This window comes from Pelodiscus sinensis, chromosome 27 (assembly GCF_049634645.1).
Source record: "Pelodiscus sinensis isolate JC-2024 chromosome 27, ASM4963464v1, whole genome shotgun sequence".
Classification (NCBI taxonomy): domain Eukaryota; kingdom Metazoa; phylum Chordata; order Testudines; family Trionychidae; genus Pelodiscus; species Pelodiscus sinensis.
The window spans coordinates 17,678,890-17,819,176 of NC_134737.1; the positions used below are offsets into that span (position 1 = coordinate 17,678,890).

The 140,287-nt window shown below is 52.4% G+C and overlaps 4 protein-coding genes and 1 long non-coding RNA gene across 26 annotated transcripts; 2 read left to right on the top strand and 3 right to left on the bottom strand.

The window, feature by feature from the left end:
- Positions 1-2,860: 2,860 nt before the first annotated feature.
- On the bottom strand, positions 2,861-10,215 carry PROK1 (prokineticin 1). 3 transcript variants are annotated; one of them, XM_075910325.1, is made up of 4 exons: positions 9,073-10,215; positions 7,823-7,955; positions 7,160-7,285; positions 2,863-4,382 (listed from the first exon to the last, which is right to left on the bottom strand). In XM_075910325.1, exons 2-4 carry the CDS (start codon positions 7,871-7,873, stop codon positions 4,263-4,265), a joined length of 297 nt encoding a protein of 98 aa, XP_075766440.1. In that variant the 5' UTR covers positions 7,874-7,955; positions 9,073-10,215; the 3' UTR covers positions 2,863-4,262. The 3 variants fall into 3 exon arrangements, with proteins under 3 accessions (XP_006116466.1, XP_075766440.1, XP_075766439.1); XM_006116404.4 differs by lacking the exon at positions 7,823-7,955 and having other exon boundaries at positions 2,861-4,382; XM_075910324.1 differs by lacking the exon at positions 9,073-10,215 and having other exon boundaries at positions 7,823-9,034.
- A 32,439-nt stretch (positions 10,216-42,654) lies between these two features.
- Positions 42,655-46,967, top strand: LAMTOR5 (late endosomal/lysosomal adaptor, MAPK and MTOR activator 5). 2 transcript variants are annotated; one of them, XM_075910267.1, is made up of 4 exons: positions 42,655-42,751; positions 44,933-44,994; positions 45,829-45,946; positions 46,616-46,967. In XM_075910267.1, exons 1-4 carry the CDS (start codon positions 42,717-42,719, stop codon positions 46,674-46,676), a joined length of 276 nt encoding a protein of 91 aa, XP_075766382.1. In that variant the 5' UTR covers positions 42,655-42,716; the 3' UTR covers positions 46,677-46,967. The 2 variants fall into 2 exon arrangements, with proteins under 2 accessions (XP_075766382.1, XP_006132469.1); XM_006132407.4 differs by lacking the exon at positions 42,655-42,751 and having other exon boundaries at positions 44,357-44,994.
- Positions 46,968-47,208: 241 nt separating this feature from the next.
- On the bottom strand, positions 47,209-89,992 carry RBM15 (RNA binding motif protein 15). 12 transcript variants are annotated; one of them, XM_075910258.1, is made up of 5 exons: positions 81,239-89,992; positions 79,667-79,715; positions 75,565-75,681; positions 58,283-74,666; positions 47,209-51,634 (listed from the first exon to the last, which is right to left on the bottom strand). In XM_075910258.1, the coding sequence occupies exon 1, from the start codon at positions 89,752-89,754 to the stop codon at positions 86,923-86,925; it is 2,832 nt and encodes a 943-aa protein (XP_075766373.1). In that variant the 5' UTR covers positions 89,755-89,992; the 3' UTR covers positions 47,209-51,634; positions 58,283-74,666; positions 75,565-75,681; positions 79,667-79,715; positions 81,239-86,922. The 12 variants fall into 12 exon arrangements, with proteins under 12 accessions (XP_075766373.1, XP_075766371.1, XP_075766365.1 ...); XM_075910256.1 differs by having other exon boundaries at positions 58,283-75,671; XM_075910250.1 differs by having other exon boundaries at positions 58,283-75,681.
- SLC16A4 (solute carrier family 16 member 4) lies at positions 49,266-68,333 on the top strand. Of its 8 annotated transcripts, none has more exons than XM_006132398.4 (9): positions 49,266-49,405; positions 50,279-50,388; positions 53,474-53,606; positions 54,399-54,542; positions 57,063-57,224; positions 58,314-58,898; positions 62,544-62,755; positions 63,989-64,082; positions 67,956-68,333. In XM_006132398.4, exons 1-9 carry the CDS (start codon positions 49,390-49,392, stop codon positions 68,093-68,095), a joined length of 1,596 nt encoding a protein of 531 aa, XP_006132460.2. In that variant the 5' UTR covers positions 49,266-49,389; the 3' UTR covers positions 68,096-68,333. The 8 variants fall into 8 exon arrangements, with proteins under 8 accessions (XP_006132460.2, XP_075766377.1, XP_075766381.1 ...); XM_075910262.1 differs by lacking the exon at positions 67,956-68,333 and adding an exon at positions 65,485-65,590; XM_075910266.1 differs by lacking the exon at positions 58,314-58,898.
- Positions 89,993-124,790: 34,798 nt separating the features above from the next.
- Positions 124,791-131,507, bottom strand: LOC102450353 (uncharacterized). Its single transcript, XR_332692.4, has 3 exons — positions 130,702-131,507; positions 128,412-128,627; positions 124,791-126,280 (listed from the first exon to the last, which is right to left on the bottom strand). It is a non-coding gene; the product is annotated as an uncharacterized LOC102450353 (long non-coding RNA).
- Between the last annotated feature and the right edge of the window lie 8,780 nt (positions 131,508-140,287).

Genomic DNA, 140,287 nt, shown 5'->3' on the forward strand with positions numbered 1-140,287 from the left:
TGACTGTAATGTAGCTACAATGTAAGACCAAGGGCCTGATCCTTGGACATCAAGATCAGGACAGGGTCGTGGGTTTGAGTCCCACCTCCCCCGGGGTTAGGTCTGGTCGGGTCGGGACGGGATGGGCGGCCCTGGGGCAGGCTGAATAAAGGTCATCCAGGTCTGGACCAAGACTGAACTAAAGCAAGACCAGGTGGGTTTCCTCTTTTGCTGAGTGTTATTGTTACAGGGATTCCCAGTTCTTGTGGGGCTTGCTGTGGAGCAAAGGCACTCGTGATAAAACACTGAGGCTAATTTACGTGGTGGTTTGGGGCTGGAGTTTATAGATCTATAGATATATATGGATATTACATGCACAATTTTTGCATCAAATATTAATAACTAGAGCATCAATTTATAATGAGATTCAGCATTTTCAGCTTCAATCCCAGGTGTGCATGTGATGACTCTCAAAGAGGAAAACTTTTCTGGTGCATCAGAAGCAAGTCAGGTCGGCAACACTAGGGCTTCATCTTAGAGAGAGAACACTGAATAGCAAGGAGCTGCAACACACGCGCAGAGGAGAACTGAGCTTGGCATGTTAGAAAACAATGCATGTAATCTGTAGTTAGCAGCCTCTGCTGCCCTGATGAGGAGGTTCTATGAACTTCCCTGGCTGGAGGACATGGGCTTTTGCTTCATTGGTCCTTTTCCCCAACAAAACATGGCTGTGTGTACTAGGGATGTAATAGTGGAGTCGATTAAGTGATTAAGCGATAAGTAAAAACTTATAGGTTAATCAAAGAATCAAAGAGCTGGAAGAGACCTCAGGAGTCATCAAGTCCAGCCCCCTGCCCAAGGCAGGACCAATCCCAACTAAATCAACCCGGCCAGGGCTTTGTCAAGCAAAGACTTAAACACCTCAGGGATGGAGACTCCACCCCCTCCCTACATAACCCATTCCAGTGCTTCACCACCCTCCCAGTGAAATAGTCTTTCCTAATATCCAACCTGGACCTCTCCCACAGTAACTTGAGACCATTGCTCCTTGTTCTGCCATCTGTCACCACTGAGAACAGCCTCTCTCCATCCTCTTTGGAACCTCCCTTCAGGAAGTTGCAGGCTGCTATCAAATCCCCCCTCACTCTTCTCTTCTGCAGACTTAACAAACCCAAATCCCTCAGTCTCTCCTCATAGGTCATATGCTCCAGCCCCCTCAGCATTTTGGTTGCCCTCCACTGGACCCTCTCCAATGCGTCCACATCCTTTTTGTAGTGGGGGGCCCAGAACTGGACACAATACTCCAGATGTGGCCTCACCAGAGCCGAATAAAGGGGAATAATGACATCTCTGGATCTGCTGGCAATGCTCCTCTTAATGCAGCCTAATATGCCATTAGCCTTCTTGGCTACAAGGACACACTGTTGACTCATATCTAGCTTCTCATCCACTGTAACCCCCAGGTCCTTTTCTGCAGAACTGCTACTTAGCCCGTCGGTCCCCAGCCTGTAACTATGCTTGGGATTCTTCCGTCCCAAATGCAGGACTCTGCACTTGTCCTTGTTGAACCTCATCAGATTTCTTTTGGCCCAATCCTCTAATCTATCCAGGTCACTCTGGATCCTATCCCTGCCCTTCAGCGTATCTACCTCTGCCCCTAGCTTAGTGTCATCTGCAAACTTGCTGAAGGTGCAATCCATCCCCTCATCTAGGTCATTAATAAAGATATTGAACAAAACCGGTCCTAGAACCGATCCTTGGGGCACTCCGCTAGAAACCAACTGCCATCCTGACATTGAGCCATTGATCACTACCCGCTGGGCCCGGCCCTCTAGCCAGCTTCCTATCCATCTTACCGTCCATTTATCCAATCCACATTCCCTTAACTTGCTGGCAAGAATATTGTGGGAGACCGTATCAAAAGCCTTGCTAAAGTCAAGGTAGATCACATCCACTGACTTTCCCACGGCCACAGAGCCAGTTACCTCATCACAGAAGCTAGATTACCTCCCTCATCCAATAAAGGCCCCACCCCCTCTCTGATCACCCTCTAATTGCTAACATGTCTGTAGAAACCTTTCTTGTTATCCTTCATATCCCTTGCCAGCTGCAGTTCCAATTGCACCTTTGCCTTGCTGATGACTCCCCTGCATTCTTGAGCAGTATATTTATACTCCTCCCTAGTCATCTGTCCAAGATTCCCCTTCTTGTAATGCTATAGACTACACACATTTACCTCCTCCCCTTGCCAATACATTTTTAGCAGGCTGGCCAGCAGCCTGGCTCAGTTCTGGCTCGCCCTGAGTCCGGGACCTACCCTGACTGTGGCTCTGCATTTAAAGTGAATTAGGAGCCAAGTGGGCAGTCAGCCCGGATCAGTTCCAGCTGGGGCTGGTTCCAGGAGCTCTGCCTCCCCTGACAGGGTCTGCTGCCACCTTGTGCTGCTGTCTCTGTGCCAGAGGCAGCCACGTGGGAGACAGGCAGCTGGTCCGCGAAGGGGGCTGGTTTTTAAACTTCTCTCTGGCTAGAACCCCCTGAGCCCCAGACAGGGTCACTGCATTGTGCCCCATCCTGACCCCGTCAGAAGCTGCAGTATGTGGGATGCTGTAGAATGCTGAAGCATCTGTTTAGCAGGCCAGCGCTACGTCTGGCGACTACAGCTAGTGCAGAGCGCAGCTCTCTGGTTCATCTGCCCACCGGGTGCGGGGCACGTTACACTAACTGTCCTTCCGCTTCACATTCATTGCTGGGTGCATTGCACAGTGTAGGGTTTTACTTTCAATTGGGTCCTTCTTAAAGCTGGGCAAACTGACCTTTTGGGTCACTAAACAGCCCTGAACTAGACTGCATACAAATCAAAACATCAAAACACAATTTGACTATTACGTATGTTTATCATAATACAGTCAGATGGAGGTTTCCCACATAGATAATATTATGAGCAGAACATTAGGTCCCCAGGGAACTGGGTTTTTTGTCTCCATACCAAAAATAAATGCTGAATTTGAGCAATGCTTCTATCTTACCGGAAACAATCCTACGGTTTGCCATCAATGGCTCAGATTAAACCAATGAAGATCAAATGACACAGAAGGGCCTTGAGCAGGCCTTTGGAAAGGGCAAGTGAACACATGCCTCTGAACTGCTGGGCTTTCCTGAAGGTAACATGCCACAGAAATTAGTGAGCAAGATTGAATTAGACTTGTCCTCCTGCAGCGAGACTGACAGACGTAAAAGTTTAGGTGGCTGCTGCGTAGGGTGTGACTAGCTAACCCTTTCAGAGAACCACAGAGCTGGAGAGACCTCAGGAATCATTGAGTCCAGCCCCTGCCCAGGGCAGGACCAATCCCACCTTTCCTTACAGTGGTGTGTATTCATCCTACGGACTGATTCAAACACCCGCTGAAGTCAATGTAAAGCCTGTCGGTACTTCCTTGTGGAGCAGTCCCAGTAGATACAACAGGAGCAAGGATGGGGGATTTGGCTTGCAGAGGCCAACATTGCTCCTCCGTTTGCAAGGTGGAGCTCTGGGGTGGACTCCATACAGCAATCAGAGAGTGGCTGATGTAGCCTGCCTCTGTCTCCTATCTTATAGTTTTATTCCAGCATCCCGTAACTGGGCCATACGTTCTCCAGGCTGTAATAGGAATAACAGCACAGGGGCTATTTGTGTGACTAAGCCCAGAATGAGGGTTACACAATTTGCCAGAGTTATTTAATCCTGAAACCCTTTCTAGGAACACCCAACCCTTCGCTCTACTTTATAAGATAAATGTTGGGTCTGAAGCATTGGTGACAGCATCCCTTTTGTTACATGCAAACTGTCATTTTCAGAAGCTGTTGGGGGATATTTTCAAAGGGACGTAAGGCAGCCAATTCATTGAAAATCAATGGGAATTAGGCAAGTTCATGCAAGCTAGTGGTGAAAACACTGGACATGGATGCAGGAGCCCTGGATGCGATTCCTGGCTCTGCCCCTGATCTGCTGAGTGACCATGCGTAAGTCACTTTGCCTCCTTGTTCTTCAGTTTTCCCTTCTATAAAATGGGTCTAATGATACCTCCCTCTTTAGTAATGTGCTGAGAGATCTAGTGAGGACAGTGCTTAATCAGTGCTCAGTGTTATTTGTGCCTCTGAAAATCTCCTGCCCTTATTTTGTCTTTCCACTCACTGTGGTGGTGACGGTGAAGAGAAATGAAAAGAGGCTCTGAGTGGTGCACATTTCAGAGAGCAGTGCTGCCCGGCTCTCCATTTGGGAAGCTCTCTGATGCGCCATCCTGTTGCTAAAAGTCTATGTTCTTGAAGTCCACTGAACACCGGAATCGGCCATCGAGGAATCTGGCACATATGAAGTTTGGCAGACACGGGCAGGTGTGATGTTGGCGTTTTCCGAGGAAAGGGACCTTCAGCAGAAAATGAAAGAGACAAAAGACACCGCAAAAATGTCAGAGCTTCAGCCACAGAGACGCCAGGACAATTCTTGGGTGGGTAAAAGAGATTCCTTCCCACAGGGGTCCATGACCCCGACAATGGACCAGACCCTGAAGTTCTTTCCTCTGGCTGCAATCTAGCAAAGCATGCATCGCTCCGACCGTGTGCGTGATCCCCGGGCTCCCATGGCACAGCCCAGAGGTCGGACTGCCAGCGCTAGGTGTTCACGGCTCAGGAGGCGAGCCTCCTGCAAATCAGGAGTTGGACTCATTTGAGTAGCCTCCTAGTTTCTGAGCTTTCGGGGGCCTGTGGGCCCTGTTTAATCGGCTTCCCGCTACAACCCCGCAGGCTGGCAACTGACGCTTTCAAGGCCTAATTCTGCAGCTCTGATGGGCAACGGGGGGCCCTTGCTCATAATGGGAGGAGTAAAGGGCTGCAGGATTGGGCCCCTAATCCTCATTCAGCTCATTTGAATGGCAGCCCAGTCTGAGAGGCCCAAAACTCCTGGCAGCAATGAGTGCTGTTAGCCTGGCTACCCCGCAGCCTCCACTGGCCCGGGGAATAACTCTCGTCCCTTAACTCAGGCACTGCCCGCCCAATGCCCTGCTCGCGCTGTCTGCCTCTGGGCTGGCTTCTCCCCTCCCGTGTATCGGTGCCGGGTTCTAACCCTGGCGGACGGGCAGCTTGTGGCTGCTGCTGGCTCACCCTGCTCTGCAGGGAGCCCTGGGACCGAGGACTCAGCGTTTCCACACTGGGGTGGGTAGAGTGAGGCCCGTACGGGCTGGGGGGAGGGGCTAAAGCACCCAGTTCCCCTTAAGGCAGGAGTGTCCAAACTTTTTTCAACGAGAGCCAGATTTGATGAAGTGAACATGCGTGAGGGCCGACCATTTTGCCTGACATTCTTTGAACCATTAAAATTAAATGCAAATTAACTATTTTATGCAAAGTTTATTGAAAACAGCATACTTTTCATTTCGTCACATGGATGACAAATCTAAACAGGTGTTAAATCACTCTGCCTTTCATATCTGAAGGCCAGATGAAAAAGAAATCCAGGAAGCTGAAATATATGTCAGGAACATTGTAAAGTACATTACATATTATTGGTAATAAAGGTTGTCTGTCAACTTTTAAGTTCAAAAAAAATAACACCAAGTATACATGTTGTGTCCAAATATATTTATAACTGATTTAGACCAACTGACATTAACTGAGATTTTACAATGTATTCATCTCAATACATATGGATTCATTGGGGGCCATAAAAGATAGATATTGCCAAATTACCTGTGGGGCCGTATTAAACCGGAACACGGGCCGCAATTGGCCCGCGGGCCGGACTTTGGACATGCCTGCCTTAAGGTGACTGGCTCCTTTACAATCCCGGGGCAGCGGCGTCCGAGCAGCGTGACTTTCAGAGGGGCGGCTGCAGGAGGGGTCCCTCCTGTTTGTCTCCTGTTTTCATTCACCCTCCATGGTTCCAAGGCCAGAAGGGTGATTAGCCAGTGTGAGCCCCTACCCAGCAGCACGGGGCATCCGTATCCCCTGCACCCTTCAGACTACAGCGCGGTGTGCTGCAAACGGCACAATTACACACTGTCACTTTACATCCTCAGGGCTTTCGTGGTCTTGCTTGTTAAAAAATAATAATAATGGAGATTGCTTATCTCCTAGAACTGGAAGGGACCTTGAGAGGTCATCAAGTCCAGTCCCCTGCCTTCTCAGCAGGACCAAGTACCATCCCTGATGAATTTTTGCCCCAAATCCCTAAACAGCCTCCACAAGGATTGAACTCACAACCCTGGGTTTAGCAGGCCAATGCTCAAACCACTGAGCTATCCCAGGGCTTGGGAGGGAAACCTGCAACTGGTCACTGTGCAGAGTCAGTCCAGTGAGCTGGAATCAGCTGAGCCTCTCTGCTTTAGAGCAGCCAGTTTTCTTTCTGTGTGTTCTTGGGCTCTTCCGTGTTTATCCATCTGAACTCTGATGTGTTACACTGCAAGCGTCCAGCAAGAGAATTCATGTTCCCTGGGCCATGCAGATACTCTACAGCAGTGGTCCCCGACGCGGTGCCCGTGGATGCCATGGCACCCGCCGGGGCATTTATGTGCGCCCGCCTAGGCAGGGTCGCGAGGAGGGATGGCCGGGCCGCATGTTCTGCGGGGCCGAACTCGCACTGTGACGGGGCGTGGGGATGCGCCGGTGGCGGGAGAACCTGCCAGGGAGCATGGCGGGGAAGCCGCGGGAGCAGGGTGGCCGGTCCGCAGCAGTGAAATGGCCGAGGTGGGGGGTCTGGAACCGGCGCAGGCGCACTTGGCATGGGGCTGGCCAGCCAGGCGATGCAGCAGGATGACATCACCCACCACACAAGACGGTTGGGGACCACTGCTGTACAAGATCCGGTGAGCAGGGTTATTACAGCACTTCCTAGACCAATGCCATATGCCATTGTTAAAAAATACAAGCTCTCAACTCATCCTGCCCGAAGAAAAGTTGATCTGGAAAATCTAGTTGCAGCAATGCTGGAACGGTGACGTGAATGTGTGGCCGGATGGATAAGGCCTCTGCCTTTAGCTCAGAAGATTGAGGGTTTAAGACCTTCCATGGCTGGTTAGTTTCAGAGCCCTAGCTGGGATGGGTCCTGCCTTGGGCAGGGGCTGGACTAGGGTTCTATGGCTCCGTGATGCTAAGATCAGCCTGGGCCATTGCTCAGACTAGGCTGAGAAAGGGTTAAAGCGGTGGGCCCTACCTTGTGACTGAATGGGTGGCATTGGTCCCCTTCCTGTCCCAGCGGAGTGCACATCCTGAGCCCGCGAAGCCACAGGCTGACAGCGCAGCACGTCCCGGCTCCGCACTGCAGATCTCTCTCACACGCCTAGTGGGGAGGAAAAGCCCAGACAGAGGTGAGTGTGGGCAGGGCAGTGGCAGGGGAAATCCCTGCTCCTGGACACTGGTAACTGAGCTGGGCTGGCCAGCGCCGCGCTGACAGGCACCGATTCCTAAGGCAACAGGAGCCACGTGTCTCAGGTCAGGTCCAGGAGGGCTTGTAATGAGAGCGACAGTCAGATTCTGGCTCGAGGGGCTTTCCCCAGGCCAACAGGCCGGACAGGGCTTCGTGCGCCTGAGGCTGACGATTGGGATGCTCAGGGGAGCTGGCCGTGCTGAGCTCAAGGCAGCCCAGCACTGAACCAACGGCTACATAACCGTCAGTTACTAGCAGCCTTACCTGCCGCTGCCCAAGCCCTTCAGAGAGCAGGGCCTTGGGGATCTGCAGGGTGGGCAGGAGGCTGGGGGCCAGGGATGAGTCCTCTCCCCCCACCCACTGGTACCTGTCCTCCCCCCGCCCGCCGCGGCCACCTCCAGCTGGGGCCTGTTCAGATTTCACTGCAGCCCGACCCCAGTTGAATAATACCACACTCCTCGCGCAAGGCCCGTTCAACTCTTTCAATGCATTGGGATACATGACGTGGCCTCTTGGCCTCTCTCCTTTTCTCTGTAAATTCCCATCTTGTGTTCTCTTGAAAGACACTCTGAATTCTTCGGGTCTAAATGAATGAGACTGACATTAGTTAGGACACTGGGGCAGATGGCTCCATTAAAGTCATCGTCACCCGTGGCAGGCGGCATATGCCAGCTGGAGGTCGGGGCCTCTTTCTGAGGGGGCTTTGCTCCTCTCATAGGTGGTGAAGTCAGTGAAAGTTTGAGATGCTCAGCACCTCTGAAATCAAATCCCCCCCGTTCCTATGGGCCGTACGGGGGTGTCTTATCAGCATCTCCACACTTTTCTCAACCTGAAAACGTTTTACTATTTTCCCCTCCCCTCTTTGACTCAAATGGTGTGGCGTGGTGTGTTCTGAACAAGAACCTCTGGTTCCCTGGCCGGATTTGTATCTGCATACATTGCGCTCTGTGGACTCATAGCTGATAGCATATAAAAGATGATCAGTGAATAAGAATTTAGTATTCAGTCTAACTCATTAAAAAATACTGAATGTGTATGTCATTTAGCTAGCTTTGTATCGCTTTGTAAAGAATTTAATTAGATACAAGCAATCACAGCTAAAAAATATGCATAATTAAACCAATTATTTGTGATACCAATAAACCTTGACAGAACCCAAACAAATATAAATGTCGTAATGCACTTTCCTGTAGTTGTTCTATTTCATTTCCCCCCTATCTTTTTGCTCAAATGCAGGGGTGGAGGGAATCATGTCTGTTTCACTTTTGTATATACGTAGTCAGTGTCACTTTCAAATTCACGGAGTATCAAGCACTGCTGGAGAAATGTTGATTTAGTTCCAAGTAAGAATATCCATCGGGAACAGAGCATTTATTAATGCAAGCATGTCTCTTGGGTTTAGGATTGCTTCTTTTTGATCAAACTGTGTGCTGTTAATACACACACGGTAATATTTCATTATAATTATGAATACGAAGGCACGCTTTGAAGATATAAGCACACTATACAATTTTTACTTGAAAGTATTCTTCTTTGAGCTTCCAGGAGGAAATTCTTTTCTGAATTACTGAAAATAAAATCACTTCTCCGCTAGAAGATGCAATTATTTTCTCCAATCACATGGAATCTAGCTCAGAAGGAATACAAGATCTCAGACATGTTCAAGTGTCACATTAGCAAGACAAGGAAATCAGACTTACCCCAGTGATGACCGCACATTTGTAAAAAGTTATTAAAAAGAAGAAGCACAAGATCTGGACGACCGTTTTCATGGTGACTAGATAAATAAGGAAACTCTTCTCTCTTCGGTGTGCGGTTGCTGAAGTCCTTGTTGCCTGTCTCCTTGCTGTCCTACCGAGGAGATCTGAAAGCACCCTCCCTCCCCTCGCTCTGCCTTTAACACCTCAGCCCCTTCAGTCTCCTTCACTGATGTGATGGGTTTTTTCTGATGAGCCCAGAATAGGCAAATGAGACTGAATCTACTGGTGTAAAAAAAAATAATGAACCAGAATGAGAAGACGATTATTCTCCCCTTACAAATTATCCCAGTTTTAAATCATGTAAATACATCTGGATTTGTTTTAAAGTGCCCTTCTATAGCCACTACAAGTTTGTGTTAGAATAAAATTAAGGAAACAAAACAGACAAAATTCAGTTGATTTCCACCTCCAGGCTAGTGCAGAGTGCAAGTGTAGGTATGTGTGATGTGTGTGCCTAGCATGTTGTGCGCAAGGTGGGGGAGGGGGTGGCAGAGAGAGAGAGAGAGAGAGAGAGAATTGCATGGGTGATTATATTGCATCTGAATAGAGTATGTAAATATCCTAATATAGGTTTGAAAATATTCTGTGCCTCTGTTTATATTTGGAATATCTTCCAAGACATGTCAAAGTCCAGGAAACAATATGAACAACACGCTTATTTAAACAGATAACTGGCTATCCGGACAGATAAGAGAATAGGGTAGTTTAAGATGATGCCATGTTGGACATAAAACAATCTCCCAGCTAGCTTGAGGCACAGTTGGCAGCCCTCCCGTGGCACTTGCTGCCCCATGCCGGCCATCTGAGTCCCCCTCCTCACACAGACAGGGCAGGAAGGGGCGTGGATGTGCTGCTATGCAAAGGCAGCCGGAGCCAAATCCTCCACTTGCTGCTCCAGCTTGCCCCAGGGTTGAGGAGAGGGTCTGGCCCTGGGTGTTATTAACTACAGGTGTTGACCCACAAAAACACAGGCCCCAAATCCAACCCCCCCAGCCCTGATAAATCACAAGACTGGCCAGCCCCCCCAGCCCAATTCGTCATTGGGAGCCTTCTCTACTCAGGATAACAAGACCAGAGCCATGTAGATTTGTTTTTTTGGCAAAGGCAAATGAAGCCATGATTTAAATGATCGCGGCTTCATTTACATTTACATGGCTGCCGCGCTGAGCCGACAAACAGCTGATCAACTGTTTGTCGGCTCGTGCGCTAGTCTGGACGTTCCCCCTGTTGAAATCAAAGCCCTTTGTCGGCAGCCCCGGTAAACCTCATTCCACAAGGAATAACGGGGCTGCCGACAAAGGGCTTTGATGTCGACAGGGGGAACGTCCAGACTAGCGCGCGAGCCGACAAACAGCTGATCAGCTGTTTGTCGGCTCAGCGCGGCAGCCATGTAAATGTAAGTGAAGCCGCGATCATTTAAATCATGGCTTCATTTGCCTTTGCCTATGTGTCTAATCTACATGCCTCTGCCGACAGAGGCATGTAGTCTAGACACAGCCCTGGAGTCTGCCTTGATTGCATCAGGCTGCTGTCTGGGCTCAGGTGTAGAGAGAGGACTAGAAAGAACCTACTGCTGCATCGTGCCAGGGGCTTGGCTTGGACGGACCTTCTGGCCCCGCTAGCCCTTTGGTTCTGTGGCTCTGACCGGAACGGAGCAGCTGTAGTAAATCACCATGGAAGCGGGTGAATGCCAAAGGAAGAATGTGCAGCACAGAGAGAAAAGTGCAGCCCCTCTGCCAGCCAGCCCAGATCCTGGGGAAAGGAGGGTTTTAGGTTGGCAGGGTCCCCCTCCAAAAGCAAATGGGGAAACCGGAAGAGCAAAGTGACCTAAGCCGAGGAGGATAATGGCAGCGCTGCCAGGGCTACGAACCAACGCCAGGCCTCGCAACCGGCCTGAGCCGCAGCTTACACCAGGGGGTGTGCTGCCCCCTCAGAGGATCTCCCCTAGGAGCTTCCAGGTCAGATGTTGGACATGGGGTTGCTGCCCATTGAGCCAGGCCACGGATGCATGGGCTGCATCCCTTCCCACCCGCAGGGAGGGCCTGCGCCTGCCTGTCTGTCAGTGCAGGAAGAGGCTCTAGCAGGCCGGAGAAGGGGTTCGCTCACACCCAGCCTGGTTGCCACTGGCCAGTGACATAAGCCGGCTCTGTGCTCCCAGCAGGCAAAATGCCCCCTCCCTGCTTGCAGAGCACAAAGCCCGGCACCAATTCAACTCCAGCTCAGCCTCTGCACCCACCTCCTGGTCTTCGTCTTTCCTTCCTCCCTTCCGGTTGTTAGTACCCCCATAGGCCCTCAGGCTGCTATTTCCCAAAGTGCCTATGGGAATTAGGTACCCGGGTCTGCCTGAAAAGCCAGTGGGAGTTGGGTGCCTGGCTGTGAAAACCCTGGCCTCGCTGCTTCTCACACCCTTCCTGACCTGCCGGCATTAATCCCAGCAAGCGAGCCCCCTGCAACGCCGCAGGTACCCCCATAAGCCACCAATGAACAGCCACAGAGGAGGCTCCTGCCTAGTGAGTTAAGGGGGGGAGGCCATGTTTCCAGGGAGCCAGAAAGAGCTGCTTGTGGCTATTGATGTGTCAGCCTCTGAGGAGACGTGCGATTAGCCCTGCAGCCACGGCGCTGCTCCACGGGGCCGTTAATCGGCTGCCTCTAGGCAGCTCCGTGGGGCTTGCTTTATGGGCTATTCACTCAGCCAGGAGCTCGGCTGCCTCTCCACCAGTGCCCTCAGCAGGAGGCTGGTCCCTGCGTAGGCCAATGTTATCAGCATTGTCGATAGTATCACCTACTTCTAGAGCCATAAATGTGCATGGCACTTCACCGACAGCGACGCTTCCCTGCCGGCCCCCAGGGGACGAGCTGGCTCTTCGGCCGAGGGCCTCAGCTGGTGCCAATTGGCCTCAGTGGCATGATGCTGATTTATTCAGCGGAGGCGCTGACCGCCAGGCTGCGGAGCTCAGCCAGCCTTCGGGGACCAGCCTCTGCTCCCAGCCCCCGTTCTCTGCATTGCCCTGCAGGCCTGTGTACATCACCGGGGTGGCAGCCCCCACGGATTCCTCCCCCCAACACTTCCCCCCGTGATGCCTCCCACGACCAGGGCAAACCGCAGCTGGGCTGGCAGCAGAACCTCACCTGGCTGCGGGCCGAGGCATTGCATGGGGCATGGGGCATGGGGCAAGGGGCTGGGCGGGAGGGAATTCCTCAGGATCTGCCTGCTTGCCTGGGCTCTCGGAGAGGCTGTTCTGAGGTAACTAGCCCAGGCCTGTGTGTGTTCAGCAGTGCACACGCACCCGTAGAGAACCTGAGAGGAAAGAAACCGGACCCTGGCCTCCCTCGGCCCAAAGCAGAGCGCTGGCCGCAGGACCATCCTTCCTTCCTAGCCACAAACGCCTCTCTGCCCAGCCATCCATCGCAGGGGGTTGAGGGCCTGGGTGAACCAAGCTCCACATCCACTCTAGGGAGAAGGAGCGGTCTAGAATGAGAGCTCTTCATGGGCACAGTGTCCTCAGGTTCCCAGCCCGGGCCAGAACGGCTGTGGCGGGTCGCTTACCGGACGTCACCACCCGCGAGCGACACTGGCTGAGCCATAGGACTGACCGGCCAGGCCCGTCCCAGGCAGTGCGCCCGGACCCGCTTTACCTGAATTTACACACACAGCCGCGCGCCACAATGGGCCCGACTCACGGAGCTCAGCACCGTCCGACGCAGCGAGCCACGCCGGACCCGACTCACGGAGCTCAGCACCGTCAGACACAGCGAGCCACGCCGGGCACGACTCACGGAGCTCAGCACCGTCAGACACAGCGAGCCACGCCGGGCCCGACTCACAGAGCTCAGCACCGTCAGACACAGCGAGCCACGCCGGGCACGACTCACAGAGCTCAGCACCGTCAGACACAGCGAGCCACCCCGGGCCCAACTCACGGAGCTCAGCACCGTCAGACACAGCGAGCCACGCCGGGCCCGACTCACAGAGCTCAGCACCGTCAGACACAGCGAGCCACGCCGGGCACGACTCACAGAGCTCAGCACCGTCAGACACAGCGAGCCACGCCGGGCACGACTCACAGAGCTCAGCACCATCAGACACAGCGAGCCACGCCGGACCCGACTCACGGAGCTCAGCACAGTCAGACACAGCGAGCCACGCCGGGCACGACTCACAGAGCTCAGCACCGTCAGACACAGCGAGCCACCCCGGGCCCAACTCACGGAGCTCAGCACCGTCAGACACAGCGAGCCACGCCGGGCACGACTCACAGAGCTCAGCACCGTCAGACACAGCGAGCCACGCCGGGCCCGACTCACAGAGTTCAGCACCGTCAGACACAGCGAGCCACGCCGGGCCCAACTCACGGAGCTCAGCACCGTCAGACGCAGTGAGCCACGCCGGGCCTGACTCACGGAGCTCAGCGCCATCCGAGGCAGTGGGCCACACCGGGCCCGACTCACAGAGATCAGCACCGTCAGACACAGCGAGCCACGCCAGGCACGACTCACAGAGCTCAGCACCGTCAGACACAGCGAGCCACGCCGGGCCCGACTCACAGAGTTCAGCACCGTCAGACACAGCGAGCCACGCCGGGCCCAACTCACGGAGCTCAGCACCGTCAGACGCAGTGATCCACGCCGGGCCTGACTCACGGAGCTCAGCGCCATCCGAGGCAGTGGGCCACGCCGGGCCCGACTCACAGAGCTCAGCACCGTCAGACACAGCGAGCCACACCGGGCCCGACTCACGGAGCTCAGCGCCATCCGAGGCAGTGGGCCATGCCGGGCCCGACTCACAGAGCTCAGCACCGTCAGACACAGTGAGCCACGCTGGGCCCGACTCACGGAGCTCAGCGCCATCCGAGGCAGTGGGCCACGCCGGGCCCAACTCACAGAGCTCAGCACCGTCAGACACAGCGAGCCACGCCGGGCCCGACTCACAGAGCTCAGCACCGTCAGACACAGCGAGCCACGCCGGGCCCGACTCACAGAGCTCAGCACCGTCAGACACAGCGAGCCACACTGGGCCCGACTCACGGAGCTCAGTGCCATCCGACGCAGTGGGCCACGCCGGGCCCGACTCACGGAGCTCAGTGCCATCCGACGCAGTGGGCCACGCCAGGCCTAACTCATGGAGCTCAGTGCCATCCGACGCCGTGGGCCACGCCGGGCCTAACTCACGGAGCTCAGCACCGTCCGACACGGCGGGCCACGCCAGGCCTAACTCACGGAGCTCAGTGCCATCCGACGCAGTGGGCCACGCCGGGCCCGACTCAAGGAGCTCAGCACCGTCTGACACGGCGGGCCACGCCAGGCCTAACTCACGGAGCTCAGTGCCATCCGACGCAGCGGGCCACGCCGGGCCCGACTCACGGAGCTCAGCACCGTCCGACACGGCGGGCCACGCCAGGCCTAACTCACGGAGCTCAGTGCCATCTGACGCAGTGGGCCACGCCGGGCCCGACTCATGGAGCTCAGCGCCGTCCGACGCAGCGAGCCACGCCGGGCCCAACTCACGGAGCTCAGCGCCATCTGACGCAGCGGACCACGCCGGGCCTAACTCACGGAGCTTAGTGCCATCTGACGCGGCGGACCACGCCGGGCCTAACTCATGGAGCTCAGCACCGTCCAACGCGGCAGGCCACGCCGGGCCTGACTCACGGAGCTCTGCGCCGTCCGACGCGGCGGGCCACGCCGAGCCTGACTTACGGATCTCAGCGCCATCTGACGCAGCGGGCCATGCCAGGCCCAACTCACAGAGCTCAGCGCCGTCTGATGCAGTGGGCCACGCCGGGCCCGACTCACGGAGCTCAGCGCCGTCTGACGCAGTGGGCCACGCCAGGCCCAACTCACGGAGCTCAGCGCCATCTGACGCAGCGGGCCACGCCAGGCCCAACTCACGGAGCTCAGCGCCATCTGACGCAGCGGGCCACGACGGGCCCGACTCACGGAGCTCAGCATCATCTGACGCAGCGGGCCACACCGGGCCCGACTCACGGAGCTCAGCGCCATCTGACGCAGCGGGCCACACCGGGCCCGACTCACGGAGCTCAGCGCCATCTGACGCAGCGGGCCACGCCGGGCCCGACTCACGGAGCTCAGCGCCATCTGACGCAGTGGGCCACGCCGGGCCCGACTCACGGAGCTCAGCGCCATCTGACGCAGCGGGCCACACCGGGCCCGACTCACGGAGCTCAGCGCCATCTGACGCAGCGGGCCACGCCGGGCCCGACTCACGGAGCTCAGCGCCATCTGACGCAGTGGGCCACGCCGGGCCCGACTCACGGAGCTCAGCGCCATCTGACGCAGCGGGCCACACCGGGCCCGACTCACGGAGCTCAGCGCCATCTGACGCAGTGGGCCACGCCGGGCCCGACTCACGGAGCTCAGCGCCATCTGACTCAGCGGGCCATGCCAGGCCCAACTCACAGAGCTCAGCGCCGTCTGATGCAGTGGGCCACGCCAGGCCCAACTCACGGAGCTCAGCATCATCTGATGCAGCGGGCCACACCGGGCCCAACTCACGGAGCTCAGCGCCATCTGACGCAGCGGGCCACGCCAGGCCCAACTCACAGAGCTCAGCGCCGTCTGATGCAGTGGGCCACGCCGGGCCCGACTCACGGAGCTCAGCGCCATCTGACGCAGCGGGCCACGCTGGCGTTCAGAAGGAACCACGTAGCAACGTCTTAAAATACAGAATAAGAATTCACCACCACCTAATTTGGCGCCCTGAAAGTATGGCCCCCGGGTGACCTCCTAGTTCGCCTGGATGGTCAGGCCAGCCCAGCACTGCCATGTTGTCAGTAGCATGAGGCCAGCAGACCTGTGGGCGGGCTCTGACCTCTCCTGATGGGTGACCATCTCAGAAGGCTCTGGGTGGTCACCTCGCAGCTAACTCCAGGCCTCCGACCACGTGAAGCACGTGGGACCCGCTAGCCGCTGAGTTTTCATCCACGTGTATCGTATTACCCGACACTGCCATTACTCGGCAGCCCAAGGGGCTTTGCCTGAGCCTCTCGGCACCTCACATTTACCTGCCCGTCTGCCCGTCTCACGCCCCATCCCTCTGGAGACAATCAGGCGTCACTTTGGCCTGAGCCATGGGCCATTGCAGGAGACACATTAACACTCTGAGGGGCGCACCTCCAAGGAACAACGGGAGGGTTCCAAAATGCCAGAGCTCTAGGGCCTGGATCTAGAGCTCGCCGGAGGCCTCGGCAGCTTTCCTGTGCACGCCAGCAGGGTTTGGATCAGGCCAGGGGCACAGCAGGAGACCGAGCATGATGCAGAGTGAGCGCCTGCCATTGGGCTGTGCAGAGCGAGCTGGGAATCCGAGCAGGGGGAAGGAGGGGAAAAGGGGGGGTCAGCAATGCCAGACAGCTTGCTGGCAACCGGACTCCTCCTTCTCCATTGCAACAGAGCGATGCAACTGCAGTGGGTTTCCAGGCATTGGTTCTTTTTTTGCAGCAGGATCTGGAGACCAGCCTGGCTGGGACCCCACGGGGCCTGGCACTGCACAAGCAGACAGCACACGACAGCCTGTATTGACCTGTCCCTACCCAGCCCCCCGTGCACAGACTCCCATTCCCACGGGATCACAGCACACATTCCAGGCTCTGCCGGGCCTCCCTTAATTCCATGGCAAAAGGGGCGGATTCCAATCTCGTTTACGTTGGTGAAAGTCCTGAGCGATCTTCAGAGTTCGCCGGGGCAGCTCTGGATTTGCAGGAGCAGTGAGCGAGGAATCTGGCCAAGGACCCACAATCCTTTGCAACTTCTGCCCCATCCCACTCTCCTCCCTGTGGCCTTTCTCCTTCACCCCCCGCAACTCTCCTCACTTGGACATGCCTCCCTTTGCCATGAGTGCTCATTGTTGCCATTGCACAGAGCCTAGCTCCTGCCCCAGGGATGCTTCAGGGCCCCACTGGCTGGACCGCCACCCTTGGAAAGACACCTTGGCCCCCAGAGACACACCAGGGCCAATTCTCTTCTGCGAGGAGGACTCACAATTATTCTCTGGCTGAAAAAAAGCTGCTGTAATCCCAGGGGCAGTGGCCAGTCAGCCAGGTGCTTGGCCTGGCACAACACAGCTGGAACACACCCGTACAAAAGTCCTTCCAGCCCAGGGTGTGGGCTGGTGTCTGCAGAGTTAGGAGTTGGCTGGATGGGCACGGAGAGTGAAGCAGCAGGATACCCTGCCACTCATCGGGGAGATGTTGAATGGTCTCTATGGTTAATTGGTCTAAAAATACCCTTGCAGTTTTCTGCACTGGAGTCCAGTCGCTCCTTTGAAGTAGCAGCTGTTCTAATTCGTCCTAGAGCTTTAATAAGGTCTAATCCATGTGGGCCCCAATTAATTCCTCCCAGCCACAAAGAAAACAAGGCCATGTGGTCTGGCCCGGGGAATGAGCTGAAATCTACGGCTCCAGTGACTTTGCCCCTCAAGGGCTGTGTCTACACTGCACCCTTTTCCGGAAAAGGGATGCAGATGAGACAAGTCGGAATTGCAAATGAAGCGTGGATTTAAATATAAACATAGCTGCCGCTTTTTTCCAGCTCGGGACTTTGCAGGAGAAAAGCACCAGTCTAGATGGGGATCTTCCGGAAAATAAAGCCTTTTCCGAAAGGTCCCTTATTCCTCTTAAAATCAGGACTAAGGGACCTTTCGGAAAAGGCTTTATTTTCCGAAAGATCCCGTCTAGACTGGCGCTTTTCTCTGGCAAAGCCCCGAGCCAGAAAAAAGCGGCAGCCATGTTTATGCAAATGAAGGGGGGATATTTAAATCCCCGCTTCATTTGCAATTCCGACTTGTCTCATCTGCATCCCTTTTCCGGAAAAGGGGTGCAGTGTAGACACAGCCAAGGAGTAATATGGGCCCTGGACCGAGTCATGCGATTGGGGCTTTCCCTCGTTTCCTTCATTTGTTTTCTGGCCCTAGATCCCAAGGGCAGAACGGCCCTTTGTGACTGTCCAGGCTGGCCTCCTGCGTAACACATCCCCCAAACCGTCCCAGACTGGTCCCTCGAGCAGATCTCGGGGCAGCCTCCAATAGAAAACCTCACGGGGGGCAAGTTGCTGGAGAAGCCTGTCCTGTGTGCTCATGGACACGTGGCCTCCCAGGTGCCCCAGTGGCAGGGAAACCCCGTGGACTTTGGGTCCTGCTCTCCAGGGCTCCGCTCTCCGGCTCTCTCCCACGCTGCACTGGCTTTGGCTGCACTGGTGCAGGATAAAAGCTCTTCTGCAGCAGGCACGAGTGCAAACGTGCCCAGCAAACGCCTCTCCTGGGGTGGGATGGGTTTTGGCTCAGCAACGTGGACGAATGCTGTTCATGCTGCCTGCAGCATGGCTAAAAGCTGTGCAGGGTGGGCACCTGCTGACTCCTGCACGGACCTACGTAGATGGGGGCTCCGAAGGCTCGGGAGCTGGTTGTCAGGCATTGCCTTTTCTCAGCGGGTGGGGAGGCATGGGCAGCGGGTACCAGAGGCAGGAGGAGGCAACCGCCTAGCTGGCCCCAACCACTCTCTGCCCCCAGAGCCCCCACTTTGGCACCGCTCCCTTCAGTCTCCTGCGGCCGCCCTCACTTCAGCTGCGCCAAGGCGCCAGGCCGGGAAGGCTGGGGCTCAGTGTTCCCTGGAAGCTGAGTGCTTGGGCGGCTGCCCGGGAGAGAGTCTAGCGCTGCCGGCTGCCCAGCGGTGCCCAGTGCCCACGGCGAGGCTTTGTGTTCTACTGCGCGCGCATGGTGCACACAACAACAGTTATTCAGCACATGGATGGAACCAAACTGAGGGACCTTTGCTGGGGCTGTGCGCTGGCCACTCGGGGGGGGTGAGGGTTACCCCTACAGTGGCGTGGCGGGGCCTCTGGCGGCAGTGGGGAGGGCTACCTTCCACAGCCCTGGATTCACCCATCACCCATGTGCCCATGCTCAGAGGAGGGATGGAGAGCTGGGCCTGATTCTTGTGCTTTCCCCGGTGTGAGTGGAGTAACCCCATGGAGGGCCATGGCCGTGCGGCGTTTTCTAGCCGCAGTAAGAGCAGGTTGAGGCTAGTGGCATAAGCACCCTCTTGGCTCCCGCGAGCAATAACAACTGACTCAGAGAGGCAAAGGCAGCGTCCCAGCCCTAACCATTCAGAAATCAAGAGGCCTGCCAGTGACGGGCCATTGGGAATTGTGGTTCCCAGCATCTTCTCCCAACCAGAAGGACTAGAAACGTTCGTTTAAAAAAGGGACCTGAGATTTACCTGGACTCCCAGGGCCCTGGGAGCAGGTGGTTAAAGAAACACAAACAACGACTGGGAGACTTGCAAGAACATGGTGAGAACGGTCACCACTGGGACCGGGCGGGCTGTTTGGCTGCCCACCGGGAAAGGGGAGAATGGTGCCATTGCATGCAGATGGCACCATTGGTGCCAGGGCCTCCTCCCCTTCCGCACGGGTTCGGCCCTGGCTCCCGGAGAACGGAAAGGGAGCAGTACCCCCGAGCCGTCTCCCTGCGGCTCCAAGGGCTTCACCCGCCTTCTGTTCGATTCTCCGCGGCACCGGGACCCGAGCGCTCCTGGTGATGGAACAAGCCTCGGTTCCATGCTAGCCCTACTCCTCGGCCAGTTCCAAGCAGCACGGTGCTGTTGGGGCATATTGGCAGAGCCACTTGAGCCAGTGCACCTGCTCTTGACACCAGGTGACGCTCTGGTCCCTAAGCAGAGACGCTGGGAAGCCTGGCAGAGGCAGGTGAGTTTCACCGGAGGGGACTGTGACGTAGTGGGGGCACTTGTTGGGCTGTGGTGACCCCTGCTGTCTGGAGCAAGACCCAGCAGGGAAAGCCTCACTAGGCAGAGGTAATGCCAAACTTGTTGAACCAGTGGCCAGACACCCCCCATGGGGAGGAACAAAGGAAGGTGGATGCTGCCCTGGCTGGGGGGCAGGGCTGGTAGGGGGTTAGTTAGTTCCTGGCTGGAAGGAAGGGAATAAGGAGCTGGGGAGGGGGCTGGGACTCCCCTATCTCAAGGGGGGGCACTGAGGCCTCTTAGCCCCAGTTCCTGTAACCAGATTACATCTGTGCTGCGCTGTGCTGGAGGAGCAATAAACCACCCTCAATTCCACTGGCTGCTGCAGTCTGTTTGTGCCATTTCGGGGTGCAGGAGACAGGGAACCCCCAACGCGCCGTCACACTGGTGTCAGGAGTGGGATCCACTGCACCCCGTGGATGAAGCTCCCAGCGGCAAGCGACAAGGCGCCGTAGAAGCAAGAGCCCTGGAGCCAACCATGCTTGAGGAAGAGCGAAGCGGTTCCGGGGAATCGTGGGGCGCTGCGGCACTAGACTGGTGAGTCTGCACCAAGGGGACCAGCGGGCAGATGGCCTACGCCCAACTCTTGAAGGCAGAGCTAGTGGGGCTGTGCAGAGAGAGGGGCTTGCCTGTGCGGAAAGCAACCAAGGCCCAACTGATTACCCAGCTGGAAGATAATGACCAGCCACAGGGCCAGGATCTTGTCCCCAGGGGAAGCAGCCAGACCCCCCCTGAGATTGTGTCAGGCTCTGAGAGGGGGAGGAGCGCTGGAACCCAATGGAGAGATGAGACAGCGTCTCCCGGGAGGCCTGCAAGCCGTAGCCCATCTAGGGCAGGGGCCAGCCCAGCGGAGCTGCGGCGGCTGGAGATCCAGCTGCGGATGAAGGAATTGGAAGTACAGGACCGAGAGAGGCAGCGACAGCATGAGCTGGCCATGGCAGAGCGGAGAACCTGCGGGGCCCCGGCTGCGCCAAGAGTGGATGGGCCCCAGGGTCCCGGGGCTGCCAGGCGCTTGGAGAGGCTCACGGTGGCCCAATTGAAGGACATGGGCGACATAGACGGGTTCCTCAGCTCCTTTGAGAGGGCCTGTGGGCTGCAACGGGTCCCCCCAGCTGACTGGCTACAGGAGCTCGTCCCCGCACTGAACCAGGAGGCGGCCGGAGTGCTCAGCCAGCTGGAGGACCTACAGCCAGGGGATTACAACCGAGTCAAGGAGGTCCTGCTGCACAAGTTCGGGCTGACCCCCGAGATGTACAGGAAGAAGTTCCGGGGGGTACAGAAAGGGCCACGGGAGACCTATGTGGACCTGGCCTCCCGCCTGGCGCAATACGGCCGCAAGTGGGTGTCTGGAGTCGGAGCCCAGACCCCAGAGGAGCTGCTCAAGCTGGTCCTGATGGAGCAGTTCTATGAAGCGTGCCCACCCAAACTGAGGCTGTGGCTCAAGGACCGGAGACCAGAGAACCCCCAGGAGGCCGGGAGACTGGCAGATGAGTTCATGGAGAGCCGGTCCGGGTGTGAACGGGAGTCCCGGAGAGAAAAAGAATCGCGCAGAGACTGGTTCTCGGCGGAGCAACGGAGAGAGACACCTCCGAGGCGAGCCCCAGGGACCAGGACCAGTCATCGATACCCCAGAAAACCAGCCAGGGCCCGGGCAGAGCCGACCCGAATGGGCCCACAGAACCTAACTTGCCATCGCTGTGGGCAACGAGGCCACAAGAGGGCTCAATGCACCAGGCGCAAGAACAGGTCCCATGACCTGGGACATTCCAGGGTTAACTGGCTGGGGCGGGAGGAAGGGCAGGCTGCCCCAGTGGCAGGGGCTGGCCGGCAAACCTCCGCTCGGGGAGGGGGGAAGGATGCTCAGTGCACCTCCCCTGGGAGGTCTGACCCTCGGGAGACAGATTTATCCGTGCACCGGGTGGGGGCGGGGCGGCCCCTACGGAGGGACTGCCTCGTACCCCTGGAGGTGGATGGCAGGAAGGTTACGGGTTTCTGGGACACGGGGGCGGAGGTGACGCTGGCCCGGCCCGACATAGTGGCCCCAGACCGTATGCTACCCGACACTCAGCCCCGTCCCAGCAGACCTAGAGTTGGACCTAGGCAGTGGGGGGAACCACGGCCCTGTCCCAGCCCCAGCCGCTGAATTCCAGGCGGAGGTGCGAGCGGATCCCTCCCTGCAGGCCCTGAGGGACCGGGCTGACCTGGGTGCCGCTCAACCCCTAGGAGGAGATTGCCAGGAGAAGTTCCGGTGGGAGAGGGGATTTCTGTACCGGGAATGGCTTTCCCCCGGGACGGTAGGCAAGTGGGGGCTCCAGTGGCAGCTGGTGGTTCCCCAAAGGTATCGCCGCAAGCTGCTACACCTGGCCCATGACATCCCGTTCTCGGGACACCAGGGGATCCGGCGCACGCGGCTGAGGCTGCTCCAAAACTTCTATTGGCCGGGGATGTTTGCAGCTGTCCAGCGGTACTGCCGGTCCTGCGACTCCTGCCAACGAGTGGGGAAGGCCCAAGACAGGAAGAAAGCTGCATTGAGACCCCTGCCCATCATAGAGGAGCCTTTCCAGAAGGTGGCGATGGATATTGTGGGGCCCTTCAGCAGAGCGACCCGGACAGGGAAGAAATACATCCTGGTGGTGGTGGACTTCGCCACCCGCTACCCCGAGGCCGTGGCCCTGCCCTCCATCGAGGCAGACACGGTGGCAGACGCACTGCTGACCATTTTCAGCAGGGTGGGGTTTCCCCAGGAGGTTCTCATGGACCAGGGATCCAACTTCATGTCGGCCCTGCTCCGGTGCTTGTGGGAGAAGAGTGGGGTGCAACACACCTGGGCCTCAGCGTATCACCCCCAGACCAACGGGTTGGTGGAGAGGTTCAATGGGACTCTGAAGCAGATGCTACGGACCTTTATGCACAAACACCCGCAGGACTGGGACAAGTACCTACCCCACCTGCTGTTTGCGTACAGGGAAGTGCCCCAGGAGTCCACGGGGTTCTCGCCGTTCGAGCTGTTATATGGGAGGCGAGTGAGGGGCCCCCTGGACTTATTGAAAGACGAGTGGGAGGGGAAGGTTTCCCCAGAGGGTGAGCCGGTCGTGGAATACGTCCTGACATTCCGGGAAAGACTTGCCGAGCTCATGGGCCTGGCCAGAGAGAACCTGAGCAGGGCCCAGAGGAAGCAGAAGGTCTGGTACGACCGCAATGCACGGGCCCGCGCCTACGCTACCGGGGACCAGGTGATGGTCCTGATCCCCGTGCGGAAGAACAAGCTGCAAGCCGCCTGGGACGGCCCCTTCAAGGTGGTTAAGCAGCTGAACGAGGTGAACTACGTGGTGGAGCTGACGGGCCGGACGCGCGGCCAGCGGGTGAATCACATTAACATGATGAAGCCGTACTGGGACAGGGAGAACTTGGTGCTGGCCGTGTGTAAGCCCTGGGAGGAGCAGGGGGAGGATCCCCTGGTGGGCCTGTTCCCTGGGACCGGAGAGGACTCTTCGCTGGAGTCAATTTCCCTCTTGGACCAGCTCACCCCGGCCCAACAGGCCGAGATCCGGGAGGTGCTGCGCTCCCACCAGCAGCTGTTCTCCAACAAGCCGGGTCTCACCAACCTGGCTGTCCACCGGGTGCAGACGGGCACTCACCCCCCGGTGCGCTGCTCCCCATTCAGGGTCACAGGGAAAACAGCCCAGGACCTGGAGAGAGAGGTCCAGGACATGTTGGCCCTGGGGGTGATCCAGCCGTCCTCCAGCCCCTGGGCCTCTCCCGTGGTGCTGGTTCCCAAGAAGGACGGGTCGATCCGGTTCTGTGTGGACTACCGGAAGCTCAACGCCATCATGGTGTCCGACGCCTACCCGATGCCAAGGCCCGACGAGCTCCTGGACAAGCTGGGGGGAGCTCGCTATCTCACCACCCTGGACCTCACCAAGGGCTACTGGCAGGTGCCGCTAGACCAGGAGGCCAGACTGAAATCGGCTTTCATCACGCCACTGGGGCTCTATGAGTTCCTGGTCCTGCCCTTTGGCCTCAAAGGGGCGCCGGCCACCTTCCGGCGCCTGGTGGACCAGCTGCTGAGGGGAATGGAGAACTGTGCCCTAGCGTACATCGATGACATCTGCGTCTTCAGCCAGTCCTGGGAGGACCACGTGGCCCACGTCAGCCAGGTACTGGATCGGCTGAGGGAGGCTGGGCTGACCGTTGTGACGGCGCGTTGGGGGTTCCCCGTCTCCTGCACCCCGAAATGGCACAAACAGACTGCACCAGCCAGTGGAATTGAGGGTGGTTTATTGCTCCTCCAGCACAGCGCAGCACAGATGTAATCTGGTTACAGGAACTGGGCTAGGATGCCTCAGGCCCCCTTGAGATGGGGGAGACTGGGCCCCTAAACTCCAGCCCCTTCTCCTAGGCTCTCCTCCATGCTCTTCCACAGTCTAACTAAATTCCCCTCCAGCCCTGCCCCCGCAGTCAGGGCAGCATTCCACCTTCCTTTGTTCCTCTCCATGGGGGGTGTCTGGCCACTGGTTCAACCAGTTTGGCCTTATCTCTGCCTAGCCAGGTTTTCCCTGCTGGGTCTTGCTCCAGACAGCAGGGGTCACCACAGCCCAGCAATTACCCCCACTACGTCACAGTTCTCCCCCCTCCGAGAGCGAACTGAGCAGGGTCACTCCGCTCGTGACCTAGGGAAGTTCGGGTCCTCTGCGTGGGAACCCGCCCCGGGGACATGGGTGCTCCCCTTGACTCAGGCCGGCCGTGGCAAGGCCCCACATGAGCTGGCTTCCCTCTGTCCACTCGCCGCCCCGCTCCAGGGCGACTGGCGCAGGCCTGTCCTCGGGGGTCACACCCACCCTTCCGCTGGCCTTGATCTCTGGCCAGGGTCTCTCGGGCCGGGGCCATGAGCCCAGTGAGCCTTCTCTGGACAGCCAGGGCGGCTTCCACCCCCGAAGCTCCATCCAGGGAGGTCTTCCCCTCCCATAACTCTCTCAGCAAGCCCAGAGGGTCTATCTGGGGTAGAGACCCCCAAGCCGCTTTCCTCCTGTCTTGGGCCTTCCCGCCCCTCTGGCAGGAGTCACAGGACCGGCAGTACCGCTGCACGGCTGTAAAGATTCCTGGCCAATAGAAGTGCTGGAGCAGCTTCAGCCGGGTGCTCCGGATCCCCCGGTGGCCCCCAACGGGGACATCGTGGGCCAAATACAGCAGCTTGAGGTGATACTTTCGGGGGACGACCAGCTGCCGCTGGACACCCCATGCCCTCGCCTTCCTGGGGGGGAGCCACTCACGGAACAGGAGCCCACGCTCCCGCAGGAATCTCTCCTGGCCACCTCTCCCCCGGGGCTGAGCTGCATGGAGGCCAGCCTGGTCCCTCAGCCTCTGCAAGGAGGGGTCTGCCTGCACCTCAGCCTGGAATTCAGCTGCTGAGGCAGGGATCGGGATCTGTCCCCCACCTCTGCCTAGGTCCGGAGTCCCAGCCTGGCTGGACCCCGTGTCCACTGGGATGGGACCCTGAGGACGCTGCCAGGAGTCCTTCCCTGGACCCACGTTGTCGGCCCCCCGCTGGCTCTGGCTCCGGGTAGGGACTAGAGCCCGCTGGGATCCATGGGGCCACTCCTCTAGGTCATTCCCCATCAGCACCTCGGTGGGCAAGTGCGGGTGCACCCCCACTTCCTTGAGGCCCTCCTTGGCCCCCCATTTCAGATGCACCCTGGCTACAGGCACCTTAAACGGGGACCCGTCTATGCCCTTCAGGGTCAGCTGCGCGTGGGGTAGTATCCGCTCCTGGGCCACTATGTCGGATCGGGCCAGAGTCACCTCCGCCCCCGTGTCCCAGAAGCCCGTCACCTTCCTACCATCCACCTCCAGGGGTATGAGGCACTCGCTCCGCAGGGGCCGTCCTGCCCCCACCCGGTACACGGAGAAATCCGCCTCCTGAGAATCAGACCTCCCAGGGGAGGTGCACTGAGCATCCTTCCCCTCTCTCTGAGCTGAGGTTTGCCTGCCAGCCCCTGCCTCTGGGGCAGCCTGCCCTTCCTCCCGCCCCAGCCAGTTAACCCTGGAAAGTCCCCGGTCCCGGGACCTGGTGCACTGAGCCCTCTTGTGGCCTTTTTGCCCACAGCGCTGGCAAGTTAGGCTTTGGGCTGTCTCTGTCCAGGCCCTGGCTGGTTCTCTGGGGCGCAGACGACCTGTTCCTTGGTCTCGCCCCGTAGTTGACTCCCTCCGTCGCTCAGCCGAGATCCGGTCTCTGCGCGGTTCCCTTTCTCTCCGGGACTCCCGTTCACACCCGGACCGGCTCTCCGTGAACTCATCCGCCAGCCTCCCGGCCTCCTGGGGGTTCTCTGGTCTCCGGTCCTTGAGCCACAGCCTCAGTTTGGGTGGGCACGCTTCATAGAACTGCTCCATCATGACCAGCTTGAGCAGCTCCTCTGCGGTCTGGGCTCCGACTCCAGACACCCACTTGCGGCAGTATTGCGCCAGGCGGGAGGCCAGATCCACATAGGTCTCCCGTGGCCCTTTCTGTACCCCCCGGAACTTCTTCCTGTACATCTCGGGGGTCAGCCCGAACTTGTGCAGCAGGGCCTCCTTGACTCGGTTGTAATCCCCGGGCTGTAGGTCCTCCAGCTGACTGAGCACTCCGGCCGCTTCCTGGCTCAGTGCGGGGATGAGCTCCTGCAGCCAGTCAGCTGGGGGAACCCGTTGCAGTCCACAGGCCCTCTCAAAGGCACTGAGGAACCCGTCTATGTCACCCATGTCCTTCAATTGGGCCACCACGGGCCTCTCCAAGCATCTGGCAGTCCTGGGACCCTGGGGCCCACCCGCACTTGGCGCAGCCGGTGCCCCGCCGGTTCTCCGCTCTGCCATGGCCAGCTCATGCTGCCGCTGCCTCTCTCGATCTTGGCGCTCCCTTTCTCGGTCCTGGCGGTCCCTCTCTCGGTCCTCTACTTCCAATTCCTTGATCCGCAGCTGGATTTCCAGCCGCCGCAGCTCTGCTTGGCTGGCCCCTGCCCTAGATGGGCTGCAGCTTGCAGGCCTCCTGGGGGAAGCTGTCTCATCTCTCCTGTGGGTTCCAGCGCTCCTCCCCCTCTCTGAGCCTGACACACTCTCGGGGGGGTCTGGCTGCTTCCCCTGGGGACAAGATCCTGGCCCTGTGGCTGGTCGTTCTCTTCTAGCTGAGCAATCAGCTGGGCCTTGGTTGCTTTCTGCACAGGCAAGCCCCTCTCTCTGCACAGCCCCACCAGCTCTGCCTTCAAGAGTCGGGCGTAGGCCATCTGCCCGCTGGGCCCCTCGGTGCAGACTCACCAGTCTAGTGCTGCAGCGCCCCACGATTCCCAGGAACCGCTTCGCTCTGTCTCCAGCACGCCTGGCTCCAGGGCTCTTGCTTCTACTGCGCCTTGTCGCTCGCCGCTGGAAGCTTCATCCACGGGGTGCCGTGGATCCCACTCCTGACACCAGTGTGACGGCGCGTTGGGGGTTCCCCGTCTCCTGCACCCCGAAATGGCACAAACAGACTGCACCAGCCAGTGGAATTGAGGGTGGTTTATTGCTCCTCCAGCACAGCGCAGCACAGATGTAATCTGGTTACAGGAACTGGGCTAGGATGCCTCAGGCCCCCTTGAGATGGGGGAGACTGGGCCCCTAAACTCCAGCCCCTTCCCCTAGGCTCTCCTCCATGCTCTTCCACAGTCTAACTAAATTCCCCTCCAGCCCTGCCCCCGCAGTCAGGGCAGCATTCCACCTTCCTTTGTTCCTCTCCATGGGGGGTGTCTGGCCACTGGTTCAACCAGTTTGGCCTTATCTCTGCCTAGCCAGGTTTTCCCTGCTGGGTCTTGCTCCAGACAGCAGGGGTCACCACAGCCCAGCAATTACCCCCACTACGTCACAACCGTAAAGGCTGGGAAGTGCAAGGTTGGAATGGCCGAAGTGTCATACCTGGGCCATAAGGTGGGGAGCGGCTGCTTGAAGCCAGAGCCGGCCAAAGTGGAGGCCATCCGGGACTGGCCTGTGCCCCAGACCAAGAAGCAGGTCCAGGCTTTCATTGGGATGGCGGGGTACTACCGGAGGTTTGTGCCCAACTTCAGCTCCATCGCTGCCCCGATCACAGAGCTGTGCAGGAAGGGGAGGCCCGACAGGGTGGTCTGGACGGAGCAGTGCCAGAGGGCTCTCTGTGCACTGAAGGGAGCCCTGGCCAAGGCCCCAGTGCTGGTAAACCCAGACTTCGACAAGCCCTTTATCGTGTTTACGGACGCCTCGGACACCGGGCTGGGGGCGGTGCTGATGCAGGCAGACGAGAAAGGGGAACGTCACCCCATCGTGTACCTGAGCAGGAAGCTGCTGCCCCGGGAGCGGAGCTACGCGACCGTAGAGAGGGAATGCCTGGCCATGGTGTGGGCCCTGCAAAAGCTGCAGCCGTACCTGTTTGGCCGGCGTTTCACGGTGTTCACCGACCACTGCCCCCTGACCTGGCTACACCAGATGAAAGGGACGAACGCCAAGCTGCTGCGGTGGAGCCTGCTCCTGCAGGACTACGACATGGAAGTGACCCACGTCAAGGGGAGCGCCAACATCATCGCCGACGCGCTGTCCCGTAGCGAGGGGCCCGAACTTCCCCAGGTCACGAGCGGAGTGACCCTGCTCAGTTCGCTCTCGGAGGGGGGAGAACTGTGACGTAGTGGGGGTACTTGCTGGGCTGTGGTGACCCCTGCTGTCTGGAGCAAGACCCAGCAGGGAAAACCTCACTAGGCAGAGGTAATGCCAAACTTGTTGAACCAGTGGCCAGACACCCCCCATGGAGAGGAACAAAGGAAGGTGGATGCTGCCCTGGCTGGGGGGGGCAGGGCTGGAAGAGGGTTAGTTAGTTCCTGGCTGGAAGGCAGGGAAGAAGGAGCTGGGGAGGGGGGCTGGGACTCCCCTATCTCAAGGGGGGGCACTGAGGCCTCTTAGCCCCAGTTCCTGTAACCAGATTACATCTGCGCTGCGCTGTGCTGGAGGAGCAATAAACCACCCTCAATTCCACTGGCTGGTGCAGTCTGTTTGTGCCATTTCGGGGTGCAGGAGACAGGAACCCCCAACGCGCCGTCACAGGGACTGAGCCGTGGAGCATAGGCAGGAGGGGCGATTCCCAGCACAAGGAGACAGCCGGGTGTTGGCTCTGCTCCCGGGAGTGCCTGCAAATAGCAGCGTGGTCACAGTGGTGCAGGCTGCAGCTCTAGCCATGCAGCAGGTACCCGGGGGGCAGCCCAAGCAGAGGCAGGGGCCGCACTGCTAGTCCGAGGTGCTGTCTGGAGCAGAACTAGCGCGTCTGTCTTCCCGAGCTCCCCACAGCTACATGGACACTCCTGAGAGGTGCCCCAGATCAGCGCGAGCTGGCCCCAGAACCCAGGGGTCCTGGCTCCCCTCGCTCTGAGTCAAGACTTGCCCAGCTGTCTGCAGGTGTCTCTTGCCCTCGGTATGGCATAGCCGAAGTGAGTCAGTCCTGCAGCGCCTGCGGCTAGAAGGCAGAGGGAGACGGCACCCACTCGCCTGACGGATGGCCTTTCTCGGCACTGCTTTCAAAGCGTCCCTTCCGTCGCCTATCCATAACATTTCAATCTGCCCGTCTGACAAGCCGGCGCTAGCAAGGCAATAGCGAAATGACTGCAGCAACCGCCTGATTTCTTGTCTCGCAGGCTCTCCTGAGTGCTCGCCATAAATCAGACGCTTACTTTCTCCCAGTGGCCTTCGGAGACCTTGCTGGGGGACGGGCACCTTAAAACCCTCGGGACTCAACCCCCTAGGAAACAGCTGGGTCAGAGACACTTGGGTCTCTCTTAGATTTGGGCGGGGTCTGTTTTATCACCTGGACCCCTGGGGAGGAGGCTGTTGAAGAATTCCACTGGGATTTCAAGGATCTCCACCCCGCCGCCAATTAGTTCAGACTAATCCACCAGGAGAGCCACTTCCCAGACACTGCTGTGCAACTAAGTGATGGTCACACAAATACCACTCGACACCAGAAACCTGCTGGCCGCTAGACTTGCTCACACCCCTCCAGATTCCATCTAGGACACATCACATGATCCATGGTCTACAGCCAAGCCCTAAGATACAGACGCATCTGCCCCAGGCCCTCAGACAGCAGCAAACACCTACAGGTCTCTGCCGAGCAGTCTGAAAGCTGCCCTGCCCTGGGGGGAGTGAGGAATCAGATTGGTAAAGCCAGGCAGGTGCCCTGAAGGCACCTAATGCAAGACAGACCAGAGCATAGCAACCCCCCCCCCCCCCATTGAAACCGCAGGGAGAAGAGGAGGCAGCTCAGCTCTTCGGCTGGCACACATGGGCATCGCTCTGGTGAGCGGGGAGTTGTGCCCATTGATGCCAGAAACCGACTGGCCCTTTGAACGTGACACTTCACACTGGAGTTTGGGCAAAACCAACGCCCTGGTGCTTACAAATATGGGAAGCCCTCCCCATTCATGGGGCATGTTCTTGTGATCACTGGGAAGGGTGAAATCCATGAGTACGGGGGCCAGGGGGCGCTCCCACATAAAACAACCACATTTTCCCACCCACTTCTAGTTTCTGGCTGAGACCACACACAATAGACACCAGCGTTAGTGTCTGACTTGCTCAAACGGCCGTCAGGGGGCCAGTCCAGGGTCACATTTCTTGGCTGCGTTTGGCTCAGCAATGGTCATGTGCAAACACTAAAGGGCACCAAAAGAAAGGTGCAAGCAGATCATGTGTTAGCACCAGGGGACGCTGCTACAAAGTGGCCTATTTCATCATGGTGAAAGCCAGGAGCAGGCTCCCTGTAAGCTGTGTGAAGTGTGGCCACTCTGGGGAGATTCAAATGTAGCCCAGCTGATTAGCAGAATGCCTACAGCTAGGATTGGGTTTTTCCTGGTGGTGCACATTCGCACATGCCCTGGTGTACAGCAAAAAATTGATTCTGCACATGGATGGAAAAGATTAGCGGGAACATTGGCCAGGAGTCCCCCACCATGTACCAGCCTCCTCCGGAACAACCGCTGGGACTTTTTACTGTCTTTTGTGTGAAGGATGGAGCAATAGGGCCCCGCTTCCCCAGTTAAGTTCCATCCTGACCAATGTCTGTTTTTTCCTTACAGGAAGCATCAAGTGCTGAATGCCCCCCTCCGCCCCACAAACACGCATCCCTGTAAAATATTGGTCTGCCAGGTCGTCACTCACCAGCGCAGCTGCAAATTATGGTGGAGAGGCCGTGCACCCATTTGCATAAAAGCAGGGGGAGGATTAATTCAGTGTCATTAGCCTGCAGGGCAAGATAACTCTTCCGACTGGCGTGTGATGGTTGTAAGCGGCTGCTGATTAGATCTGCACTTTGTGGGGCGCTTCGGGTCGAGGCAGTTGGTATGCCAACCCCAGCACTGTTTGCTTACATGAAAGGAAGTGCCTGGCAGTGAGCAGATGGCTTTCCCAGCCTGTCTAAAGAAAGTCTGCACCCAAGAAAGTCTGCTCCAAAGAGGGTCACACTTGCCCTCTTCCTGGGTTATGCCAGTAACAATAAGAACGAGCCATAAACTAGGGTTTCCTGCAGGATCTCCTTTGTTCCAACGTCCCTCTGAGCACATCATCACCACAACCTCTGGTTTGGCAGCCGTGCCCTGATCCTTAGCATGGTCACCCTGGAATCCAGGCTCTGTAGTTTTCCAATACTGTGCTTGGGGAAGTGGCAGCAAACAGGTTCTTCTCTGCCTTCCTCTCACTAACTGGCATCAGTTCCTGGGGGAGAGTTGCTTGCAGGTAAGTGAGCATGGAAGCTGGGCAGAGTTTTCAAAACGGAGGGATTGCCTACATGCCATTTGTGCCCATCTCTGTTCCAGGGCTGCTGTAAATAAACAAGTTCTAGTATGAATATTCCCAGACATTGTCTCTCTGAGATCTCCTCCCACTGGAAGCCACCCTGCTATGCCCCACCATTGGCTGCTGCTAGGCTATGCAAAGAGGAATGAACATATTGCCCTGCAGGGTTTCTGGGTAGGCTGGTCACCAAGGGAGGGTGTGGGTATGTGAGCATTTTGCCTGTGGTGTACAAGTGCCGGTGCTTAGCTGCATGCAGGGGTAGCAAGGGGCAGTGCGTGAGGCCAGCGGGCAAAGGAACTGCTGCTCCCTGGCTCTTCTCCAGAGCTCCATGACCACGGAGTGATAAATCTTTCTTTCTCCCGAGTAATTGAGGCTGCGCCGCTCGGACAGATGGGATATTTTGTCTCCTCAATTGGCATTCTCAAGAGGCATTTTTCTCCCTGCCTCCGACTTTCTCATCAGGGAGAGAGGGCTGAAGTACCAGAATTAATGCTCCACTTGATTGAATATGCAGCACCCGACACTCGCTTCAGATTATTGCACCAGAAACCTGGGACCGGCTAATTGGGACTGTCCAAAAAGGGGAGGCTGGAATGTCATTTCTCTCCTCCTCCGAGGGGCATACAGGAATTGGGTGGTGGCCCTTTAAGTAAAAGAATGGCCCAATGTGGGAGGCACAGACAGCCCTGATATGAGCATCCCTTAATGGTCTGGGTTTGGGCTTTGAGCTTGGGGGTGCTGAACCCCCTTACCAGTTTGTCCGGCACTGCCAGCCTGGCCCCTGCACGCTCCGCCCATACAGTGAGCACACTGCTGCCCTGAGCACCCGCTTTCCCTGTGCTGCGGGGCCAAGCACCCTCCTCCCTCCCCATGCTGAGGGTGGGGTGGCGGCATACTGCCCCAACTCCCTGTGGTGGGGGGCAGGGAGGCAGCTTGGCTCCCATGGGAGGGGGGGATTGGCAGAAGGGGTGGGGCTGGATGTGGGGCTGGGGGGTGGGACTTGGCTCCCCCAACCCTACCATCACCAGCCACCCATCACTCGTTCCATTCAAACCAGTGGTACCCAAGGTGGGTCAAGTGCAGCTCACTCCGCCTCTGAGCCTGATAACGTTCTATGTGAGCAGACCCCCGAGCCACATACAACTCCAGCGCCGCTCATATGCCACAGCTTGCAGGATCGGGCCCTTCGCTGCGCTATGGACGCCTGCCATGCGCTGAGCAGCGATGCTGAGCTGCAAGCCTCAGGCAGGCGCAGAGCCCCACCCCCATGCAGAGCCCCGCTGCCCTGGCTGGAGATGCTCCCACCCCACATGCAGACGTCAAACTATGCCCGTGGGGTAAGGGAGTTCGTGGGTCTCAGCTGCAGCTCCCAGAAGCTGAAATCCTAGAAGCGGCTGAGAGGCTTCCGCGCCAGCCGAATGGCCGTGAATACATTTCCACCCGCCACCTGGGTAATGACATTTCCAGCTGCTAATTCCATTTGCTGCGGGGCCGGGATGGCCAATGGCGATTTGATCCAATCTGCACTCCCACCCGTCCCGAGCCTGCTGCCTTGCAAGGCGTCATGTGCCAGCCAAGGAGGCATTTGTGCCCCGGTCTCCTACGCAAGGCGTGCGGCTGCCCCCCCCCCCCCCCCCCGTGTCAAACAGGCCACAAACAAGGGTGCCAGTTCCCAATGCCAGGCTCCATGTGGCAGGCCGAGGAAGATGGAGGGCAACACCCCAGTGTGGCTGATTTACCAATGCCCGGCACTCGATGGCATCACTGAGACCAGTGAGTGGAAACACGGCCACTCTGCTCTGCCAGCCTCCTACACCTGCTTCTTAGCACAATAAATGCCAGCAAAAGATGCAAAGTAGTAAGGCGTGGCACGGGGAAGCTGTCACTTCAGCACCCCCTGCTGGAACAAGCTGGGAGCACAGTCATTATGACGTTCCTTCCCCCCACCCCTCTGCCTCTCTGTTCCCAGCAGCTGGGAAGGCCTGGCTTGGCGTCACTGCGGTTTCACTACCATCCCCTGGAGCAGGCAGGATCTCTCAAGCTACTGAGCACAAAGGCTCGATATTGCTAGACAGTCAGGTATGCACATACTTGTGCCACCTGACTTTGCCAATAGGTCAGGTATTTTGTTCGGAAAGACTTGGATGCAACAAGTTGTTGAGCTGTGGAGAAATTGGAGAGGGTCCAGAGAAGAGCAACAAGAATGATGAAAGGTCTAGAGAACATGACCTATGAAGGGAGGCTGAAAGAATTGGGTTTGTTTAGTTGAGAAAAGAGAAGATTGAGGGGGGACATGAGAGCAGTTTTCAGGTATCTAAAAGGGTGTCATAAGGAGGAGGGAGAAAACTTGTTCAACTCTGAGGATAGGACAAGAAGCAATGGGCTTAAACTGCAGCAAGGGAGGTTTAGGCTGGACATTAGGAAAAACTTCCTAACTGTCAGGGTGGTCAAACACTGGAATGAATTGCCAGGGAGGTTGTGGAATCCCCATCTCTGGAGATATTGAAGAGCAGGTTAGATAAATGTCTATCAGGGATGGTCTAGACAGTATTTGGCCCTGCCATGAGGACAGGGGTCTGGACTCGATGACCTCTCGAGGGCCCTTCCAGTCCTAGTCTTCTATGATTCTCAAGTGTACAGTTCTGGTCAGCAGGGTGCTGCCTCTGTCTGGATGCAAGTGTAGTGCCCTCAAGTGGGGAAGGAAGAGTTTCGCACCTCTGCAGTTAGCCCCCATTCTGTCACTTACTTAAAAGAAATATGTTAATTAAATATCTGCCAATGCTCTTACAGGGAAGCAGTGGTCCCTCACATTTTTTCCAATCATGTGTGGTATGTGGGTATGTGTGTGTAGGGGGTGGGTATGTGTGTGTGTGTAGGGTGTGGGTATGCGTGTGTGTAGGGCGTGGGTGCGTGTGTGTAGAGCGTGGGTGTGTGCGTGTGTGTGTGGCGTGGGTATGTGTGTGTGTGTGTGGCGTGGGTATGTGTGTGTGTGTGGGGCATGGGTATGCGTGTGTGTGTGGGGCGTGGGAATGTGTGGGGGGGGCGTGGCGTGGGTATGTGTGTGTGTGTGGCGTGGGTATGTGTGTAGGGCATGGCTATGTGTGTGTAGGGCGTGGCTATGTGTGTGTGTGTGGCGTCGGTATGTGTGTGTAGGGAGTGGGTATGTGTGTGTGTGTGTGTGGCGTGGGTATGTGTGTAAGGCGTTGGTGTGTGTGTGTGTGTGTGCGCGTGTGTGCGCGCGCTGTGGGTACGTGTGTGTAGGGTGTGGGTATGTGTGTGTGTGTGTGGCGTGTGTGTGTGTGTGGCGTGGGTATTTGTGTGTGTAGGGCATGGGTATGTGTGTTTGTGCCGGGTGTGGGTATGAGTGTTTGTGTGTGGTGTGGGTATGTGTGTGTAGGGTGTGGGTATGTGTGTTTGTGTGGCGTGGGTATGTGTGTGTGTGTAGGGTGTGGGTATGCGTGTGTAGGGTGTGGGTATGTTTGTGTGTGGTGTGGGTATGTGTGTGTGTGTAGGGTGTGGGTATGCGTGTGTAGGGTGTGGGTATGTTTGTGTGTGGCATGGGTATGTGTGTGTGTGTAGGGTGTGGGTATGTGTGTTTGTGTGTGGCGTGGGTATGTGTGTGTGTGTAGGGTGTGGGTATGCATGTATAGGGTGTGGGTATGTTTGTGTGTGGCATGGGTATGTGTGTGTGTGTAGGGTGTGGGTATGCGTGTGTAGGGTGTCGGTATGTTTGTGTGTGGCATGGGTATGTGTGTGTGTGTGGCGTGGGTATGTGTGTGTGTGTGTAGGGTGTGGGTATGCGTGTGTAGGGTGTGGGTATGTTTGTGTGTGGCATGGGTATGTATGTGTGTGTGGGGCGTGGGTATGCGTGTGTGTGTGGGGCGTGGGAATGTGTGTGGGGGGGCGTCGCGTGGGTATGTGTGTGTGTGTGGCGTGGGTATGTGTGTAGGGCATGGCTATGTGTGTGTAGGGCGTGGCTATGTGTGTGTGTGTGGCGTCGGTATGTGTGTGTAGGGAGTGGGTATGTGTGTGTGTGTGTGTGGCGTGGGTATGTGTGTAGGGCGTTGGTGTGTGTGTGTGTGTGTGTGTGCGCGTGTGTGCGCGCGCCGTGGGTATGTGTGTGTAGGGTGTGGGTATGTGTGTGTGTGGCGTGGGTATGTGTGTGTAGGGCGTGGGTATGTGTGTGTGTGTGTGGCGTGTGTGTGTGTGTGTGTGTGTGTGTGGCGTGGGTATGTGTGTGTGTAGGGCATGGGTATGTGTGTTTGTGCCGGGTGTGGGTATGAGTGTTTGTGTGTGGTGTGGGTATGTGTGTGTAGGGTGTGGGTATGTGTGTTTGTGTGGCGTGGGTGTGTGTGTGTGTAGGGTGTGGGTATGCGTGTGTAGGGTGTGGGTATGTTTGTGTGTGGTGTGGGTATGTGTGTGTGTGTAGGGTGTGGGTATGCGTGTGTAGGGTGTGGGTATGTTTGTGTGTGGCATGGGTATGTGTGTGTGTGTAGGGTGTGGGTATGTGTGTTTGTGTGTGGCGTGGGTATGTGTGTGTGTGTAGGGTGTGGGTATGCATGTGTAGGGTGTGGGTATGTTTGTGTGTGTAGGGTGGGTATGTGTGTGTGTGTAGGGTGTGGGTATGCGTGTGTAGGGTGTGGGTATGTTTGTGTGTGGCATGGGTATGTGTGTGTGTGTGGCGTGGGTATGTGTGTGTGTGTGTAGGGTGTGGGTATGCGTGTGTAGGGTGTGGGTATGTTTGTGTGTGGCATGGGTATGTGTGTGTGTGTAGGGTGTGGGTATGTGTGTGTAGGGTGTGGGTATGTGTGTGTGTGTAGTGTGGGTATGTATGTGTGTGTGTGTGTGTGTGGGTATGTGTGTGTGTGTGTGTGTGTGTAGGGTGTGGGTATGTGTGTGTGTGTGGCGTGGGTATAAACATAAGAACATAAGAACGTCCGAACTGGGTCAGACCAAAGGTCCATCTAGCCCAGTAGCCTGTCTGCCGACAGTGGCCAGCACCAGGTGCCCCAGAGAGGGTGGACCAAAGACAATGATCAAGCGATTTGTCTCCTGCCATCCCTCTCCAGCCTCTGACAGACAGAGGCCAAGGACACCATTTTATCCCCTGGCTAATAGCCTTTTATGGACCTAACCTCCATGAATTTATCCAGCTTCAATTTAAACTCTATTATAGTCCTAGCCTTCACAGCCTCCTCTGGCAAGGAGTTCCACAGGTTGACAACACGCTGTGTGAAGAAGAACTTCCTTTTATTAGTTTTAAACCTGCTACCCATTAATTTCATTTGGTGTCCTCTAGTTCTTCTATTATGGGAACTAATAAATAACTTTTCTTTATCAGCCCTCTCCACACCACTCATGATTTTATAGACCTCTATCCTATCCCCCCTCAGTCTCCTCTTTTCTAAACTGAAAAGTCCCAGTCGCTTTAACCTCTCCTCATATGGGACTCGTTCCAAACCCCTAATCATTTTAGTTGCCCTTTTCTGAACCCTTTCCAAGGCCAAAATAACTTTTTTGAGGTGAGGAGACCACATCTGTACACAGTATTCAAGATGTGGGCGTACCATAGTTTTATACAGGGGCAGTAAGATATTCTGGGTCTTATTTTCTATCCCTTTCCTAATAATTCCTAGCATCCTATTTGCCTTTTTGACCGCCGCTGCACTCTGTGTGGAAGTTTTCAGAGAACTGTCCACGATAACTCCAAGATCTCTTTCCTGATTTGTCGTAGACAAATTAGCCCCCATCATACTGTACGTATAGTTGGGGTTATTTTTCCCGATGTGCATTACTTTACACTTATCCACATTAAATTTCGTTTGCCATTTTGTTGCCCAATCACTCAGTTTGGTGAGATCTTCTTGCAGTCCCTCACAGTCTGCTTCTGACTTGACTATCCTAAACAGTTTGGTATCATCTGCAAACTTTACCACCTCACTGCATACCCCTTTCTCCAGATCATTTATGAATAAGTTGAAAAGGATTGGTCCCAGGACTGACCCTTGGGGTACACCACTAGTTACCCCTCTACAATCTGAAAATTTACCATTTATTCCTACCCTTTGTTTCCTGTCTTTTAACCAGTTCTCAATCCAAGAAAGGACCTTCCCTCTTATCCCATGGCCATGTAATTTACACAAGAGCCTTTGGTGAGGGACCTTGTCAAAGGCTTTCTGAAAATCCAAGTATACTATATCTACTGGATCCCCCTTGTCCGCATGTTTGTTAACCCCTTCAAAGAACTCTAATAGATTAGTAAGACAGGATTTCCCTTTACAGAAACCATGTTGACTTTTGTCCAACAAATTATGTTCTTCTACATGCCTCACAATTTTATTCTTTACTATTATTTCGACTAATTTGCCCGGTACTGAAGTTAGACTTACCGGTCTGTAATTGCCAGGATCGCCTCTAGAGCCCTTTTTAAATATTGGTGTCACGTTGGCTACCTTCCAGTCATTAGGTACGGAAGCCAATTTAAAGGATAGGTTACAAACCACAGATAATAGCTCAGCAATTTCCCATTTAAGTTCTTTTAGAACCCTTGGATGAATGCCATCCGGTCCCGGAGATTTGTTAACATTAAGTTTTTCTATTTGTTCCAAAACCTCCTCTAATGACACTTCAATCCGGGACAGTTCCTCAGATTCATCACCCACAAAGGACGGTGCAGATTCAGGAATCTCCCCAACGTCCTCAGCCGTGAAGACTGAAGCAAAGAAATCATTTAGTTTCTCCGCAATGGCTTTATCGTCCTTGATTGCTCCTTTTATAGCTCGATCATCTAGGGGACCCACAGGCTTTTTAGCAGGCTTCCTGCTTCTAATGTACTTAAACATTTTGTTATTTCTTTTTGAGTTTTTGGCTAGCTGTTCCTCAAAATCTTTTTTTGCTTTTCTTATTACATTTTTACACTTGATTTGACAGTGTTTATGTTCCTTTCTATTTACCTCACTAGGATTGGACTTCCACTTCTTAAAAGATGCCTTTTTGTCCCTCACTGCTTCTTTTATATGGTGGTTAAGCCACGGTGACTCTTTTTTAGGTCTCTTGCTATGTTCTTTAATTTGGGGTATACATTTAAGTTGGGCCTCTATTATGGTGTCTTTAAAAAGTTTCCATGCAGCTTTCAGGGATTTGGCTCTAGTCACTGTGCCTTTTAATTTCTGTTTAACTAACCTCCTCATTTTTGCGTAATTCCCCTTTTTGAAATTAAATGCCAGGGAGCTGGACTGCTGAGGTGTTCTTCCCACCACAGGAATGTTGAATGTTATTATATTATGGTCACTATTCCCAAGCGGTCCTGTAACGGTTATTTCCTGGACCTGATCCTGCGCTCCACTCAGGACTAAATCGAGAATTGCCTCTCCCCTTGTGGGTTCCTGTACCAGCTGCTCCAAGAAGCAGTCATTTAAGCCATTGAGAAATTTTATCTCCGCTTCTCTTCCTGAGGTGACATGTACCCAGTCAATATGGGGGTAATTAAAATCCCCCATTATTAGAGAGTTCTCTATTTTGGTAGCCTCTCTAATCTCCCTCAGCATTTCTATGTCAGTATCGCTGTCCTGGTCAGGTGGTCGGTAATATATCCCTACTGCTAATTTCTTATTATTGGAGCATGGAATTTCTATCCATAGCAATTCTATGGAACATGTTGATTCACTTAATATTTTTATTTCATTTGATTCTACTTTATCTTTCACATACAGTGCCACTCCGCTCGCCACCCACCCGGCCTGCTCTGTCCTTTCTATATATTTTATATCCCGGTATGATTGTGTCCCACAGATTTTCCTCATTCCACCAGGTTTCAGTGATGCCTATTATGTCTATCTCCTCATTTAATACGAGGTACTCTAGTTCACCCATCTTATTAGTCAGACTCCTAGCATTTGTGTACAAGCACTTTAAAAATTTGCCACTGGTTATTTGCCCTTCCCTGATGCATTGGATTCCTTTGTATGTGGTTGTTTGTCAGCTCTGGCCAATGGTTTGCCCTCTCTCCTCCTCTCTTTCCGACTACAGCTTAGAGAATCTCTATCAACGGATTCTCCTCTAAGAGAAGTCTCCCTCCGATTTACGTGCATCTCCGCACCAATCGGCTTTCCCCCATCTCTTAGTTTAAAAACTGCTCTACGGCCTTTTTAATGTTTAGTGCCAGCAGTCTGGTTCCACCCTGGTTTAGGTGGAGCCCATCCTTCCTGTACAGGCTCCCCCTCTCCCAAAAGTGTCCCCAGTTCCTAATAAATCTAAACAGCTCTTCCCTACACCATCGTCTCATCCACACATTGAGACTCTGAAGCTCTGTCTGCCTACCTGGCCCTACGCGTGGAACTGGAAGCATTTCCGAGAATGCCACCATAGAGGTCCTGGATTTCAGTCTCTTTCCTAGCAGCCTAAATTTGCCCCCCAGGACATCTCTCCTACCCTTCCCTATGTCATTGGTACCTACATGTACCACGACCACCGGCTCCTCCCCAGCACTACACATAAGTCTATCTAGATGTCTCGAGAGATCCACAACCTTCGCACCAGGCAGGCAAGTGACCATACGGTTCTCCCGGTCATCACAAACCCAACTATCTATGTTTCTAATGATCGAATCACCCACTACTAACACCTGCCTCTTCCTAGCTGGCATTCCCTCCCCATCAGAGGTATCCTCAGTGCAAGAGGATACCGCAACATCCTCTGGGAGGAGGGTCCCAAGTATGGGATGGTTTCCCTCTGTTCCCATTGAATGCTCTTTTCCCTTGAGACTTTCATCCTCCTTAAGAGCACTGGGGCTCTCAGACTGGAGGTGGGACAATACTACAGTGTCCCGGAAAGTCTCATCAACATAGCTCTCTACCACCCTTAGCTCCTCCAGTTCAGCCACCCTGGCCTCCAAAGCCCGAACTCGGTCTCTGAGGGTCAGGAGCTCCTTGCAACGGGTGCACACATACGCCACCCGCCCACAGGGCAGGTAATCATATATGTTACACTCGACTCAATAAACAGGATAGCCCCCACTCTGCTGCTGGGCTTCTGTCTCCATGTTTGTAATGAATAAGTTTAAGTACAAACTGGGATTCTTTTTAAACTTCTGGAGTACAGATTATTCTAAGAGTTATGTTTTAAAGAAGGACACAAGTCACTCGTGCCCTCTAAACTCCCTCTCCAAACTCTCCTGTTAGCTGTTCCTGGTCACGCTCTCCCTGGTCGCTGAGTCACAGGCTTATATAGCTCTGGTAGCCCCTCCCCCTGACTGAGGCTCAGCCAATTAACAGAGGCTTCTAGATTTCAAACCTTTTAGAAGTTCCTTCAAACAAATAAACCAACCAACCAAACCAACCAACCAGATAAACACAAGCTCAGCACACTGCAAATAACTCCCCCCCCCCCCAACAAACACACACTCCAGACAGCCACTTACCACAAGGGTCCCGTTTTTACTCCTCTTTTACCTGGAGAACTCCCTCTCCAAACTCTCCTGTTACCTGTTCCTGGTCGCGTATGTGTGTGTGTGTGTGTGGTGTGGGTATGTGTGTGTGTGTGTGTGGCGTGGGTATGTGTGTGTGGTGTGGGTATGTGTGTGTAGGGCGTGGGTATGTGTGTGTGTGGTGTGGGTATGTGTGTAGGGTGTGGGTATGTGTGTTTGTGTGTATGTGTGTGTAGGGTATGGGTATGTGTGTGTGTGTGTGTGTGTGGTGTGGGTATGTGTGTAGGGTGTGGGTATGTGTGTTTGTGTGTGGCGTGGGTATGTGTGTGTAGGGTATGGGTATGTGTGTGTGTGGTGTGGGTATGTGTGTGTAGGGTGTGGGTATGTGTGTTTGTGTGTGGCGTGGGTATGTGTGTGTAGGGCGTGGGTATGTGTGTTTGTGTGTGGTGTGGGTATGTGTGTGTAGGGTATGGGTATGTGTGTGTGTGGTGTGGGTATGTGTGTGTAGGGTGTGGGTATGTGTGTTTGTGTGTGGTGTGGGTATGTGTGTAGGGTGTGGGTATGTGTGTTTGTGTGTGGTGTGGGTATGTGTGTGTAGGGCGTGGGTATGTGTGTTTGTGTGTGGTGTGGGTATGTGTGTGTAGGGTATGGGTATGTGTGTGTGTGGTGTGGGTATGTGTGTGTAGGGTGTGGGTATGTGTGTTTGTGTGTGGTGTGGGTATGTGTGTGTAGGGTATGGGTATGTGTGTGTGTGGTGTGGGTATGTGTGTGTAGGGTGTGGGTATGTGTGTTTGTGTGTGGTGTGGGTATGTGTGTAGGGTGTGGGTATGTGTGTTTGTGTGTGGTGTGGGTATGTGTGTGTAGGGTGTGGGTATGTGTGTTTGTGTGTGGTGTGGGTATGTGTGTAGGGTGTGGGTATGTGTGTTTGTGTGTGGTGTGGGTATGTGTGTAGGGTGTGGGTATGTGTGTTTGTGTGTGGTGTGGGTATGTGTGTAGGGTGTGGGTATGTGTGTTTGTGTGTGGTGTGGGTATGTGTGTGTAGGGTGTGGGTATGTGTGTTTGTGTGTGGTGTGGGTATGTGTGTTTGTGTGTGGTGTGGGTATGTGTGTAGGGTGTGGGTATGTGTGTTTGTGTGTGGTGTGGGTATGTGTGTAGGGTGTGGGTATGTGTGTTTGTGTGTGGTGTGGGTATGTGTGTAGGGTGTGGGTATGTGTGTTTGTGTGTGGTGTGGGTATGTGTGTGTAGGGTGTGGGTATGTGTGGGTGGGGGGGAGGGCACGTTGCTGTGCGCTGTTGGACCCTCTCTCCGCTCCCCCCCAGAGGTGGCTGCATTTCGCGCCGCGGGGAGCGGCTGGCCGGGTGGCGCTGCGGCCGCCCTGCACACAGCGCGAGCTCCCGGCCCCGCCCTGCCACATCCCGGCCCGAGGCTGCCCGCTAGGGGGCGCCGGGCGGCAGGTCCCGCACGGCGAGCCCCTCCCACCACGCGCACTCCCTAGAAGTGTGACCCTCTCGCGCCGCCGTCCGGAAGCGTCTGTCACGTGAGCGGAAGCGAGAGACCGACCGCCCCCCCCCCCCCCCCCCGGCATGGAGGGGACGCTGGAGCAGCACCTGGAAGACACGTCGGTACCGGGAACCCGGGGGAGCCGCCTGGCTCTGGCCGGAAGTGCTGGGGGGGGCTCCCCTGGGTGCGAGCGGAGCGTTGTGCGGGGGCTGCGGCGCCCCCCCCCCCCCGCAGCGCTGGTCTCTGGGACGGGCGCCCCCCCCCGCCCCCGCAGCGCTGGTCTCTGGGACGGGCGCCCCCCCCCGCCCCCGCAGCGCTGGTCTCTGGGACGCCCCCCCCCCCCTCTCCCCGCAGCGCTGGTCTCTGCTTCGCCGCCCCCGGGAGCGAACCTCCCTTCCGACGCGGATTGGCGGTCGGGACGGGCAAGGAGCCTGTTTCACTGGCAGGCCGGCCAGGCTGCCGCTACATTGGCAAGATCTTGCCGCCTGTCTACACTGGCTGCGATTGCGCACGAACGCAGGCTGCGTCTACACTGGCAGGATTTTTCCGGAAATGCTTTTAATGGAAAAGTTTTCCGTTAAAAGCATTTTCGGAAAAGTGCATCTAGATTGGCAGGACGCTTTTGCGGGAAAGTGTCCATGCCAATCTAAACGCGCTTTTCTGCAAAAAAGCCCCGATGGCCATTTTTCGCGATCGGGGCTTTTTTGTGAAAGCAAATCTCAGCTGTTTTGCACTGGCCCTTTTGCACACAAGTTTTCAGAAAAAGACTTTTGCCTAAATGGGAGCAGCATAGTATTTCCACAAAAGCACTGACAATCTTTCATGAGATCGTCAGTGCTTTTGCAGAAATTCAAGCAGCCAATGTAGACAGCTGGCAAGTTTTTCCACAAAAGCAGATGATTTTGCAGAAAAACTTGCAGTCTAGACACAGCCTGACATTCTACTGTACGAAATCAGTGCTTCTTGCACAAATGCTTTGACGCTCCCGCTCAGGAATAAGCCCTTTTGCACAACTGTTCTTGCGCAAGAGGCCAGTGTAGACAGGTAACGTTAATTTCTTGCACAAGAAAGCCCAATGGCTAAAATGGCCACCAGAGCTTTCTTGCACAAGAACATCTACACTGGCATGGATGCTCTTGCACAAAAGCAAATCTTTTGCACAAAGGCTCATGCCAATGTAGACGCTCTCTTACTCAAATACTCTAATGCAAAAACTCGTTAGAGTATTTGCACAAAATCTTGCCAATATAGACATAGCCCCTGTGTTTTTCAATCCGTGGTACGAGTCACCTTAGGGGTACTCAAGAGAAGTCTGGCAGTAGTCAACACAACTGACATTTGGAGAAAACTGGTTTTTTGTGTTGTTTTACAGCACTTTATTTTTGTACTTCTTACATCCAAAAATGTCATTGTCTGCCTGGCTGTAATTAAGTTGTTTAAACAAATGTGTTGCAATGGTAGAAAAAAATTGTCTGAAAACTGTAGGTCCTGGGGGTACTTAATTTTTTTAAAAGAGGGGTAGGTACTTTATAAAAAAAATAGGTTGAGAAATACTGAAGTAGTCAATAGAATTTTTGACTACTCAGTTAGTTGACAGGGGAAGGCAGCCAGCTCAGCCCAGGCTCCTGCTGGGACCAAACCCCACTGCAACTCTGAAATTTAAAAGGCAGTAGGAACCAGGGGGCAGACTGCCTGGCTCCTATTGCCTTTTAAATTGCAGAGCTGCAGCGGGGTTTGCACCCAGTGAGAGCCTGGCTGGCTGCCTGCCTAGCTGGCAGCAGCCCCTGTCCACAGGGGTCCCAGCGGGGAGTTGGGACCCTCTGCAAACAGGGTCTACTGCCAGAGCAGCCTCCCTTGGTCCCCCTCCCCATGCTAGCACAGGTGGGATGGGGAAGTGACCCCACAGAGATGACTCCCTTCAGCACCAGCTCCTTGCTGCCACTGATACAGGGAGGGAAATGCTAGTAGTTAAGTCTAGGTTTATCCACCAATCAGCTCATCAGGTAGTCGACTAATCAACTACTTTACACATCCCTTACTCTACTTGCTGAGTGGTCATCAAATTAACCAACATTTCTAACTAATGAAATGCATTTTGCAGTTATGAAAGTTCCTGCTTTCCCTCCCCCTGTAATGTTTTGACAGCCTTTCAAATGGAGCTGTCATTGTTAGAGGGCTGAGAAGATGCCACTTAAATAGTTTCAGATTTATATGACGCTTACACTGCTGTCTTGACTCCTGATTTGTTTTTCTCCCATCTAATGCTTAAATTGCTGATCTCAGGTTTTGTCTTTATTAGAATGAAGAATCCATCAATAGTTGGAATCCTGTGCACAGATTCACAGGGCCTGAATCTTGGCTGTAAGTGACAAAGTAGCTTATTTCCTTCAGTAAATGGGAATGTTGTCCCAGAAACATTTTAATGTTGAAATATTATGCATGCTTTAAAACACACACCAGAAAAATAGATTTGCTCTCAGCTTTGTCTAGATTCCTGCATTTTCTATTACTCTCCATTTCTTACTCATTTAAAAAAAATCCCATTTTTATCCTTGCTCTACTGTCACAATACTTGAAACATCAAAATGTTCATGGTCTGTGTGTCTGCTTCTCTTAAGAAAACTAATCTATGTAGGAGGAACGTCTAGCCTTTATTTTAGTGATTAAATGTATTTATATTACTGTAGTGCCAACAAGCTCTAGCTATAGACCAGGTTCCTATATGTCCTAACACAGAGAACAGGCTAAGAATAAGAGAATCTAGCATTAAGCAGCTGTTGCTGATTTGGTAACTGGTATCATTTGATCACTGGTCATTTAATTAGATGGTGGGAAACAAAATTTGGAATGAGGAGCCCAAAGATGGACTATATAATTGTAAAGATTGCTATTGTCAGAGGTATCTTGATGGGCTTATAGGTTAAAAGATCAGCTTATTTCAGTAAAAATGAAAAGAATGGATTTGCATGAAAAAGCAGTACTGGATATTGAACTATATAAATCCTGCAACTATCACTATATAAATGCATCAGTCACAGTTTTGACTACTGTATTTATCTGGGAAGGCTACAGCTAAGAGCACTTTTTAGCAATTACTTGAATACTGTGAAAAATGGATTAAATTAGGACACAGCCTAACAAGTTAGCTGAACTATCTGGCTATGTAACGAGGGGTGTTACTTGTGTATTTTATAGGTCGGGGAACCCTTTCAGATGAACATGCAGGCGTGATATCAGTGCTAGCCCAGCAGGCAGCCAAACTAACTTCAGATCCTACTGATGTTCCTGTTGTGTGTCTGGAGTCAGATAACGGGTGAGCTTCTTTTTGAAATTGGATGTGTCATTCCCTTTTCTCTGGGCCTTGCTCATATCTCATATTTAGGCTCTCCTGGAAATAGTTGATCTTTAGAACATCCTCCAGCTCAAGGTGATTCTGTTTGTGCCCCTGTTCAAGCTGACAGATAGGAATGAAAATGTCACCTTCAGGGGCATATATGGCAGCAACTCTTGCCTTTCTCTGGAGCTTGAATGTGCATTGCTTTAAGATCAGGTCTCAGCCCACTATCCAGAAAGGCAGCCAAGGCAGTGCTGAAAGAACCCTCTGCCAGCAGTGATTAAGCATTACATCCTTCTATTGGTAATTCCTGTGTCGTTCAAAATAGCTCTTTACACCTTGTGGTCCTAGTTTTAATTCTCCTGAAAACTTTACAAAGACCTGACTCAGGAATCTCCTTAGTTCAAGCTTCTGGCAATAACCGGAGGTGGAGGAGTTAGGAGGAAAGACTAAACCCCAAATCTTTTCTATTCTAAAGAGGATGCAGAGATGGAAAACAGAGTTCTAATCTGAGCTTCCTTTGACAGCATGCAGCAGATACTAAATGTAAGCTACATTTTTGCTTCTCACCTGCAGACTTGCTGCACTGAGAAGTCTTCAGGGTTGTAGCGGTTAACTATTCTAAACAATGGTTCCTCTGTTTTTCAGAAATATCATGATCCAGAAGCATGATGGCATCACTGTGGCAGTGCACAAAATGGCATCTTGACTGTTCGTACATCTGCGTGGGTCTTTTCACCTTTGGACATGCTGGTTGTTGGACTGCTCCATGTTCTCTGCTGCCAGAATACAGAATGTGCTTGCAGAACTCAATTTGGGCCAATCTGAAATACATGGTAGCTTCCCTCCTTTAAACTGGTACCATACAGTCAGGGTCTAACTTCTAGCACATGTCTGAACTTACTGTCAAGCATGGTATGTGCTTTAACTCCTCTTGCTTGTGTAATGTAAGCCTAATCTGTAGCCTTACATGTTGAATTCAATAAATTATCTGAACATACAGCTGGCTGTGGAAGCTTGAGTGGAATGCTGGTTTATTTGAACCTCAGTGACCAACTCTAGAGAGACTGTTAGATTCATAAGCCTCCCTCTTGTGCTCTCTTCTCCCCCCCCCCCCACCCCCCTCCCAATTATAATACCTATCCCTCATTTTCCAATGGTCCCCTCTCAAAACCATCAGGCAAACTGACTTGTAAGGTAAACAAGTTGCCTTTATACATCAAAGAAAGAGCCAAGCCCAATTAAGATTTTGTAAAACACCTTTAATCCTATATGCCTTTCAATATACATACTTTTCAAAACTGTTGCATAGGTCTTGGTTTAAAACTGAAGTTAAGGCTATCTTTACTTAATGTTTTGCTTCTGTTACTGTGACACTGGAAATGGATGTATCAAGATCTCAGTTTCAGGTCTCACTTTACCCCCTAATGATGTTAGAATTGCAGACACTGCAAGGAAAAAATTGTTTTAATCCCACTATCTGGGTGTTCAAGCATATATGGAAAAGTGTCTTATGGATAGTAAAAGCTTACTTGAGGCCAAATTTGACCTGACCATGTCCCAATTAACCCAGACAGGTGCAATCTTTGCTTTATGCCTTTTTAAATCAGTGTAAGGCAGCTTTAATACTGAGTTATATAATGGTGGACTCAAAGTGCCACCATCAGTAGACAGTACTAGACCCAATGACTTACGCTGTCAGAACTTGTGATTGCACCATCTGCCTGCTAACACAAATGGGGCATGTCTAAAGGAATCCCTTTTCAAGCTTCCTATTTGACTGTTAAAAGCTGTTTGATACCCTCAGCTTTCCTATAATGGTAACAGGGACTAAGCTGTTCTTATGGCTCTGCCAATCATGGTCTTTCCATTACCAAACAGCGCATTAAGGAAATTCAAGAGTACTTGCTTAAGCTGTCCAAGATGCATTAAGGGCCTCAGTTTTATCATCTGGAAGGAATGCTTTTAAGTTCAGTGCCACATGTTGCTACATAGTTACTTTAGGGGAAAAGCCATATTTGCTGAAGAACAGAAACAGCAGGTGTATTTTCCCAGGCTTACTCTAAACAATACAGGTGTTTCTTACTATCTGCTGGTAAGGGAAGTTGCATCTTTCTTTACACTGGTCCTTGTTTATAGCACTGTCAAGGTTGCTCCTTGTTGAGTGACAGCTATGGCAGCTTAGGGAGGGAGGGTTAAACAAACACAGGGGCTCAGGGCATTAATTAAAATAGGCGAGGGCTGGAACCTTTACACAGCAGAGCAGATAACCGCATAAGGCAGGCTGAGCATAAAGGAGACTGGGTAAGACCTGAATCCTAGTCTAGGGTAGTGGGGACTGGCAAACTCGCTCCTGCTCTGTTTCTGCTTGTGTAGCAGAATTACTAAGCCACTTCCAAGGGGAGCCTCTACAGCCAGAGCCAGCTCCAGCCTGCAGCACTGCCATGGCCTCTGAAGTGGCAGAGCTGCCACAGGAGAGCCGATTGCTGGCAAGGGCAGCAGATCTCACCTGTGGCCAGTGCTAATCCGTCTCACTCACGGAGCTCCCTATCCCCAGGTTGCAGCACAAATCTCAGCCTCAGCACAGGATGTCTCCACTGAAAGAAGAGGTTTCAGCAGTGAACTTGTGCAGGTGAGCTAGACACCTGCAGACTAGAGGAGACGGGGCACTGCAAGGTAACAGACAGCACCATGCCTATCACTGCCTGACCTCTTGGGAAAGCAACAGGGCTCTTATAGCAGCTAGCTAATGCGTATTCATTTCCCTGCAGTAAAACCACTACTTTTAGCAATGAAGACCTAGCTCTAGCCTGGAAGCTCTGAGGCAGTTGTCAGCTTCAGGCAGGGGTCTAGGCAGGACTCAATGAACCGCCAACATCAGTGAATTCAGAAATAACAAATGATCTGGTCTTGCTTATGCAACCTACTATGCAGCAGGAAGGTTTCTGGTGCCCGTCTCTACCTGCTGAGACAGACAGGTTCAGATCCGGTTCCTGTGCTGGAAGCTGGTTTTGTTCATTAATGCCACCTACTGGTCAGTATGGTGACTGACAAGCAAACCCAAATGCCTATGGATGGTACTTGGTCCTTTAAGGGCTCGAATTTCCATTGAGACTGATACTTTCAGAGAGCTTTGTTTCCCCACCCTCCGTCATGGGGGAAAGGTGGGGCTAAAATGCCTTAAATATGCTAATGACTTCCTGAGGGGAGGATAAAGTCCAAAAGGCCCTGCATTTAGCGGCTTTTTTTTTTTTTGCTAGCTCTGCCTCGTGGCTTCTTTCAGAAGAATGAACCCCGTGTTCCCTAGTGCAGAGAGAAATTAAAGAACAGACTTAAGGGAACTAAAGCAAGAGGCTACAGCTAGCCCCAACAACAAATGAAGAGAAATTATTTTTCTTAAATCTACTTTTTTGCAGCATCTCATGCATCATCCAGACGGTAAGAGAAAAGCTTTTAAAGCTCCGGGTTACAATCTCCTTCCTATTCCCCCCAGCTCAGCTGCGCTATTCAGAGGGCAAGAGAAAAGTTTGTTTACTTTCCTCCTCCCTTGGGTCTCTGCTGCACTATGAGGCAGAACTCCTGGAGCAAACCCTGACACAAACCTTGCCAGCCCACATCCGTAACTGGTGAAGGACACATGGTTGCAAAGGGCTTGGGGAAGAGGCTCAGGGGCACACATCTGGGGATAATAATCGAAGGGATGGTGAAGCAGGCTCCCTGCCGCTGGCACAGTCTGAATTATGTATCCATACCCCAAAGAAACCTACCTGAATATCCAGGAGTCACCTTTAATGGGGACAGCTGTTGTCTAGAACTGAGTAAGAGAGTGGGAGTTAGAAAACCTGAGTTCCAGCTTTGCCACACTGCAAGCCTGAGCGCCTCCTTCCCAAAGGGCTAACCAGGCCAAACATCTTTTTAAAAGCACCTGGCCATCTGACAATGCAAATATCTCCTCCCAGGTTAAGCACTGCAGGGGCTGGTGAACAGGAGGCAGGATAGATTAATAGATATGGATGTGGATGCAGATACAAAATCTGTCTCTAGAACCCTGCAAATTTGCAGACAGCTGCTTCATATCCACAGGGATCCACCTCTATAGGTGCCAGTGTGGCTAGCCACAGCTCATTTTTGGGGATACAGATGCAGATGCAAATTTTGTATCCATGCAGGGCTCTACAGATGAAAGCAACTCTGTCAGCTTTTGTTTCTAAAGTAGAATTCACTTCCCAGGAGTGCCCTGAGTCCTGTTTCCCTAAAGGAGCCTGATAAGTAAAGTGCAGTCTGACTACTTCCTGCAATTCTCATTTGCAGGAAGAAGTGAGGGGGCAGAAAATCAACCACCAGCAATGAAGGAAGAGAAAGAGGTGCCCACAGCCCTGGATGGAGGCTGGGGATGGATGATTGTGCTTCACTTCTTTCTGGTAAGTCGAGAACCCTGCGGGGCCCTCTGGAGTGAAGTCCTGGAGGAAAGACGTGTTCACAGGTTGTGTTCTCTCAGGCTATGTCTCAACTACATTCCTCTTTCGGAAGAGGAATGTAAATGAGCCCAATCAGAAATGCAAATGAAACATGGATTTACATATCTCACACTTCATTTACATAATCACGTGAGCATGCTTTTTCAAAAAAGAAACTGCAGTTGAGATGGGTTCTTTTGAGAATTTTTTCTGAGAGAACCTGTATTCCTGAAAAAATGAGGTGTATGGGTTTTCTAAAAGGGTTTTTTTCCAAAAAAAACCCAGTCTAGACTACAGGTCCCCTCCCCCCCCAAAAACCCTTTTAAAAAAAGCACTCGATTATGCAAATGAAGCACAAGATTTGTAAATCCACACTTCATTTGCATTTTCAATGGGGCTCATTTACATTCCTTTCGGAAGAGGAATGTAGTTTAGACGTGGCTTTAGATGACAATACCAGATTGTGTTGCACATGTTGTGTCACCACCAAGGAGAGGGGAGTCCTACTTTGAGTCTAGCACACTGCTCTGCAAGTCTACAGGTGGAGATTGTGCTCACCACAGTGAAATGGGTAACTAGTTCAGAAAGAGGCCTGATCTCTGCCCTTCATTAAGCAGCAGTTGGACTTGGTACTCTCTGCTTGTGACTGCTTCCTCTTTCCCTCCAAGTCTCCAAAAGTGCTCAGTGGCACTGGAACTACTTTGGGTTGGGGTGCTGAGCTTTGCCCCCCCGCCCCGAACTGAGATCAGGTTGCCAACTCTCCTGGCCTGGACTCTATTGCTGCAAATGGCAACCCTCACTGCCCTAGACTGGGGCCAGCTGCAGAGCCCGGGACCAGTTGGCAAGGCCACGGAGCCCATGGCAGTACCAGTGAGCAGCAGGAAGGCCAGCAAAGCCCACAGAGGGGCTGGTAGGACCCCATGGGGGCTGCCCGAGGTCTGGACCTGGGGCTGTAGGAACCAGCTGCAAAACTGGTCCTCAGGGGCAGAGAAGCCAGGTGCAAAACCTGGGGGTGCTGCAGGACTGCCATCTAGGGGTACTCACTGTAGCTGCTGCAATCATACAGTGGTTAGCTTGATAGCCATGGAAGAATCCAACTTTTATATCCTTCCATGAGGCTCTTGGGAAAGGCCACAGATCTTCATTTGGTGTAAATGCAGCTACACCAATTTACAGCATCTGAGACTCAGGCAGGGACGGCATTTATGAGCTTTTTAAAAAACAGGGTGGTAAAAACCTGTCAGTCCCATTCAAAGTATTTTCGATGTTAAAAGACTTTCTTCAATGTACACCACAGACTTTGTAACTGAAGGCAAACTGATTCCATAGGGCGGAAGATTCAGAAATTGTAAGCTGTTGTACAAAAACAAATTAAAACTGCAGTGTGCACACTGCTAAATAGCAGAAGGGCTGGACCTTTTGGTTTGGCACTCTCTCACAGAAGTTACAGATGTCGTGACTCCTTGGTTTTCACATTATATAAATACTACAAGACTTACCCAGCATTGCCTGGGTCTGGCCCAGCAGGGGTCTGCGCAGCCTACCAGCTGCTCCCCAGGGCTGAGGGGGAAGGAGGGAGAGGAGAGAGGCAGGCCGATTGGCAGCCGCTCCCCAGGAGCAGTCCAGGACAGCAGGGACTGTGCAGCAGTGGCCTGGAGGCCACCGAGCTGCTGGCAACTGCTCCCTAAGGCAGGTCAGGGCCGTGCTGCTGCCCAGCAGCTGCTTCCCAGGCCTGTGTTTATTTGCCTGTTTAACTGTCCCCCATGCTTGCTGCCCCCCTCTGCTCATTCATGAGTATAACTGTCCCTCTTAGCACACCTCTCCCTTTCCATTTGGTGGAAAGCAATCCCAGTCCAGCCCAGCGTCCTGGCACAGCCAATCTCTGACCTGGCTTTACCCTGTAAGAGGAAGCTGCCGACCGAATTTGGTGGTCCTAGCTCTTCCCATTTAGGTGTTCTTGAACAAGTGGACTCATGGATAGATGGACAGACAGACTCTAATATACAGTAGGTTGTCTATTGCAAAACTTATCAAGTTGCCACATTTTTTTCCTGTAATTTTCATTAGTATGTTCTAATTCATTTTTCCCAATTTAAGTGGAGTTGGAAACTGGTATTTAACCAAGGCTCTATCCTAAACTAGCTTTTCCCAAGAAATTGCCAACTCTGGAATCTGGCCCACAGCCTATATACAAGAACTACTTGCTAAGCAGTTGCAAAAAGAACATGCATTTACCTGCAATATGTACATTATAGCAAATCATAACTACATGTACTACTTCATTAAGCACATTGTGGCTTTGGATCTCTCTTTACAAGCTTGTTTAGCTAAGTCTCCAAGATAGGGAGCCTTTTATTACCCATATTTCAGACCACCACAGCTCAAAACAGCAAAGCTATGAATAGGAGCCAGACATCCTGACAAGTGAGTTCAGTACATTTTACTACCTGCTTGTTTACCAGTCAGTTACAATAAGGGAGCATGGCAGTTTGATAGGGAAATCTTTCTAATACTCATGCCAAAAAAGCCAATCAGTTCTGATCTGTCAATGAATTAAAACACTATAGTAATTGTTAGTAAATCACTGACAAAAGTTGTTTGAAAAAAAATCTTGAGATTTCAAGTTTTTGTAAGAACTCATAGATATACCCCAAATGCAGTTCACCACAGGCATCTTACATTTTTAAAAACACGTCTCACATGCAATGCCCTTCTGTTCCTTTGCTGGAAAAATACCCATACTGGGTAGGCTTTGCTCCACTTGGAATGTAGGTGCCACTGAAACCTAGCCACGGAATGTCTCAACCCTACCAGACAAAGGCTCCCCTTTTTCCATTACATGACACTACCAGATGGCTTAGAAAGCAGCAACCCACTTGCAATAATGTATGTATACGGGGAGGAAAGGGAATTTTTTCCTGACACTAGCTTGTTAGCTTTTCCCCAAATATATGATTAATCAGTCTTGAGGACCAGGGAGAGGATATAGTGGCCAGGGATCCATTTCCAATGGCGTGCAGCATTTCACTTGCATCTGCTTTGGGTTTAGGTAAATGTGCTCGTGATGGGAATGCTGAAAACCTTTGGAATTTTCTTTGTGGTCTTTCAAGAAGAGGTGGGAGGCTCTTCGGAACAAACCAGTTGGATCGGCTCCATCATGTCCTCCCTCCGCTTCTCAGCAGGTCAGCAGGGGCGCTTACAGTTCAGAAAGTAGCAAAGAAAAGTACTGCTCTTTGAATTAAGTCCACTTGATCAAGTTCAGCAGTGGACATGCAATGGCCTGCCAAACTCCTAGGGTCTATACATACTGGTGCAACTGGCACATTCATTCGCACTCCTAGAGAATTAAAAAGTGAAATGGACCTGGCTAATGAACAGCCTTGCAGGGCTAGATGACAACCACTTCAATGCAGGGACAATGGCACTCAAAGGCTTTTGACTGGTCCTATCATACCTGTTCTTCCCAGGCCTCTGTCTGAAGGGCTGTGCCCAATGGCTGACTAAGGAAGTTCTTCCAGCACTTTAGGGGAGGTGAACTGGTGGTTCTAGCACAAGGAAATCTTTAGAGAGGAGGGTTTGCCTAAATACTGCCTTGACAAGTCACTGTGCTTTTCCGGGCAGGATTTGCCATGCCCGATCCGATCCCTTTAGTGCAGTATCCTACTTCCGATACCTTGTCGGTCACAGTAAAGCCCTTTTTTCCCACCACTAAACACTCCACCATTTTAACTAAGCAATGCTGTCTAAAGGGAGCAGGTTAAAGAAATCCTTCCTGACTCCATCTCCAAACAAGAGATTTGATTATTCTTCTTGCCACGGGCATAGCTTGATCTCCCCTTGCAGCTCTCGTGATTCTCAGAGCAGGGTAAGATCAAGAACATTACCCTAGATGCTATATACCTGGAGCTGTTCTAGATCATCTGTTCTCCTGTAAGTCCTCCAACTGCTTTCCTCATACCTGACTTATCTTCTAGGTCCACTGGTCACTATAGCCTGTGGGAAGCTTGGGGACCAGCTGACCTCCATCATTGGAGCAGGCCTAGTCTGCAGTGGTTGTCTGATTAGCACACAAGCCACTAGTATCTCCTTCCTGTGTGTGTCTATGGGACTTCTGTTGGGTGAGTGGCATCCTACAGCTCACACGCTTGGCCAAAAGGCAACCAGAGTGACTTTCCTGAATGCTTGACAAAAGCAGTAAAACAAGGGTCAGAGAACTCTTCATCCATGTGCTTGATTATCCTATTTATATTAAGGTGTCCCCTAAAGGCAAAGTGAAGGCAGTCCCTTCCCTTCAGGAATGCCTAATGAAAGTTTTGATTTGCCATTATGTAGGTTTCTGTTTGTTTCAATCCACCATGCATAGCAAATCTGGTCTTTTTAAACCCCTCAGAAGAATATGCAGCTGGGGAGAAGCTAGTTCCTAAATATGATAGTGACTTCACTAGAGCCAAGAGTTTACCCCATGCGCCACTGGGGTCCCACCCATCCCTACCACTGTTCATTGTTTAACAGGCACAGCTTGGGCATTTCCTTGTGTGCATCACATCCAGTCTCCTTCCACACCCAGCAAGGTGTAGAAGCTGTAGAAACCATTTCATATTTAGCTAGAGCCATCTTGTACATCAGAAACCATTTCAGCTTTTCTCTCAAGCACGTAGACCAGAGTGAACTTTCTGTCACCCCGTGAGAAGAGGCCTACAGGATGGGCTATTGGTATGTGTTAATTGGGCTGGTTGGGACAGGAGATGTACGCCCTCGTACCTGTCCGCCATCTTGTTGATAAGGCTTTGTTTTTCCTCTTTTCCAATTTGTTAAATGCTTACAGGTCCTTGGACCATTATGCACGTACATGTAGTACACAGGGGAGCCTTTCAGCAGAGTGGGGGGTGTTTAGACTAACCCCCAACTAAACTAACTTTACACGCTCCAAACAAAGAGTCTGCCAGGTCTAGTGTCAGACCTTAGCAGCTCATGAAATAAGGGGAGTCGTCACTCCCTCACATATCCGCTGAGTCTCAAGGTTCAGCTGACCCCCCCTCCTTTGCATTCAGAGCTCCCTCGTGGGAGAGCCCTGGCGCAGCTGGGATCAGCTCAAGTCTCAGACCTATGCAGCGGCATTCATTCTTCACTCATTACATTCATACTCATTTTCCACACACATTTTTTCTCTACAGTTTTCACATTTAGATGCATCTTTCTTTACTGTCCAGTTCCCATGGGTTTCTATTAAGTGGCACTGCCCTAAGACACCCGGCACTTAATATCAGACTTCATTAGGATCCTATACCAGAAGGCATTTATCATAAAGGCACTGGAATTCCTGTAGACTGACCTACCCCCATTTTCTGCGCACGCTTGAACAGATTCTGTAAGGCACCGAACCAAAAGTCCGCCTGCTTACACTATTCTTCTGCGAGTCACCGAATCAGAATCCGCCTGCTCGCACTGATCTCCCCCCCCCCCCTTTTTGGTTGCGAGGCATTGGACTCAAAGTCCACCTGGCTCGCAGAGGTTTCTGGCACCTGCCCCAGCCCGGCAGAACACCACGTCCTGGCGCCTGGAGACAACCTGGTGGAATGGGGAAATACTATGGCCGGGGGTTAGCCTCAGAGGTCAGTACTATGTCCACAAATAACAGAGAAAGTCAACAAAGCTTTCCCACAGTTCTGTGTGCTGAGAGCACGTAATGGCACGACACCAGCTTTCAGCGTCCGAACACAGAGGGTCCAGCACATGGCTGCCTCACTAGAGACACCAGTGTGCCCTTTTGGAACTGACACATATAAGACAGGTCTAATAGACAAAGACAAACACAGACAGACAAAAATGTTAGCTACTCCACAAAATTGAATTCCGTAGCTCCCCTTACCCCAACGGCCGACCATCACTCCAAATCCCAAGCCGTCAACCAGGAGATTTCGTAACAGGTATCCCCTTTACCTTCTATTGAGCGCTCTGAGAGGTTTGGAAGTGGAGTGCTGGTCCGTCTATACGGGCAAGTGGCGCGTTAGGAATCTGAGTGGAACCTCCAAATTGTCGAAGCAAAAACGCTCTTCTGTGTTTAGGCAGCTAACAAACAGCTTTATTAATTAATAAAGCACAGCATGAGCCAAACGTAGTCCCAGCAGAGCCGGGCCCAGTAAGGCTGACTAATACAATCAATCCTAGTATCTTTATACCCTTAGCCAAACAGTCTGACGACAGGGCATCCAATTACAGAAATCCTCAATTAAACTTGGAAAAACAAAGCCTTATTAACAAGATGGCGGACAGGTACGAGGGCGTACATCTCCTGTCCCAACCAGCCCAACTAACACATATCAATAGCCCATCCTGTAGGCCTCTTCTCACGGGGTGACAGAAAGTTCACTCTGGTCTACGTGCTTGAGAAAAAAGCTGAAATGGTTTCTGTTATACAAGATGGCTCTAGCTAAATATGAAATGGTTTCTACAGCTTCTACAAAGGGCTCTCTCAGCTTTGCAACACAGTCTTAGTTGTGTGGCCTCACTGAGGTAGGCCCTGAGCTGAGCTAGCAGCTCAGTGCCTCACTTGCATGGAGGTGAAAATTCTATTCCTCACTTCGTGCCACAAGAGTCACTTCTTGGGCACTGACATCTGCTTTCTTTTTCTATTGCAGGGCTGGGCTTTGCTTGCTTGTACCAGGCAGCTGCTGTGATGACTGCCAGGTACTTTAAGAAGCGACTGGCTTTAGCTAATGCAATTGCCCGCTCAGGAATGGGACTGACATTTGTACTAGCACCTTTCACTCAACTTCTGATAGATTTTTATGGTTGGCAAGGTAAATAGGTTTTACTGTTTCTACATTTCACCATCAGCACTACACAACTACCACTCAAGAGGCATGTCTAGACTACGTTTTAATTTCAAAAGAAGATATGCAAATTCCTACAGAATTTGCATATCTTCTTCCGATCACTTTGAGAACGGGTCCTTGGAAGGAAAAGTAGTCTGGACGCATTTTTCGGGAAAAAAACAACTCTCGAAAAACCGCTTAAATCTTTTTTAGGAAGAACATTTTTTTCCGAAAAAGAGGTTTCACCCCCAAAGAAAAAAAAACCCCGCATCCACACTACTTTCCCTTTCGAAAGACCCACTTTCGAAAAAGCAATCAGAAAATATGCAAATTTTGTGGGAATCCCACAGAATTTGCATATCCTCTTTTGAAATTGAAAAACAGTCTAGACGTGCCCACGGTGAGCAAATTGTTATTCTACAGATGGAAGTTGTGGGGTTGTGTGTGACACTTTCTTCTGATGGACAGAGGAACTAAGCTGCTTTGTTTTAGCTTTGACATATTAGGAATGGCAACTCTGATCTTCGAGTTGGTTCAGCCTTTAAGGTCTCCTCTCTCCAAAACAGAAGTCAGTCAGTGATGTTATATTGGTATTAAGTGGTGACTATAATTTATGCCGTTTCTCATTTGCTAAACTTTCACATTTTCTTCAATGAAAGGACACTTTCACCACTCAGAATGGAACACGCCAAACAAGACAGGAACTGAATTAAGAGAACAAGAGGAGGGGAAGGGGGTGGAAAGAACTTTAAACATGTTTAGTTCTCCCTCCCCACCCCTTGTTTTAATATTAGGCAGAACAATGGGATTGAGATGTTTCTTGTAAGTTTGTTTCCCATTGTAAGTTGGCTGGTCTCTGTCCATCACAACAGGTTATTCACAAGCAGAAGAAGGTGGCTTCGTTTAGGGAAAAACTCAAAAAAGGATTGTTGCAAAACATTCTTTTTTCTTGAAGCAGATCAGTATTCAGTATGAAAAAAAGCCCATTTTAAACAGTACTACTGAGCACAATATCAGTATGGGGAGAAAAAAAAAAAACCAACCTTTGTCTTTCTTCCTCCTTTCTTCTCTCAGGTACCCTACTGATTTTTGGAGGGGTCATGTTAAACCTTATACCTTCTAGTATGTTACTGCGACCTATTAACACCAAGAATCTCCAGGACATTTCTGGTAGAAATGAAGACAATGGATCATTAACACACAGTAAACATCCAGCAACTCTTACAAGCCACCTTGATGAGATCAGCACCACAGAAACACAGTTTAATGCTAGACTGGTTTCTGCTATGCAAGATTCCACTGTCACAAAAAGGGTCCAGTCAGCTGGATCATTAGGATCACTAGTTCCACGGAACTCAGCTGGTTTGGAAGTGCCTGGGAGAGAGACCCCCAACAGCTGCTCTCCTGGGGGAGCCACTGACAGGGACTGTGGCTATAACCTCCCATTGCAAAAGGAAGGGAATTCCAACTCTCAACCCACTCCCAGAAGACAGCCTCTTCTTGATTTCTCTCTGCTAAAAGATCCCTTCTTCTTTATTTTTGCCTGGTCATTTTTGTTCAGCCAGCTGGCCTACTTCATTCCAACCTTTCATCTGGCAGCAAGAGCCAAAACCCTGGGCATAGACAGCATGGATGCCTCCTACCTCATTTCAGTGGCTGGTAAGCAAAACAAGACAACCCCCCACTACACAAACAACTATCCTTATTTTAAAATATTTATACTCAAATGGGGTCATGTGTCTGTTGCCTAAGAGTAAATTCCTTTCTGCCCCCACAGCTGGATTATATCCAGAATTGCAGAGTGCATCTTAAGTGACAATTTTTATACCCAGGAACAATGGCAGCAGCTTTGACTGTCCACTATTTTCTTGAACCCAAGTAAGATGCCTTTAAGCAGACAGGGAGCTCACTACCCTCTGATGGTTTAGCACAAGCCTTGCGTTTTCATTTTATTTTAAACAAACTACCAACACTCCTTCCTCACATCTCCAGGAACATACTGGAAGAATGTTGAGGAGCTTGTGGTGGCTAATGGGGAAAAGGAAACAGAAGCAGAACTTAAGTCATGGCTAATCTCCAAGACCATTAGTTTGGGCTCAGTCACATGCAAGTTCTTAGAACAAAAATTCTGAAAGAGAACAGTTACAACCAGAGGTAAACCGTAAGTGGGATAAGATGCACATGGCTTTACAAAGGGTTAAGCACGCAAACTAATCTGATCTTTAAGATGCCAAGTTTTCTAGACAAAGGAAATATTGCAGATCTACTCTGCTTGGGTTTCTCATGTGAAAACGTGTTAGTGGAGACTAGAATTAATGAGAGACTCAAAAGGTGGTAAGGAAAAGCTTAAAGGAGACTATAAAAAGTCATGCTGAAAGGACATTACCAGTGGCCTTGTGGATTGGTCGTAGCACCAAATTTATTCATTCATTACCTTAGCGCAAAAAAAAAAAAAAAAAAAAAAGATTTGCATAACTCAAACTTGCTGATAAGAGCTACCCCAAAATCATACAAGATATGGTTGACCTTGAAAACTAGAGTAACAGAAATAGGATGAAGTTTAATAGCACAGAGTGAAAGGTATACGCTGGGGACACATCAGTTGGAAGCAAAAGAGGAGACCCTCATGTACTAGTCAGTCACAGGATGATTAAGAGCCATCAATGTGACAGAGTGGTAAAAAAATACAAAATACAATCCTAGGATGTGTCAGGTAGGGCTGTTAAATATTGGTTAACTGAACAGCTGATTAACCTCATGAATTCTTATTGGTTACTTGACTATCCTAGAGTGCCCAGGAGTGGGGCCAGCAGCCAGTGTGCTCCAGCCCCACTCCACACTGCTGCCTCTGATACAGAGGCTAATCGATTTCACTATTACATCCCTGATAGGAGGTGAGCATTTCAGTAGAAATAGGGAAATGTTACTATGGAAGAGATTGGTGAGACCAGCTGGAGTACTGAGTAAAATTCTGGTCTCCCTTATTTAAACAAAAAAAATAAAAAAATAGAACTTTAACAGGAACAGGTATAGAGAGTTTTCAGTCTCATCCTATAGAGAAAAATCTCCTGAGCAAGCCAAAGAATGAGGGGACAAATGATTGCCCTCTATAAATACAAAGGGATAAAATCCTGGGAGGAAGAGCAGTTAAGTAAGGGCCTATAGTGGCACAAGAACAAACTGATCATCATTATGTTTGTTTGAAATTAGAGACAAAAGGTTTAATGACCAGGGAGTGAAGATCTGAAGCACCTTCCAAGCGGAATAATGGAGGGAAACCCAGGTTTCAGATGGAGTTTGATAAGTTTATGGAGGGAATGGTGTAAGACAAGACTGCCTACAATGAGACATCCATGGCTACTACTAGCAAATGTCTCCCACAATACCAGATGGGACACTACCCAGAGAAGGCTCTGAATTCCTATAAAATATTCTTTCCCAAATGTGACAGGTGGGTCTTGCTCACTTTCTTAGGGTCTAACTTCCATATTTGGAGTCAGGAAGGTCAGACTGGCACAGAGTTTAAGGGTTTTTACCTTTCTCTGCCATGTTGGGCACTTGCTGGTTTGAATTAGAATAAATTACAGAAAGGATGTGGACGCGTTGGAGAGTCCAGTGGAAGGCAATGAAAATTATTCGCAGGCTGGAGCACACGACTTATGAGGAGAGGCTGAGGGATTTGGGTGTATTTAGTCTGAAGAAGAGAAGAGAGGGGGGATTTGATAGCAGCCTTTAACTTGCTGAAGGGAGGTTCCAAAGAGGCTGGAGAGAGAGGCTGTTCTCAGTGGTGGCAGATGACAGAACGAGGAGCAATGGTCTCAAGTTACGGGAAGAAGAGGGAGCGGAGTGAGGTCCAAGTTGGATATTAGGACAAACGATTTCCCTAGGAGGGTGGGGAAGCACTAGGATGGGTTCCCTAGGGAGGGGGTGGAATCTCCATCCCTAGAGGTTTAAATCCCAGCTGGACTCAGCCCTGGCTAGGATGATTGATTTGGTATTGGTCCTGATTTGGGCAGGGGGTTGGACTCTGATATCCTGAGGTCTCCGCCAGCCCTAAGATTCTAAATGCTGAATTCTCTGTAACTTGACATCAAGATCTGAGGACTTCGGTAACTCGGTCAGAGGTCAGGCCAGGTTCTATGGCCTGCAACGTGCTGGAGACCAGACTAAAGGCCCTTCTGCCCTTAAGTCTAAATCAAGTTGAGAACAAGTTGTTTTCCACTGCCGCCCCCCTTTTTTCGTAGTGAAGACAACACCATAGGTTGCTACCTTTATCTTCTCCCCTAATCCAGTCAGCCACTTCTCTGTTGTGAAACACTTTGCATTTACAGAACAGACGGAGACGATTTAAATGGCAAAGAATGGCACAGGCCATCCTACTTTAAATACAGCAGTTGTGAACGAAGTCTGTTAACCTCAAAAGTCAAACCATCGTTTTCTGTAGTGGGAGTGAAGATCTAATTCAACTTCAAAACATGCACCTCACAAAGCATTAAGGATGTAGCTCCACTAATGCCCTAAAGAGTGCTGTGTGTACAACAAGCGTGTACCCAAAATTCACATCCTTGGTTTTTTATTTAGGGAATATTTGCACTAGAGGGGCAACTGATAGAGATTAAGAACCCAATACTTACTTTGCAGATGACATTGGCAAGAATCACTTTTCAGCCAACAGAATGATTAGTAGCAGTCAGCACTTTCCTGAGCGCCAGACTAGTTCATGTAACATACCTAGAAGGTAATGTGAATAGTATTAAGTGGCCCTGCACTTTTAAAAATGTTGGACATATGCCCTTTTGACTGCTTCATGATGGGTGTAGGTGGAGCTGTGTTTGGTCATGAATACCAAGTGCAGTCTTCTGATTTTGCTGGATGCCTTTGTGTGCATGTCTCATTTATGTTAACCGTTGCATCCCTCAACTTAATTTTTAACAGAGCATCCCTTCTCAACTCAGGTGCCTACTGAATGCTTAAGAAGCACTGTCCGGAAAAAACGTTTTTGAACAAAATCCCAGCCTCATAACTTCCCTGCTTTTCAATCTTGTGATGTCATATCCTAAATGTAACATTCAAGCAGATTTTTTTAATAAACATTTCAGGCAAATATTTTTGTACATCATGAAGAATCAACAAGTGCACAAAATTCAAGCTCAGCTGAAGTAGGTTTAGCCCACAAAAGCTCATGGTACTGCATATATTTTTGCTAGTCTCTAAGGTGCCACGGGACCACGTTTTTGAAAACGCTGCTGAACAATTTCTGAAAGATTTGGCTAGGGCCTTCACAAGGACTTTGTTTCTCTCTAGGGATTATAGAGACAGTCAGCCAATTGCTCTCTGGCTGGATTGCTGATCAGAACTGGATCAAGAAGTATCATTACCATAAGACTTACCTTATTCTGTGTGGCATCACTAACCTGCTGGCTCCTCTGGCCACATCTTTCCCATTACTTATGGTCTATGCAGGAAGCTTTGCCATTTTCTGTGGTGGATACTTGGCTCTGCTGCTCCCTGTGCTGGTGAGTAAAGGATTTCAGCGAGAGGTAATACAGGAATTCTTTGCCTTTCCAACTGAGCATCTTTAAAACACCTGAAAACATGGGGCCCTTTTCTAAAGTATTGAGCACCCACAGCTGCCAGAGATTGCAGTCAGAGGACTGAGCACTCAGAACACTCAGTGTCAAACCAAGGGGAGTGGGGGGGAAGGGGACCTTGTTAGTTTACTGGTTTTAAGATTACACAGTCATTGACAGGTGAGGTGTCTTAGATGCAAGGTACTGGGAGCACCCTCAACATATTGGCTTCCCAAGTCCTCTCTCAATGCCATTGTTCCAGCTTAGGTATTGCACTCTGTCAACAGAGACAGTGAGGAGAACACGGAGGCTACATCTACACAACAAGTTCTCGCAGCAAAAAATATGTTAATGGGCTCATTTGCATGAGTCAATCTCATTTGCATATTTTCTGCTGATCCAGTTTCACTAGTGTTTTTGTGCAAAACCAAGCAGCGTGGATGTTTTCTTTTTGCACAAAACCCCCTTTTCCCGCAATATTGGTAAACCCTTTTGGGGGCATAAGGATTTTGTGGGAAAAGGGGATTTTGCACAAAAAGAAAACATCCACACTGCTTGTTTTTGCACAAACCCTAGCAAAAAAACAGAACAGAATATGCAAATGAGATCACGACTCATGCAAATGAGTCCCTCATTAGCATATTTTGCCAAGAAAACTTGTCGTGTAGACGTAGCCTGAAGTTCATACATTTGTAACCTAAATCAATATTGATAAGGTGAAGGACTCTGCCTATGACCACTTAAGGCAGACTGTAGCATCACACTGGACAAGAAGAGTTCTACAGATATAGCTCTCCATTTAAAATGCAGCATTGTCTCCAAGGAGTGAGTTTAAAATACCTTCAGAAGACAGCAGGGATGATCTACTCTAGATGGTGTCTGGTCCTGCCGGGAAGGCAGGGACTGGATTCGATGCCTCTCGAGGTTCCTTCCAGTCCTAGTGTTCTAGGACTTAAATTAGTTACTTCAAGTGCCTGTATGGCCCAGGGTTAGAAATGCATCAAGCATCCTAATGATTTCACTAGTGATTTCAGTACTGATTGCACCCACCTTGGGGTTAATTTGGAATGGACAAACTACTTTTAACCTAGAACAGAGTTAAGAGGAGACTCCCCAGAGAAACTTCATTCTAATGTCCCTGTACATGACAACAAATAAACATTCTGCTTCCATCAACAGGTGGATCTTGTAGGTGTCCCCAGACTCCACAGTTCTTTAGGATTTGCCTCATTCTTTGCTGGGATAGCTGTCATCGCTGGACCGCCTATTGCAGGTAACAAAGCAGCAATATTTTCCCTCTCCTCTTGACAGGAAATACTCTTAGTTCTTCTCTAATACCCAAGTATTTACTAGGAAATATCTAAGACCCAAGCTGAAAGGTACTTAAGACACACGAGTTCATGGTTATAAGCCACACAGCATTTGCATTAGCTCTGACCCTCTCTCCAGGGGAAGGGAGAGGAAAGAATGGTAGCATCTAAAGTATGACTTTACTAGACTCAAACTTATTTCAGTTTAACTTGATGCTGAAGGGATTTGAAAAGGTGATAACCTGGTCCCAGAAGCATGAGATGTAGGGGATATATTTGCAGAGCTTTGTATAGAGCAGAGGGGAGCAAAGTGGTTTCAGTTGTTATGTCCCGACTTGACTAAGGATTTAACGCTAAATAGCTTATGTAGGCTCAAATAAGCGAAAGCCCTCCCCCTCCCACCCCTGCAAGTACCATATTATTCTGTACAGAATGTGAGGCACATTTGGGTGCTATATTGATTAAAATATACAAAGCCAAATATTTCTTTATTCACTTACACTGAGGAGGAATTTTCATGTTGCTTTATGCATCCCTGTCCAAGGCTCACCCTACCCTTCCACTGGACCATTCACCTTATCTGAATACAGTGAACATGAATAGATGTGAATCTGACATGGGGTCAGTATCTTCAGCTATTCCCAGGCTAACGTTTTACAGTGTATGAATAAAGCTGCCAGTTCAAACAGCAGTGGGTGAATGACATTCAGTAACTCATCCATCTTGTAAATAGACCATCAGCATAGGAAAAAAGTGCCAACCCAAATTTTGTGTCTACAGTTCCTTGTAGGCATCTCTACCCAATGGTTGGATGTGTCTGACCTGGTCACATGCTTTGTTCCAAGTCTGTCCCAAGTACCTTACACAGGGAATTACTTCACTTTCTGTATATTCTTGTCTGTGTATCATACGTGCTAACGTGGCTGTTGCACTTTCACCTGCTTGTAACATAGCATCACTAATTGGTGAGGTGTCCTTTATTTCTAAGGACTGAGCTAATTGTATAAATCCAAGTCCCACCAATATAATGGAGATGGGAGATAGCCAGCAACAGGAAGGAGAGGAAGTCTTGGCTTGACAAAGCCCTGGATGGGTTGATTTAGTTGGGATTGGTCCTGCCTAGAGCAGGGGGCTGGACTTGATGACCTTCTTAGGTCATTCCAGCTCTATGGTGTTCTCTCATTTTTTCAGTCCCCTCAATTGTGCAGGCTAGTTTATCCCATAAAGAGGAAGGGAAGATGGGACTAAGTACATCATTGTGTGTCCAGGGTGCAATCCTGAGATCCAAGAACTCTGCAATGTCTCCCTCAACTCAAACCATATAAGTGTGAAATCTGCATGTTAGTATTTTTCTAACTTTCCTAGATTGCACAAGCATTTGCTCCTTGCACTTCACAATGAAGATTAATTCTGGTGGAAAATAAAAGAAGCTTGTTACTGCTAATAAAGATGGTTTTAGGCTCTCTCTTGCTTTGACCAATTGACTCAACTGCTCCTAACTTAACGACAGCACTGAAGTTATAAGATTAATTTTGCAGAGTCATTTCCATGAACTCAGCACATCTAGTACAACATACACGGCACATAAGACCACCAAGAGGTGAGGGATGTTTATTTAGGTAAATGTGTAACCACTGAAAATGTCAGCAGTTACACATTTACATGCTAGGGAAAGACGGGGGGAGAGACAGCTCTGTTAGAGGCAGCAGTGCGTGGGGATTGAGGGAAGCTGCATGAAGGTTAACCAGTAAGTCCAGGTCCAGCCGTTAACCAGGTACACATTTACACTTTCACATGCATGGCCTATTCTGCACAAGACAACAACAAAATCCAACATGCACACTAAGAAAAAACCCACTTACCAGAAAGCCTTGTTTCCCAACTCCTGTTTCTAGGCCCAAAGTCAAGAGCAGTGGTTGAACATCCAGAACTAAAAAAGTTTGAAGCCCCACCAGCACATCCAGAACTAAAAAAGTTTGAAGCCCCACCAGCAAGTAGTGACCACTTACCTGCTCATCATCCAAGGGATGTTTGTTTGCTCTGTGAATACTTCTGACAGTCTAGAAACAAAATTAAACATGACACAGGAGAATAAAACAGGCTGATTTTTAGAGGCATGAACAAGCTTAGTATGTGAACCATTCTGAGCTTCACAGGAACATTACAAACCAACCATCACGCTTTTACCAGAACAGTTAGAATTCAAAGCAAAAGGCAATTTGGGGAAAAAGAGCACAGCAGGCACCTCTAGCTCCATTAGTGGTGACAAAGGAATGACAGATATGGTGTAGGCATACACTGGGATGGGTTAGTGTGTTTTGTGATGGGCAAGGATTTATCAGCACTACTTACGTTTAAAGAAATGCTGCTTTTTTAGGTTTCCCCTGGAAACTTCCATCCCCTTTAGTTTCTCTCCAATTCACTGACTAATCCTTCGGTAACACTCAGTGGTTAGCTGCAATCTGCTTTCTCCAGCCAATAAGCAAAAAAAAAAAAAGAAAAGAAAAGAAAAAAAAAAAAAACACCACAAAAAACCCACAAACTATTAAGACATTTCTATGATTAAAGGCTCTCAAAATGTGAGAGTCAATTCCAGCTGGTAAGAGGTGGTAGGCAGGCACCACCTACTAATGATTTTGAAGACAGCTGAGCAGAATGGAAAATGTGAATTTTGTGTTCTCTGAATGTTAAGTAGGTATTTTTAATGCTTTCTGTAAACTCTAAAAACCAGAGTGTGTGTCACTTTGTTCTGGACATTTTAATCCTGTGATTGTGTATTTAAGTAAACTGCCCACCTAAAACATAGCAAGCTTTTGTACCATGGGAAATCACCACATCCTATGAAAGAAAGTGTTTACCTTATACCCTTATATTACAGATAATTTGCCATTTAAAGCTTACAAATTCAAGGGCCCAAACAATATCCCTGAGAAAATGAGACAAGATGTCTCAGTAATGATGTAGAAATTAGATGTTTTTCCATTACTATCTACTCTCTGCAACAGGCAAAAGCCCTGATTAAAACAGCCACATGGCTAAGGAAAAGTAGGGGCTGTTCTAATCTTACTGCTACATATTTCTTCCTGATTGGAGATTAGTTTTAGAATCTCTGACATACTGGGCCATATCCTGAACTGGGGTAATGTCACTGGCATCCATGAATCTATTATCTTTTCCACTAGCTGAGGATCTGGCTTATCAAGTCTTCATCTTATCTTGGTACTGTCCTCAACATGCCTTCTATATCCAAGTGTCTGTCTACACTGCAATCAGAGGTATGACTGAAGCACATGCAGACATACCCAAGCTAACTTTCCTTTAGATAGCTTGCACAGTAGCAACACAAGGATGTCATGGTTATTTACCAGAGGTAGCTTTTAAAATCTTGTTTACCAGCACCCCAGGAAAAAACTAGTTAGGCCCAGTTTAAAGTGTCTTCTATTTTAAAAATCTTTCATGAATACACATCACATTAAGCTTAGCTGTAGTTCCATATCAAATTGTGGTTCCAGAAGGCAGCAGATTCAGGGACTAATTTCGGGCAGTAAAAACAAGACTGCAGTAGGCATAATACCAATATATGAAATCTAATACTGAACACTGGAGCAAAATGCAGAATAATGTAGCACTTTAAAGACTAACAAGATGGTTTATTAGATGATGAGCTTTCGTGGGCCAGAACCCTGGAGTGTCTGTATACATCCTGCTTCAGGATTTTCTCAGTGAGGTTCTGAGCCATAATGCATTTCAGTTTTCAATGTTATTATGAAACCCTGCAAGGGTTGCCATGTGGGAAAGTCCAGCAGTCTTAATAACAGACTCCTCATCCATTGCAGGTTGGCTATATGACTACACTCAGACATATGCCTGCTCCTTCCTCTTTGCTGGAACCTGTTATCTCATCGCACCCATTTCCTTTTTCTTTGAGCCTATGGCCTACAAACGGAAACTACAGAAAGAAGTGCAAGTCCTTTGAGCAATCGCTTAGTGGAGAGGCTCCGCTGCAGTGGAAAGAAAAGGGTTGATTTCAGATCCTTAGGACAGACTTTTCACTAATTAATAAAAGACTGCAGAAAACGAAAACTAAGATGTGTGGCAACAGAAGATTTCAGTGAGCTTATTCATAAATGTTACTTCATGAGCCAATGGTTTTTAAGATCAAGATGAACCCAGCAAGATGTGTTTTGGCTAACAAGACCTTTGTTCCTAAAATATCTTCACAGTTTGGCATAAAGCCTAGTCTTTTAAAACAGCTTCATTGCTTCGGTTCTCCCCCCATGTATATTAGCTCATCTATTTTAAATGATTAGTAGGAGTCTGTGTTAGGCGATTCATTCCTGCATTATGAGCTTGCGGGGCTAGTGTACTTAGCCTGAAGGGTGATCTGAATCCAGTCAGCCCAAGTATATGGAGTTAAAAACTCACCTTTCAACAACGCAGATGAGGCTCAAGTGCTAAAACAGAGGATTTGAAGTTAGGTTAAAATATCTGGAATAATCAGCAGAAGAGTGTGCTCTGACGAGGATTATATTTAAGTTTCAGAAATACTGAGTCAGAGCAAGCCCACAAATAAACAAACAGCAGTTTTTTTCTGCACCACAGAAACAACATTGATACTGCTCAAAGTTCTCCTGATCATTGGCATGTTTCATCTTTGTTATAACACAGAGAACTTCGGAACCAAAAGTAACTTAACCAAGGCACCGGTATGATAACAATTGTTTTATATTGTATGAATTTAAATGTATCTGATGTGCTAGGTATATTTTCATTTAGCACAGCTGAAATTCCTGAGCTGGAAAAAAGAAGAAAAAAAAATTTTTTTTCTAGAAAAGGAATAGGACTGTAGAAAGAAACACGATACAGAGAGCCAGGAAACCAAAAACTGGCCAAATGACCCAAAATTATTTCTGGTCCAAAGATTTTACTATCTAAACCAAAAAAAAAATGGGTGGGAGCAGAAACAGACAGAGGTGAACACATTTGCCCAACATCACACAGAAAGCAAGTACCAAGCTACAGGTCTCTGGGTTACCTCCTCAGGTGCCTTGTGCATCAGGCCAAATCATTGCCCTCCTATTCCTCATGAGTCAAAAAGCAAGGGTGCATCTAGACTGGCAAGATTTTGCGCAAAAGGGGCCGCTTTTGCACAAAAACTTGCCAGCTGTCTACACTGGCCACTTGAACTTGCGCAAGAGCACTGACGTTCTAAAGTAAGAATTCAGTGCTTCTTACGCAAATACTTTGACGCTCCCGCTCTGGGATAAGCCCTCTTGCACAAGAATACTTACGCAAGAGGGCCAGTGTAGACAGGCACCTTAATTTTTTGCGCAAGAAAGCCCAATGGCTAAAATGGCCATCGGAGCTTTCTTGCGCAAAAGCGCATCTATACTGGACACGGATGCTTTTGTGCAAAAGCACTTTTTGCGCAAAGCATCCGTGCCAATCTAGACGCTCTTTTGCGGAAATACTTTCCGTTAAAAGTATTTCCACAAAATCATGCCAGTCTAGATGCAGCCCAGGTGCAAAGGAACATAAGGCAGATATCAAAGGCTCCTCCAATCTCCTCCCCATCACTCCAAGTGACCGGGTCTCTCACACTCACCCACAAAGTACATGCAGCTGTCAGTGCCAAGGCAAAAACTTTAACCATATTTGGTTGAGTATAAATATTAAATGGGTCTCTAAACAGTTTTATTTTACATTCCAAACAGGAAAAAACTGGAAGGATCCAGAAGTCTGTGCACATTGCAGAGAATATACAATATATTCCTACTTTCTACTAGGAATGTTCCCTAAAAAGGCAAAACACTCAAGATATTTGCCCATGTGCTCTAAAAGTGAGGTAGGGGACCCATTCCAACTAATGACAATTGGTGCCACTTTGCACATAATCAAGGGGCACTGTTAAACATCTGATTCCATTTATGCCCCAAAATATCAAGTGTCCAAGCCTCTTGAATATTTGGGCCCATGATATTACTGCTCTCACTTGGCCTCCATTCTGTATGTTTATCTAGACACTTCACACCAGTTGGAGAGAACAGCACCGGAATGTTTCTAGCAATCACTAAAGTACAGAGATTTAATACAACAACTTCAGCTTTCTTCACACTACAGTGATTTCAGGCTTTGCAATATCCATCACCAGCTGTTTGAAAACTATCAAACGGATCTGGAATCTACAGGGTTTTTAAATGACAACTATTTTGGCCAATGGCACTCAATTTTCTACCATTGAAAGAATTTTTCATTACATAAGCAATTCTTTAATATGAAATTTGAAGTGTAAAAGCAAGTGGTATACATTCAACAAAAACCTACAGAACATTACAAGTGTATTAAAGATCTGAGACACTACTGAAGGCAAGAAAATTCACTTAAGGATAATGGGACAAATTTAGCCCTCATCAAACTCCACCGAGTTGAAAGAATCTTTGCCTACTTATACCAGGGAAAATTTTGGCCTTAAATCTACAATTCTTGTTCAGTATAATTGCTATTAAGGTGTCTAATTTTTCCAGAGATTCAGAGCACTTTGAGTAACTGCGGGCAATGAACACCACTCAGTCCATTAATCTCTAACTGTAGCATCAAATGTTACTGTCATAATTTGGTTGAATTAACTCTTAAATCCATGCCACAAGCAAGATGTATAGACAAGGATTTCTCAGGGTCCTCTTTCAACTCTAGGTTCTACAATACAACCTTGAAGGCAAGGAAATTCTCTTAAAGAATGAATCAAATTCAGCTCTCAACCGACTCCCCTGAATTGGGGTACCCAATGAGTTAAATAGGCTTCAAAATATTTTTCAGACAAGAGCAGGTATTTTGTGGGATACTGTTAGGTTAGGTTTACACTAACAGAACTTTGAATACTTGTAAATTATACCAGCAAAGCTCTCCTAGTGAGCATGCATGCTTTTGCCAGTGTAACTTATTCTAGCCCATTGAGGAAAATCTTTATCAGCAAGAATTAATTTGCCAGTATAACTGCATCTACACTAGGGGCTTTTGCTGGCACAGCTAAAATGGTCACAGATTACTCCTCATCAAATCCCTGATCAGAAAAGCTACTCTAGAACAATTCTGTTTTGTAGACATCACCTCAGATTGAAAAATGAGACAAAAGCATCTATTCCAAAATGTTAACGTGCCTGAGATTCTGTATATAACAATGCACGCTAGACTAGCTAGAAATGTGTTAAAACAGCTAACTGCCTTGGACAAGGTGGAAAACTTTCAAATATCTATTAATCTGAGGACCAAGTAAACTATCCTGGATGAAGAACACATTGATAAGGATTAGGGATGTTAACGGCTAGCTGGCTAACCGTTTAACTGATAAGTGATTGCTTATTGGTTAATGGTGCCAGATCATAGAATACTAGGACTGGAAGGGACCTCGAGAGGTCAATGAGTCTAGTCCTCTGTCCTCATGGCAGGACCAAATACTGTCTAGACCATCCCTATTGACATTTATCTAACCTACTCATAAATATCTCCACAGATGGAGATTCCACAACCTCCCTGGGCATTTTATTCCAGTGTTTGACTATCCTGACAGTTAGGAACTTTTTCCTAATGTCCAACCTAAACCTCCCTTGCTGCAGTTTAAGCCCATTGCTTCTTGTTCTATCCCCAGAGGCCAAGATGAACAAGTTTTCTCCCTCCTCCTTATGACACCCTTTTAGATATCTGAAAACTGCTATCATGTCCCCCCTCAATCTTCTCTTTTCTCAACTAAACAAACCTAATTCCTGCCTTCCCTCGTAGGTCATATTCTCTAGACCTTTAATCATTGTCGTTGCTCTTCTCTGGACCCTAATTTCTCCACATCTTTCTTGAAATACGGTGCCCAGAACTGAACACAATACTCCAACTGAGGCCTAACCAGTGCAGAATAGAGCGGAAGAATGACTTCTCGTGTCTTGCTCACAACACACCTGTTAATGCATCCCAGAATCATGTTTGCTTTCTTTGCAACAGCATCACACTGCTGACTCATTCAACTTGTGGTCCACTATAACCCCTAGATCTCTTTCTGCCGTACTCCTTCCCAGACAGTCGCTTCCCCTTCTGTATGTATGAAACTGATTGTTCCTTCCTAAGTGGAGCACTTTGCATGTGTCTTTATTAAACTTCATCCTATTTACCTCAGACCATTTCTCCAATTTGCCCAGGTCATTTTGAATTATGACCCTATCTTCCAGATTAGTCGCAACCCCTCCCAGCTTGGTATCATCTGCAAACTTAATAAGCGTACTTTCTATACCAATATCTAAATCGTTGAAGATATTCAACAGAGCCGGTCCGAAAACAGACCCCTGCGGAACCCCACTTGTTATGCCTTTCCAGCAGGATTGTGAACCATTAATAACTACTCTCTGAGTATGGTTTTCCAGCCAGTTATGCACCTACCTTATAGTAGCCCCATCTAAGTTGTATTTACCTAGTTTATTGATAAGAATATCATGCAAGACCGTATCAAACGCCTTACTAAAGTTTAGGTATACCACATCCACCGCTTCTCCCTTACCCACAAGACTCGTAATCCTATTAAAGAAAGCTATCAGATTGGTTTGACATGATTTGTTCTTTACAAATCCATGCAGGTTGTTCCCTATCACCTTGCCACTTTCCAAGCGTTTACAGATGATTTCCTTAATTACTTGCTTCCCACAGAAGTTGTACTAACTGGTCTGTAGTTTCCTGGATTGTTCTTATTTCCCTTTTTATAAATGGGCATTATATTTGCCCTTTTCCAGTCCTCTGGAATCTCTCCTGTCTCCCATGATTTTCCAAAGATGATAGCTAGAGGCTCAGATACCTCCTCTATTAGCTCCTTCAGTATTCTAAGATGCATTTCATCAGGCCCTGGTGACTTGCAGTCCATCTAACTTTTCTAGGTGCTTTTCAACTTGTTCTTTTTTTTATTTTACCTTCTAAAACTACCCCTTTCCCACTGGCATTCACTATGTTAGGTGTTCCTTCAGATTTCTCAGTGAAGACCGAAACAAAGAAGTCATTGAGCATCTCTGCCATTTCCAAGTTTCCTGTTACTGTTTCTCCCTCCTCACTGACCAGTGGGCCTACCCTCTCCTTGGTCTTCCTCTTGCTTCTAATGTATTTATAAAAAGTCGTCTTGTTTCCCTTTATTCCTGTAGCTAGTTTGAGCTCATTCTGTGCCTTTGCCTTTCTAATCTTGCCCCTGCATTCCTGTGCTGTTTGCCTATATTCATCCTTTGTAATTTGTCCTACTCTCCATTTTTTATATGACTTTTATTTTTAGATCATGCAAGATCTCGTGGTTAAGCCAATGTGGTCTTTTGCCATGTTTTCTCTTTCTAACACATCGGAATAGCTTGCTTTTGGGCCCTTAACAATGTCCCTTTGAAAAACTGCCAACTCTCCTCAGCTGTTTTTCCCCCTCAGTCTCGATCCCCATGAGACCTTACCTATCAGCTCTCTGAGCTTACTAAAATCCGCCTTCCTGAAATCCATTGTCTCTATTTTGCTGTTCTCCCTTCTACCCTTCCTTAGAATTGTGAACTCTATGATTTCATGATCACTTTCACCCAAGCTGCCTTCCACTTTCAAATTCTCAACCAGTTTCTCTGTATTTGTTAGGATCAAATCTAGAACTGCTTCCCCCCCTCGTAGCTTTTTCAATCTTCTGAAATAAAAAGTTGTCTCCAATGCAGTCCAAGAACTTATTGGATAGTCTGTGCCCCACAGTGTTATTTTCCCAACATATATCTGGATAGTTGAAGTCTCCCATCACCACCAAATCTTGAGCTTTGGATGATTTTGTTAGTTGTTTAAAAAAAAGCCTCATCCACTTCTTCCACTTGGGTAGGTGGCCTGTAGTAGACTCCTAGCATGACATCACCTTTGTTTTTAATCCCTTTTAGCCTAACTCAGAGACTCTCAACACTTCCGTCGCCTATGTCCTTCTCCACCTCACTCCAAGTGTGTTCAATTTTTAATGTATAAGGCAACACCTCCTCCCTTTTTTCCCCGTCTCCTTCCTGAGCAAGCTGTACCCTTCTATAGAAACATTCCAATCATGTGTATTATCCCACCAAGTTTCTGCGATGCCAACAATGTCATAATTGTACTTATTTATTAGCACTTCCAGTTCTTCCTGCTTATTTCCCATACTTCTCACATTTGTATATAGGCATCTAAGATCCTGATTTGACCTTGCCTCCCAGTTTTGCCCTGACCCTCCTTTCTCTCTGCCATTGTAGCCCACGCTCCCTCCCATTTCCGGCCCATCTCCCAGGTCCCCATGTTCTCAACTTACCTGTGGGCTTTGCTCACCTGTCCCCGTCGAACCTAGTTTAAAGCCCTCCTCACTAGGTTAGCCATTCTGTATCCAAATAAGGTCTTCCCCCTCCTCGAAAGGTGGACACCATCCCTGCTTAGCAGTCCTTCCTGGAATAGCATCCCATGGTCGAGGAAGCTAAAGCCCTCCTGGCGACACCATCTTCGCAGCCAGGCATTCACCTCCAGGATGCACCTGTCTCTGCCCGGGCCCCTACCTTCGACAGGAAGGATTGAAGAGAATACCACCTGCGCTCCAAACTCCTTCACTCATACTCCCAGAGCCCTGTAGTCACTCTTGATCCACTCAGTGTCACACCTCGCAGTATCATTAGTGCCCACATGGATGAGTAGCATGGGGTAGTAGTCAGAGGGCTGGATAATCCTCGACAATGCCTCCATAACATCTCGGATACGGGCCCCCGACAGAGCGCACACCTCCCGAGATGAAATGTCAGGGCGACATATGGGCACCTCTGTCCCCCTCAGAAGAGAGTCTCCGACCACCACTACCTTACGTTTCCTATTCGCAGTGGTGGCAGCAGACCTCCCAGTCTTGAGGGTACGGGGCTTCTCCTCTTCTGGTGTAGGGGGTGATTGCTTATCTCCTGTATAAAGAAGATAACCGCAACACTCCCCCCTCACACCGCGTATTGTGCATTTAACACTCGGACCAGCAGGTTGGCTCAATCCCATGCCTGGGTAAGTATAGGCTGGGCTCACACAACTCTCAGGCCCAGATCAGTGCAACAAGAGCTGCTGCTGTCAGGGGGAAATATGGTCAGGCTCATTTTCTCTCCAGGACAATCCCTTCAGGGTGGTCAGGGCAAGGAGGCAGCAGCAGAGGAGGATGTTGGCCTATGATTCTAGCAAGGTACAGTTGAATTTCATGTGTCACAGGATTTTTTAAAATCAGTACAAAATCCTTTTACTGAACTTACTCTAACTGCTGATTTTTGATAAAAATGCAGCAACAAATGTAAAACCTTCATCATGATGAACAGCCACCATAAAAAAACCCTACCCATTTTGGTGTATTCTTCAATTATTTCTACAGAAACAGGGCTCACATTTGCAAAAATAAGTAAGAGTTTCTACGGTATTTTAAATCCTTACCTTACGAATGAAAAAAATCAAAGACCTGTTTCCACAAAAGCAGAAATCATTGTAAGTTTGTTATACTCTGGCTCTCAGTTGCAGACTTTCAGTTCCTCCTTCCGTACCTGTGGAAACCTATATTGGATCATCAAAAGTCAGGCAAAGATTTAAAAATACAGCTTTAGACAATTTCAAGCTACACAAAAGAAGCCTTATCCCTGCCTTCCAGTTTGCACAGCAACCTTTTCAACCAGAAAAGTTTATGAAACAGCCAAACTTAAGACCTTACATTGTCAGTGTTGGCTTGCTATGTTTAGGTCTTGTCTACACAGGGAAATGGACTGGCATATTTATTGTGGAATTAACAGTGATTACTGCAACATCAACTGACTTTCTCTGGAAGACTGTCCATATGGGGAACTATTTTGGAACAGCTTATACCAGTCAATCTCCATGTGTAGACAAGGCTTAAGTGATAATTTCCAAAGATGACTGAAGAATGAAAACCATTAATATTTAAAAAGTTAAAGGCAGCATGGCCAAGCAGTTTGAGCACAGGAATGGATGTCAAGGCAAGTTACATCACCTCTGTGCCTCCATTTCCCTAGGTATAATTCTGAGGTTAAATTATAGGGATGACATTTGTCCCTTTAAAATTATTCTGAACTAGTTGGAGCATTATTGGTGCAACGTGTAGAAGACAAAAAAAAAATCTGTCTAATCTATGGGCAAAGTTTTGAAAATATCCAAGTGACTCAGGAGCCAAAGTCCCTACATAACTTGAAATTGAGGTCACCTCCTAAATCATTTTAGATACTTTGAAAAATGTTAACCCATGACAAGTAATATTCGTGGGTTGCAAGCCACAAGTGGATTTTCAATGCATCTTCTACAATTCTCTGCAGCACATATTAAAACACTGATTATCAACTAATCCGGGTGCTTTTACTAGGTCAGTGGCACTCAGTATGGTCCGTGACCATCTTGGAGGGGGACCGCAAGCTCAGGGCTTACCTCCCCATCCCCACATTGGGAAGCCTGCACTGGCACTCCAGCCCTGCCTCCTTCCCTGCGAGGCTGGAGTACCAGCGCCAGCTTACCATTCCCTCTTCCCCCTGACCGTGGATTAGCAGCACAAGCAACCATTTGCCTGGAAGCTTTCCTGGAATGACAGCCAATGGGAGCAGTTGGAGGTACACAGCCAGGTAAACACCCTGCACCTCCGCACCCCTCCTGCCAGGACCCCACACCCTACCCTGCTCTTGCACCCTCTCCCCCAGGCCCCTCCACCCACTCCTGAACTCTATCTCCCGGCCAGATCCCAACCCTGCAGCTTGCTCCTTCCCTCTACCTCCCAGCCAGACCCTGCAGCCCCACCCCTTCCTGCACCCATTTTGCCACCATGGATGGTTGGTCCAAGGAAAGGTCTGCCTTAAGTAGGGTGGGCTGTGGGCCAAAAAATTTGAGAACCATTGTACTATATTAACAACCAACTCTACTTGGTAAAATTTGCTGTGAGAACTATACACACATCTTTCCTGTCATAAGAAGGAATTCACACTACTATGGCTCTTTTGGGTAATGCTGATCTGTAATTTGGCTTCTGAATCAGAGGATCACAGTCCTAGATTATTTTTACATCTAGGCTAGCAGGAACTAGGATCACAGCCTGGATTAAGAGAGACAAAAATAGTGTCTATTACTCAACAGCAGCTCCTTCCCAGTGTCACCGAGAGGCACACACACCCCTTTTCCTTCCTCCCTCCCTCGTTTCCTCCCCACCCCATGAAATCTATCCAGCCCACTGAGGCAATGAGATAAAGCTGTGTGCAAAGAACAGCTGAAACTGGGAAAATCTCCATAGATCTAGAGGATCTAGTTTTAGATGCTAGAGTTCAGTAAATATGTGAACATTTTAGAATTAACTGTGTGTGTTAGGGATGTAAAAAAACCCTTTAAAATGTAACTGTGAAAGTTCTAGTGGTTATATGTGCTATGTAGTATAAAGCTCCAGCAGCCATCCCTGCTCCCAGGGAGCCAGCTGCACTGCGGCCTCTGCAGTATAAGCTTTATACTGCAGAGCCTGTGTAACCACAACAGAAACCAATAAGCTGCTGTTTAGATGGTCCCACACTTACATCCCTAGTGTGTGTGTAAGATCTATATCTATAAAGGCTATATGTGGAAACAGCATAGTACAGTCAGGGTAGTTTTCACACTACCTAGTTACAGCAATCTCTTCAGTCTAGTTGTTTGAAATGAGAAAATACCAAAGGCATTTATTGAGAAATATCTGACAGTTAGGAAACATGCCTGTGTTGTGGAATCTCCACCCCTGGAGATTTAAGAGCAGGTTAGACAAACACAGGAATGGTCTAGATAATACTTAGTCCTGCCATGAGTATAGGGAACGGGAATAAATGAACTCGAGGCCCCGTCTATGATTCTATGAGGATCCATCCATTCTCATTTCACATGAATTTTAGCACTGATGAATAGATATGGAATTGATAGCCAGGGAGAATGAAGTCTTTCATTCATGTGCAATGACGACGGTTCAGGAAACTTTCGCTTCCTTACAGTGCCCCACGGACATGCCTCAACCCTAACAGAGTGATAATCATTTAGGAAACTTTATTTCAATTCCTTCTACACCAAGATTGACACAGGATTTATAGCACTGAATGAAAGATAGCCCATAGATGTGGGCTTCGCTAGCACTTTAGGACTCTTATCCAGATCTTTACTGTGGCTCCTGGAAGCAGTCGCCCATGGACGGATAGATTTTTACACCCTTGAGGTCCACCCAGCCCCCTAAATCTGGTCAAGAAGCAGAACAATTTATGGTAGTTCTGTCTAGGTTTAATGTGATTCAAGTGCGGGGCCTGCAGATTAGAAAGAAAGTGCAATCTAAACATGAAATACCTAAAAGCTCATTTGTTGCACCTTGCAGAAGCCACAAGGAAACAACCAATGCAAGGTTGCCTCCGAGACTAGACATTGTCACATACTGCAGAGATACTGCCCTCAACAGGACAGCACATGTATCTTAGTATTTTAATTTAGATCCATTGTGTCCAACCTGTTCTGAAGCAGTAGCCACTACAGTGGCTAGTGTGTTGGACACCATGGATTTAGATAATGCTGTCAATATGCTAGATACTTTAGTCATCATCACATAGTAAAAGAATCACACTGAGAAAGCAGCAACTCTCAATTGAAGTTAAAATCTGAATACTGATCTTCAGCACATAAAACTAATATAAATAACTGATTCTTTGGCTTTTGGGATGGAAATACAACATGACCTGGGCAAGCACTCCACTCTGGGCAGTACAAGGACTAGCCAGTGAAAGAAATCACAACTGTTTTCCAAATAATTAGTGCTCCATTCCTGTTTGAGATGCCCTGGCTTAATCACGATGGCATTAATATCCCAATAATTCAAATCCCTCATAGAGGGCCCAAACTTCCATTTAAAAAGTCAATGGAAAAAGTCCTGTATGCTCAAACTCAAGTTGAGCTATGTCCTCTACTGCTTTATGGTTTACTGGAGTGAGGACTGGACAGTATCCTATTATCAAGTTAGCAACAACAGCTCGAGTGAATGGCTGGCAGACTCCTTCCATTCTGAAGTATTAAGCCCAAAATATTCCCCACTTTTTTTTCAGAGTACCTGTCCAAACTATTCACGCTCTGAAAACTACTGCACATATTGTCTCTCACAGCTCCCCCGGTAGTCTCTTGCTAATAACTAATTCCTTGCCATTTTGAAATAAAATGTTAGTTGTATAGTACGCAAACCTTACTGTGAACATAAGCAGTGAATAGGTCCAGTCTAAGAGCAGATTGTAAATACATTTACTTTTTTTAAAGTTACTTACAACGTAGCTGCAGCAGATAAAGGGCACAGTTCCAAAGAAACATGGGTGTAAATTCAACTAACCAATTCCCCTCTTATTTGGTTAGAATCAGTTTCCACCACAGTGTAGTTAAACACTTCATCTTATAAATCCATTTTCCCATTGAACTTGGTTTTCCTGAAGTCCCGCTAGCCAAATTAATTCAATGCACTGGTCAGCCTTTAAAATGATTAATTTTAACAAAAGTGTGCAGTTACCTGGCACGTTAAGGCGTCCCTCTAACCAATCCAGAGGGGCTGAACAATCCTGTGAAGAAATAACTCACTATTACAGAACAGCCATTAGAGAATCACCCTGCACTACATGCCAACAGTAATGAAAATCATTGTGGCGTGTGTATCTAGTAATACAGAGAGAGTAGAAATAATCCTTAATTAAGGAGATTCACACAATGTTGAATATAGCTAGAGGGATCTCTTATGGATTAGTCCCCAGGGACACCACATTGCGTTGGCAGCAAGTTGAAGTTCCGTCTTCTTACATCAAAAGGGTATGAAAATGAGATAGTAAATACCAGATCGCAGATGCACCCACCCAGATTACCTGTCTCCATTATCCATCTTCCTAAAGATGTCCCAATTATTTGGACTATAGAAATAAACCTCCCTCACATCTTAGCCGTGATTGACAACCCAACCATACCAATGTAGAAGATGATCAATCAACCCTAACCCATTTGTAAAACAGAATTAAAATGGTAACATTTAAAATTTAGATGGCATATCTGGGCAAGGTAGGAGAAGAAACATTGAGTAAAATCTTAATGCCAACTAGGATGAATACAAACTTGTATTGGAAAACTAGAAAAACTGCATCTGAAATGGCAGTCATCACCTATCCACACTTTTGTTCTAGAACCTTTTGTGTTATACAGCTTAATCCTACACTTATATCAGCATACTGTACCATTGATGGATGAGCAGCTTTGTTGAATCATTGGCAAATCCTCAGAATGCCCATACACACTAACACCCCCCCCCATGCCAATGTTAGTCCATTGAGGGCACGAAGCAGAAATATTTCCCAGCCCCTCATAACACTAATTGGGAGGCGCCCCCAAGCATTTGCTTAATCTATTTACGCCTAGCACTAGCTCCACACATGCACAAACACTCTAAGTAGGGTTAAGTTAGTGTTTTCACTCAAGCATTAGGTAAAGGATATGTCTAGGCTGCAAAAAAGATAATAGCAAGTCTGAGTTTGGGTCTACAGACCTGAGTTTGCATTACAGGGCTAAATAGCAGCACAGACATCTCCACTCTGGCTCTGAAACCCATCACCCCCACCAGGTTTCAAAACCCAATCTCTAGGCTAAATAGAAGAGCAACACTGCTACTTTTAACCTGTAGCAAAAGCCCATCCATAGACCTGGGCTCAGACCTGTTGCCACAGGTTTTATTTTTGCACTGTAAAAATATGCTGGTGTGGAAGAAAACTTAGGCACTGGGTTGCCAGAAAACCTGAGGTACTATTCATGGGGACAGTGTCTTAAAATCCCAGTTGCTAGAAGTGCTTTAGATCCTTTATCATGAACCCCTAAGACAAAACTGAAAAGTAACATTGAGTGGCACTGAAGAATACAGATCAGTCCCTAAAGACTGTTGGTCATGGCTTCGACCTAGAGTGAATGTGTTAGTAAAATTAGTAGGTATGGCTCAAGGGTGGAGGATAAAGAACAAAAAAAAACCCAAACAAACAAAAAAGCCACAAACCCCAAAACCTTTTCTCTATAAATCACAATTCATTTTGACCTCTTCAAACCCTCTTACCTGTTTATAAGGGATTTACACAGCTGTTTGCCACGGGAACGGACACCTTGAAGAACAAAATTGTGGCATCCTTTGTTGATAAGCACCTGCTGCCTAGCAATCATCCTGCATGGATACAGGACAGCACTAGGGTTCTTTATCCACAGTAGATTACTCATTTCAAGGCAACCAGAGCAAGCTCGCATCTCAAGGTGTCTTCATCTGCATGTCAGACAGCGACTAGTTATTCTAACAGACAGGCAAACATAACACGAGGTTTCTGAAGCCAACGATGCAGCAGTGTTAGCTCCCTCTTGAGCTCTGGTGTTGTCAAATGCCTCGAAGTTTCCTGCAGCAAACGGAGTTGTACTCCTGTACTGGAACAGCCTTCCAAAGCTCAGGAGCCCCCGTACAGGATAATCAGGAACTACAGCATACCATTTTTTCAAAGGTGCCTCCATTTTTTCCTCTCACAATCTGTACTACAAACTGATGTGACTGCAAGCAAATGTGCAGTCGTACCTATGAAACGATCAGGGTGCATGCACATCCAAGGCGTGTGGAACATTTGCTTCAAAACGGCCCACAATAAGGCACTGATACCAATGCAAACGTTTTAATTAAACTCTAGCTCTCGGGAATTCTTCATCCATTCAGAACTAAACCCATCACTGCATCACTCTGGTGAAAAGCCCCTGGAGATGGAGGAGCTCCTCAACGTGTGTCAAGGAAGGTTTTTATTAACATCATTTAACACTTTTTAATGAGACTTTTCTTTTCGCAATTTGGTGCAAAGGTTTGCGTGCAAGATTCAATGCAATTTCAAACTTTCTTCAAATTAAAAAAAATGAAAATTAAAGCCAAACAAGTTAGGTCAACAAAATAAATCAGAAACTTAAAATTCAGGAACTCCAGCTCTTCAAACCAGCGAAGCCCCAGACTTGCACACTGTTCTGAGGCTTTTATGGTGCTTTCCCTGCTTCTTGCATGCGCGCATCAGCACTGGTAAAGATGAGGTGTTAGCAGCAAATGACCCCCATCACTGCAATCAAAGGGAGGTGCCACAGCAACACAATGAACTAGATTCTTCAGATCTGATACAACAGGCTGGTCAAATTGAAAGTGATGGTCTCCCTGCTTCTTGCTCAAGACCCACAGCTATCAGATCAACAACTGAGCAGCAGCAGCAGCAGCAGCAGGTACCCCTCCGCTGCAAACAAAGGGGTCAAAGGTTTGTCGTCAATTCACTTCCAAGCAGAAAAACATTTTCCTCAAAAGAAACAATTTATTTAGAATGAAACAAAATCAGCTCAACTGTGAGCGCATGTTTGTGTGACAGCTACTTTTAAGCTGTGAGAGCCATAAAAAGGGTATTCCTTTACTTTTCCAGAAATCTTGTGTACACAGCACAAAGCAAAGAGGTCATTTTTCCACTTAAAACACGGGCATTGGCATCACAATAGCAGATACACAACTTTTTTTTTTTTTAAAGCTGCCATTTTAGTAAAATGCACAAATACTAAACAGATAAGCTTTCTTCCATCAAGAGGCCCATGTAAATTCCACACAAGCCACAACTTCTCTTCGCAAAGGTCCATTAGAGCTTGGAATCCCATGTCATCTTCCACAGTTGGTCAGCCTTGCTTGCAGGAGGAAAGAAAAGGTAAACATTTGTACTGAATAACAACAGGTTTTCCCCTCCCCACACTACACAGATGAACATAAAGAACTACAAGGCCTCTCTAAGTATTCTACTTAGACTTTGAAAAGCACCAATACCACCCACCGGCACAAAACCTTGAAATGAAGTCACTTTCTATATATAAATGCATAACAAGTAGTGCAGGGTTTTTGAACTGCTGTTAAACTCTGTTCACAGATTTGAAGGTATACAGGATTGAAGATAAACAGGTGGTTTTTTTTAAACCAGGTAACAGAACATGTCAAAAATCAGCCATGAGGAAAACCAACTGAATAGTTCATAATTCACTTGATTTTCCTCAAAGAACATTTCCTGAAGGCAACTTCTCAAACATACGAAATGTAGTGATACATGTTGATATCTTCTCATTTTGCTGTACAAATTCCAACAGCAGGATGCAACTCCATTACTGTAGCAAAGAGGTCAAATCAAGGATGTCCCTACTAAACAAAACTTGTTACTGTTAAGTAGTATTTCTAATCCATTTTCATACAATTAGGACTGAATGAAATTAAATAATCCACTTAACATTTTCAAAATATTGTTTGCTATGCTTACGCCTTATGCAAAGACTACTTTTATATCAAGTTTAATGATTCATTGAAGTAGCTGTCCTTGGTTTTTATTTGTAGAAAGTCATTAAGAATGGGAGGTGGGGAAAGAATCCCAAATATTTAGTTACTTGTCAATTATTTTTTTCAAGTCTGGTTTCTTTTTACATCAGGCTCTTGGCAGGCTCCAGCTAAGCACTGCTGTCAACACTGTTTTAATGGAATTAGGAAAGGATGTCCCAAGCAGCCTTCTCCCAAATCCTCAGAAGTCTTTATATCCTTACCCCAACATTTTGTTCTCCACTTCCCACCCCTACTAATACTCAGGGCCCTACACACAGCTATCATCATCTGGCTGATTCTTTAAGCTTTTCAGGGAAGCCGTGTTCTCTCTTCTCTGCTCTCCATAGGAGGCTTCCAAAATATCTTCTTGCCAATAGTGGTTGAAGGGACATCTAACTGAGAACTCATCTTTAAAAAGTTGAAATTTGCCTGTGTTTCCTGGACTTCTCATCTCCCCTCTGTGATCCATCCAAGGGTGATATTGCTGTCTAAATCACAGCAATACCTTACAATAATTTGAGGTAGCTGTCACATCGCAGTGGCAACAAACAGCAGACTGTACACTAAATCCAAGCAAACAAAACCATTGGCTAGCAGCCAAGGGAGTTGTGTAAAGTTTGCAATTTGTAAAAATCTAAAATATTAACAAAAGTATGAGTCACTTGAGGTTCTTTCCCCAAAGCACACTTTGAAATGATGATTCAGGAAAGGGACATCCATTTCCACGCTAATTCAGTACATCATAACTAATGAAATACAGGAACATCAGCTGCACACAGCGTTAGAAGAGATATTGAGCTCTTACTACAGCCCCATAATGACAGATATAACCAGATAATGAAACTCTGCTAAACCTGTTTAGCTCTAAACAGAAGTAGCATTACATTATGGATTCTGTTAGCAGCCAACCCTGGCAAAGGAGGTTTAAGTGGACAGTTACTCCAATGCTGTGCACTTCTGTAGTAAAAGGGAAAATACAGCCAAAAGAGTGGTGTTAGAATTGATGCAGCCTGTGACTAAGTGCAGTGTGAAAATGTTGCTAAGTTGTTTTCACTTTACATACCCTTAAAGGATATTAAAATCCTTGTTTGCAGAACAGCAATAGCAAATAAACCAGGTTTAACAGAAGCATATACCTCATTAAATAAGAAACCAAGAAACTTGGAGTTTGAAGTACAGTCTTATCTATTCCATGTTAGTTTTCAATACAGCACATCTCAGACTCATAAAAGCCAGAGATAACAAACAACTGCTTAACTGTCATGGGAAAATGAAAGGACATCTAGAATGCTCTTTCCAAGGAGAATTTCCCTAAGTATTAGTTGTCAGCTTTGCGATAAATGTACTTTGACCTCAAGTTTTGTTGGTTTCTTTTTTAAAAAAATAAAACAGGTGTCTATTGCATATTACAATAACAAACATGGTTTTTGGGAAGTTTAAAGGTTGAACACAAACAACTTAGTGCTAGTATTTTACATTTTTTAATTCCCAGGGGTAAAGTTAGAAGGGTGGTCTTTAAACAATTAAGAGTAATTAGCCCAGTGATTTAACTTCCTCCTGCATCAAATACAATGCAGAAATGCAACAAATGCTTAAAATAATGAAAATGGGCAACATAGCATCTTGATGAATTACGTAAGATGCAACAGACACACCCACTAAAACAAAACATTGTGTCACAAGCATGAATATGCTGTATTACATATAACATATGGCGCTTCCCTTATGTAATCGCTGCCATTTCCAAAAAAATCCCACAATTCTCATTGTTAATAGCAAGACAAACAGCTGTATTCTGCCTTCTGTAAGCCTATTACGTTCATGCTGAAGGACAATCCAGAAGTCCTGGATTTTACTCACTAAACATTAAGAGTATTAAGTGAGGTTTCTAATTATAGTTTATAAAAAAGCAAGGAGTAGCAAGAACAGTTTTAGTTGGTAGTGACCAATGAATACACCCTACGATCTGAGTAAGGCAGTATCATTTTTACAGCGCCACATTTCAAAAAACAATCCTTTAAAATGAGGCAAGACAGACCCAAGTGCAAGATGATGATGTTTCTACAAAGAGGTTTACAGTGTAATATATTCAGATTTACACTTCATTTGGGGACTAGCAAAAGTGAAGGCTTTAAAATGTTTCTGATATGCTTTTTCTAGGTTTTATCATGATAAAGGACAAAAGTATACAGAGAAAAAAATTAAATGAAGTAGGTTTGCTGAACAAGGTGATCTGCTTTTTCAACATTTTGCAGTACTGTTAATAGTCTGCCAAGATGCTAAAAAACATTATTGTCCCAATGACTATGAAACCTCATATAATGCCCGCTGTTCTATACCTAAAAAAAAATCTGCAGAAGACAGACAGCAGTTTCTTTCTATTAATAAAGAGATAAAAGGGTGATGAGAATTTTCAAAGAATTAAAAGCCCTGTCTGAAGTGTATTGTTTGGAGTCTGCATTGCAGAATCCACTGTACCTGCAACTCTGAAAAAGGCAGTAAAAACCAAAAACCCACCAAATGATCAGCTGTTCATAAAGCACCTACTTGTTACTTGCATACTAGAGTAAGTACAAGACATTCAAGGTTTGTAACAAAGTCCTCACCTATTTACCAAAATGTTGTTACTGCTGCAAATCCAAAGTGCATATATGGGATACAATGGAACTTAGAACAGGAAGAACACACCTGTTAAAAGCACACCTTCTGGGCATGCATGTGTGTGGACTGACTGAAATCAAATTAATACCTATTAAGGAATTCAATGTTCAAGCTACAGTGTACCACAAGATGAGATGTTAGTCCCCTAAAAGAACTCAACCTTGAGCCAGTCAACTCAAAGTTAAACCATTCAGATTCCTGATAAAGGGTTTATTTAACTTTGGGGCACTGGTATCAGACCTTCACAGAATTTCAGAGATTCAAAACGAGTCAAGGCCAGTCCGCTATCCGATTTTCTATTTAAATTACTTAGTGCTTTAAATTTGGTCTTCTAGTTCTGTAATTCTAGAGGAATTTTTAAACCTGCTTAAAAAAAATGGTCAAAACTAAAAAGAACAAAGTTAAAAATTAAAAAAAGGTGGAATTCTGTTTTCTATTTTTTAGTTGAAGCAGGCTTACCTTTCCTGCTTACGCTTGCTGAGAAGGGATCCTCAAAATATCCTAATTCAGGCTAACAGCTAAACCTTCCTGGCTTCTAACTACAGAAAAATGTAATTACAAAAAAAAAAAAAAAAAAAAAAAAGGCAGGGAATACTGGCTACATATAAAGATCTAATTAAAAATAATTGTGAGGCTGGCTAAGGCTGTATCCCATAGCACCTGGCACACGGCAGAGGGGCTGTGTGGAGGAGGAACAGGCAGGTTTGGGTACAGAAAACACAAGAGCTTTAGGATGCACCACGGACAATGATCATGACTAAATAGTCGTCCTCTGATTTGGCCAGGGCCTTGGCTGTGGAGTCCAGAAACTGCTGGGAGAAGTCGCAGGGTGGAAAGGCGTGCAGGACCCCGCTGTTCTCCTTGTCTTTGTTGCCCCCCACAGGGAGGCTGATCACTCCGGCAGCCTGCTTTTGCTTTAGATAGGACACGAGGTTCCTGAGTGGCCTCTGTGTGGAGGTGGTGGCAGCCTCAGTGGCTCCAGATGAGGAGCGGTTGTCCGAGGTGCCAGGCACAGCCAAGAGAATGGCATAACCATTGGGCCCTGCCACTTTGATACGGCGCGTGACCTCATCCAGCTTGGGCTGGTCCAGGCGGAGACGTTGGGTGATCTTGAGCTGAGCCACTTTGCCACCAGTTGCTCCCTCTACCAGGAGGCTGCTGGCTACACTGAGATCCCCCTGAAGAAGGTGCATGTTGGACGGGAAGTTACTATTCTTCAGGAGGAGCATGCCCTGCCAAGCCAGGCATAGTTTGGGGGCCCCAGCAGCCTGCGATGTTCCATCTTGCTGCTGCTGCTTCTGGGGCGGAGGTTTGAGCCGGGATCCTCCACCACTGCCACCTTCCGTGGTACGCTCATCCTTTTTGGCTGGGCTTTTACATTCCTGGGCAACAGCTGCTGTGGAGGTGCGGTGTTTCCGCTCTCTTTCAGCAGAGTTTTTGCGGTCACGCTTTTCACTCAGACCTCTTTCAAGACTGCCCCTGCGTGGCTCCCGGATAGGTGATGGCCGATCCAACAGGAGCAAACGGGAGGATGAGCGTTCTGTGTCACTAGTGTAGCGTTCCCTGCTCCCACCAAGATCAGGACTGCGGTCTGGGGGGGAGGCTGTGGCCAAACAATGTCGCTTACGGGACGCAGATGAACGCTCACTATCTGGAGAGCGGTCTAAGTGCCGGCCACCATCCTCTGCCAATCTTCGCTTCCTGGGTTGGTCTCTACTGCTGCTGCTGCCGCCACCCAGTTCCCTTTCCCCTCGGTCCCGCTCCAAGGACCAGCCATCCCGCCGGCGCTCCAGACTTTCCAGTGGGTCGTAGGCAGCGGCTCGATTGCTCCTGTCCCGTACAGGAGGTGGCGGTGGCACCCATTCCGCCTCAGGATAGAGATCTCTGTCGCGGTCTCTATAGAGCAGTGGTGGTGTCCTGTCACGGGCCCCCCGAAGTGGGTCTGGGGGAGCCCCACGGTGAGCCCCAAAAGCAGCTGCCTCTGCAACTAGCTCATAGTGGGCAGGTGGTGGTAGGGTCAGTGGCTGCAGGTAGGGTTGCTGGTAGCGATGCTCCGTGTCAGCAAAGTCCACACGTAGGCGGCGGTCTGGCCCACCCAAGGGGAAGCCACGCATGTGGGCACAAGCAGCCTGTGCTGCGTCCAGGCTCTCATATTGGATGTATGCCCATGAATCACCTTTACGATAATCAATAGTGCGAATGGTGCCAAAACGGTCAAACTCCCGTGCCAGGGCAGCCAGTGGCACCCAGGGCCCAAGGCCACCCACCCAAAGCCTGGTGGTAGGGGTGGCTTTGCCATAACCAATTTTGATAGGGTTACGTAGCAGCACCTTTCCAGACATGGCTAGCTTGGCACGGTGCGCCATGTCCAGGTTCTCAAATTTGAGGAAGCCATAGGTACTGGTCTGGCCACGACCTGGACGTTTGATATCCACTTCTGTGATGACCCCGAAGCGGTCGAAGGCCCGGCGCAGGTCCGACTCGCTCACCGTGATGTCCAGGTTGCCCAGGAACAAAGTACGGTTGGCTCTCTGATCATCCTCAGGACTGATCTCCTCCTCCCCGGCAACTCCAGCACCTCCTCCTCCTCCACGGAAACCCCCAGCTGCAGCCACTCCAGCCACTCGCTCCAACCCATAGGCCGGCCGCACGCGGGTATCATAAAAAGCCCCATAGTCCCGTTCCCTCTCCAACTCCCTGGGCAGGGGGGGCGGTGGGGGCAGGCGGCCCAGCGCGAGTTGCTGCAGCCGGTAGTCTCGATAGCCCAGGCCCCCTCCTCCACCCGCCGGCGACAGCGCCCTCTGGGTTGCTCCAGCCGCAGGGTGCCTGACAGCTGCGGCCGCGGCCGCCGCCACGCCCACGGCCGCGGCCCCGTAGGGCGAATGAGAATCCTTGTCCAGCAGGGCCGGGGAGCGGCTGCTGCGCCGCCGGCTGCTGCCCCCGACGTAGACCGCTTCGATCTTGAGCGGCCGGTCGTAGAGCACCAGGCGGCCGCGGGCGTGCTTGGCGGCGCGGGCGTCCTCCGGCCGGCGGAAATTGACGAAGGCCACGCGCTCGTCGCTGGCGCCGGTGCCCGGCGGGAGGCGGCTGATCTTGACGCTCACGTCGCCGAAGCGCTTGAACTCGTGGAAGAGCCCGTCCTCCACCGCCTCGTCGCTCAGCGCCGAGCCCAGCTCGCTGATCTTCAGCGTCTTGTACTCGCCGCTCCCGCCGCCCGACTCGGAGGCGGGGGCGGGCGGCGCGCGGGACTCGCCCCGGCTGCCGCTGCTGCGCGACGACTCCGCGTTCTTGCTGCTGCTGTAGCCGTGGCGGCCGGAGCTGGGCGCCGCCCCCGCCTCGTACTCGCGGCTGCCGGCCCGGCTGGCCTTGTCCAGGTGCAGGCCCCGCCGGCTGCTGCCCTCGCCCGAGCCGCCCGCCGCCTTGCCCCCGTTGCTGCCGCCGGAGCCGCCGGGCTTCTTGCTGCTCCGCTCGCCCCGCGCCGAGGAGGAGGAGGCGGCCGAGTCCTCGCCGCCGCCCCGCGACCGCTTGGCCTTGGCCGGGGAGCGCTCCTTGCCCTTCATGGCGGCGGGGCCCCGCGGGACGGCTTGCCTGACTAACCGCCGCGCTCACACACCCGCCGCCATCTTGGAACCCGCCGCGGAAATGAGCCCCGCCCCCCGCTCGCCCATTGGACAGTTAAATCGCCCCCCGCGCCCTTCATTGGAGAGGGAGGCTGTCGGTAGGCCGTGGCTTCGGCCGTCGACAGCGGAAGGCCCGCCCGCCAAGCAGCAGAGTGAGGTTGTGATTGGCAGGGAGGGCTGTCTCCCGTACAGATTCCCTCGCGCTCACGGCTCAGGAACGGACGAACCACCTCGACTGCTCTGATTGGTCGGCTACGGAACCGCTGCTTTCTGATTGGACAGTCAACCTGTCAATCCTAACGGTTCTCGCGGTCTCGCTGCCCCCGCGCTGTAATTTCCTTGGTCAGGTGGCACAGTCTCCTTTCTGTGACTGGGGGAGCTGACTATCATTTCTAACGGTTCTACTTGCGGCACCAGCGTCCCGCCCCATCTTTTGCTATTGGCCGGAGCGCGCTTAACCCCTCGCGTTTGATTAGATGCGGGTTCCGTCAATCAACGATTCCTCGCGTGCCACAGTCATCCCGCCCCCGTCGCTCTCATTGGTCACCCAAAGGCTTTCCCTAGCGATCTGATTGGATGAAGGCCACGTCTCTCCCATCCAAGCGCGGGCAGCAGCCAGCCCCACCCCCAGATCCTCATTGGCCGATTGAAATCTTCCGCAACATCTGATTGGATTGAAAGGGCTGGTCCGTGGATAGGCTGCTGGAGGAGTCAGTCACGCTAAGGCCGGCAGGCGGGCCGCAAAGGGTTCGCGCACGTGGTTTTGCTGAGCCCGGTAGGGTCCCTAGATCGGGCCCGCCGGCCGGTTTGGGGGAGCTCCGGATCGGGCCCGCCGGCCGGTTTGGGGGAGCTCCGGATCGGGCCCGCCGGCCGGTTTGGGGGAGCTCCGGATCGGGCCCGCCGGCCGGTTTGGGGGAGCTCAGGATCGGGCCCGCTGGCCGGTTTGGGGGAGCTCCGGATCGGGCCCGCCGGCCGGTTTGGGGGGCTCCGGATCGGCCCGCTGGCCGGTTTGGGGGAGCTCCGGATCGGGCCCGCCGGCCGGTTTGGGGGAGCTCCGGATCGGGCCCGCCGGCCGGTTTGGGGGAGCTCCGGATCGGGCCCGCTGGCCGGTTTGGGGGAGCTCCGGATCGGGCCCGCCGGCCGGTTTGGGGGGCTCCGGATCGGCCCGCTGGCCGGTTTGGGGGAGCTCCGGATCGGGCCCGCTGGCCGGTTTGGGGGAGCTCCGGATCGGGCCCGCCGGCCGGTTTGGGGGGCTCCGGATCGGCCCGCTGGCCGGTTTGGGGGAGCTCCGGATCGGGCCCGCCGGCCGGTTTGGGGGAGCTCCGGATCGGGCCCGCCGGCCGGTTTGGGGGGCTCCGGATCGGGCCCGCCGGCCGGTTTGGGGGAGCTCCGGATCGGGCCCGGGCGGACCCTGTGATCTCTGATCCCTGCGGGCTCAGTCTGATGGCCGGGGGATGCGACCCTCTGGGCACTGAATGGGTTTGGGTTTGTAACCCGGCAATAACCCGGACTAGGTCTGGTATTAGGGGTGGGAAGCAAACAGGGTTGATTCGAAATGGAAGGTCCCTTTGAACTGGTGTTTGTGTTTTGCAAACCCCACAGGGATCTGGTCAATAGCTGCCTTTGGTTTTAATTGAGAAACTTCAAAGTGAGAGATTTGTGGTGTGAGGGGTTGGATCACGTTGCAGTGGGGGAGGTCTGGACTGGACTCTAGGAAACACTGTTTCCCTAGGCGGGTGGGGAAGCGCTGGGCTGGGTTCCCTAAGGAGGGGGTAGAATCTCCATCCCTAGAGGTTAAGTCCCATCTTGACAAAGCCCTGGCTAGGATGATTGAGTTGGGGTTGGCCCTGCTGTGGGCAGGGGGCTGGACCTGATGCCTGCTGAGGTCTCTGCCCACCCCAGGGATTCTATGATTTTAGTATCACAGAGAGTTCCTTGGGGTTGTCACCCCATGTCCTGATCAAGCCACTGAGCCTGCCTTCCTGCTCTCTGAGGCTCTCCCCCATACTGTGCTCCTAGGCCAAAAGCACTGGTCTCCCCCGGCCAAGGCACAGAGTTGAGGTAACCACTCCCCAGCAGACATGAAGCAGCTCAGTCCTGGGGGAGCTCAGCTATATAGGGCAGTTGGCAACACCCTATATATAACATCTTATAAATTCACCCTTTACCAATGGAAGTGGTTGCCCTCCCCCACATAATAATGATTTACACTGGGTTTGATAATAAACAAAAGCATTTTATGTTATTAAGTATAAGAGGTAGGATTTAAGTGACTGCAAGTGAAAATAAATCAGTTACTGAGCCAAAATAATCAAAACATGCCTTCTAATCCTAATACACTAGGAAACTTGTTACATGCAAATTCTTACCCGAACATTTGTTCCAATCTCTTTCACAAGATTGGCAGCCTTCTAGCTTGGGCCCGATCCTTCTCTTCAGTCTTAGATGTTTCCAGCAGCCATCTTAGATGGCGAAACAGCGGTCTCCTGGTGCCTAGAGACTCTCTCTCTTGTTTGTTCCCCCTTCCAGCCTCTTTACCCATGGCAGGAATTCTTTGTGCTCAGTTCAAATTTATCTCACCTTGAAAAAAGAGGAAAAAGTGGCAGATCCAAAATGGGTCCCTGCATCAGAGGGCCTAGTCACATGTCTTCGTAAGTCCAATCACAGTTTGGGCTTCCAGGGAAAACAAAACCATTCACAGGACTTGCGCACCGAGCCATTAAGCTCCTAAAGTATCACTAATGGCTTTTCCTGAAATGCCTGAGCTAATAAAACAGGTTCCTTCTTATTCTAACTTGTCATGCAAGAATGATACATGCACACACAGAGGAGATACAGATTCAAGGGATCATGGGCCCTTGAATGATAGGTCACATGATGACCCATTTTGCATGATTTTCATAAAGCATGGGGGCGGGGATGACAAGTGGGACCCACTGTTTCCCACCAGTGGTTTCAGTCCCTGCCCTGAGGAGTGACTGACAAGCCAGATAGGGTGGGAGAAATGCAGAGCAGCTCCAAGCAGATCAATGGGAGTCAAGCCACGAAGGCCCTTTCTTACCCAGGAGAAGCCCAGAGGGATAGCTAAGTACGGTGCCCTGCTCTGATTGTCAGTGCTAATGCACCAGTGTGAATGCACTCTGCCGACAGGAACATTGTGTGACCATGCACAGACGATGGAATTATGCTGTTTTTGACTGTCAGTGTAACTTTCATTGACAAAATTGTGTCGTATAGACAAGGCCTTAGTGAAAGTGAAATGTTTCTGCTTTAACCTGCAGAGTATTTGCTTTTTATGGGTTTAAATTACACCCTACTCTTGATTCAGGCTAGTTTTTGCAGGGTCTCTTCTTTTATCATAGTACTGGAAGAGAAAAAGGAAAGGAACCAAAGGGAAACCAAGTGTGGTTTACTGATCCTTCGAAGTCAAGATCTGACCAAACACTACTCAACTCTAGAGCTCAATGAAGCCTTTTCATCAAGCAGAAAGAAAGAAAATGTTTAGTTCTGTTGAAAAATAAAAAAAACTGTGCAAACATTAAAAAAGCTTTGAGGTTCTTTTGCATTTTCTTCCTGGAAGATATATACATTTTTTCAACAAGTTCTCAACTCAGTTTACCCACTTAAGAAATAGGTCTGATAGCACTTACCTATCTCACTGTGATATTACAAGCCTTAATGAATGGTGATAAAGCACCTTAATAATACTTAAAGACAGTGTTTTTCATCTCCCTGCCCTTGCTGAGGGGGTGGACCTACTATTGTGTCTCCTGTTTTACAGAAATGAAAAGTGAGGTACTAAGCGGAGAAATAATTTGCTAGAGATCACAGAGCAAGTCTATGGCAAACTCAGGGTTAGAACTCAAATCTTCTGACTCCCTGTTTTGGCCTCTAGACCCTCTAGCCAAATGAAATGCTCATAATAGTTAAAGGAAATAGACTGGTCATTTTAAAATATCCTGGTCCCACCCAGTGCTGGGAATCTGCATGCTACAGCAAAGTGTTAATCAGGAGAAGCAGAAAGTGAAACTGACCAGAGACCGAGAGTGAAACTGAGCAGTTTTGTTTCACAGATCAACCTGATGTTGTACAAACAGGCAAACAAAGTGTGTTACAACAAGGGAAAGGCAACGTTTTCATAATCCCCAGGAGAAAGAAAGAGAATTAATTTGCTAAAGCAGAATTTCTATCCAATTAGTCCTAAAAAGTCTGAAATATCCCGTTCTGCTTTCCAGAGCAGCAAGTCTGATGTCACTTACTGTGTTTTTAGCTGAAACATCCATCAATCCATGTGTCACGTATCCATGGAGATAAAATGGCTCCCTTGCTGAGCTCAGTACAAACCAGAGGTGGAACTGGAAGGAGACTTTTTTTCCTAACAGTCCACTGGATGGCGTCTCTCCCCATCTTTATCGAGCTCTTTTCAAAGGAGCTGGTATCCCACAACCGGCATTCCTCAACCAGGGGCTGGATTTCAAATGGCTGGGAGTTAATAACCCCAATGTCTTAGTCTTCTTAGCGTATGTACAACATGCGTTAGGTGGCAAGTGACCAGAGTTCTGCACCACATTTGGTCTGATGGTTGGATCATTAGCTTCCCCAGTGTGGGCTGGGTATCAACAGGAAGAGTAAGGTGAGCACTGGCTGATCCATGCCCCCTAATGTGTTAGTGGGGGCCCAGGAGTGATCAGAAGTGTATACTGGAAGTGTAAATCTGACAAAGTGTCTGTCTATGGAAATTAAGATCTCAAAATTATCTTTAGATGTGTATCAGAGACAGGCCTACATATAATTAATTGCACAGTCATAGGGCAGATAGGCTTATACAGATATAAGTATTCCAGGGTATAGGCGAGACAGGCTCACAACAGATTAATATATACAGGGGTGCATGAGAGACACATAGAAACACATGCATTAAGGTAAATCTGGTGTGTCAGAAACGTATTAAGAGTTACTCAAGAATCTATCCCTTTGGAGCTATTTTATTGGGTTTGGAGAAGGGTGAAGGAGCCCAAAAACATATAAGACTGTATTTCAGTTTTATGGACTAGATACTGAGCTGGAATATAGTTCCACTGACTGCTTTGTTAATTTGCAAGAGCTGATGATCAGATCCGGTGTCTATTCAGAATTTGTGATGGTCCTATTTCCTTCATCTGCTTCAGTTTAAAAATGAAATATACAGTAATTACTTAAAAGCATCAGATGATGATTCATAGTTTGAAAGACACACTGGATAATGGCCCAGTATTCTTCAAGGTCCAGCCACAGAGTAATGTGACATTTAATGTGATTTCAGTTTTGCTTCCAACTTGCTCTTTTGAAATTGGGTGTCCTACGATTTTCCATCTCCATTTGCACTGCAGTCAGGCCCCTAGTTTCAGAGGCATGAGCCCAACTGCTGGTTGTCCAGCAGCTTCGGCGCACTGTGTAAGAGTACTGGCCTGGAGGAAAGGCAAGGCAGCATTTTGAGAGCCCTGGGAAAGAGAGTTTTTAATGAGTCCAAGAGGAGGGGTATACCATAAGCAGCAGCAATCTTCCCCCCCACACACACATTAATTACAGAAGTATCTGCACATAGTGAAGGTGGCAACATATCAGAATTCTAAGACTTCAGGAGGCATCTAGCTCAACCCCCTGCCCAGAGCAGGACCAACCCAATTAAACCATCCCAGCCAGGGCTGTGTCCAGCTGGGACTTAAAAACCTCTGGGGATGGAGATTCTATCCCCTCCCTGGGGAACCCAGCCCAGCGCTTCCCCACCCGCCTAGGGAAATCGCTTCTCATATCCAAACTAGACCTCCCCCACTGTAACTTGAGCCCACTGCTCCTCCTTCTGCCACCTGCCCCCCCCCCCCCCCCCAGAACAGCCTCTTTCCAGCCTCTTTGTACCCCCCTTCAGGGAGCTGAAAGCTGCTCTCAAATCCCGCCTCCCTCTTCTCTCCAGGTGGGGCCCAGGGATACATAGCATGGGTTGTGGGGCCAATGACCCACCCACTGCAAACGGCTCCTGGGATAGGGGGCATTTCAGACCCCACGCCCCTTCAGGCAGAGCTGTGATTGCCCATTGCAGGGGTGGAGCTTGTGGGACCACACGTTACTTTCACACACGTGCCCTCAGCACCTCCGTGACAGGAACTAGCAAGCTCCTCAGGGTCCTGCGTCTCGGAATAAACTTTGACAGAGTTGAGAGCCGTCGCTCCTGGTTTCCCTCCTCCTAAGCCGCAGGCAGCCCCGCCCTTGCGAAGGGTTGGCGTTGGAAAGCAGAGCAATCAGATTGAGACAGGAGGAAATGCAAGGACCAGCTGGTGAAATGAGTGCCCCTCTATTGGGTTATGCTGACTTGCTCCAGCTCAGGAGCTGGCCTCTGCCTGGAAGTGTTATGGCCAGCCAGGCTGCCAGTGCTCAGGGAGGAGCTTTTCAACCACTGCTGGTGCTTAGGGTTGTCAAGACACATTCACCTCACTGAGACAAGCCCTTGCGGACATCCCAGGCAACATGGTTCGCTAAGGAGCAGCGTTCCCTATAAACTGTGCACTTGGGCAGCTGATCAGGAGAGGTTCAGATGCTGCCCAGTGGATTAACAAAGCACCCATAGCTGGGTTTTGTATTTCTCCTGGTGGTGCACATCTGCACATGCCTCGGTGCACATAAAATTATTCTGCATGTGTGGGAATGATTAGAGAGAACATTGCTAATGAGCAGCCCTTCGCTGCTATTAAGCATTGGGAGGGAAGGAGAAAGTTCCCACAATTCCAGTCTATTGACAGCCTTTGAATGTCCAGGGGGCATCCCCTCTAGACCCTGGACCCAGGCATAGGGCAGTGTCAACAAAGGCTGCCCCAACAGGATCCTCACCAGGGTTGCCTCTGAGCCAAAGGAAGGTGTGATGGGAGCATAGAGCAGGCTACAGGGATACCAGTGCCTTTCTGTAATGCTTCTAGTTACAGTATGAAAAACAGATGGACCCAGGTTGTTGGCAGGCAGGATTGAACCTGTGACCTTAGGTGCTAAAGCCATGTGCTGCTACCAGCTGAGCAAAAAGCCAGATGGCCTCAGCATTACATGTACATCCCTGCTCCAGAGTCTCTTTCCTAGTAGCCTGGGGTGTACCACTGCACTTCCACTTTTCCATCTGGAAGGAGAGCCCCCGGCCCCCCAATCCCCTGCCACAGCCCTGATCCCCTCCCGCCCTCCAAACCCTTTGATTCCAATCTAGAACTCTCTCCCACCTCCTGAGCTCATCATTTCTGGCCCCACCGCAGAGCCTGCTCCCCCGGCTAGAGCCCGCATCCCCTCCTGCGCCCCAGCCCCCAATTCCGGGAGCATTCGTGGCCCGCCCTGCAATTTCCATACCCAGATGTGTCCCTTGGGCCACCCCGACCTAACCACTCCCCACACCCCCCTGGCTCTCTGCATGTGAGGAGTCCCTGCCATCTCCCCATTCACCCCCCCCCCCCCCGTGGGCAAGCCTGGTCCTTATCCCACTAATTGTCCTACCTAAGACTCAATACATCCCTGTGCAGAATGGCATTGGCTGAGCTGCGGGTGGCCCCAAGAGACGGCTGCACCTACCAGCAGCAAAGAGATGCCTCCCTGCAGCTGGAGCAGCTAGGATCGATAGCACGAAAATAGCCTCATCCCCATCTGTGAGCTGGGTTGTTTTCCACCAGCGAGAGGCCTGGTTCGCCTCCCGCCCAGCAGGCCAGCCCGTTCCACACCAGTGGCCAGCAGAGGGCAGGAGCTGCATGTGAATCCGTGGAACCTCATGGTTCCATCCAGCCTCCAGTCTCTTCCGCTAGCCTGGGTCCGTAACCCTGGGACCGCCAGCCTGTCGGGACTGAGGGAGCTCAAGGCAGCCAAGGGGCCGGTGAGGGCGGTGGGGTTTGAGGCTATCAAGGTTATTCGTTCAGCTCATCGCCTGGGAATTGTTCTCCACCCCGTGGTGAGCGCTGCAGGTTAATAAATGATGAGGAAAGGTCTGGGAGCCATTAGCATAATTGTTCGCTTGCTCCCCTGACCCTCGGAGCCAGCTGGAGAAAGAGCTAAGAGAGGCGTGTGCCAGCTTGCACATCCCCCGGGCTGGGTACTCGGGCTTGCCTGTGAGCAGAGGGAGCTCCAGTGCTGAGCTCCTAGCTGCAAAGCGCTGAGGGGCAGGACTGTTCAGTGGTTTAGGCACTAGCCTTGACCTGGGCAACATAGGCTCAGGCCCCTGGTCTGGCAAAGCCTTCTTCTTCCAGCACGTTACTTAGCCGCTTTGTGCCTCAGTTTCCCAGCTGCACAGCAGGGTAAACAGCCCTGCCTCACAGGGCAGATGGATGCTCCGCGTTGTATTTAGCCATGTTGCACTCTCCTGCATGCTGACGCCTTGGCAGGGAGGCGCAGGGTGACCGAGCAGTGTGTCCGGATGGGCACGCACCAAACGGGGTAAATCTGCCTGGGACAGAACAGCACAAGCACAGAAAGGGAGGCTTGGGTCTCAGCTGGGCTCGCCCTGTTGTCCGGGCCCGTGGGGCACCTGAAGGAAGGCTGGTTCACTTCTGCTCCGGCCTGGAGTCGCAAAGCCAGCGGGCCGCGCTCCCCGGACAGTCGCGCTCTCTCTCAGCGAATGGCAGTGGCGGCCCAGCTCTCAGCGGGGGCGCGGCAGGCAGAGGCGAGGGAGGTTTTCCCGCTCAGCCAAGCCACCTTGCTGGGCACGCCGGGATGTGGCCTGGAGGGAGCGGGGGCACAGATTCAGGGTGGGAGGTTGGGGAGTGTGAGGTGCCCAGGGGAATGGCTGAGGCTTGTTCATCACCCAGATGGTACCCAGAGGATTGGAGAAACTCCTCGGAGGGCAGCCCTGTACGTGGGCACTGTGGGCTCCTCCCTCTGGCACCAGTTAGTTCATTCCCTCGGGAAGGGTAACTCCGGATTCTACTGAGCACGCTGGGACCTCCGAGGCCACCTCCGTCCGCCCCTCTGCCTGTGGAATCCAGCGCCTCTGTGTTCAGCGTCCTGCCACCTCTGGCGAGCTGCAGGCTGCTCTTCCCCAGGAGGCGGGCGACTCCAGGCTGGAAAGAGGAGCAGCGTGGGACCCGGGACCAGGCAGTGCTGGGAGGGGCACATCACTTCGGCAGCACTGGGGCAAAGGACACTGGGGCAGCTTGCTGCATGGTCACTGGCAATGGGGACAGTGGGGAGGACTGCAGCATCCAGCCACAGAAATAGCACTAGAGCCGCAGCACTAGAGACACCTCAAGGGACCAGCCGGCCCATCCCCCTCGCTCGACTGTCCCCGACAGCGCTGTCTAACCTGTGCTTCCAAACCTCCAGTGCGGGGCTGTGTCTACACTGCAGCTTCTTGTGCAAGATCTGTAGAGCATCCACACTGCCCGCCCGCTCTTACGCAAGGAAACGTACAGTGCGGCGTGGTAAGAAGGCTCCTTGTGCAAGAGCTACGCTCTTTTAACAGGTGTAAGCCCTCCTGCGCCGGAGCGCTTGCTCAAGAGGGCAGTGTGGACGCTCGGCAGGGATCTCTTGCGCAAGAAAGCCCTATGGCTAAAATGGCCACCAGAGCTTTCTTGCGCAAAAGCACAGTGCGCACATGGCAGCGTGGACGTTTTCTTGTGCAAGAAGCCACGAGTGTAGACACAGCCCTGGTGTTTCCTCAACCGCCCTGTAACAGGGTGCAGCTCATCACCATGGCGCCTCCTGCTGGCCACTCGGGAATTGCTCTGCTCCGCTGGAGCGCCCTCTTCTGGCTGGCATCTCGCCTGCTCTTCCCTGTTTTCTGTTAACGGCTCTGCCGCCTTAGGACTCACGTCCCTCCTGGATCACGGTGCCCTTCCGCCAGGTACTGCCCCGCGGCAGTGCCCCTATACTCTGGGGCCCTCCCCCTCAGGGAATCCCCAACTTCCTACACCCCCCCTTGCCTCCGTGACCCAAAGCCAGTCATCACCTAGCCCCTGCCTCCGGGGCAAACTGCCACCTGACATGAGCACTCATAGGCAAGAGATGTGGACCTGCTGCCTTTGCCTGCCTGGGCTTCCTCCCAGCAGTCCTAGTCTCCTCAGGCCTCTGTTACTGGAAGTTAGCCTGGGACTACACAGGTGGGAGCTGCCCTGCTCATCCTGCCTTTCCCCAGCCCTGCTCTGGCCATGGTACCTCGGCTAGCAGGCAGCTAGGTCCTTCTCCCTCCAGCGCTGGAGTGAGAGTGTGCTCAGCTTGGCCAGCCATCTCTTTTATAACACCTTCCTGGGCTCTGATTGGCTACCACATGCCCTCTCATGATTGGCCCCTAGATACAGCCTTCTTCCAGGGCTGTTTTAACCCCTTTTATGCCTGGAGTGGGGTCACCATCCTGCTACACTCCCTGGCTATGTCTAGATTGGCATGATTTTCCGCAAATGCTTTTAACAGAAAAGTTTTCTGTTAAAAGCATTTGCAGAACAGAGTGTCTAGATTGGCAGGACGCTTTTCTGCAAAAGCACTTTTTGTGGAAAAGCGTCCGTGCCAATCTAGACGTAGTTTTGCGCAAAAAAAGCCCCAATGGCCATTTTTGCGATCGGGCTTTTTTGCGCAAAACAAATCTGAGCTGTCTGCACTGGCCCTTTTGCGCAAAAGCTTTTGTGCAAAAGGACTTTTGCCCGAACAGGAGCAGCACAGTATTTCCACAAGAAGCACTGATTTCATACATGAGATCGTCAGTGTTCTTGCGGAAATTCAAGCGGCCAGTGTAGACAGCTGGCAAGTTTTTCCGCAAAAGCAGTTGCTTTTGTGGAAAAACTTGCCAGTCTAGACACAGCCCCTATGTAACCTGTTCAGTTCTTAACTACCCTGGGAGTTGGAAAGTTTTTCCTAATCTCTAACCTAAATCTCCCCTGTTGCAAACAATGCTGATTATGTCTGTCCTGCCACCCCTGTGGACATGGCGCCTGATTGATCGCTGTCTTCTTCACAACATCCTCTTGTCTTCACTATTGCTATTTTAAAATTGCTATTGATTTTTACCTGGAAGCTGTTCAGAGCCTTCTCTGTGTGTGGGGGGTGGGGGGGGGAGGACACAACTTAAGAACACAAACCTTGTGGTTTGGGACCCGGTTCAGAACCAGCCCTGCTGGGCCAAGGAGGATTTTCCAAAGGGTGCAGGACTTGGGGCTTCCCTATGTGACAGCTGTGCTTCCAAAGACATTGGCTGTGTCTAGACTGCCCAGTTTTTCCGGAAAATCAGCCACTTTTCCAGAAAAACTTGCCAGCTGCCTACACTGGCCGCTTGAATTTCCGCAAAAGCACTGACTTCCTACTGTCTGAAATCAGTGCTTCTTGTGGAAATACTATGCTGCTCCCGTTCGGGCAAAAGTCCCTTTTGCACAAAACTTTTGCACAAGAGGGCCAGTGTAGACAGCTCAGATTTGTTTTGTGCAAAAAAGCCCCGATCGCGAAAATGGCGATGGGGGCTTTTTCTGTGCAAAAACGCGTCTAGATTGGCACGGACGCTTTTCCGCAAAAAGTGCTTTTGCGCAAAAGCAACCTGCCAATCTAGACGCACTTTTCTGAAAATGCTTTTAATGGAAAACTTTTCCGTTAAAAGCATTTCCGGAAATTCATGCCAGTGTAGACGTAGCCACTGTGTGCTGGGCCCTTTGGAAATTCTGGGCCATACCGACAAGGTGAGAAGTGGAGTGCTAAGGTACAACGAGATTTAGTGGCTTACCCACGGTGTGTACTAGGATCCTGTGACAGAACAGACAGTAGGACACACACTGGCCAAGTCCTCGACTAGCCCCTTATGCATACACACATCCTTCCTCTCCAGTATGGAGGCAGGATTGCCCAGTGGTTAGAGCATGAGCCCCATTCCCTCCTCTTCCCCAGGCTTCCCATGTGTCCATGAGCACATCCTGGTCTCCCTTGTCTGGGTCCCCACTCTGTACAAAGGGGATAGTAGCACAGAGTGTTTGGAGCACTAGGTTTTGGGGTGTACTTAGGCTTTAGAGTAATGGAGGGTGTATGTGCACCCCAAGAGCAAGCACCTAGAGTTATTTGTTCCATAAGCCCATATCTTACTTGATCAAGTATCTTTATTTGAAATGCCACACCGGTTCTGTGCCTCATGACTGAAGCTCCATTTCCCACCTTCTTTTCCTCAGCTCCTTTAGCATCACCATCCTTGTGATGGGGTGGATCAGGCCCAGAAGCCCCCTGCTGCAGATTTGTGGCTTTGCCACAGCCCACTCTAGAGGAGAAGCCATAGAGAAGTCCTCCAAACAGGCTAGAGTGGCAGTGGAGAAAGCAGCCAATCAGGGGCCAGGAAGACCCTATAAAAGGACCTTCAGGACCAGAGTCAGGTCAGTTCCTCTGGAGATCTCGAGGTATGCAGCCCAGGAGACTGGCTGGCAGAGAGAGAGGGAGGGAGTGGCAGCACTATGGAGGTTGCCGTGTGGAGAGCTATTGGAGTCTGCAGAACTGTTCTGGGACTCTGAGACAAAGCCCTGATATGGCTTCCTCACCATATGGGTGAGGATGCTGCCGTCATGGGGGGAAGCCGTAGGGGCACCACTCTTTTCCAGAGTGGGGAACAGGCTGAGGGAAGGGACTCAGAGACACTACACAGAGGGCACCAAGATGGGCCCCCGTTAAAGGTGTACCCCGGAAGGGGACTGTGTTTGATCACACACAGGGAATATGACTTGGCTGGAGGGTGAATTGCCGAAGAGGCTTCAACCAGAGAGTGTGCAGCCACATGCACACGGCCAGAGGGGGCGCTTGTGAGAGGTAATTGCCGCGCCATTACAGTCCCCTACCAGGGGGCTTTCAAAGAAGTCATTTGCGATACCCCCAGGCGGGAGCATAAATGAGACCCAAAACAAGCCTCTTCGTCGCCGCCAGAAGGTTTCGGGTCTGTCTAATGCCTAGTAATGTGTTGGAACGATGAAGATGAGTAATCCGGGCAAGTGTTCACTTTGCAGAAGGAAAAAAAATAGGAATCAAGAGATGCCAGGGGTTGCCAGCGTAATCTGTCATTTTAAGAAGTGAAATCAGAATGTGTGATTGGAGTGCAGCTTGCCGGCAATCAATAAACTCCGCAGGCCTGTAACAGGACCCTGCACAGCGGCCAGCCCGCCAGGGCTCCAAAGCCACTGCAGGCATCTACAAATCCCACGCATCTTTCTTAAAGCAAACACCATGCCGCCCCGGCGCGCAAAGAGGTGGCGCGCCAAAGCAAGGACGCCGGGGAGCCTAAGGCCTCGGATTTCCACAAGAGAGCTGCCAGCTCTCCAAGGCTCTGCCATTGTTCAGGGAGACCCTTTCCTACAAAGGAGCTGAACCTCCTGGAGAGGACGGGCTGTGCGGAATCCATGGCCTCCAGGACTGCAGGCTGCGGCCTCTGGCTAGACTCTGGGAGACATGGGAGGAGAAGTAGTGCTCCACCCTGCTGTTAGAACTCCGGGGCTACACCTAGACTGCACCTCCCTGTCGACAGAGGGATGCAAATCAAGCACACTGAAATTGCTAATGAAGCAGGGATTTAAATATCCCGTGCCTCATTAGCATAAACATGGCCACCGCTTTTTTCAAAACTGAGTTTTTTTCAGGCTAGATGCAGATCTTCGAAAATGAAGCCTTTTTCGACAGATCCTGTATTCCTCAAAAAATGAGGTTTACGGGATCTGTTGAAAAAGACTGTATTTTTGACAGAGCCGCGTCTAGACTGCCTTTTTTTAAAAAAAACCTCCATTTCGAAAAAAAGTAGTGGCATGTTTATGCTAATGAGGCACGGGATATTTAAATCCCTGCTTCGTTAGCAGTTTCAATGTGCTTGATTTGCATCCCTCTGTCAACAGAGAGGTGCAGTGTAGACACACCCGTCTCTCTCCTGCCCTGGTCCTCCAATGTGGCCAGATGAAATGTCCTCTGTCCTCTCCCAGCCGTACGTGTAGTGAGAGGAGGCCAAATTCAGGCCCTGCCGCCCCTTTGGTGGGTCAAAGACTCTTCCTTCTCAGTCATCCCGGTGTGGCTGCAAAGAGAAGAGACAGCCCAGAGCTTTGGCCTAAGTCCTGTCTGGGGCCAGCGGTGGGATCTGAGGCCAGGCCCGTTGCAGGGAGAAAGAAGAAGGTACAGTCCCCTGGGCTAAAGTCCTAGGTCCAGGGGCGGCCCGTCCATAAAGGCCGTCCTTGGGCGCCACGTTAAATGGGGTGCCGAGTGGTGGCGCAATATCATTTGGGGGTTTGGAGGTGGGGGCGCCGATTGCCTGGTTCACCTCGGGCGCCAGTTGCTAGTCTAGGGCCGCCCCTGCCTAGGTCTGTTTGCCAGAAGCATAAGTCAGACACATAGCCTGCCTTTGTGGGCCAGCCACCGGAGGACAGCAAGCCCCACTCAGCCCATGGACGCGGCCAAGAGGAGCAAAGAGCCGCCTGTGGGAAAACCGCTGGGGAAAACAGGGCCACAGGCTTTCCAAGCAGGATGGGGCATTGCACCGAAACACGAACACCGGGGGCCAGCCCACGTCCTCCAGGGCACCCCTAGACGTGAAGGAGGAACTCCAGGCAGTTCAGCCCATGCAGGCCAGCTAGGCAGTTGCCTAAGGTGCCAAGCTATCCGGGGAGATAAATTAGACAGAAGTGAATTTTTTCTCTGTTTAAAAATATGATCTCGCTTCCAAAGGCCAGTATGGAACGCTGTGTTGTCAGGCGGCGCGGCCGCGTCAGGCGCTGAGCTCTGTGAGTCACAGCCCATTGTGGCACACGGCTGTGTATGTAAATACAGGTAAAATGGATCTGGGCGCAGCTTCCAGAGCACCGCCTGTGTGCTGCCTGGGCAGGGTCTGGCCATCCAGTCCGTCTCAGTAGCCAAGTGCTGGCTAGTCACAGTGTTGGGTCAGTGTTGCTCGCCAGTCGGCTGTTCTCCTGTGTGGCACCCGGGACCCCAAGGAAGACAATTGCGGCTCGAAATGCAGCTGTTTGTAGTGCTGACCAGACGCAGCGTGTACAGCTCAAAAGGGTGAACACTTCAAAGTGTCGCTCCGGGGCGGTTTGCCCTCCACACACGAATTGTGCCGGCACTAGTGAGAAGTAGAAGAGATCAATGCTGATGAGCATTTTATTTGTACGCTGTTCACTTTGAATGCCGAGTAAATGATGGCAACATTTCATTCCAGACGTCTCATTCTTCTCTATATTGAATGTGGGGGGAGGGGTGGCAGAGTCATTGCTTGCCTAGCGCACCAGAACCCCTTTGGCCGGCCTGAGCCAAGGCAGCCCCCTTCCCAGGGTGAAGTTTTGTTTCACTGTGGGCTCAGCACTCAGGTTCTGTTGCTAACCTCCGCCTGCTACATGGGCCTGTGGCATCATCCTCCCTGCAGACTGCAGAGAGGTCTCTCCCATCGCTGTATTGTCAGTGCAGACAGTCACCTCCTTCCGTCTCACGGCTTCGATGCAAGCTCCCAAGGTGCTTAGGTCCCCAACCCCCACTCGGCTCTCTCTCTCTCCATTCATAGGGGGAGGGGCATTGGACCAAATGTTGCTGCAGACGACGTAACTTAAATTGCATGTTGCATCCCCTTCTCTAGTCCATGTGGAGGAAAGCAGCCTCCTACTGCTACCTGCTGAGGGAGTTACTCCTTTAGCTCAGGAAGCAGGCAGCTGTGATTTGGCAGGGCAGTTCTTAGATTCACACCCTGCTGATGATCTGGGGGAGGGGGGGAGTTGTGCTGGCTTTCTGAAAATCTCAAGGGGTCAAGAGGAGCTGAATGTGTTCAGGATCTGGCCCGCAGACAAGGTCTGCGCCTAGAATGAGCCTTTTTAGGGGCAGTGATAGATTCGCTTCACTCTTCCTTATTTCCATGCTTGCTGCTGCCTCTGCCTTTCCAGGACCTGGTACGTACCAACACCGGACGGGAAATGCTCCAGGGGCATTTCCACCCCACTCTGCAGCAGGAAGTAGCAGAAATCTTGCCAGGACTCCTGTTCTGTTGCTGCTACTGCAAAGCCAACGTCAGGAGCAGGAACAGTTCTTCAAGACACGGCACTGCCCTCCACTTACTATGTGTGGCAGCATCTCGGGTACCTCCCGATCCTGCCCCCCGTCTGCAGCAAGATGAGACTCCGCCAGCCAGTAGAACAGGGGTGTTATTGCCCAGAGGGTATGGCCTGCCCACTACATCACACCATGCAGGGCCCAGTGGGCTCAGAGAGTTGTGTTAACTGTGAATGAGCATCCACGTTTTCTGGGAGCCAGAAGCTACACCCGATTACAGTGGACTCCAGCTGTGTGGGTGCCACCATCTGAAGAATTTGGCCCTGGGATTTCATCCAACCCTTCTGCAATTCACCCGCCACTAGCCAGGTCACCTTCTCCCACCAGCCTCTGCCCATGCAGGACTGTTGCCTTCGGCATCCTCCCCGCTTCTCCCCCACACTACTTCCCGCTGACCTTGGCAATTAGCCCACTGTGCTAAAGCCAGTTCCACAAACAATACCGTGCCCACCGCTTCTCATCCGCGGATGGCCACATCTTGCGGTTTTTTTGAACTGACTCGCGGGGATATTTTTAAATGACCTGTGAAGCTATTTCAGTTGAATTTCCCTTGCTCTTCTCCCTCGGTCTGCTCGGCTCACTCTCCCGAGACAGCTTATTTTCATCTCTTCTGCACATGAGACAAGCTGGCTGGATTAAGACAAAGACCTTCCCAAAAAAAGATTTGACACTCATGAGTACAAATAGCATCTGCAGCTCTTGGAGCTCAGAAAACAAAGATAAGGGCTCTTGATCCTTGTGCTTCGAGGTACAAGCGGGGGGATTAGGATGGAAATTTCCATTCCATGGTGTGCCCTGGTCAGTCGGTTATGGGGGTATTTCCCTTTTCCTCTGAGCACAGGCAGGGTAGGAATTGAACAATATTATGGGTTCCATTTAACAAAGCAATTCTTGGCTTTTGCTGAACCAATTTGATTTCAGAATGAGGGAAACAAGAAAGAACCAAGGTACAAAGTGGCCAGTCTGGGCACTGCTGAGAGGATCCAGTCAGGGCGAATCGCTCAGAACCAGGGCTACTTACAGCCCAAGATTGGAGACCTTCCCTATAAGGCACCAAACCAGTCACACGGAGCAGCTCAGCTGCCACTCTGGAAAGAAGCCGCACAAGCAAAACCCCTTAGACACCCCAACCCCACCTGTGCCAGAACCAGCCCCTACTGGTCTTTCATGCAAGTAGCCATGATGGACTTGCTGGTCTGCAGGTTTCCAGATGCCTTCCTCAGGTGCCTTGAGAGCCTTTGCCCAGGCAGCAGCGCTGGTTAGCACAGCCATGCGAGCGGCAGGGCCGAGAGAGGGAACGGCAGGAACGGGAGAGGGAGTGGCAGGGCTGGGAGAGGGAGCCGAAGGAACGGGAGAGGGAACGGCAGAGCCGGGAGAGGGAGCAGCAGGGCCGGGAGAGGGAACGGCAGGAACGGGAGAGGGAGCGGCAGGAACGGGAGAGGGAGCGGCAGGGCCGGGAGAGGGAACGGCAGGAACGGGAGAGGGAGTGGCAGGAACGGGAGAGGGAGCGGCAGGGCTGGGAGAGGGAGCCGAAGGAACGGGAGAGGGAACGGCAGGGCCGGGAGAGGGAGCGGCAGGGCCGGGAGAGGGAACGGCAGGAACGGGAGAGGGAGTGGCAGGGCCGGGAGAGGGAGCGGCAGGAATGGGAGAGGGAGCAGCAGGGCTGGGAGAGGGAACGGCAGGAACGGGAGAGGGAGCGGCAGGGCTGGGAGAGGGAGCGGCAGGAACGGGAGAGGGAGCGGCAGGGCTGGGAGAGGGAGCGGCAGGAACGGGAGAGGGAGCAGCAGGGCTGGGAGAGGGAGCGGCAGGAACGGGAGAGGGAGCGGCAGGGCTGGGAGAGGGAGCGGCAGGAACAGGAGAGGGAGCGGCAGGAACGGGAGAGGGAGCGGCAGGGCTGGGAGAGGGAGCAGCAGGAACAGGAGAGGGAGCGGCAGGGCCGGGAGAGGGAGCGGCAGGAACGGGAGAGGGAGTGGCAGGGTCGGGAGAGGGAGCGGCAGGGCGGGGAGAGGGAGCGGCAGGAACGGGACAGGGAGTGGCAGGAACGGGAGAGGGAGCGGCAGAGCGGGGAGAGGGAGCAGCAGGAACAGGAGAGGGAGCGGCAGGGCCGGGAGAGGGAGCAGCAGGAACGGGAGAGGGAGTGGCAGGAACGGGAGAGGGAGCGGCAGGGCTGGGAGAGGGAGCGGCAGGGCCGGGAGAGGGAGCGGCAAGAACGGGAGAGGGAGTGGCAGGAACGGGAGAGGGAGCGGCAGAGCGGGGAGAGGGAGCGGCAGGAACAGGAGAGGGAGCGGCAGGGCCGGGAGAGGGAGCGGCAGGAACGGGAGAGGGAGTGGCAGGGTCGGGAGAGGGAGCGGCAGGGCGGGGAGAGGGAGCGGCAGGAATGGGAGAGGGAGCGGCAGGGCTGGGAGAGGGAGCGGCAGGAACGGGAGAGGGAGCGGCAGGAATGGGAGAGGGAGCGGCAGGGCGGGGAGAGGGAGCGGCAGGAATGGGAGAGGGAGCGGCAGGAACGGGAGAGGGAGCGGCAGGGCTCGGAGAGGGAGCGGCAGGAACGGGAGAGGGAGCAGCAGGAACGGGAGAGGGAGCGGCAGGGCGGGGAGAGGGAGCGGCAGGAATGGGAGAGGGAGCGGCAGGAACGGGAGAGGGAGCGGCAGGGCGGGGAGAGGGAGCGGCAGGAATGGGAGAGGGAGCGGCAGGAACGGGAGAGGGAGCGGCAGGGCTGGGAGAGGGAGTGGCAGAGCTGGGAGAGGGAGCGGCAGGAACGGGAGAGGGAGCGGCAGGGCGGGGAGAGGGAGCGGCAGGAATGGGAGAGGGAGCGGCAGGAACGGGAGAGGGAGCGGCAGGAATGGGAGAGGGAGCGGCAGGGCGGGGAGAGGGAGCGGCAGGAATGGGAGAGGGAGCGGCAGGAACGGGAGAGGGAGCGGCAGGGCTGGGAGAGGGAGTGGCAGGGCTGGGAGAGGGAGCGGCAGGAACGGGAGAGGGAGCGGCAGGGCGGGGAGAGGGAGCGGCAGGAATGGGAGAGGGAGCGGCAGGAATGGGAGAGGGAGCGGCAGGGCTAGGAGAGGGAGCGGCAGGAACGGGAGAGGGAGCGGCAGGAACGGGAGAGGGAGTGGCAGGGCTGGGAGAGGGAGCGGCAGGAACGGCAGAGGGAGCGGCAGGAACGGGAGAGGGAGCGGCAGGGCTGGGAGAGGGAGCGGCAGGAACGGGAGAGGGAGCGGCAGGAACGGCAGAGGGAGCGGCAGGAACGGGAGAGGGAGCGGCAGTATTAGCTGGCCATGACGGAGCTGAGAAGTAGAGAGGTCCTGGCAGCAGTGAGTGGGGAGGAGCCCACAGGGGCCGGACTGCAGGTCCCTTTGAGAGGTCGGTCCTGTCCCAGTGTAAGGATGCAGGGGACATGCACGGCTTCCTTTGAGCGAGCCTGCGAGCTGCACCAGATTCCCCTGCTGTCCAGATGGGGTGGGAACTGCAGGTGTTTCGGAGAGAGAAGGCAGCCCATCAGCCTGCATCTGGGAAGGGGTGTGACCAGGTGACGCCTTTGGCCCCGGAAGCTAGACAAAGGGGAGGTGGGGCTTCTGGCAGATGAGGACAGGCTGCTGGGGGGAGGTTCCTATGGTTCCTGGAGCAGGAGGAGGAAATAGGGACAGGGCCTTTCTCCCCCAGATGGATGGTGCTGGCTGCTTCTGATTGCTGTGCTAATTACAAGTCTGTTCTACTCTGTATCCCTGTGAACCAACAAACCTTCTATTCCACCTGCCGGCTGAGAGTCACGTCTGGCTGCGGATGGGGTGCAGGGCCCACTGACTCTCTGACCCCCCTGAGCCAAGGGGGCTGGATGCTGGGGGGCGGAGGAATTGGGGTTGGGTGGCCAAGAACAACTGCTGGAGGCTGGGGGACTGTGATCGGGGTGGGCAGCTGAGGGAAGTCTCCCAGAGATCAGTCGCTTTGGGACTGGGAGAACCTGTTCAGAATTGGTAGGATTGGGTCTTAGAACCTCTCCCCTGTGTAAGGGGGGCTGGGGGGGCACAGGGAGCACTGGGGTGTCTGAGGGGAGGTGGGGGATGGGTTATAACCTCTCCCCTGTGTAAGGGGGACCTGGGGGGGCACAGGGAGCACTGGGGTGTGTGAGGGGAGGTGGGGGATGGGTTATAACCTCTCCCCTGTGTAAGGGGGACCTGGGGGGGCACAGGGAGCACTGGGGTGTGTGAGGGGAGGTGGGGGATGGGTTATAACCTCTCCCCTGTGTAAGAGGGGACTGGGGGGGCACAGGGAGCACTGGGGTGTCTGAGGGGAGGTGGGGGATGGGTTATAACCTCTCCCCTGTGTAAGAGGGGACTGGGGGGGCACAGGGAGCACTGGGGTGTCTGAGGGGAGGTGGGGGATGGGTTATAACCTCTCCCCTGTGTAAGGGGGACCTGGGGGGGGGCACAGGGAGCACTGGGGTGTGTGAGGGGAGGTGGGGGATGGGGTTATAACCTCTCCCCTGTGTGAGGTGGGGCTGGGGGGGCACAGGGAGCACTGGGGTGTGTGAGGGGAGGTGGGGGATGGGGTTTAACCTCTCCCCTGTGTAAGGGGGGCTGGGGGGGGCACAGGGAGCACTGGGGTGTGTGAGGGAAGGTGGGGGGATGGGTTATAACCTCTCCCCTGTGTGAGGTGGGGCTGGGGGGGGCACAGTGAGCGCTGCGGTGTCTGTGGGGAGGTGGGAAGATGGGTTATAACCATCCCTCTCCTCCCCCAGCCCCTGGGCCTCCTCCCTGCTGCCCCGGGCAATTTAGCAGCGTTTAGTGAAGCGGAACGGGGCCAGCCTGGGCCACGGGTGGGGCATGGCTCTGCCTCCCCATTGGGAGTGCAGGGCTGCCTGGCCCCTGCTGCCCACCTGAGCCAGGCCCCTCCTAATCCCCAAGGCTGTGACCCTTGGGGGAGGGAGCGTGAGGGGAAGGCTGTGTGACGCAGTGGGGGGCGTGCTGTCTGCTCTGTACCCAGTGTGCTATGGGGGTGCCTTGCTGGTTGCTGGGCTTGGGCAGTGGGTGACTCCACTGGCTGCTGTTTGTAGCACGGCCCAACAGGACAGCGGATGAGTCACTAGGCAAGGGTCTCCCAACCTGTTGGACCGGTCGCCTCCCAGGGAGAGAGACAAAGGGAGGAGGGCGGAGATCAACCTCTGTCTGGGGGGCAGGGCTGGAGGAGAGTCAGTTTCTGTCTGGGAAGCAGGGGAGAAGGAGCTAGGGAGGGGCCTGGGATTGTAGGGCCCAGCCACCCCCCCATCTCAAGGAGCGGGGGCCTGAGGCCTCCTAGCCCCAGTTCCTGTAACCAGATTGCATATCTGTGCTGTGCTGTATCCTGGAGAAGCAATAAACTCCCTCGATCCTACTGGCTGGGGGAGTCTGTTCGTGCCACTATGGGGGTGTAGGAGATGGGGGAACCCCGATGCGCCGTCACAGGCTGCCATGGGGGTGGGCAGAGGTAGTGTAGGGCCGGGGAAAGGTGGGTGGGGTGGAGCAGGGGCTGGGCTTGGCAAAGGTTGGGGACATCCCCCAGGCCCACAGGGACTCACGTGCCGGCAGCTGCACATCGCTGTGGAATGGCTTGGGCCATAGATGGCCCACGGGCCGGGAGTTTGAGACCTTTGCTCTGAACACTTTGAGACCCATGCTCAAAGGTCCCTTTGCTCCCTCCCCTACAGCGGCCAGGCCCTGCCCACCTGGAGACTCCTCAGACAGCCTCTTCCTGCTCCACAGAGCATGAATGGGCCGGGCCCACTGCAGTCATCCGCTTGCTGCTGCTGTGAATGAGAAACACTCCCGTTGAGAAAAGAGTGGTGCCGGGCCAGCTGCTGACACAACTGGGGGCTGCTCCGAAGGCCCGGGAGCTCTGATCCAGTCAGGCAGCAAACAAACGGAAGCAGCCTGACATCCTCCCTGAAATGCCACTGGCCACGCCCCACCGCTTTCTGCTGGAATGGCCTGGTGGGGCTGTAGGGAGAGAGACGGGTGACGGGGGCAGATGGCATGAGCCAGGGAAAGCAAAGGCGAGTAAGGGAAGGAAGACAGAGAAATGGCCAGACCTCGAGGGCCTCATTCAATATTTACTCAGTTGAAACGCTGGAGGTGCACGGCATAAAATATTATTACAGCGGGAGTCCTCAGCACTTACGCAGCATCAATATTAAAGGCGGGTTTCCATCAATGCCAGTGTGCAGGAGAAAGACTGAGAGGAGAAATGACTTGCCCAAGGTCATGCCATGAGGCAGTGGCAGCAACAGGGCTTGAACCCCAGCCCTATTCACAAAGCGCCCCACCCCTTCCCGGCCAAGGATGCTTGTGTTGGTTTCAGTGGGAGCAGAAGCAGGATCCTGGTGTCAGGTGTAGTCTTTCCAGGGTTTGCACTATCCCTTGTAGGAGAGACAGGACATCCTAGTGCTGAGGGCTCTAGTTTAGGACCGCAAATCCTACATTCAGTTCCTTTCTCTGCCACAGGTTTCTGGTGTGACCCTGGGCAAGTCACTTAGGGCTTGTCTTCACTGCATGGTGGTGCCACGCTACAGCGATTGATCCACTGGTGGTTGATTTATTGTGTCTGCCTAGACACAATACATCGATCTCCGAGCGCTGTCCCATCGACTCTGGAGACGAGTAGGCGGAGTCATGAGAGTGCAGGCTTAGCCTTTCTAAGCCTCAACTCCCAGCAGGGACATGAGGGAGCCACCCTTCCTGACCCCACAGAGATGTTGCAAGGTCTTTTCTCATGCACTCCCTGCCCCCTCTGCCTCTCTCCATGGAGTCACTGCACCCCACCCTCACTGCACAACTCCAGCTGCTGGGAGAACAGGGCCTCCCTGGGACACACGATGGAGGGCACAGAAAGTGACCGTGGCTACTTCACCGAGTAGCCGGCGCCAGTTCCGCCCTTCATGGCAGCAGCCAATAGTCATGAGTCCTTTCCACGCCACCCTGACTTTTAGCACAAACGCTGAAATTCATATTCAAAGAGCATCCCTGGCCCCTCCTTGCTCTGTTCGGAAAAGTTTCAACCAGCCCGTTAAGGAATAGAAACAATCGCCTGGGACCGAGGACCAATCACCTGCTAATGACTCTTCGAGGGGGAAAGTGGCAGTTTCCAAACACCCCAAAGGCTGAAATTTGTTCACATAAATTATTGACCTTATCCTGCGTGCAAGCCAAGCTCCCTGGGCCTGTCTAATCCTGGCCCGTCCGCATAGAAAGGACGATGATGAATCTTCCGTGCCGAGGGTCGGTTAGCTCGGGCAGCGGACCAGCAGGCTTTTAGATGCAGAGAGCTCAGCTGCTAAGAACCCTGTCCAAGACACTAAGCAGGATTGAAAAGGATTCACTAGGACAGGGGTCTCCAACCTTTCTAGCCACAAGAACACTCTTTCAATTGCAGTGCAATGTAAGATCCACCTTAAACCCAACTACCCTTGCCTGGCTTCCTTCCCACCCCTCTCTGAGACCCTGCCCCTGCTCACTCCATCCCCCTTCCTCCCCCCTCCTCACTTACTTGCATCAGGCTGGGGTAGAAGGTGGGGTGCAGGCTCTGGTCTTGGGCCAAAGAGTTCAGAGTGTGGGAGGGGCCAGGGTGGGGGATTGGGGAGCAGGAGGGGTTTCAGGGTGCAAGCTCTGGCAAGGAGTTTGGATGCAGGGGGACGCACGTCTAGAGCAGGGGGTTGGGTGGAGAAGGAGGTTCAGGGCTGGGACAGGGGTTCAGGAAGCAGGCTCTGGCTGGGCACCGTTTAACTGAGATGGCTTCCAGGTGGTGGAGCAGTGCGGTTAAGGCAGCTCACCCCTGCCCTGGCCCCGTACCACCCCTGAAAGCAGCCGGCATGTCCAGCCATGGTGCTCCATGGTGCCAGGTGCTGCTTTCATCTCCAGGCACTGAGCCCACAGCTTCTACTGGCCACAGTTCCCCGTTACTGATCACTGGGGGTCTGTCTACACTACCCCGCTAGTTCGAACTAGGGTGGTAATGTAGGCAACCGGAGCTGCAAATGAAGCTCGGGATTTGAATTTCCCGGGCTTCATTTGCATATTGCCGGGCGCCGCCATTTTTAAATGTCCGCTAGGTCGGACTCCGTGCCCCGTGGCTACATGCGGCACGGACTAGGTAGTTCGGACTAGGCTTCCTATTCCGAACTACCGTTACTCCTCGTACTACCTAGTCCGTGCTGCGTGTAGCCGCGCGGCACGGAGTCCGAACTAGCGGACATTTAAAAATGGCGGTGCCCGGCTTTATGCAAACGAAGCCCGGGAAATTCAAATCCCGGGCTTCATTTGCAACTCCGGTTGCCTACGTTACCACCCTAGTTCGAACTAGCGGGGTAGTGTAGACAGACACTTGGAGCCGCAGGAGCGGTGTCTGCAGGCAAGGGCAGTGTGTGGGGACCCCTTGCTCTGCCTTTCTCAGGGGCTGCAGGGACACGGCAGCTACATCCAGGAGCAGCAATTCCCACAGGGATAATGATTCCAGCCACGCCAGGCTAGGATTTTAGAACTCACTGCTCAGAGAATTAAATGTAAGCGTCCGAGAGAAACGAAAATGATGAAATGCACAGACCAGTCAAACCCCACAAATGCCACTTTGCGAGCAGTAAAACAAGTAACAGCAACCCTGCGCTGGGTCAGGAGATGCGAGGGGAGGACAGTGCGTGTGTGTGCGAAAACAGACACACCCACTGTGTGCGTGACAGAGATTTGCATTGCCAAGCGTCCGCCCTCTCCTTCTCTCTGTGTGGAGATGGGGTACAGGAGTGGGGGGCGGAGGGACACCCTGACATCAGCACCTTCCCTCCCACTGCAGGCGGGAGGCTTCCACGGGGCAGCCCCATGGCAGAGGGCAGGAGCAGCATGACATTGGGTGGAGGGGCAACTGAAGAGCCAGCACCAAGCCAGGCAAGATCACCTGTCATTGGCTCCAAGATCTACTGGTTGGTGACCACTGCTCTGGAGGGTGGGCCGGTCTCCAACCCTAAACCCAGAGCTGCAGAGGCAGACACCCTCTCCCTTGAGCCTCTCCACCTCCCCGCTTTCCAGGGCTGGCTTATCCCTTCCTATATTCCAATGGGGCCAGCTCCATCCCGCTGGAGGACACAGCTAGGAATTGGGCGGCTCAAATGGCATCCCTTCCCCTGGCGCAGGGGCATGCCCTTCAGCTGTCCCCGACAGACCGACCCCACGCGCCACGCCGTGGCGGATGCATGTTCAGCGCCTCTGGTGGCTGAGCGCAGTCGCCGTTTCGTTAGGTTCTGGATCCCTCGGAGCTGCTGAGTTAACGGGACTTGGCAGCTGGCAGCAGCTGCTGCTGGCATGGAAATAGAGAGTGAGCCCCCAAATGGAGAAGGCTGCGTGCAGCTTGCAAACAAGGACGCGCCGTGCTCAGGGGGTTCTTGTCCATGGCTACTTGACTTGCTGTTAGTCCAAGCCAATCAAAGTCATTTTAGTTAATTAAACGGGGCTATTTAGCTGATTGGAGTTCTGGGAAACAGAGTAGCTGCCAAACTGACATGGGCCAGTTCCCACTGTAAATCTGCAACTGTCCAATTCACTGCGGCTGCCCCTGCTCAATCCACCGGCCAGTCCCCAGCCGCCCAGTTCCCCTGCCAGATTGCCCCACTCGGTGCCAGCTGCCAAGCTGGGCAGCTCTAACCTGCAAGCCCCACTGCCCAGTTCCCATTGTCCAAGGAACCCTCATCTGCATTCGGAGTGAGAGAACTTGGGAGGTGACTCATCTTTCCTCTAGACCCACGTGACGTACAATCTGCCTGGAGCGTGGGAGCCAGCCAGTAGCCACTGCACATCCCCATGCTCCCAGGCACACTTCAGTGGGGAGTCCTGGGCACCTTCAAGACATTTGGGCATCAGCTTTCGGGGGTCAATCCCACTTTGTCAGATGCCCGGAGGCCAGATGAAGTGGGTTTGACCCACAAAAGCTTCTGCTCAAATCAGCCCGTGAGTCTCCAAGTTGTCACCCGACTCCTCGTGTTTTGGCAGCAACAGCCTAACCCGGCGCCCCTCTGAGAGACTCTTGACCTGGTCCCCAAGCTGTGCGGGGACTCACGGGAGCTCGCGTTGCCCGTCCGTGGCGCGCCCTGCCCGTACCGACAGGGCACGCCGGGGCCCCCTTCTCTGCCAGCAGGGCTCCCGGCTCTTTCCCAGCCAGGGTGGCTCTGGGGCTGCGAGCCCCGGCGCAGGGGAGGACCGCGCTCAGCCGTGCGAAGAGCCCCGCTCCCCTGCACCAGACAACAGGGCCTCAGCTGGCCCAGGCGGCGAGCCCACGCAGCTGCATTGTGGCCTGGCAGTGGCTATTTATGGGCCTGTTGTCATAGCATCGGCCAATCCATTGGAGGGGACTTGTTCGTGGCAGCCTTGTGTTGCCATGTGTTGGCGTTGCCATGGGAGACCAGCCAGCGGAGAGCGGAGCGCTCAGAGCCCACTAAAGGGGGCAGAGGAGGGGGCCACTAGGCCGGAGCCGCAGCACGGCCGAGGGACTCCGCTCTCGGAGCTTGTGCAGGTCCCAGGGCTCCTGCACCCTGAGAGCAGGACAGAAGTTCACATCTTGCTGCTGTTTCCTGCCACGGGCCTGCAGCGTAACCGCTCTCTGCAATACACCCAGGCCCGCCCGATGGGAGCCTGGCTGCATCCCTTTGTAGCTGGAGGGATTTGTGTCCAGCCAGGAGCTTTCCTTCCTGTTTGGAGCGACTGGCGGCGGTGCACGCATGGTCTCTATGGTCAGCTTCAGGCCTGCTCCGCAGTTTGCCTCAGGCCCTGTGCCACCCAGGGTCTCCTGGGGCTCCAATAACAGATGCCAGCGCGTGTGGAGCACGGGGACGAGTGATTCAACCTGGCCTTTGCTGGGAAATCCCAGGGGGCCATGGCATACAGAAGGACAGCTGTGAATCCTTGGCGGGCTGGAGTAAGAGTGAGACACAACATGGGTAACATGCACTGCAAGGGAAACAAAATGCAGGCTGAACCTCTCTGGTCTGGCAGCATCTGCGCTCCAGCAGGATTTGAGTGAGCTGGATGCCCACTGATCATGGGTGTGGCCAAGTTTCCCACGGCCCCATAAAGTTTGTTACAGCCCCCAGGCCTAACTCCCAGTGCTCTGTGCTGTTCTTTAGCTTGACCCGAAATATTGTCTCGAAGCCCAGCCAGCTGGTGATGGTGCTAGGCAACAGTGGCCTCCCATGGCCCAGCAAATTCTCTGGTTCGGCACTGGTCAGGTCCCGAGGATGCCGGACTAGAGAGGTTCAGCCTGTGCTGAAGAGTCCTCCGATCCTTTCTCTTGCTGAAACTCACAGGGCTTTGGTGTCTATAATAGTTCTGCCGCTCTCGTCCCAGGCTGCAGCAGTGCCTTTGGGCAGCAGAATGGTGACAAGCGCCCCAGTTCCCCCCATTGAGCGGGTAGCGTTCCATGCTGCCCAGCAGAGAGGAGCCAAGGACAGTAACTGAGGAAGGTCACAATGCAGAGCCATGGTGCAGTGCGAAGCGAGTGCCCTTATCTTGATCGTGGCCTGGGACCCACGTCCATCCCGTCTGGCTTGTTCCGCCCTTCAAAGCTGCGTGACTCTTGATCTTTCAGCTGGGGCCTGGCATTCCTGGCTGGGGGCGGGGGACTGGAAGCAGCAAGGCACATCCTTCCGGTTCTTGTCTGATCCGCATTGTTCTGCACTCCAGCAGCACCAGCCTCTCTCCCCTTCCCTGGCTGTATTTCCCATGGGCGGGCAGGCAGCAGCTGAGATAATTTACCATTTAATGTGGGCAGATGGCTTAATTGATACAGAATGAGAGAGGATGGAAGTGAGTCTGATGAGCTGAGTTCTCCTCTGCAAGGCTGCAGTCACAATGCTGATGCATTGCCCTTCCCTAGCACCTCTCATCTGCAGACCCCCGAACACTCGGGGGAGAGATTTCAAGGCATGAGTGTGCCCCAATTCTGAACACAGTTTGGCATCTAAATCTCTCCAGTGGCTGTGAAAATCCCCCCTGCCCTTTCCAGGCATTCATTTAAGGCTCCCAATGCTCCTCTGAGGCACATCAGTATCATGATTCCCTTTACACAGATGGGGAAACTGAGTCAGGCATGGGGACTTTCTCCAAGCCGCACAGTGGAACAGTTGCAGAGTGAGCTATAGAGAAGCCACGAGTGCCATGAGCTGGAGACACAATGCTGTCTACAGGTGGCTTCAGTCTAAGTAGGGAACATGAGAGATACCTGCTGGAATGTGACCTGAGATGGGGCTTAGGGGTGCAGCTCACTGCACTTCAGAGCGGCATGGCTGTGCCTGTTGGCTTTGCCATTAGATGTTGCAGCACGGGGCAGCAGGAAGAGGTTGGCATCGTGTCCCCTCTCAGTCTGCCCTTTTCCAAACTACCCAGGCGCCGCCCTCAAGAGAGGCACATTGAGGAAAGCTGCGGGCCTGTTGGAAGGGGTTTCCATTGCATAGAGGGCTTACAGTTTGGTTCAGTGGCTCTCAGCACCCACTATGAACATTGTTCTCCTATGCTTGATACCCACCAAAGCCTTGACAATGGTTTGGCTGCTGCTAAGCGGAGACTGCTGCCAATCACTCCATCGTTTCCAGGTACTTCCCACATCTCTGGCTTCACCAGTATGTTTTGGCTGGAAGCCAGATGGGGCAGGGACCATCTGTTTGCTCTGTGTTTGTACAGTGCCTAGCACAGCAGGGAATCAGGCCCGCGACGGGGAAGGGGGACTAGTGTTTTGCATGGCAATAGCACCTAGTCTCCGCCAGTGACCAGGCCTTGGCTTTACACCACCCCCTGCAGAGCCCTGTCTGTTGAGCAGTGTAGTCCTGTGCTGCGGATTGGCTCTCCAGGCACGTTGGGGGACGGACAAGATGCTGCATCGCAGAGATACGAAACATTGACCCCTCTGGATGCTCTACTCAGACGTTGCCGGCCCAAGGCCTCCCCCAGCCCAGATGTTCTTCACTGGAACAATATTCAGCCGTCAACAATATTAAGAACGAGGCTCCGGTAGGCAGCGTATAGTGTGTGACAACATAACCCCATCTGGGAGCAACACCGCAAATCAGTGTCTGCCAGTAGACAGCACTCTTTATAACCCTCCCCACTTATGGCAAGTACATCCAGAATAGCTGCCTCGCCTCTGCATTTAGCCACCCTGGAACAGGTGGGTTGGCTGGAGGGGATTGCTTTAAAAGCTGCCCGCCCATGGAGCTGCGATTGCAAGGCTCCGCTGGTCCCTGTTTTCTTCTCAGTAACAACAGCTGATAATACTTAGCAGTGTGTAAAATCCCATGATCTGTGCGATGCAGGCTGATCACACTGCCCCCCTCCCCCCCCCCATGGCCCTACAATCCTCTTAGAAAAAATCAGTCATCATCCCTAATTCACAGATGAGGAAACTGAAGCCAGGGGAAGTTAAGTGACTTGCTCAAGGCTATAACATAGCACAGTGGCAGAGCTGGGAATACAGGCCTGGCTCCCAGTGTGGCATCCTATCCCCTGGATCACACTGACATCATCTCTCATCAGCATCCCTGAGTGGCCGATTCCTGCACGACCCCCCCCCCCCCCCCGCCCCCCACTGCCAGGACTGATTCTAGCTAAGCATGGCTGGATCCTCCTCCCTCCCCTCCTCCAGCGAGCACAATTTGTGTTGCCATTAGTCTAATTATCCCCCATCTCCTGGCTTCCCACCTCCTCCCTTCCAGCCTGATTGCACGGGAGCTGGGCCAGAGCCGCAGGGCACTGGAAGGAGGCGCAGTGTCCTAGCGACACATAGCAGCTGCTTTGCATGGCGGCTCTTGGCAGTGATTAGTGGGCTGATCGGCGGCCAGCGCTCATTTCTCTGCTCTGACTCACAGGCCCCACCAGGCTGCTGCTTAGCATCTCAATCAGCCCGGGCCACGCACGGCCACCTGGCACTGCAAACTGGGGGTCTGCATTGCCAGGACTGGTCCACCCTGCTTGGGAAGCCCTGCAGCCCTGGAGAGCTGGATTCCGGACGTCCCAACCACCGAGGCAATGGCAAACAGCTCCAGGGGCTCATCCCGCACCCTGGCACCTACGTAAGGGGCTGCAGCCCCTGCTGCCAGAGTCCCAGTGCTCCCCAGCGTGGCTCGGGCCTCGCCTCCCTTGGGCATGTCTCCTTCTTCCCAGCACGCCTGGCCAGGCTGCAGCCACATCGCCGCACAGTTCCAGCTGGATGCCAGCACAGATGGCCTGGTCCGTGTATGAGATTCCTGGCGCGGCAACGCAGCAGGCGGGCATGCTCACGAGTCCACCAAGCAGCTGTCGCAGCTGATTTCTCCAGTGTGGCTGCTGGTGATCAGTGTGACGGGGCAGGAGGGGCGCCTCCCGGAGTGAGCAAGAGTCCCAGAATCCCTTCATCAGAGGGGTCTGCATCCAGCTGTGCTGCCCGTGGCCAGGTTTGTGGGTGGGTCTGCATCCAGCTGTGCTGCCCGTGGTCAGGAAGCTAACCTCCTGCCCCTCCATAGCCTCTGGAAAGTGGGAGGCCACCTGTCCCAGCCAATGCCAGGGCAGCAGCATGTGATGGGAATGATGAGAATGAGCACAGCTCATTTGGAGGGTGGGTGCACCTATCAAGGAGGTCAGATGGCCCAATGGGTAAAGCACTTATCTGGGCACCTGGAGACTAGCTTAGGGCTGGATTTTTCAAATCTATATAGGTGCTGTGTTGGAATTCCAGTTGCACCCTGCAGGCTCCCTTCTGAATCTTTGGACCAAATTAGCTTTAAAAATCCAGCTTGGGATGCCTCAGTTTCCCCATCTTAAAAATAGGCACCTTGAGACCACTGCTCAGCCAACAGGGTCCCCCCCCCCCACACTGAGTGTCACTCATAGAATCATAGAATCATAGGACTGGAAGGGACCTCAAGAGGTCATCGAGTCCAGCCCCCCGCCCTCAAGGCAGGACCACGCTCCGTCTACACCATCCCTGACAGATGTCTATCTAACCTGTTCTTAAATATCTCCAGAGAGGGAGATTCCACCACCTCCCTTGGCAATTTATTCCAATATTTACTCCTCTCCTGTCTCCAGTTTATGGCATGAAACAGCTGGGGGAGAGGGCCCCGCTGCCCCGGAGCTTCCCCCACAGACAGTAGGAACTTTTGGCTCCCCAGAAAGTTCTTTTGCCATCTCTGTGCCTCTCCACAACACAGCCCCCAGGAAGGGGGAAGTTCTCCTGTGCTTACTCACCCAGCTACGTCCTGACTCAGAGACACACTGAACTGGCTGGGGGGCGCGAAAGGCCAGGAAGCTGCAACTGGCCAGTCAAGGTGCTATGGGAGCAGTCAAGGAAGACAAGGCTATTGTGGAGAAGATACATGAAATCTTTGCCTCAGGCTACGGCCCCACATTTCCTTCCAGCAGCCTAAAATCCCCCTAGAGTCTACATCTTGGGCCTGGCAGCTTGGTGGCTCATTCAGCATTGCCTGAGGGCGGAGCATGCTCCATCCCCACTGAGCCACCTTCACTGCTCTCTGCAGCACAGCATGGGAGCGCTGGGGTCTGTACTGGCTCCCACCCTGGTCCCTGCAGAGCAGCATCCCCTTCCCAGCACACTGCAGCATAGGTCCAGCACTGGCTCCCCATGGACAGCTCCCTCTACAGAGCCACCTCCCACCTTCCCTTGCTCTCCAAGCAGGAAAGTGTCTGCAGCCTGCTTAGCCCTTGAGCTCTCAGAGCCACAGAAAGAGGATGGCTTGACACGTGCCTGAAGATGAGAAATGCAAGAGGAGCCCTTGATGCAAGCACAGCACAGGTAGCTCCTGATCTGCCCCCCAAGCGTTCTCTGATGTAGAACGTCACTGCAGAGCCCTGGGTGACCACTCCTAGATCCCGCTGATTTACACCAATCCCTCTGGCTAAGCAAGACAGATGTTTCAAGCAGGTAACTTTGAGCAGCAAAGTCTCTTTTGCCTAAACATCTCATAGCCCAGGGCACCCGGGGAAGCAGGATTAGGGAGGCAGAGTTATAATTAGATGAAAACAACTCATTACCTAGCAAATGAGCTGTTTTAGGGGGTGGGAAGTTTGGTGCCGGGGGAAGGCTGGGAAGCGTGGGCCTTATAAATCTATTTTCATTTACTAGTCTGGAAAACATGCCCACTCGCTAGCTATCCAAGGCTTTACCGGGGAGAGACACTGCAAAATTGACGAGAGCTGTAAAATGAGATTCTTAATGCCTCCTCGACAGTCTCTCTGAGCCGCTGCTGCTGTGGGGTATTGGTAACATGAGAGATTTCAAAGGCAATCCGCTGCACCCGGAATGTCACTTGAACATTTTTAATGAGGCATGTTCTCTGTCACCTTCACTTAGAACCAGGATCCTTTCAAGTCAAACTCTCTTTGACGAGGCAAGGGAAGCAGAAGGCAAACCCCAGCCCCTGCACCCCCCCTTCACTCCCAGAAGAGCTAAATTTAGAAGGCAGAGCTGGTGTGGCGCACCGAGATATGAAATGGGAAGCAGGCCTGAAAGTCTGACAGTTTCTGTGATTATGGCAAAATGTGTTGCAGTAACAACAAACTCTCCAATCTCCGGTGATCCAGAGTTTACCAATGCTCCTGAAATTGCCGTCATAGACCGGACCGGGGGGCTTTCTAGTCCAGTGTCCTGGCCCCAAGCCAGCAAGGCACATGCCTAGCTTGTGACCAGCCCTATTGGTGGCACATGCTTAACAATGGGACAGACGCTTATTTACCCGGCTGAACTGGGGGCCCTGTCTCAACAGTGATTAGTCTCAGCTGCTTCTGCAGACGATGCACTCAGTTACGGAAGAATCCACCCAGAAGGGTACCTAACTCCTATTGGAGTTCAAAGGGAGTTGGGTGCCTCGGTGCAGCACACAGCGTGAGAGCTGAGGAACGGGCTGTGGAAACTCTCCGCCAGCCTCCTTGGGTTCCAAACAAGACACTTGCCAAAGGCAATGCCTCAGCTGAGGCTGCCATCACAAAGGCGCCCACAGGGATGTGTGGGGTGGCAGGGCAGGCCCGACCGTATGGGTGCACTAGGGCCCCAGCTGTAAGGGGCATCAACTCAGATGAAAGTGAATTTTTTCTCTATTTAAAATACAGTAATATGGGATGTGCCTGCAATTTGGTTGTGTCTCACAAAATGTAAAGCAGCAGCTAGGAGGGACAGTTATACTGCAGAATGACCACAGGGGCAGCAAGGGACCGATAGGAACCAGGGCAGTTCTAACCCCACGGGGGCAGCAGGAAGCAGGGTGGAGAAAGGGAAAGCTATCAGAGTGTTTGTTTGTGTGTCTGTTCCCCAGCGGGGGACATGCACCCCTCCGCCAGCTGTGCCCATTGCAGCTGCAGCGGCCATGGAGAGGCGCTTCCCACCTAGCCCCACGCTGCTGCGGTGAGAGGGGGTTGGGGTTGTCCTCTCTTCTGGGGGCAGCCTGCAACCTGAGCCCCCATTCCCATCCCCGAGCAAGGATTCCAATGAAGAGAAAGAAAGCTTATTTCCGGAGCTGAGCACTGCCAGAGAAATCTTCTGGTCTTTTATAAACGCCAGTATCGAATGTTGTGTTGTCAGGCGGCGCGGCTGCGTCAGGCTCTGAGTTCTGTGAGTCACAGCCCATTGTGGTGCCTGGCTGTGTACGTAAATACAGGTAAAATGGGTCAAGGCACAGCTTCCAGAGTGCGCTGCCTGTGTGTTGCCTGAGGCGGGGGTCTGCCCAGTCACACCACTGGGTCAGTGTTGCTCGCCAGTCGGCTGTTCTCACGTGTGACAACCGGGACCCCAAGGAAGACAATTGCGGCTCGAAATGCAGCTGTTTGTAGTGCTGACCAGACGCAGCGTGTACAGCTCAAAAGGGTGAACACTTCAAAGTGTCGCTCCGGGGCGGCTTGCCCTCCACACACGAATTGTGCCGGCACTAGTGAGAAGTAGAAGAGATCAATGCTGGTGGGAGGGGTATTGACAGGAGTGGGGGAGGTCTAGGTTGGATATTAGGAAAAACGATTTCCCCAGGTAGGAGGGGAAGCCCCGGGATGGGTTCCCTGGGGGGCGGGAGGGTGGAATCTCCATCCCTGGAGGTTTTTAAGTCCCGGGTTGACCAAGCCCTGGCTAGGATGGTTTAGTTGGGTTGGTCCTGCCTTGGGCAGGGGGCTGGACTTGATGACTCCTGAGGGCTCTTCCAGCTCTAGGATTCTATGGTTTTTATTTTTAGGTTGTTCATGTCCAGGGCCACATAACTAAAGGTAACATTTCACTTGACACCTGTCATTTTGCTCTGTTTTGAGTGTGGCGGGGGAGGTGCCAAAGTCATTGCTCGCCTAGGGCACCTAAACCCCTTGGGCCGGCCCTGTGTGGTGGGTGCATGGCGGAGCTGTCTCTTAGGCAGTGGCTGATGGGAAGCTGGTGCCCTGACACTGTTTGTGCTCAACAAGGCGCACCCCAGGGCAGGGCCAAGTGCAGCCCGTGGCATGGCAAAGGGGAGGTGGCCCGAGTTGCTGTGATCAGAGCCCCAGGGGGTGCACACAGAGGACCTGCTCCTGGCTGGGATAGAATGAGCCCCATTGCACAGCTGGTTTACAGCAGCCCGAGCGTGGCTGGAGAAAGAGCTTCTTGTTTCCTTCGCCCTCTTCCCTCCAGCGGCAGGCCCCCAGCGCCGGCCCTAACTCAGGAGCTCTTGCCTAAGGCCTCTTCCGAGCGCGCCTCCTGGTGAGACGCGTCTGCTCCGGGGCGCCTGGCAGCCAGGCCAGCGAATGGATGGATGACAAGGGCTTTGTCTCTGCAGCCATCAGGGCCGGCGTTAGGCCGATTTGACCGATTCCCCCGAATCGGGCCCCGCGCCTAAGAGGCCGCTCCCCTCCCGCAGCTCAGTGGCATACGGGCGCGCTGCGGGAGGGGGCGTCGGCCCGGAGGAGGAGCGCGGCGGCTTCCCTGGATTCCAAGGGGCTGTGACTCTTTTTTTGGGTATGGTGGGGTTTGGGGTTTTTTTGCTCAACCAAAATTCCTGGCTGCCAGGGCCCTGTGGAAATGGTTCGAATTGGGCCCCGCACTTCCTAAAGCCAGCCCTGCCGGCCATGACACTGCCATGATCTCCTGAGAGGGGCTCCCAGCCGCGCACGCTGCCTTGGGGCTAAATGCCCTCTCCTGGCAGATGTACTCCACTTGGGGTCTGCCGGTCACCCCTCCCCTGCCACCTGGCCAGCCCTCCTCCGCCTCCCCGCTCTCTGCGCCCCACTCGCTCCCCGCCGCTTTGGAAAGCCCTTTGCGCGGCTCCAGGCAGCTTCACAGACCTTGTGTCCCTTTCTGTTTCCTTCCCTGCTCCTGCACTTGCTAGGGTGACTCAGCACCCACCGGTCGCCAGACTCTGCAGCTGGGGGAATAGACCTTCCCCAGCCCTCCCAGGCCACGTCCTGAGCAGGGGTAAAGCCAGGCGGCTCCTGTGCTGCACTGATTTACACCAGCTGAGGCTCTGGCCCCCAAGCGGGAATTTACTTGACTTCTGGCCCAGCTCGGGGGCTGTGGCGGGAACGGTTGGGACAGCCTCCGACGCTGGGCTTCTGTGCCAGGCTGGCCCACTGAGGTACACTAGAAGCTATTCTGGGAGCTGGGGTGATCAGCTGGGCGTACGGGAGCCCAGCCAGTCCCCCCGGTTAGAGCTGGGGTGGTGACCGAAGCAGCTACGGCAGTGCTACGCCACGGGAATCCACCCCCAGCTAGCTATAGGGCAACACTGAGGGAGGGCTAGCGGACAGCTGCCTCGCCCTGGCTGAGGATCAGGCCCCGGCGGGACTCCCATTAGGCGACCCAAGGCAGCATCTCAGCCGGTGGTAAGTTGGCGTTGCAGGCCCATCCGCTCCACTGCATCCCAGCCCAGGGCCCTAAGAGACTGTCTCTGGGTCGGCAGGGATCCTGACTGCAACACGCCAAGCAGCTGAGCTCCGTCTCCGCTACTCCTGGGCTGCTCCCGGTTCCCCCGGGGCTGCACTTGGCTCCACAATGGATCTGCAGGGTCCACGGGGGACGAAGGGGCTGGCAGCATGTCCATGGGCTCTGGGTCCAGGTGCCAGCGAGGGTCCTGGGGGTCCCAGGGAATCTTCGGGCCCTGGCAGCGGTCTGGGTGGCCCTGCCCAGTCGTCGGGGCTGACAGCATCCGTGGGAGCCTTATTCAGAGCAAATTGCAAAATGCCAATCTAAGCCCTAGAGCTGGGCACAGAGACTTACCAACTCCCTCCTCTGGGACGCGGTGCCTCTGCCCAAGATCGCAGTCACGTGCAAACTCATCTCTGCCTAGCAGCTGGGATTCCCCGGAAACCTTCCCAGCTCGGCCGCTGGCGCTGCAACGATTTTCCTCCAGATATATCCTCTTGCACCCCCTGCAGTGAGCTTGTGCCGTTCACACCTGCAGACCGGCTCTCTGCCCCCCTCTTGGGCCTGGCTCCCATGAAGGTCAAAGGCTGCTTTAGACCTTGAACAGGGGGAAAATAAAACATCCCTTTAAAAAAGATCATTGTAATGTGACCGGGGCCACCACACGGCACTACAGGGAGGCGTTCCCACAGCCGGGAGGTCTTCCCGGGGCATGTCCACACGTCAGCATGCTCAGGTTGGTTTTAGCGCCGTCTTCCCACTTGAATTTCCTGGGTTTCCTACTGATTGCAGAGGACCTGCAGGTGCCAAGTGACTGAATATGAGTCAACACTGTGCTGTGGTTGCAGACCAGGCAAATGCCGCTCTGGGGTGCATGAAAAGGGTGTCGGGTGTAAGACACAGGTGGTAACTGTTCCGCTCTACTTGGCTCTCGCAAGGCCTCCCCGGGCCTCCTGAGTCCAGGTCTGGGCTCCGCCCTTGAACAAAGATGTGGGGAAATGGGAGAGGGTCCAGAGGAGAGCAATAAAAGTGAGAAAATATTTGGAAAACCTGGCCTATGAGAAAAGGTTAAAAAAGCTCCTTCTGGGCATGTGTAGAAGACCAAGGGCAGGCCCTGCTAAGAGTCGTCGGATGTGTTAACCATCCTCTTTGCAACAGCCCTCGTCAATTGTTCTTCATGTCCACGGAAGGGAAGGCCAGATGTAACGGGCTTAGAATCACAGAACCATGGAGCTGGAAGAGCCCTCAGGAGTCGTCAAGTCCAGCCCCCTGCTCTAGGCAGGACCAATCCCAACTCAATCAACCCGGCCAGGGCTTTGTCAAGCCGAGACTTAAACACCTCTAGGGATGGAGACTCCACCCCCTCCATAGGGAACCCAGCCCAGCGCTTCCCCACCCTCCTGGTGAAATAGACGGCTCCATTATTTCACTGGAGAGAAGCACTCTCAGCCTGTAAGCTCTTGGGGGCAGAGCCTGTCCTTATGTTCTGTGCGTACAGCGCCTAGCACATCGGCTTCCTGGACAAATCCCGAGGGTCGACTGGTGCCGGATGCCAGTGATAACTGGAGCTGAGGGAGGAGACGGCATGGAAGATGCCAAAGACAAAGCAGGAGGCCTGGACAGGCAGGTGTGGTGGATCGCAGGAAGTTCACAGCAGTGTCACTAAGCTCGGATTTCAGGCCTCCACCTACCCCGGCTGCCCCTGACTTTGCAGCGCACCCCTCCCCGACTCCTCAGCGCCTGCACACGAGACCGAGGCAGCGATCCCTGGAGACACCCGTGACCGGGTGGAGTTGGGCAGGCTGCCGCTATCGGCACCAGGAGGTTCTGGAGCGCCGCGATTGGTTGGGCTGCAAATGCCATTTGCTCGGTGCGGAAGCCAGGCTGAAGACGAGCTCGGCCCGACAGAACACAGGCTGAGGCGACTCGCGCCGGCACGCAGCAGCGCTTTCGTGTGGGGCGAGGAGTCAGCAGAGACGGACCTTTGCCACCCTCCGCGGGAAGAGGCGGGACACCCCCCTGGCAGCAGGAGCCGCGGGAGGAACCCTCGCAGGAAGCGCCCCGCCACCTTGACCCCAGCAGCCCTCGAGCCAGAACTGGACCACGGAGCCCCTGGCACCCTGGGCACAGCATGGCGCCTCCCCTGTTCCCCGCTCCGTGGCTGGGGGGCGCGGGGCCAGCCTGAGACTCCAGCCCGAGCAGGGGGTCCGCCGCCCAGAGCACACGGCGCCCTGTGCACCCAGGCCTGCTGGAGGGAGGGGCAACTGCCCAGGGCCTAGCGATTCCAGAACAATCCCCACAGCGCTGAGGTCTGGCTGCCCCAGTCCACCCCTTCTGGCCAAGGCCCCTCCTGCCCCATGGCCCCCGCCTGGCTGTCCTGCCCGTGCCCGTTTGCCCCAGCCCTCTCCTTGACCTTTTCCATGTGACCCAAGGGCCTGTGGTGCCCCCTGGCAGAGGGCGTGGGCTGCAAACGGGGAATCCCCTATCCCAGGTATCTACAAACTACTTCACCAGGGCCGGCCCACAGCACTGTGGCACCTGAGGCCGGGAGCTCAACTGATGCCCCATGCCCCCATGCTGCACCAGCACAGACACAATTGTCTACACCCTGGGTCCTATGGCGCCCCCAGTCTGGCACCCGAGGCGGCCGCCTCAGTTCACCTCATGGCAAGGCCGGCCCTGCACTTCACCAAAGGGTGAGCCTGTGTCACACCAGCCCTCAGAATTACCGTGCGATGTCCGGCTGGATAATACGTGAGGAGTTACACGTCACTGCTGAACATTACACTCCCCAACAGGTGAGAGAGCGATTTCCTTCCGGGAGATGATGTTTCTCTCTCGGTCTGTCTATGTGTAAACCGAGCACTTCATACTTCGCACCACGAGCCGATTTGCAGTTGGAGCAACACGCTAATCAAGTAATTGCAACGTCTCCAAGGGAGAGCCTAGACAGGAAAACACAAGCAGTGGGGGTTTTCAGACTAGCTGGGAAAAGACACCATTTGGGGGGATGCGACAGAAGGCTACAAAATCATGCCTGGTGTGGAGAAAGTGAATGGAGAAGTGTTATCTGCCCCTTCCCATAATGCAAGAATTAGGGGTCATCAGATGAAATTAATAGGCAGCAGGTTTAAAACAAACATAAGGAAATACTTCTTCACACAGCACACCTGTGGAACTCCTTGCTGGGGCATGTTGTAAAGACCAAAGGTATAAATGGGCTCAAAAAGAGATGAGTCTGTGGAGTCCAGGTCTGTCAGTGCTGGGTGAGGTGGTTAGGAAAGTTCCAAGTTCAGAGGAACTCGACTAGTCTGGAACTGACCTGGTTTTGGGTACTGAGTGTTCATTTCCCAACCCCTGGGGCCATTTTTACACTCAGCCCCCTGGTGTGTGACATTGTTTTCCCCACATGCACACAGACTGTCTCAGGCAGGCTGGGACTGGTCACACATCAGGCCACAGCCTGCTTCACACAAATGGAGGTGGCCAGGGTAAGAGCTCATGCACAGTTCACATCCTGAGCTCCAGCGGTTTCCAGCTGCACCAGGGGAAAACCCTCCCATTTGAGCCGAGCCCCTGTTGTTGGCTGGGTCTCCCACCCCTCCCCTGTGGGGAACCAGAGCCCTGTATTCACCCAGCCTCCACTCCCAGGTGTGGGGAACTTAACCCTCTACCTGAGACCCATACGAATGTAACCCCTTCCCTGCTCTGAGATCATACATTATTTCCCTGTTCCCAGGGTACCTGCTCCCCCCATAGATCCTCCTGTGCAAACTCTCCACTGGGAAATTTCGCCCCCAGGGACAGATGGGCCCAAATCTTTCACAGCGCAGAACCCTCCGGGAAGCACTACCGGTCTCCTGAGCCAGCCTCTGAGTGACTGTGACGTAGTGGGGGTAATTGCTGGGCTGTGGTGACCCCTGCTGTCTGGAGCAAGACCCAACAGGGAAAACCTCGCTAGGCAGAGGTAAGGCCAAACTGGTTGAACCAGTGGCCAGACACCCCCCATGGAGAGGAACAAAGGAAGGTGGAATGCGGCCCTGACTGGGGGGTAGGGCTGCAAGGGAATTTAGTTAGTTACTGTGGGAGAGCATGGAGGAGAGCCTAGGAGAAGGGGCTGGAGTTTAGGGGCCCAGTCTCCCCCATCTCAAGGGGGCCTGAGGCATCCTAGCCCAGCTCTGTGGCCAGACTACATCTGTGCTGTGCTGTATCCTGGAGAGGCAATAAACTTCCTCTATTCCACCGGCTGGTGCAGTCTGTTTGTGCCATTTCGGGGTGCAGGAGACGGGGAACCCCCAACGCGCCGTCACAGTGACTAACCCAAATCTTGCCTCATGCGCCGGCAGCCTCCAGCCCCACACTTAGCATTGCACGTGGGTGTCAATTCTCAGCCAGGCCTTGCCATGTGTAAGCGGGGGAATGATCCCGCTATTGTGGGGAACTTTCCTGGCTTCTATACACCCCAGTGAAATGAACAAGCGAAAGGATCTGAGTCCCCGCTCCCACTTCCTTTACCCCACGGCTCCCTGATCCTGAGGGCTCCCCCTCCACTCTCCGGAGTAGCAGGGCCCTTGAAACCCCAACAAGGCTGGGCCCAGTTTTCCTGGGGCTTAATCCCTGACCTTGTAGTCACTAGGGGCAGGAGTTAGGGTGTCCCCACTCCGAGGTGCTCTCTTCACACTGCCGGCCTTCTTGGTCCAGTGATCACTTCATAAGGTTCAAAGCAAATACAATTTATTAAACAACAACTGATTAAAGAGAAAAGAATAAGAAACAATGAGACTGGTTAAATGAGAACACACAGCCCTGCTCTGTAGCACAGGGACATCAACACAGCAGCCTGCAGAATGTAAGGACAGTCCACAGTCTCTTCCTTAGAGGCCTTGGATGTGCAGCGGGGGGGCTGCAGGCTGGACACGCTTGCTCTGGCAGTGCCCACACTGCCTCAAGCTCGAAGTGGCCAGACCCCTCTCCCAGTCCAGAGCCTCTCCCCACACTTTGCAGGTCCCAGCTGCTCACCACATCCAGCTGCAGGCTGTGCTGTGTGGCCAGTCTCTAGCTCCTTGCGTTGCTTCTCTGTTCCTTTTGGCTCTCTGAGCACTGCCAGTCTGCTGCTCAACACAGGGTCTGCGCTCCTTGAGCTGTGTGTGTCAGGCTCAGCTCTGCAAAAACTGCCCCTCAGCACACAGCTTGCTTTGCTCAGGCTGTCTCTCAGCTCCCTGTTTTTGCAGGACTTCTTCACACAGCTTGTCCTCCTATTTCAGCTCTCTGTCTTTGCAGCACAGCTTGTTTGTTCAGAGAGAGCCAGAACAATCCCAGCTCACAGGGAGCACGGGGCCTGGCCTCTCCCCTTCCTCACTGGCCTGTCCAACCTGTCAATCAGGCTGAGCTGGAGTGCTGGCTGCTTTCCATTGTCTCTGGGCCAGTCAGTCTCATGAACTCTTCCCCCTCAGATACTGCGAGCTGGCAAACCAAAAACTCCCACAGAGTTTTAGTGAGGGGTAACAGTCCCCTTCCACATGGTTCACGGCTTCGCTGTCAGCCTGTCGCTGCAGGTCCTTCTGGAGCATGAGTCTTGTCAGTCGCCAGGAGAGGGCATGTGGTTCACAAGGCAACAGGTGTCGGAGGGAGCGGGTTTTATTATGATCATTATCATTACCCACCCATAAGAAGGGGAGCAAAGCAGGTTCCGAGGGGAAGCTGTCTACAAAGGGTGCGGAGGGTAACTACGCCGCAAGTACAACTGCACAGCCCACTGGCCCACGGCGGTTCCCAGTTCTTCACTGTGAGGCGGAGGGCCTGTTTAGCATGGCCAACTGATTAGTCATGAAAACTGGGCACACTGCAGGATTTTTGGATGGGAAATGGCAGTTTGGAGAAAACCAAAACACACACACACACACACACACACACACACACACCCACCCACATACACACACACACACACACACACTGACTCTAACTCACACACACACACACACACACACACACTGACTCTAACTCAGAATCGGAAAACTCGACAGTGAAAATGTTCCACTTTTTGTTTGATTTTCAGTTCAAAACAATCAGTGATTGGGTTTTGAAAATCAATTTTTTTAAACCAAAATGCCTTTTGGACCCTTCCTCCCCCCCAAAAAAACCCTGTATCATGAAATGAATGGGGGGAGGAAGGTTTAAAAAAACATTTTCCCTAATTTTTTCTTGACAAATAATTGGCATTTCTTGCCCATTGTTGCTAGGACTCGGTAGAACACCTCGCCCCACAGGGCCGCAGGGCCCTGCTGGCTCTGGGTGTGTGCGCGTCGGAGCGGGGCTGTAGAGGTGCCCATGCCAGCTCGGAGCTAGCGTGTGACAAACGCCAGTGTAGCTGCATGGGCCGTGGCTGGGCTAGTGCCCAACTCTGCACCTCGGGTTTCAGAGGGGCTGGCGCCCACCGCCCCCTGTCCCAGCACTGCTGCTTTTAGCAAGCTAGTGGCATCGGAGCTAGCACAGGCCTGTCTGCTTGTGCTGGAAAGGACACCCCTGAGGAGATGGAGCACAGGGGCCATCTGGCTTTGCTACAGATGTCCTGTGCGACTTGGGGAAGTCACTTAATCGCTTCACCCCTGACTTCAAGGAGCCAGGAGCCAAGGGCTCTTGGTGGGGAGGGCAGGAGGGAAGCCCAGGGCGGTGGCCTCAGCAAGCAGCAGGCCTGCCTGGGGAGTGTGCGCGCAGCAGGAAAGCTCACTGGGGATTCAGGGCGGCCATTTGTTTGCCCGTTAGCTCCACAGCTGGCAGGATGAACGCCCCCCCCCCCCGTCACTTTCTTGTTCTTTGTGAGAACCCACAAGCAAGGCTGGCACCCAAGCAACGTCCTTGCCACGATGCCGCTACCCCTTCCGACTCAGTGGGGGCAGCGCCGAGGCCTGGCCGCCAGGAGGGGGTTCACCCACCACTCACACCCCGGCTCAGCTAGCAAGAAAACACTCCAGCTGTGTCTAGACTGGCCAGTTTTTCCAGAAAATCAGCCGTTTTTTCGGAAAAACTTGCCAGCTGTCTACACTGGCCGCTTGAATTTCCACAAAAGCACTGACTTCCTACTGTAAGAAATCAGTGCTTCTTGCAGAAATACTATTCTGCTCCCGTTCGGGCAAAAGTCCCTTTTGCACAAGAGGGCCAGTGTAGACAGCTCAGATTTGTTTTGCGCAAAAAAGCCCCGATCGCGAAAATGGCCATCGGGGCTTTTTTGCACAAAAGCGCGTCTAGATTGGCACGGACGCTTTTCCGCAAAAAGTGTCAATCTAGATGCCAATCTAGATGCTCTTTTCCGCAAATGCTTTTAACGGAAAACTTTTCCATTAAAAGCATTTCCGGAAAATCCTGCCAGTCTATACGTAGCCTCCGTGCGCTTGTGTGTGGAAGGAAACCAATGTTGCCTCACAGCCCGCAAAGGAAACAGCAGCTGCTAGCTGCATCTGGTGATTATTTGTGGTGCAGGAGTGTCAACCAAGCTGTGAGCCCCACTGTGCCAGGTGCTGTACAGACTCAGAGTGACAGACGGCTGCTGCCACCAGGAGCTGGAGAGGTGGGTGCTAGCCCCCGCTCCGCCAATGACCTACTGTTTGCTCATGGGCAAGTCACTTTCCTCTCCCACCTTTGTCTGCCTTGTCTTTTGAGATCAGCTTTCTTCAGTGCTTCAGATGGCAAAAGGCCAACGCCAGAAGCGATATGCGAATGGTGAGGTAAGTGAGCCTCTTTAACAGTAACCTAGACTCCATCATGTGTAACAGGCATCAAGGTCAAGCTAGACTGGGTTGTAGCAGCATGGTGCTCTCCCCAGAGTCCCACCCCGTGTTGGGAAGTGTTAGCTTTTTAAAAAGGTCACCCTGACGCTTTCTGGCTGGCAGAGGCTCCTGAGTCAGTGCTTCATAAGATGAGCTGAGAGTAACAGATGTGGTGGCACCCGCCTGAGCCTCCAGACAGACTGTTCCCATTCCTCTCAATCATGAGTTAACACTGGAGCCTACTGATGACACGTTTAATGCCAACGTTGTTACTCTGTCCAAGCAAACAGGACAGGAGGAGTGAGGTCATGCCAGAAAGGTCTGCACAATCTACAGTGAGCAGTGTCTTCTTTTGGCATCACAAGTGGGGAGAGAGCAGAGTTTGGGAGGGGCTCATTGTGTTGGCCAAATTCCCCCATGTTCTTGCTGAGGGTGATTTCATTTCACACTCCCTGGCATTGCTGTATGTATCCTTCCACCCCAGGTGGCTGTATTTCCACGCCAGGCAAAATGAGCCTTGTATGCCAGTGTTTCCGCGCTCTCTGGAGGAGAGAAATGAGAGAAGTGTCAGTCTTTGTTATTGTGCGTGGCAACTGAAGAACTAATTCTTGTCCTAACCTGCCCTGGCAGCTGAGAAACCAGGGAGAAAGATACTTGATGGGCCAGAAAATAGAAGAAACTGCACGGCTCCGGTGGCTCCTTCACTCAGCAGTGGACTTCTCCCAAACTGTCGGCTGCTGTAAATTGGCCCAGCCCCATTGACATCAGTGAATCTGCACTAGTGGACACCAGCAGAGGATTTGGCCCGTCAATGGAGAATGGTCCCCATAGACAGTCCCATCCCAGGGCCGATTCAAAACTAGACAGAAGCTTTGTTTTCCTCTGCTGTTTGTACAGTGCGGGCCAGTGTGTCACAAAGCCCTTCCGAGTAGGCCATTGGATGGAGGAGTATGACAGCCACACTCTGGGCGGGGGAAGGTACCCCCAGAATGACACTGAGACCCGATTCAATTCACCTCATCCCAGAAGAGACGCTCTGGGGAGTTAGCTCTTGTTCCATCGCCCCCAGGAAAGCCTCCTTCTCCTTGGCTTTTGCTTCTTGTCATTTCTTCCATGTTTGCCAGGTCAAAGGCCTCCTGCACCCAGCGGACAGGCCCTTTGTTTTTCTTACGTACCTTTCTGAGGGTGACTCGGGCTTTTTGAAATCAACGCTGAAGGGCAAGAGGGGGGAGAGAGAGAGAAATCCAATCACTCCAGGCCCGTGCACAAAACTCTCCCCCTCTGCCTTGAAACCACCTTTCTCCGCGGGTCTGCCATGTCCTTGCCCTCATTGGCATGTGTCCTCACGTATCCCAGCCCGGCCTCATTGACGACGCAGGCTGTCTCGAGATGAACGGCCCGCCAGCCTCTGCGCGGCCGGGCTGCCATTGGAGCATCTTCCACCTGTGGGCTGCTTGCTGACAGGAGATTCTGTTGCCCTGGCGCTAGGTCTCCATGGCAACCCGCCTTGCAGACACTCAATGGAAGAGAGGCTTGTGCTGGAATACTGATTCCCGCCGTGCGCCTGTAACGCTGGCTGCATTTTAATCCCGGCCCTCCAGCGCCTCCCAGACGGGGGTACGCAGCTTAGAGCAGCCCCTCGAAATCCCAAGAATCAGCTAAACTTGGGCAGCGGGCCGAGCTGCTGAAGAAGTGCCAGAGCCAGCTCGGGCCCCGTCCCTGCCGCTGCGCCGCTGGCTCCTCGCTGGGCGCCGCGACGTGGCCCCGGCCCCCAGTTGTGGCTGTGGTCAATGCACACCCGCCCTGCGGAGACCTGTGGCTTGAGCTGCGTCCACACTGCAAAAGGACTGAGTGACAGCTGGGCTTGGGTACACACACACTCACACACACTCACTCACTCACACTCACACACTCACTCACACTCACACTCACTCACACTCACACACTCACTCACACTCACACTCACACTCACTCACACTCACACTCACACTCACACTCACACATACTCTCCTAGGACGGGGTTCCTGGTGCTGATCTGTGTGCGGATGGACGGGGGATCTGGGCTCAAACCTGAATCACAGCCTGGCTTGGGGCTGGAGCACCCTCAGGCAGCCGAATTCCCTCCCTCTGCCCCTCCCCCGAGGCCTCTTGCCCACTGGTGCCCCCCGCTGACCCACTCCTCCCCTGCCCTCCCAGTGCTTCCAGAGGCGCAACCAGCTGATGTGCAGCGTTCAGGAAGCTCCGGGAGGGAGGGGGAGGAGTGGGGAGGGGGTGCCTCCAGGGGGGCGGCAGGGCAAAGGCTGGCAGAGCGAGGCAGGGTCAGGAGGGCATGGGGGAAGGGAAGGGAGGGGGCAGGATGGGGAAGAGCACTGCCTGGCTGAGGGGAGGTGGGGGTCTGTGCCCGCAATGCCTGGAGCTGGGACCAGGCCACTGCACTGGCTTTGCTTGCTACAAACATCCCACAACAGGGAAGCTCTTGGAGACCCAATGACCTCCCCCTCCAGTCCGCAGTGGAGGATGGTCCTGTGGGGGTAGGGTGTCCTCAGCATGTACCTACTGCAACCCCCACCTCCTGCTCCACGGTGCCCCCTGCTGGCGGAGTGCGGTGCGGCAGCTACTCCCTGCCTCGCTTTCCTCTCCGGGGCAGGCCTCTCCGCCTCCCCGCCATAGGCTGGGCTGATGTAACAGGATCTTGGTAACTAATTGACCATTCATTATCAGTGGGAAATAGGTCAATGGAGGGATGATAGAAGTTACTATAGAGAACTTTCTGGGTGTCTGGCTGGTGAGTCTTGCCCACATGCTCAGGGTTTAGCTGGTCGCCATATTTGGGGTCAGGAAGGAATTTTCCTCCAGGGTAGAGTGGCAGCGGCCCTGGAGGTTTTTCGCCTTCCTCTGTAGCATGGGGCACAGATCACAGCTGGAGGAGTCTCTGCGTCTTGGGGTCTTCAAAGTATTTGAAGGCTTCAATATCGGAGATCTAGGTGAGAGGATTATTCTGGGAGGGGTGGGTGAGATTCTGTGGCCTGCACTGTGCAGGGGGTCAGACTAGATGATCAGAATGGTCCCTTCTGACCTTACAGTCTAGGAGTCTCTGATGTGCTGTAGCCCTCTGACCAAGGTGCCGAGTCACGTTGAACTTCCTTCAGGGTAACCAAAGTCCAAGTGACCACCTCCCCGGGGCTTCTCCTTTACCCACACTGTGTGCTCAGGGCTCGCCCTTTCCATCCCCCTGCCCTGGGATAGAGCCCCGAGGCCCAGGAGCCCAAGCTGGCACGGCTGTTCCTTGCTCTGCCCTTTGAGGAGACCCAGGTGTTTATCAGGCTGCCACTTGACCCTAATTAGCCCCTCCCTTAGGCTGGGAGGCAGCTAATTATGACCTTGGGGACCTGCTGTGCCCATCAGGCCAGGCCCCCTGGGCCAAGGCACTCAGCACCTCACGAGTGTGGGCGCTGCCAGAGAGAACCTGCTGTACGAATTCCCTCCAGCGTGACAGGCCGTGCCGGGGACATGGCTGTCATTCCCGCTGGCCTAGGCTGGCTGGACGCCCGCGGGGCTGCGTGGCCACATGCCATTGGCCGGGGGTAAGCACCTGCGAAGAGCAGGTCCGGTAGGAGAATGACTCTTAAATCGAGGACAGGCAGGGCCTGGCGGACACAGCAGGCTTGTGATGGGAGCTAAGGGCTTTCCTAGCTTTCCTAGCTCATTCAGCTGCTCAGATGTGGGGCCTCAAAATCGCTCCCTGCTGGAGGCTCTGCAGCAGCCTGCGTGAAATAATCACACATTGGCCTTCAGCCGCAGAGCAAAAAGTGCTTCAGAAGCAACGTTGGGGTGGGAAAGGATACAGCAGAGGACAACTAAACTGACGAGAGGCTTGGAGCAGCTGCCATGTGAGGTGAGATCAGTAAGACTGGGACTTCACAGCTTGGCTAAGGGGGGACATGACAGAGAACTATAAAATCGTGGCTGGTGTGGAGAAGGTAAATAAGGACGTGTTACTTACCCCAGCGGACACCCAAATAAAGTAATAGGAGGCAGTCTTAAAGGGTCTGTCTACACTACCCCCCTAGTTCGAATGTAGGCAACCGGAGTTGCAAATGAAGCCCGCGATTTGAATTTCCCGGGCTTCATTTGCATGTTGCCGGCGCCGCCATTTTTAAATGTCTCCTAGTGCGGACTCCGTGCCCGCGGCTACACGCAGCACGGACTAGGTAGTTCAGACTAGGCTTCCTATTCCGAACTACCGTTACTCCTCGTGGGGTCCTTCCCCCTCTGCACCCCGGCTCGGTCTGGGAGAGCCTGGAAGACCCTCGGGGCGCCTCCCCCTGTGCAGGCAGCAGGGGGGGCAGGTACTTGTCCGAGTCCTGTGGGTGCCGGAGCATAAAGGCCTCCAGTATCTGCTTCAGGGTCCCCATGAACCTCCCCACCAGCGCCATACTTTGGGGTCCAGGTGAGCTTCTCCCACAAGCACTGGAGCAGGGCCGACATGAAGTGGGGTCACTGGTCCGTGAGGACTCCTGGGGGAACTCCCCCTGCTGAACAGGGCCAGCAGCGCGTCTGCCTCGCTAGAGGGCAGAGCCACAGCCCCGGGGTAGTGGGTAGCTGTATCCACGGCTACCAGGATGTATTTATTCCCCATCCGGGTCGCCTGGCCGACAGGCCCCACTATCTCTAATGCTGCCTTACAGAACCGCTCCTCTGTATGGGGTAGGGGCCCCCAAGCAGCTTTCCTCCCATCTTGGGCCTTCCCGCCACTCTGGCAGGAGTCGCAGGACCGGCAGTACCGCTGCACAGCCGCAAATACCCCCGGCCAGTAGACGTATTGGAGCAGCTTCAGCCGGGTGCTCCGGATCCCCCGGTGGCCCGCAAAGGGGACGTCGTGGGCCAAATACAGCTGCTTGCGGCGATACTTTCGGGGGACGACCAGCTGCCGCTGGACCCCCCATGCCCTCACCTTCCTGGGGGGAAGCCATTTCCGGAACAGGAGTCCACGCCCCCGCAGGAATCTCTCCTGGCCACCTCTCCCCGGGGGCCGAGCTGCACGGAGGCCAGCCTGGTCCCTCAGCCTCTGCAAGGAGGGGTCTGCCTGCACCTCAGCCTGGAATTCAGCCACTGGGGCAGGGATCGGGACCTGTTCCCCCTTTGCCTAGGTCCGGAGTCCCAGCCTGGTTGGACCCAGTGTCCCCTGGGATGGGGCCCTGAGCCCCCAGCAGGGAGCCCTCCCGTGGGTCAGGGTCGCTAGCCCCTCGCTGGCTCTGGCTACGGGCGGTGACCAGGGCCCTGTGGGGTCTGTCTGGCCACTCCTCTAGGTCACCCCCCATCAGCACCTCTGTGGGCAAGTGCTGGTGACCCCCACTTCCTTGGGGCCCTCGTTGGCCCCCCATTTCAGATGCACCCGGGCTATAGGCACCTTAAATGGGGTCCCATCTATGCCCCTCAGGGTCAGCTGAGTATTAGGGACCATGTGGTCTGGGGCTATGACCTCAGGCTGGGCCAGCATCACCTCCGCCCCCGTGTCCCAGAAACCCGTCACCTCCCTGCCATCCACCTCCAGGGGTATGAGGCACTCGCTCCGCAGGGGCCGTCCTGCCCCCACCCGGTACATGGAGAAATCTGCCTCCCGAGGGTCAGACCTCCCAGGGGAGGTGCACTGAGCATCCTTCCCCTCTCTCTGAGCTGAGCTTTGCCTGCTGGCCCCAGCCTCTGGGGCGGCCTGCCCTTCCTCCCACCCCAGCCAGTTAACCCTGGGAAATCCCAGGTCTTGGTGCCTGGTGCACCGAGCCCTCTTGTGGCCTTTTTGCCCACAGCGCTGGCAAGTTAGGCTTTGGGCTGTCTCTGTCCAGGTTCTCTGGGGCACAGACGACCTGTTCCTTGGCCTCGCCTCGTAGTTGACTCCCTCCGTCGCTCAGCCGAGATCCGGTCTCTGCGCGATTCCCCTTCTCTCCGGGACTCCCGTTCACACCCGGACTGGCTCTCCGTGAACTCATCCGCCAGCCTCCCGGCCTCCTGGGGGGTCTCTGGTCTTCGGTCCTTGAGCCACATCCTCAGTTTGGGTGGGCACGCTTCATAGAACTGCTCCATCATGACCAGCTTGAGCAGCTCCTCTGGGGTCTGGGCTCCGACTCCAGACACCCACTTGCGGCCGTATTGCGCCAGGCGGGAGGCCAGATCCACATAGGTCTCCCGTGGCTCCTTCTGCACCCCCCAGAACCTCTTCCTGTACATCTCGGGGGTCAGCCCGAACTTGTGCAGCAGGGCCTCCTTGACTCGGTTGTAATCCCTTGGTGTGGCGGGTCGGACCCACCCCCTCCGGAAGCCGCTGGACCCGTGCTGAGCCCGGCGGACGGCAGCAGTGCGGCGCGAGGGCAAAGAGCCGTGAAGAACCCCGGGCGGACAGCAACGGGGCCCACAATGGGCGGACGGGTGGAGAGGCAGGAACGGGCCGGCCAGGAAACGGGCAGCGTGACGTCATCCCCCCACGACCCGGAAGTAACGCAGGGAAATGGCGTCGGGGGGACGCCATCAGGGAGGGAGGTTTAAAAGTAGAGGCTGGGCCGGGAGAAAGGGAGGACTCCCGGGGGTGCGGGAAACGGAGCCGGCAGCCTGCGGAGACCATCGGGATTTGGAGGCCTTGGGGTGAGCTATAACCCCGGGGACCACAGACTACGTGATCACCCACGTGGGGGAAGAAGCGGCCCAGGGCGGGGGAGTGGACCCCGAGAGCGGGGGAGTTTAGGGGTTTTCCGACCCCCTCCGCTAGGCCGGACTTAGGGCCCTGGGTCGGGGTTCAGAGCGAGGGTGGGCCCGAACCCCCTTCCCCCTCCAGTGGGCCGTCATACCAG

Coding starts and splice junctions, on each gene's coding strand:
- PROK1 (XM_006116404.4), bottom strand. CDS start 9,144: ATGAAAACGGTCGTCCAGATCTTGTGCTTCTTCTTTTTAATAACTTTT. Junction 7,286..9,072: donor AATGTGCGGTCATCACTGGG/GTAAGTCTGATT, acceptor CCTCCCCACTAG/GCGTGTGAGAGAGATCTGCA. Junction 4,383..7,159: donor GCCACCCATTCAGTCACAAG/GTAGGGCCCACC, acceptor TTTCTGCTGAAG/GTCCCTTTCCTCGGAAAACG.
- LAMTOR5 (XM_006132407.4), top strand. CDS start 44,895: ATGCTTAAATTGCTGATCTCAGGTTTTGTCTTTATTAGAATGAAGAAT. Junction 44,995..45,828: donor ACAGGGCCTGAATCTTGGCT/GTAAGTGACAAA, acceptor TGTATTTTATAG/GTCGGGGAACCCTTTCAGAT. Junction 45,947..46,615: donor TGTCTGGAGTCAGATAACGG/GTGAGCTTCTTT, acceptor TCTGTTTTTCAG/AAATATCATGATCCAGAAGC.
- SLC16A4 (XM_006132398.4), top strand. Junction 54,543..57,062: donor GTCTATGGGACTTCTGTTGG/GTGAGTGGCATC, acceptor TTTCTATTGCAG/GGCTGGGCTTTGCTTGCTTG. Junction 64,083..67,955: donor CGCTGGACCGCCTATTGCAG/GTAACAAAGCAG, acceptor CATCCATTGCAG/GTTGGCTATATGACTACACT.
- RBM15 (XM_075910256.1), bottom strand. CDS start 89,754: ATGAAGGGCAAGGAGCGCTCCCCGGCCAAGGCCAAGCGGTCGCGGGGC.